Source organism: Sturnus vulgaris, chromosome 6 (assembly GCF_052056855.1).
Source record: "Sturnus vulgaris isolate bStuVul1 chromosome 6, bStuVul1.hap1, whole genome shotgun sequence".
Taxonomy (NCBI): Eukaryota; Metazoa; Chordata; class Aves; order Passeriformes; family Sturnidae; genus Sturnus; species Sturnus vulgaris.
In genome coordinates, this window is record NC_142248.1 from 44,709,261 (window position 1) to 44,853,439 (window position 144,179).

The 144,179-nt window shown below is 44.4% G+C and overlaps 1 protein-coding gene and 1 long non-coding RNA gene across 2 annotated transcripts; one reads left to right on the forward strand and one right to left on the reverse strand.

Moving 5' to 3' along the window:
* Positions 1-26,784: 26,784 nt before the first annotated feature.
* Positions 26,785-96,848, reverse strand: PELI2 (pellino E3 ubiquitin protein ligase family member 2). Its single transcript, XM_088166374.1, has 6 exons — positions 96,682-96,848; positions 72,030-72,159; positions 42,058-42,159; positions 37,059-37,256; positions 36,574-36,762; positions 26,785-33,226 (listed from the first exon to the last, which is right to left on the reverse strand). The coding sequence occupies exons 1-6, from the start codon at positions 96,756-96,758 to the stop codon at positions 32,660-32,662; spliced, it is 1,263 nt and encodes a 420-aa protein (XP_088022500.1). The 5' UTR covers positions 96,759-96,848; the 3' UTR covers positions 26,785-32,659.
* Positions 96,849-104,719: 7,871 nt separating this feature from the next.
* Positions 104,720-111,636, forward strand: LOC148223469 (uncharacterized). The gene is made up of 2 exons (XR_015804349.1): positions 104,720-104,818; positions 109,067-111,636. It is a non-coding gene; the product is annotated as an uncharacterized LOC148223469 (long non-coding RNA).
* The last annotated feature ends 32,543 nt before the right edge of the window (positions 111,637-144,179 follow it).

A 144,179-nucleotide genomic window follows, 5' to 3' on the forward strand; every position in this document is an offset into this window, starting at 1 on the left:
ACGTCTGCACTCCTCAAAATGAGCTTTTACCTGAATTAGCATCTCAAAGAGGCAGGGCTCCCTTCCCCGGTTTTAATTCCAGCACATCAGGATGGTTTTGGTGGCCAATCCAAGCCCCGCATCCCAAATACATTCAGGGGAAACCTGCTGGCTTGTTTAAAATGTTCTTTTTCCTTCCCATTCTTTACTAAATGCCTATTATATTAATGTTTAAAATCCATTTAAGTTCATCATGGGTGGCTTTGTGAAAGGACAGCGGCTCCATCACTGTAATTAGATGATTTATTGCCCTCTCGTGGTGACACACGCTAACTAGAGAAGCTGTGATTTAAATTGGATGATCCTTCCAAGAGTGTTTGAGTGAGAAATAAAGGGAGAATTATTAATACTATTAGAGAGCAGCAGCGTGTTCGTGCAAGGGATATACTGTGCTAGGAGAGGGATTAGCCAAAACTTGCTGGTTTTGCAGCTGAGCTCGGTTTTCCCTCGCTGTGGGACCAGCATCACCCTCAGCCAGAGCTGGGAGCAGGCTGAGGTGCTGGCACAGCCATGGGCACGGTGTTAAAAACCAAGTGTTAGCCAAAATCTATGGGTTTAGAATTGGAAACTGTGGGGAAACCGCCCTCCAAGAGGAACTGCTGCTCCATCCCAGCCAAGTGTCCCATCTGACCCATAAATCTGGATATCTCTGTCCTCCCTCCTGCTGACCACAGGAAAAAAAGTGAAGGAGGTTAAATTTAATTTTTTTTTATAATTGAAATTTTGGTTCCTTTCTTCTCCCTGCTGTTTAAAATACTTTAAGCACTGCCTGGGTTGACAGACCCCCTTCCCTCTGAGCACTCAGGCCTCCTCATTCCCACCTTTGGGAGAGCTGGGTGACTCCCAGAGCTCTCCCACTGTAAGGCAATTCACCACCAGTGTGACTCCACATGAACATTTCTCACTGATTCAATTAAAACACCAGGCAGGCCTGAGCTGCAATAATTTGGTACAGAAACCAAGTATAGACCTAGCCTGGAGCTGTTATTTAAAAGCCTGGGTTAATACAGTGTAAACCCATGAGCACATCCTCTTACGATGGGGCTTAAATCTTTTAAGAGTGGCTTATATCAATCTAGTTTAAGTCAATTCCTCACCCAGTTAAGCCAAATTGAAAGAAGCACTCAGACCCCAAACACAGAGCTGGTGTTACCTAATCCCTCTGCACACAGCCATGGCTTTGGCCAGCACCTGCTGGCAGGGGACAGGGCACCAGGGAGCCTTGGGCAGCACCAGGGCACAGGGTGGCACAGTTTGATCCCCACAGCTCCATCCAAACACGGCTGCCCCCCTCTCAAAGGGTTCCCCTTTCCTGCAGAACCATGGCATGGCCCTGTCCTCACACAGGACGAGGGTCTCCAGGTCACCATTCCTTCACAATGAGCTTCATCCCAAAAATATAATATAATATAATATAATATAATATAATATAATATAATATAATATAATATAATATAATATAATATAATATAATATAATATAATATAATATAATATAATATAATATAATATAATATATCAATTATAATCAATAATAACAATATAATCAATTAATATATATTGTATATTATATATGACATATATATCTTATATGTCATATACTTATATATTTTATATAGTATATATTCTATATTCTATATACTTTATACATTATATATATTATACATATTATATCTATCATAGATTATATATATTCTATATTCTATATTTTATATTCTATATTATATCTTCTATATTATATATTATATATTATATATTATATATTATATCTTCTATATTATATATTATATATTATATATTATATATTATATATTATATTTTATATTTTATATTTTATATTTTATATTTTATATATTTATGTATCATGTATATTTTATTAATATGTATTATATTAATATTATACAATAATAATATAATCGTCAAGTTTTGGAGAAAACCACCTTTTATTCTGGGCTCATCCAAAGCAATGGGCAAAAATTAAAAAAAAAAATAAATTTCCTGGCAGGAAGTGCAAGGGAAGTTTCAGAAACAGTGGATGGATGTCCTGTAACCACCAGAGGTGCAGATGAGGGCTTTAGAATGTTGAAGGAAAAAATAAAGGAAAAAATATTTTCTCCTCCTTGGGAGTAAGCCTGGAGGTCACAAAGTGTTTCAATGCCCAGTTTCATGATTTTTGTGTGATTTTGGGGTCAGCTGGATGACACAATGCCCAGGAGCTCCCACCAGGAGCATTATCACCTGCACACAGGTGAAATTCTTTAAGGGCAATAAAGGAAATCGAGCCTTGATTTTGGGCATGGTCATCAGGAAATTCCTTGGGTGGGTGTCCTGGTTTAGGGCAAATTTGGGAGACAATTTGGGACAGTGGGTCCCATGAGCCCATGGTCCATCACCCCAGATGTCCCAGCAGCCTTCATCCCTGCCCTCCTCATCCCCCAGGGGAGCAGCACCTTTCCAAAAGACAGAGGCCACTCCAAATTCTGTGTTTATTTGTGTCCAGCCACACAGACCCCATGCATCCTTCATGGAAATGTGAAATCACCAAAATCCCTGGGAATGTCCTCAGGAGAGTAGGCCCCACTCTGAGGGTCTCTTTGGGAAGGACAAGAGAAGGTTTTTAATCCATTTCATATCCACCCACACTCATTCTGGGGAGTGGTGGTTGTGGATATAAATTAAAAAAAAAAAAAAAAGGCAAAAAAATAAACCTTCTGCAAAAGTGACACAATAGAAGGAACCTGCCCTGAGCACTTAAATGAGTATTAAATGAATAAAAAAGTAAGTAAATAAATAAAAATAAATAAATAAATGATAAATAAATAAGTAAATGAGAAATAAAAAAGTAATCACAGCAACACTACTCAGAAACAAAGATTAATGAAGATCTGCCTTGAAAAAACTCCCTTCTCCACACACAGATCCACACCCAGCCCATCATGCCATGCCCACGGCAGGGGGTTGGAATGAGGATTCCTTAAGATCCCTTCCCACCCAAATCATTCTAGGATTTTGTGATACGATTTTATCCAAGAAATCATCTCTCCCTCCCTTGCAGACAAAGAGCAGGGAGGAGCAGCCCCAGCAGGGCTGAAATCCTGCCTGTGGGGAGCTGGAGGATGTTTCCCCTGCAATTTCCAGCTGCCCTCATCCAAAAGGACCAACAAAAGCGCTCCAGGTACCCCTGCATCCCTGCCGGGATGCTCCCCCCGCTCCCAGTTATCCGTAAGGGGAAAACTCCGGGGGAAGGAGTATCCCTTACCAGCACAAACTAAAAGCAGGAGGGTCATTCTTCGTGTCTCAGCTCCCAAAATTCTCCTGCGGGCATTAGATGGCAGCAGCGCTCAGGGATGCAGGAGCCCCTTCCCAGCACGGCTTGGGGATGCAGGGCAGAGGGAAGATGCTGGAACCCTGGAAATTCGGAGTTTTGGGCTCTCTGTGCTGACAGGCACTGACCCTGGAGAAAATACTGCTTTTGGCCTAGGGACGTGAAAAAAGCTTCCAAAATCGAATGGTGAAACTAAAATCACTGCTGTGTAGTTTGAATGGAAGGGTGTGATATCACGGGGTGAAAAATTTAGGATTTAAGGTTTTAGAATACAGTAATATGTATGGAACATGATGAAAGTTTTAGAGTGGAGGCTTACTTCTTCTTCGCCTTCTTCTTCATGAGTCTAGGTAGAATCTTGTTTAAGTAAATAGAAAATTCTGCATTGCAAGTCACAAGTGTTTAGTTATTAGGCTAAAAGTAAAAATAATTTAAGTCTTAATTCTTAATTGGACAGTTTAGGTTTGAAAGACCTCATTACAAGAAAAATTCATCGCCATTTTTAACTTGTTAAGTAGAAGTGTTGTGAAACTCACTGTAATATAGATAAGAATTAATAAACACCTGAGTCCAAACACAAAAATCTTTTGAGCTTTTAATCACGACTCTGGCAAAAGAAAAAAAAAAAGATAAAACGCAATAGAAAGTGTTTTGGGTTGGCAGCGTTATCCTGGATGCAGACGTGTTGGTGACTGTGGCCTCCAGAGAATCTTTTTCATCAGGAGCTGCGTGGGCAGAGGGAGCAGGGCTGGGATTGTCCCCTGTGCTGGGCACCTCCAGTCCTGGGGACACCTTTGGGTCACTCACAAGAAGGACACTGAGGGGCTGGAGAGTGTCCAGAGAAGAGAACAGAGCTGGGGAAGGGGCTGGAGAATTCCTGAGGGAGCTGGGAAGGGGCTCAGCCTGGAGAAAAGGAGGCTCAGGGGGGCCCTTGTGGCTCTGCACAACTCCCTGACAGGAGGGGACAGCCGGGGGGATTTGGGATCTGCTCCCAGGGAACAGGGACAGGAGGAAAGGAAAGAGCCTCAAACTGCACCAGGACAGGTTTAGGTTGGATATGAGGGGGAATTTCTTCACTGAAAGGGTGGTCAAGAGTGGCACAGGGTGTCCAGGACAGTGGTGGAGTAGAACAGGTCATTCCCATGAGCCAAGCAGCCAAAAAAAGGGAATGTGCTGGGAAGTCTCAGACCTGAGCTATGAAATCCCCTCAGCTTTTCAGCTTCAGGACATGCTGGGGGTCCTTCCCCCAGGTCCAGGTGTGGCACAGGTGACATGACCACAGCTCAGGATGTGCTGTCACTGCTCCATGAGGATCACAGTGCCCTCAGCCCCAAACCCCTGGGCAGGAGCCAGACAGCAGCTCTGGGATGGGCGTTTTCACAAAGAACCGTGTTTGACCCCCAGCTCTCTGTTTCTGTGCCCATCAGGAGCAGATCATTACTGGGTGAAAAAATTGGAGAATGGAAAAATGTGTCTGGGCTCCTGCTGCAGCAAACTCGTGGATGTGGGAGGGGACTTGCAGAGCACAGTGTTTATTTTTAATTTTATCTGACATAGCCACTCTCTGAGCCTCACATTATCTTATCTGCCATCCTGATAAGGGCCCCAGCAGAGAAATTAGCAATCAGGGGCCATTTTATCGGGTCTGTGTGACAAACACGGGCACAGGGAGCAGAGTGTCCTTTGGCCCCTCGGAGATTGGGGTGCCTGGAAACCTCAGGGCTGTTTCCAGCAGAGGTCAGAGAGGTGACGTGGCTTTCAGTTCTGTTTTTCCTGGTCCCACCTCTGCAAACATCCAGCACACCCAGACTCCTGCAGGGAGCAGCAGGTTCAAGCCCAGGATGCCAGAGAGTTCTTGAATGTTCTAGATTCACTTCATGTGAATCTAGAAAGTCTTTGCTTCAGCAAAAGAAAAATCACCTTTTTTTTTTTTTTTTTTTTTTTTAAGCTGGTTTTGCTCCAAGAGCCTAAGGAAAGATTCTGATGCTCAGTGTCTGATGAATTACCAGCAGAGAATCCCAGGATGGTTTGGGTTGGAAGGGGCCTTAGAAACCATTTGGTTCCAGCCCCCCTGCCATGGGCAGGGACACCTTCTAAATCTCTTCTCTGCAAATGCAAACCTCTCAGAGGGGAAAAAAAAACCAAAACAAAACCAAAAACCCTAAAAAAACCCCCCAAAACCCAAAACCAAACCAAACCAAAAAACAATAACAAAAAAAAACCAAACAACAAAACAAAACAAATCAAATCAAAACAAAACAAAACAAAACAAAACAACAAAAAAAAACCCACAGAGCAAAAAAAAAAAAAAACTTGCAGAGAAAACCAGAGATGAGCTGAAGCCCCAAAACCTGGAAGCAGCCCTGTCCCAGGCCAGGCTGGGGTCTGGCATCAGGTGCCCCCATCCAATGTTGCACCTTACAGAAGCTGCAGAGAGCTGAGCCAGATCAATGCTAACCGAATTTATATCTTAAAAAATAAATAAATAAAGAGAGAGGGAGAGAGAAGAGCTTGCTAATAACCTTGGGCTGTGCCCTTTCTCCGTCTGGCTGATGAGATTGTGCAGCTGACCTGCCAAGGAGGAGTGGCAGGACGTGCCAGGCTCCAGCCAGCCCCTGCCCTCCCTCCTGCCTTGGGGGAATTTCGTGTTTTATCACCAGTGCATGCAGACACTGCCACCAGCAGCGGGGGGAGCAGGAGGTCACATTCACAAATGTTGGGGAAAAGAAAAAAAATAAAAAATTCCTTAATTACTCCCCCAAGGGCCATTTCAGAGCTGCTGCCGGGCCAAAAGCGAGATTGAAAAGGTTCATTAAGGAAGTTGGCAGACAGATGTGCCCGAATCACAGAGTCACAATATGGTCCCTGACCTTAAAACAGGGAACCTGACCACCTTGGATAGAAAGGAGGGGGTGGGAGAGCTTCAAACCTGCCCTTCTCCAGCAGGGAGGGAGCTGCAGAGAGGAGGATGCTGTCAAGAAACGCGGATTGTATTTTTTCCAGCTGAGTATTTTGCTCTGTGCAACATTCAGCAGTGCCCAAGAGAGGGCAGCCCAAGCCACCACATCACTGCCTGGCTTTTCCCAAGGTGTGCACTGAGGGGTTAGGATGATGGGAGCAAGCAGAGTTTAAAAAAAAATTCAAAAATTAAAAAAAAAAAAAATATATATATATATATATATATATATATATATATTTGGGGGAAAGGGGGGGAAAAGATTTTTAAAAATCAGGAAAAAAAAAAAAAAGAGAGAGAATGGGGAAAAAACAAAGGAAAAAAAAGCCAGTCCAAATACTGGGAGAAAAAAGTACAGAAGGGAAACCAGAAGGAGACTCCAGCTTTGGAGGGATGGAGAGACTGATGCTGTAAAATTGCAAACTGGCTTTGGGCGAGAAAATTATAAAAGGTGTGAGGTTAATCCCTAGCCCAATCCTAAGGGGCCACGAGGGGGGATGTGGGGTGCAGCAAGGTGCTCCAGGGATGCTGAATCACCCCCTGGGAGGGAAGGTGAACCCGAGGTGCTTTGGGGTGATTTGTTTTCAGGATGTTCCAGGGAAAAGAGAAGCTGGGAAAGTTTCCTGCCCAGGCCATAAATGAGTTTTTGTGCTCACAGGAACAGGTCTTGGCTCCCTCAGAGCAGCCCAGGGGTTTTCCATGCAGGTCACTGGGGATTTATTCTCTCCCAGGTCCCTTCCTTGTGGAAAGAGGTTGATTTGCACATTTCTCAAATTCTTAATAACCATGGCACTGGATATTTTCCTTTCTGAAAGAGAACAAAACCTCAAGTTCATTTGTTTTCCTTTCTTGCATTTCCCAACCCTATCTGGACATGGAGGATATTGAAAGGGAATTTGAACTGGATTTTCCTTTAGGTTCCTTGAAGCCAAACCATTCCAAGATTCTATGACTCTGCATCCAAGGAATTGTTTGGAAATGGCACTGGTGAAAATCCAGGGTGCTGAGGTGAGGATCTTTCCCCCAACAAATCTGAATTTTACACAGACAGAGTGAATCAACCAGAAAGAAAAAGAATTACCCAGAAAATTTCTTCGCCTTGTAGTGTCAATTTAAACCAGCGTGAATGTTGATTTATTGATTAGGAAAGGTACTTACATTTATAAAACAGCAAGGGCTTGTCTGCAGTGCCAATAATGTAACACACACCTGATGGCTCCAGGCTGGCAAGTCCCTTATCAGCACCTAAAATTCATCATGAGGGAAGGATGCAAAGGGGAAAGAAACCAGGAAACTTGATTTTTTTTTTTCCCTGCAAAAAATAAGCAGGCTGAGATACCGTGTCGTGAGCCAAGGAGTTAACCAGGCTGGGAATCAGAGCGGGGATCAGGGGGAGCAGTGAAGTCTCTGGCACATCTGAGGCTCAGGGATCAACACCAATGCCATAAATCCCTCAAATATCCCCAGAAGCAAAGGCAGCTCCCCCAGGGATCCAGGTGAGCAGCTGGAAACAGGCAGGAAACAGCAGGAAAGGTGGGAGCAAGGAGCAAATCATAGAGATGCTGCTTTAGGGCTGGTGAGGAAAAGCACAGAGGATTTGTGAATAAATTCGAAATGCCCTCCCCTAGATCCAGTGGGTTTGTGGGTGTGTGTTTCGTGGCAGAATTTGGTTTCTGGAGAGCCCTGAAGGTATTAGGTCAGGGCTGCTCAGTGAAAAGATGTTTTTCAGTGAGAAGGAGCAGGGTTTGCTCTTTGGGTGGCTCAAAGTGGGATGCCAAGAGAAGAAAAAAAAAAAAAAAGGGTCAGGAGCCAAAAGGTTGAGAGATGCCAAAAGCCCATGGGACAGAGCCTGCCATAGCTTTTCCCCAGGTCCCTGCAGCTCCCTCTGCTTTGTGGCTTTTCCAGGAGATCCATCACTGGATCAGAGGAGGAGGAAAATCCCCTTGCAAGGCAAAGGCAAACCAATAACCTGCTCGAGGCTCACTCTTAAGACAGGTGTGGGAAGGAATTTTTTCAGAATTTCAGGGTATTTTTTCAGAATAGGATGCAGAAAATAAATCATTTCTGATGAATCCATCATGGCCCAGGTCAATAGGCAGTGTAGAAAGGACGTGCCTGACCAGGAAAATCCATATAATTTCCCCACAGCTTCATCCAACTCCTCACTAGATTTTCAAAGAAAGGAGTTGAGTTTCTTGCACAAAATCTGCCCCTGGGATTATTCCAGGCTGGACCAGGTCGGAGAGCAGAGAAAAGCAAGGAAAACCAGTCCATTTTCTCAGCCTGGACATCTGCCCTCTGCATCCTGTGCAGCTCCTGGATGGATTCTCATTCCCAAATGCATCCCTGGAGGATGGGGTACCCTGTCTGACATGGAAAAAAGGGATGTTCTCGTCTCAGGAAGCAAATCACCCACAAACTGTACAAACCACGGTTACTAAATGATTAAAGCATCTGATCTCTGGAACGGTGAGGGTGAAAATGGTTTGAAAAGCAGGATATTTGGGCAGGGGGAGAGGGCTCCTCCAGCATCTCTCTGGGGCTGGGCCCTCCAGAGGCGCCCCAGATAAGTAAGACATCATTAATAAATCAATGACAGGGAAATGAAAATGGAAGTAGATGAATCAGCGAGCTGATGGGGTCACAGATGAAAACAGCGCATCTGCCGCCGCTTTCAGTACATTAACAAATAAGGCCAGTGGCTCAGACACGCTAATGCTGGGAATAATGAAGCTTCAAGACCGATTAGAGCATAAATCACTTTTTGAAAGCGTGGCCAGGCGCTCCCTGGACATCGGGAGACAACATTTGCTGTATCCCAGGAGCTTCCCAGCAGTGCCACTGCTCCCGGTGGGGCTCATTCCAGAGCCATCCTAAATCCCCGTGTTCCATCCGCAGCCAGGGATGTGGAATCAGGGAATTCCTGACGGGACCTGCATGGGACCCACCCCTGCCCCTCTTCCTTCCCCACTCACATCCCTCCGGGTGTTTTTTTGGATCACAGAGGGCAGTGGGAGCGGGACGCAAAATAACAAAATAACTCCGTGTTATCCAGGTGGGTTTTGGGAAGGAAGGCAAAGCTGCTTTTCCCTGGGAGCAGCCCCAGCCTCACCCTGTCCCTGGGGACCTCGGGATGGGACACAGGGGTGGGACACAGGGGATGCACAGCGCTGAGCACACCTGGCAGGCACAGCTCGCAAATCCCGGCGTTTGTTTCTCCTTCTCCCCGTCCCTGTGTCCCCGTCTCGCTGCCATCGATCACGGCGATGCAGCCCGCTCATCCATCACCTCCAAAACCAGCCAAAAACCACCCTCCGAGGGCGTTTTGGGGACAAAAGCACGGAGTTACATCCATGGATGTGCCCGGGGGGGGTCTCCCCTCCTGGCTGCTCATTCCCACCTCCTCCATCCCTTCCCTGGACGCTGCGGTCATTCTCACGCAAACCAGGAGATCCATGAGCTAATCAAGCTCCTTCCCCTCCGGGCTTGGTAGAGAGACAAATCTTTATTGGTGCTGCTATTTTTAAATGCCCGAGAAGTGCCTGGATGTCGCAGCAATGGGCGACAAAGACTCCCAATCCCCCAGTATCCACAGCCGGGGGGAAAGGGAGGCACAGCCTGCTTTTTGGAAACACAGCACCCAAAATATCCACGGGAAGAGGCAGCTCTTCGTGCCCTTGGAGAACTCCTCTGGAAGGAAAAAAAAAAAAGAGGGACAGACAAAAAGGGAAGCTCCGGCTGCTGGGATGGGGATTCAGGCTTGCAGCATCCTCCATCCCGGCTGGAAATATTCTGGACTCATCCTGACACTGAGCTCCTCTGCTCAGCCCTAAAACAACACCTCCCCAAATTATTGTTATGGCCACACCGCCTGCCTGCAACACCCAGAGCAGTCAGAGCTTGCTCCTCCAGGCTGGTTAAATCACATTTAAATGAGGGCAGCCCCAGCTCGGGGGTCGGGGATTATTGCAGGACGAGATTAGGGAGACATCACGATCCCAGCCCGGGGTTGAAACAGAAATGCAGCCCCTGGTCCCACCAGCAAACACGATCCCATGGGCTGATCATTGCCAGCGGGAAGCACACAGGAATTCCCAGTGGGCAGGGAGGGCTGGCAGGGCCACTGTCACTGCCAGATGGTGACAGGAGGCTGCTGGGCTGGGGACTGGCAAGGAGATGGTGTCAGATGAGGCAGAGGCCAAGAGCTGCTGCGGGATTTCAGGGAGTCTCTGATCCCGAAGGAAGAGCTTTGCTTGGGCTGTCACATCCTCTGTTTATTCCAGCGGCAGCTCCCGGTGTTTGTGCTCCCATTAAAAGGCAAAGGACCCGGCAGCCACACGGGTTCATTGGGAAGAACATCGTGGAAGAGCCTGCTCGGGCTGTGATTGCCTGCTTGCAAGTGATATTAATCACTGAATCAAAAACTAATTATGTGGTTCACCAGTTTTCCCTTTTCCTTCGACAGCTCCTCTGTGAAACCCCTGGACTTGACAAACAGGGAGCCACAATCTGACACTGCTGTGACACAAAATGCCTCCTCCTTCCAAAAAGGGAAGGACCAAGGGATTTAGGACGAGCCTGGAGGAGTTGTGGGAGCATCCCAGGGTTTCTATGTCAAACACAAACCTCTCTGTGATGACTGGGACGTGATGGGAAGGGTTTAAAAATGCATTCTGACCTAAAAAGAGCTCCTGGGGTGTGCTTTCTAAAAAAGTATCCATCCTTGGAATCTAAAGGACCCTTCTGTTTTAGGACAGGTGATCCCAAAGGAGCTGGGGGCTGCTAGAGGGGAGCCCCAGAAAAGCAACAGAAAGGGAAAAATGGGAGAGAAAAATGAGAAAAGGAAAAGGGGAAAATGAGGAGGAGGGTAAAGGTAAGGAGAAGGAAAAGGAGAAGGAGAAGAAATTGAAGGAAGAAGAAAAGATGAAAAGGAGAAGGGGAGACAAGAAGGGGAAGGAGAAGGATGAGAATGAGAAAAGATGAAAAGGAGAAAGGGAGAAAAGGAGAAGGGGAAGGGAAAGAAGAATGGGAAGGAGAAAAAAGAAAAGGAAAAGGGGAAAAAAGGAAGGCTCAAACATTTTGCAATCCTGGAAGTAAGGCAAGGGTGGGAGCAGCCACAGGAGCCCAGCAGGGTCTGTGCACCTCGAGTCACCTCTGAGCGCTCACCGAGGAGCAAGCCCAGAGGGGCGCTGATTAAGTGGGTTAATTCCCATCCCTAAATGATTATTTTATCACAGCAGCAGCAGCAGCATTCCATGGCAAGGCACAGGCCCTGCCTCCACTGCCTGCTCCCCAGCCTTCCCCCAAAGAGCTCCAATCTAGGTCAGAGCCACGCTTTGTACAGCTTTCAATATTAAACAAAACTGAGGAGCTGCAAATAACTCATCTGCAGGGGGGTGGGGGTGGCTCCTGCTCCCATCCATCAGCTCTCAGGGAAAGGCAGCCTGGAAAAAATATGGACAAAAGGCTGGAGTGCTTGCAGGGTCTTGAACCTGGCAGAACCTGGAGGACTAAAGATCTGGCCTGTGAATATTTGATATATTAGAATCATTAAGGTGGGAGAATACCTCTAAGATTGTGTCCAACCATTCCCCCAGCCCACCCCCAACCCACGTCCCCAAGTGCCACATCCATATGGCTTTTAAATCCCTCCCAGGGATGGTGATTCAATTTTGCTCAACCTGGTGCCAGATGAGGGTGGTTTTGTGGCAGGAAAAACCCAAGAGTTCATTTTCTGCCTGAGCTCCATGGGCTGAACGAGGGGCAGAGCCTCCCCAGGCAAAGCTTTCCCCACTGGAGGTTCCAGCCCTGCCAAACCTCCAGGGATCACGGGCAGGATGGACCCTGGGAGCACACAGGGCTTTGGGAGCACAGGGAAGAGCATCAATTCCCCATTTCCACGAGCAGTGACACTGGAATTGCCAGGAAAGGGCTGCTGGTGAGCGTGGCTGGGGTCCCCAGGGCCCAGCTTTGCTGCTCCATTCCCTCCCATTCCAGCACCTGTCCAAAGGGGTTCCAGACCCAATAAATCCAGCCTCAATTTAGTGCCTGTTACATTCTGCAGGGAGAAGGAGGCTCCTGTCCAGGAAAAGGCACTGGCTGGTTTTCATCCTTTTGATTTATAGAGCTCGTGGTTCCAGAGATGTTCCTCTCCTCTCCAAACGGAGCAGGCGCTGACAGCTCCATCCATCACCCCTCCTGTCAGGAGCCCAGTGCTTTAAATAAGCTATTAAAGGGAGATCTAGCTGGTTAACAGTCATAACAGAGCAGGAATCAGAGTTTACTTACGTCAGTGCCTGGTGAAATTAATTTCCTTTTAATGACCGGGCACCGGAGGGAGAGATCACTGCAGGCTGGAGATGCTGAGATATCCCTGACACGGCTGCAGCACCAGCCAGGAAACACCTTCCTGTGCTTGCTCTGGAGGGAGAATCTGTTTTCATACTCTGGTAAAGGCTAATTAACAGTGTCAGACACCCACGGTGCTGGGCTGGGAGAGGGAAGTGGTGGCACTTTCACTGGCGTCCCCCGGGGACCCTCTGTGACCTAAGATGAGACACAGAGACATTGGAACTGGACACTTTAAATATCTCCTGTGGTGGCTCAGCATCACCTGTCTGGCTGTTTCAATCCCTAAAATAGATATTCACTGCTTATAAAATGAGTGTTGCCACCAATGTTGAATATTAAAGTTTTTTTTTTACATTATTAACCCTTGAACTTGAAGCCTTGAAGCCCTTGAAATTCCAATGTTAAAGCAATTAGTGCTGTTATCCAAATTTTATTGAGTATGTACAGCTAAAGAAAGAAACACGATCTAAGTGTGATTATCTAACTCCAACAGAAGAGATTGAAATTTAATGTAGGAACTGTAATTATCCAAAGGGAAGTCTATTACTCTAGGATAAAACTGTCAAAACAATGATGGGAGCTCCTACAAATCACGCAGAAAATCAATAAAGCGAATTTTGCATCATAGCCTGAGAATTTAGAAATTGTATTTTGACCTTAAATCATGATGCAGCCATTCAAAACATATTTTTAAAATGGGCTTTAGTGCTGCTTCTTAATTAAAAGTTAAACTGTTCCTGCTGGGCTGGGACCAGAGGGGGGCCAAGAGCTGCTGTGCTCTGCCCAGCAAAGCCCATCCCATCCCAAAAGGGCCCACCAAAACAACCTGCTTTGCCTTTATGGTGTTTTTTAACCCCAAAGTGGCCAGGCACCAGTGGTTCCCAGCCATTAAAATGCTGCTTTTCAGCAGCAGAGGCACTCACTCGCTGCTCAGTGAATATTTCATTCCTTCAGAGCAACCAAGTCCCTTCCAAGCTGGTCCTGTTGGCCACAGCTCCATCGGGATGTTGGGATAGGGATGCCATAACCCCACAGAAATGCACAAGGGGTGCTGAATCCCCAGCCCCAAACCCCCAAAGGTTTGGTTCCATGGGCACAGACCCATAAAGAGATTTTTGGGATCCACAGGTGAGTATCAGGATCTGCAGCCTCCATTCCCAGGGGCTCCAGGAAAGCTGGAGAGGGATTTTGGATAAAGGATGGAAGGACAGGACACAGGGAATGGCTTCCACCTCCAGAGGGCAGGGATGGATGGGATATTGGAAAGGAATTCCTGGCTGGGATGGTGGTGAGCCCTGGCACAGGGTGCCCAGAGAAGCTGTGGCTGCCCTGGATCCCTGGAAGTGTCCAAGGCCAGGCTGGACAGGGCTTGGAACAACCTGGGATAGTGGAAGGTGTCCCTGCCATGGCAGGGGTGGGATGAGATGGGATTTAAGGTCTCTTCCAACCCAAACAATATAATAACAATAATAATAATAACAATAACAATAATAATAATAATAATAATAATAATAATAATAATAATAATAATAAATTTTAACAAGGACACAACATGAGGGCAAACAGCTCCTTTTGGGCAGAGAGATGGGGCCAAGGGAGGGGTCAGGCACAGTGGGGAGCATTTGGGCACCGAGGGAAGCTCAGGCAGACAGTGATGAATGGGCAGGGGGATGAAAAGACACAGCTGTATTTATTACCACTGGTCACTTCTGACAGCAGAATGTTAATAAGAATACTAATAGTCAATATTTCTTCGGGAGAGGCTCCATCCATTTTTAGCAGCTTGCTGCTCCCAGCAGATGAGTTTCTCATGGGCTGTTCCTTGTGGCTGCTGACACGATGTGATGAAATCTGAGCTCCTCCAGCCACGGCACCGAGCAGTGGCACAACTTTATTGGGCTTTCAAAAATCCAATTTTACTGTGTCCAATATTGTGAGTTGATTAAACCTGATTTGAATCGACAAACGTCCGGGAGGGTGGGTGGTATCTCACTGTGGAAGAAGGGAGAGGGTTTAATAAACAGGCTTGGGAGATAAAAATCTGTTTTTATTCCAATAAAACCCCTGTGTCAGAAAGCTGATGGTAGCATGAAGGGTGAGAAAGAGAGAGAGAATTTTAAAAAAAAGACATTTCCAAGCCAGTGGAGACTCAAAGATACTGAGAGTACAAGAGATTAAAATGGAAAATGAGCCAGGATGGCAGGACGTGGGTGCAGAGTTTGGGGACAAGGTGCAGAGCTGGGTTTGCTGCAGGGGATCCCCAGCAGCACCAAAAGCAGCACAGCAGGATTTCAGTGTGCTCAGGGAAAACGTTGATCCTGGGAGAGAACAGCATCTCTACTGAGCTCAAAGTAAGCTCAGCCTCTGTCCCCACCTTCAAAAACCCAGCTGGGCTCAAAAATGGGCCAAAACTGGGCTGCTGCTTTGGTTTGAGGGGCTGGAGCACAGCACCCAGAGCTCTGCCAGTGCTGGGCCATGGCCAGAGGGAAATGCAGGTGCCCTCTGCTCCTGTCCTGCCCCTCCAGCCAGCCTTGTTCAGGGTTGGGATGCAGCTCCTGGGGTGCTGGGCATCCAATCCCACCCCAAAACCCTGCTCATCTCTCCCCTCCTCCCCAGTGCAGCTGTCTGCCATCAGAGAATTTTGCTTTTCCCCTGGTTGTGCCCTCCCTGGCCCCAGGAGGGGAGGGAGTGTCCAGTCATCCCTCCTGGCATTCCCTGTGTCCCTACAGCAGCCCTAAAAGCCTTCAGTCCTGCAGGTTAAACTGCTGGATCCGGGAATATCCCCAGCTGGCTCCTGCCCCGCATTTGTCCTCCCTCTCCCATAAATCCAGAAATCCTTCACCGCTCAGAGCCCTGCCTGAATGTTCACTGGCAGCAGTCAGAGCACGATAAATTCCCTCATCCCTCTCTGTAACAGCCACATATAAACCCTCCCTCCGTGATTTAGGTGGAGCTGGGAGGGATTAAACACAAACTGAGCTCCCCAAAACCTGCCGGCTCCCGGAGAGCCCCTCTCAGCATCACCTCGAGGAGGGGGTGTCAGGAATGTGCTGTGCCAAGCTGAATCCGTGGAAAACTGTACCTGGAGATGAGGAAGGAGAAAATCAGAGCCTCAGCTCCTGCCAGAGGAGCCTGGCACTGAGCAGGTTTTACTGCCCTGCAAAAATAAATTGTCCTGTCCTCTGCAGCCGGGTCCTTGTTATTCCATCGGCATCCGTGTGCCCGTGGCTCTCTCCCAGGCAGCTCAAGATCACAGCCAGGGCTGCTCCAGACACTTGCTGGGACTTTTTTCTCGAGGAGAGCGTTGTCAAAACCTACAGGCTTTTTGCAGGAGGTTTAAAAGGGATTTTTAAAGGAATCTGCTGTTCCCAGCCATCCCAGAGAGGATGGGCAGGTGAATCAGGCTCATGAGGATGCTCCTGGCTCTTGGGACAAACTGCAACCAGTGGGTCCCTTCAGGCCACCAGACACTTGGCTTTCCCCACATTCCTCTGCCTTTGGTTTGATCAAACAGGAGGCATTTGGCTCCTGGGCATCCCACTCACATTTCACAGTCACTGAGGCTGGAAAAGTCCTCTAAGACCATAGAGCTCAGCCTTGGACCAAACATATTTGGTGGGTGCAGAGGGTCCTGTCCCCTCAGTGCCAGGCAGAAGGGCACATCTGCCCCACCCAGTAATCCCAGTCCATCCCAGCCTGGCTGCTTGCAATCCCACCTCTGCCCAAATTTAAATTGAATGGGAACAGCGAGTACCTTGCATGGACCACACAAATTATTCCCTGTGAGGGTTTCAAGGCCTTGGCACAGAGAAGTTGTGGCTGCCCCTCTACCCGTGGAAGTGTCCCAGGCCAGGTTGGATGGGGCTGGGAGCACCCTGGGATAGTGGAAGGTGTCCCTGCCCATGGCAGGGGGTGGGATTTGATGAACTTTAAGGTCCCTTCCAAGCCAAACCCAACTCTGAGTTTGGAGAGATGCAATTGGTACAGGCATTTTTTTATTGCTCCCTCCCCACCTTTCCCCTTGGCTGGACAGGATCCAGGTCCCAGAGCCAGATGGATGCACCAACACCTGGGAAGGAGATTTCAGCCACGGGCTCCCTCCCAGCCTCACACTGGTTTTATTGCCCCCATGGTTATCATAACCTCAATGTCCCTCCTTTTCCATCCTCCCCCACCCTTTTCCCTCAACATCACATTTTCCCTCCATCACTTCCAGCTCCCTCCTCTTCTGCCACAAAGGCAGGAATGTTTCCAAAGCCCTCAGCCCAGGATTTTGCCCTCAGTGGGTTGGATGTGCACAAAATCCTCGTGTATCTCCCCGAATCCAACCCCTGCAGGTACAAACCCACCCGTGCCCAGGGCTCTGTGCACTCACCCTAATAGAAAACAGGAGAAATTATTGCCAGGAGCTTAAACCCACAGCCCTGGCAGGGTGAAATGTCCCTGTGCCAACCCTCCCTTGGTGCTGGGGGTCTCTGAGATCCAGGAGAACATGGATGGGCCACAGGAAGATCCCACTTTGGGTTTTGCTTCACTAAAGCCCCAGGACACTGGATAAAGGGAATGCATCCCCAAAACCCAGCACTGGTGTGAAACAGCTCCAGATCTTTGTGTGGTTTTGAAGCATTTAAAAAAAAATCCTAATTTGATGCCCATCTCCAGGTCAAACAATTAACAAAGGGCATTTTTAACCACACCTTTCCAACTACACAAGATTTCCTTGGTGGGGCACAGCTGAGGGGTGTAAATCTCAAAACTTCCCTCTGCTGTTTTCTATAAGATGAGGCTTGATGAAAACTTTTGATTTCTCAGGGATAAAGTTTCATGTTGGAATCATTTTCCTGCTCTAAGTGTTGCATTTTGGCGGGTCCATAATCAAATCCCTGGCAGGGAAGGGGAAAATTAAATTAATCCCCTCAGATTTTGACCACAAATGCTCCAGGGCTCAGATTTTTCACCTCATCTGAGAGCCAGCCCCTGTGCAAACACATCAGGTTTTCCTGGGAAAGCTGCATCTTCACACACACCACCGAGCCAACAGCCCCTGGTCCCTCACAGCAATCCCAAATCCCTGCAGAAAACACAGGGGTTTTAACGTTTTTTTTGTCTGGCAAGGAGGATAAAGAAGGAAATGTTTTTTTAGGGAACCAAACAGCATCCCTGGCTCCAGCATGGGCAAGGGGCACTCTTTGCCTGCAGCCAAAATCCCTGCCCTGATAAGGAGATCCCCTCCCTCCCCTATATCCCTCTCCCCCCCTCTTTGCCAAGTCCCATATGCACAAAAGGTCACTGAGTTCACTCTTTTTTTGTTGTTTATTCCCTTATTCGATTTTCCTGTCCCCAAATCCCTCAGTGTTTTTGAGCCAAACCAAAGCCCAGCTATAGGCTGGGTTATTGTTTTTAATTACTCATAATTAAGTGATTCTTGGCAGGGAGGACCATGGAAAGAGCATTATCCCACAGCCAGGAATTCAGCTAGGAATTTCCTCTTAGCCTCCTAACCCTAAATACATCTGGAAAAATGTATAATCACTTTATTACAGCAGTATTTCCTAGGGAATAGAGCACCCCAGGACTTTTATCACAAAACCAACAGCAAGGCCTCGAGCTGCACCTTTGGCTCATTATTTGCTCAGCTCCACTTTTTCTCCTGCCAAAGCCACCAGGAAAAACCCTCCAGATTCTTTCTGGGAGGGTTGTTTGAGCACCCTGGGATAGAGGAAGGTGTCCATGCCCATGGCAGGGGGGTGGGATGGGATGAGCTTTGAGGTCCCTTTGAACTCAAACCATTCTGGGATTCTGATTCCCCCACGCTCTGAAGTGGAAATGAACCCCAAATTGCTGTTTCCTCACATCTCACAGCATTTTTGGAAGGCCAGCTGGGTCTCCTAAGGATGCAGGAGGTTAAAGCAGCCCCCAGACCCCTTTCCAAGCTCAGGATCATAATCCAAAATGCTCAGAGGAGCAGATTTCCTAGGGGGGGCTGCTTCCCAAAACCTCAGTGCCTCAGGTTGCCCAGGGATGTTGTGGATGTCTCATCCTTGGAAATTCAAGGCCAGGCTGGATGGGGCTTGGAGCAGCCTGGGACAGTGGAATTGGATGATCTTTAGGGTCCCTTCCAACCCAAAGCATCAAACATCACCCTCCCCTTAAACCCCCCCAAAACTAAAGGAACTGAGTTCACACAACTCCAACACCCTGAGCTGCTCTGAGCTCATCACTCACTGGAGTTCAGCACCACTGCCCCAAATAAACTCAAGGAAAAGTGTCCTGTATCCAGGACTGTCAGCTCTAAATATTCATAAGTCATGAGACTGCCTTCAAAGTCGGCAGATTTTTTTCAAAAATCTCACTCATACATTGCTATTATTCAAAATAGTCTTAATTTTATTTTTTTTTAATGTTCTATATTTGGCTTTCTTTTGATGTGCGTCCTCTTTGGGGTTGTGTTTCCCCCTGCAACCACGTGGGCTTTAAAAAAAATGGAAAATAAAGGACAGCTGCAGTTCTGATACATTCACAGGGCTCTAGATGTTAATCCTTAAAACAAAGCAGACAGGAGAGGGGAAAAAAAATCAGGATGATGCCACAGTAGCTGGTGGGGAGCTCCAGGAATCTCCTCCCACATCCAAAATCCTGAAATCCAGAGTGCTTTGGGGGTCCATGTCCTGTGATAAGAGCAGGGACAGGGATGTGCCAAATTCCTTTTTCTTCTGACAGGTTTGGATTTGCTAGAAAATCAGAAGCTGGCTGTAAACCTACAGGTAAAATCCTAGAAAAAAAAAAAAAAAGCTCTTTGGAGTGACAGGGATGTGTGTGAAATGAACCAGGAATGAATGAGTATCCCAGGAACTGGATAACAGGGACAGGGAGAATCCTCATCTGCCCCAGCAGCATCCTCCACCCAGGATGAGAAAAAGAAAAAAAAAACCAAACCCGCTGTGATTCCTGCTCCTTTTGCTGAGGGAATTCAAGGAAAACCAAAACCTTCTGATTCCTGCTCCTTTTGCTGAGGGAATTCCAGGAAATCCCCGGGCATCCCTGACGAGCATCGCCGGGAGCAGAGCAGTGCCTGCATCCCGCTCTCCATCCCCAAATCTGAGCTCATCCGCACTTTGCATAATCCGATTAAAGGGAATGGAGGAATCGCCTGGCACGGCGCGGGGAGCACCCGGCTAATCACCAGCGAATAAAAACATAAAAATCTCCGGGATTTTGCTGGATGCTGGTGGATTCTCCAAGGAGAGGCTTTACCTTGTAATTCCTGGAGTAGAGAGTTTGGTGTTATCGCTGTGGAAAGGAAAGAAGAAAAAGAGAAAAAGAGAAGGAAGAAAAAAGAAAAAAAAAAAAAAAAAAGAAGAAGAAAAAAGGGGAAAAAAGAAAAAAGAAGGAAAAAAGGAAAAAAAAAGAAAAAAACCAGAGAAAAAAGAAAATAGAAAAAGAAAAAAGAAAAAGAAAAAAAAACAAAAAAGAAAAAAGAAAAAAAGGAAAAAGGAAAAAATAAAAAACAGGGGGGAAAGGGGGGGGGAAAAGGAAAGGAAAAAAGAGAGAGAGAGAAAGAGGGAAATGAAAATAAAGTGTTGGGTCCTAAGTCAGAAACCTCCCAGAGCCAACACGAAGCTGTTAATGACATCTAATTAATTGTGGATTCAGGGAAGTTCTGGAAAGGGAGAAGGATGGTTTAGTGTGGATCCAGGGTCAAATAAGGCAAAAGGAATGACCCAGGTTGTTTCCCACCAGATTTCTGTCCCAGGTGGAAAACCACAGGTGACAGTGCAGGACTGGGCTCAGGGGATAAAGAAATGCAGAAATAACTGGTTGTGCTGGGAGGGTGTGCAGGAATAAACACCCAACACGGCTGTTCTCCTTCCTCATGAGCTAACGCTCAGCTTTGCCAACAGCAGGGAACTCCAGGCAGGAATTCCAGGAGGATTTGGACTCAAAAAAGCCCTGACTTTGGAAAGAAGAGCTGCAAAATGGTTGCACTGAATGACCTTAAAGGTGTTTTCCAACCTCAGTGATTCCATGGGGGAACGGGGCCGATGGCTGGAGGGGGGATTTGGCGTGTGGGGAGATTCCAGCCCCATGGGGTGGGGATCTGAGGCCAGGGGAGCCTCAACCCCACTGAGCCCAGCAAAACCAGTGACTCCCAACGCCTGCCAGCTGCCTCGGGGGTGGAACAGGGGGTGCAAGGCTGGGATGTGACCCCACACCACAGGGTCCCACCGAGGGGCTCAGCAGGAGAGGGAGCCACATGCCCAGAGCCAGTGAGGGAACCTGGAAAGGCACAGGAAAAGCACAGGAATTTTCCTAAGGGCAGAGAAAAAGCCGTGTGGAAAGGACCAGAAGGATCTCATCCTGCTTAAGGGAAAGAAGATTGACAGAGGCTGGGCTGTGCTTGTGGGGTGACACAGGCACAGCCCTGAGCAGCTGTGGCTGCCCCAAATCCCTGGATGTGCCCAAGGCCAGGTTGGACAGGGCTTGGAGCATCCTGGGATAGTGGAAGGTGTCCCTGCCATGGCAGGGGGTTGGAATGAGATGGGCTTTAATGTCCATTCCAACCCAAACCATTCTATGAATTTCTGATCCTTCATTTTCCTTCTGATCCCTCATTTTCCTTCACCTCCCAGCACTAATTAACACACTCATTTACCCAGGGTACTTAATAAGATACAACAGCAACACATGAGCAGTGAGAAGCAGGAGACCACTCAAACCTGTTCATCATCCTACAGTGATTCTCTGTCAACAGAAGAAAAAAAAAGAACAGCAGGAACTGCTGATTCCAGTGGAAAAAAAAACATAATGTCACCTCAACCTTTGAGAGACACGAGCTGCCCCTGTCACAGCTTCACAAGCAGTGAAGATGTGAGAGCTCAACCCTCACCCCGTCCCTGCTGAAAGAAGAGTTTAGACAAGCCCCAGGGCTGGGAGCTGATATTTGGTGCTGCTGGATGCTCTGCAGGGTCCCAAAAGAAACCTGGGCTTAGGGCAGGGCTCCAAAGGGAACCCCGGGCTGCAGCATCCATCAGATGCTTTGCTCTCCCATTGTGGATTTATTTCCTTCAAACCCAAGATATTTGGGTTTTTTTTCCGAGAAATCCATCAGTGTGAGCGTGTCACCAGCTCAGAAGGGCAGGACCTGGCTGCTTTAATCCTTGCTCACGAAGACATCGATGGTGCTTTTCTCCCCAGGCTTCACAGAACTGCCAAAGCCCAAAAGTTTCCAAAAACTTCCCTTACAAAAGGGCAGACCCAGAGCAGTGAGGTGCAGCAGCTCCATCCACCCCTGCAGCAGGGCAGGGCTCAGGGAGCTGAGCTGGGCATGGGGCTCCTGTTCATTAATTTCAGACCTTGAATACAAAATATGCCAAATCCTCCATATCTGCAAACAGGGTTTGGATTCTGCTCCCAGCCAGTCTGGCACCCTGAGTCACTTGAAAGGACTTTGGGCTTTAGAGGGAATTTCTGGTGTGTTTGCTGGCACCTGTGATGTCTCCAGTAACCAGAACCACCCAGGAGTCATTGAACCCCTGAATTTTCTGTAAATGTCACCTTAAGGATGTTTTGGGTATTTGAATAGATTTTGTTCTTTGAGATAAAGGTAAAAATGCTGTGAGCTGCTGCAGAACAAACCCCTCCCAACGCTTGTGTTTGGAACCTGATGGAGAAGGGAAGATTCTCATTGTGGATTTCACCCACACCCAACTGCTGGTAGTTTTCTGAGTTGGGAAAACTTTACCCAGATCTGAAGTTTTTTTCTATTTAAAGCAATCTGCAGCAGTGGAGCTTTGCATTTTTGAGCAAAGACCAACAAAAATTACCTTCCCTGGGAGCTGGGTAGAATAACTTTTAGGATGTAGACAACAAGCTGCTCCTTTGAAAACAGCACCCTGACACTGAGGCTGCAGATCCTGCCTCTCGGCTGGAGGCTTTGAATATTTACATTTAAATAGGAACCTCCTGCCTGAAAATCCCATCCAAATGAAAAAAAAAGGGGATTGGATATTTGTGTGCTTCCATAGGCTGGAAATCTCAGGCTTGCAATGAGTCTTTAGGTGGGACTCAATGGACTGAGCTGGATCCTGCACGAACAGATCAAACCTGGAGTCTCTCAACTTCAGGTTCTTGCTGCTCCACACGTGTCCAAGTCCTTTCTGCACTCCCTGGACACAGGAATGTCCTGAGTGTTGCCTGGAAAGGCTGGGCTGGAACAGAGACTAGACAGAGCAAAAGGGATAAAATAGGAATTTATTGAAAGGATTCACCTTGGGCAGTGCAAGAGCCTGGCTGGGGCTACACCCAAACCAAATCCAAGCTGGATCCTGGTCACGAGTTTTTACACTTTTATAAGTTTTGGTTCATCTTGGGGTCAATTGTCCAAGCACAGCCCCAGGCTATGGAGTCTCAGCCCCTGCCTTGCCCCCTTTCCCTCACTGTTGTTTCTGATTTTTGGGTACTGAGTGTCCTTGATTCTCCAGCTGGGCAGGGATTGTTTTGTCACTGCCCTGTGAAGAGACCAACACCTAATACGAAGTTTCAGAGTTACACACTAAGCAGCAGAGATTCTGAGAAACATAAAAGCTAAAATGGAGTGGGGAATGTCACAGTGGGAAGGAATTCACTGTCACCACTCTCTGTCCACGAGCTCAGGATCCTGCAGATCACCACGGCGAGCACCAACATCTGTCCCACAATTGTGCTGGGGAGGAAAGATTTCCCAGCTGCTCCAGGGAAAACTTCCTGCACTGGAGGCTCCTGGCTGTCGAGACACGCTGGGTTAGAGGCACTCAAATCCCCCAACGCTCCTGATCTGGCTGGGAGGGACCCTCCTGGCTCTGCTCCTGAGGAGGGGGTGGCTCTGCTGCCAGCACAGCTCTCCCAGCCAAGGGAAAGGCAGGAGGATCTCCAAACCAAGAGCCCAGCCAGAGGATTCCAGGGCTGGGGTGGTGTATCCTGATGGGAAGGGAGGGAAGGAAGGGAGAAAACAAATCCTGCCAAAGGGACAACACTCCTGGGAGCGCCCAGAGGGTGAAGGAAGAACAAATACCTGAAGGAAGACACTGGATTCTGCAGAGAACTGGAAAAGGGACATGTTTACTATCTGCTTGCAGGGAGAGGATAAAACCATTTAGTGAAAAGCTAGATTTTAATTTTTTTTTTTAAATCTCAAATAGTTTCAGGCAGTGCCAGGTAACCCTTTAGTTCCTATTCCCTGGATAGAAAAGGGGAAATGAAAAAGATCCAACCCAAGGGTGGAGCAGGGAAAAGCCAGAAGTCAAACCTGCCCTCCTGTTAGCTTCTGCCTTCCTCTGGGAAAGATGAATTTTTTTGGCTTTAGGTGCCCATGCAGCTTCCATGACATGGGAGGCAGAACCCCTTGGTGCCTTTCTGCCACTGAGAGCTGGAAAAGGACTTTGGATAAAGGATGGAGGGACAGGACACAGGGAATGGTTTCCACTGCCAGAGGGCAGGGATGGATGGGATACTGGGAAGGAATTCCAGGCTATGAGGGTGGGCAGGCCCTGGCACAGGGTGCCCAGAGAAGCTGTGGCTGCCCCTGGATCCCTGGAAGTGTCCAAGGCCAGGTTGGACAGGGCTTGGAGCAGCCTGGAATAGTGGAAGGTGTCCCTGCCATGGCAGGGGTTGGAATGAGATGAACCTTGAGGTCACTTCCAATCCAAACCATTCCATGATTTCTCCAGGCCCACTCATGGGTAAAGTTTGCTAAACCACATCTAAAGCCAGAACAGACTCCCTGTGTGCAGACAGAGTTTGGACAAAGCTCAGCTTAATCCTCATCTGGACCCTCTCATCAGGGGAATTACTCTGGCCCATTCTCCCTTCCCTGGCTCCTCACTTCCATTTAATCAGGGAGAAATAAAGAGGGGAGGGGATGCTCCACAGACCCAAGATGTGCCAGATGTTGCTCCCTGCTCTCCCTGCCCAGCTGAGCTGGATTTGTGGCCTTTGCCCAAATCCTGTCCCCCTTGGGGCTGTGCCTCCTGTCCCTGCTAACACAGCTGGCTGTGCAGAGCCACAGCTGGATCCCAACAGCCTGGCAGGGACACACAGACCATCCCTGAGGAAACCCAGAATCCCACCTGCATGGGCAGCAGCACATCCCATTCCTGCTCCCTGGCTCCCTTTCTGTCCTTGCAGAGGACAATTCCTACCAGAATTAGCAGATTTTGGCTCAGTTTAAAGGCCAGGCTTTGCAGTCTCCTTTACCAAGACACCATTTAAGGCCAATACTCCCCAGAGAGTATTTCTTTGCATATATAATTATTTAATTATCTACAGGCACATCTAAGATTTTAAGCCCTGATATAACTGGGGTTCTACTGAACTCCTTTCTGCTGTGAAGTCTTTTCTCATCTCAAGCCTGTCTTCAGACAGGAGATTTCAGCAAGTGGAAAAGAAAAGAACTATCAGGCTCAGACTCCTCTGTCAAACTTCTGTCTGCCTTATTTTTACATGAAAGAGATTTCTTAAGAAGTTCCTCCTAAAAATATGCATCCATACATGCATGCCTTGAAAGGCAAAGAAAAGCAGGAGTCACAGATGCCCTGGAAACCTCTCACAAAGATGATTTCCCAGCAGCACAAGCTGCAGTGAGTAAGTAGTGAAATTTTACAGCCAGGTAACACAGATAGGAATCGATGCATCCTTCAGAGAGGAGTGAAAAAAAAAAGGACCACAATATCTTTAATCAGGGAGCTGGAGGAATGAGGAGAAAAGCAGCAAGGGAAGGGGATCATTAGGATGATGTGTGGTTCTGTTGTCTTGTTTAAAATGAATGGAGAATAGGCTGAAAGCTGAAGGTTTCAATTAAAAAACAAACCTGTCACAGAATTGATACAAAATCCACACAGTCTGCATAACAAGCTCACAGAGGGTCAGTCCTGAGGGGTACTGAGGATTGCTGTAGGATATGAGCTGGGACATTTCTGCTGCTCTGGAGCCAGGCTGGGACAGCTGGGGGTGCTCAGCTGGAGAGGAGAAGGCTCCAGGGAGAGCTCAGAGCCCCTTGCAGAGCCTAAAGGGGCTCCAGGAGAGCTGGAGAGGGACTGGGGACAAGGGATGGAGGGACAGGACACAGGGAATGGCTTCCACTGCCAGAGGGCAGGGATGGATGGGATATTGGGAACTGGGAATTCCTGGATGTGAGGATGGGGAGGCCCTGGCACAGGGTGCCCAGAGAAGCTGTGACTGTCCCTGGATCCCTGGAAGTGTCCAAGGCCAGGCTGGACAGGGCTTGGAGCACCCTGAGATAGTGGAAGGTGTCCCTGCCCATAGCAGGGGGTGGAATTAGATGAGTGATTCCCTAATTCCACATAAAGATCAAATCCACATCCTCACCCTCTCCCCAGGCTGGGGCTACAGCAGCAGCACCTCAGCTCTGACCTCTCCTGGTTCCTCCCTCCCAGCTTTTGTTCCTGCCTTGAGGCTCTTCCCTCTCCTCTGAGGAGCAGCAGAAACTTCTCCCTCCCCCAGGTTCCCTGCTTTGAGGCTGCCTTAGAATCCTGGGATGGTTTGGGTTGGAAAGGACCCCAAAGATCATCTCATTCCAACCCCACCCTACAGCCTTCAACCCTTTCAAACCAGCAGGGCCCTGCCTGCCTCTGCTCCCCTGTGCACTGCCTTTCTCCAAGCACAGAATTCCTGCCCAGGAATCCACCACGACCACATCCATGCCATTAGGAGTGAATTTATGGAGTCCTGGACACAGCAATCCCACAGGAAAATCCCATTCTTTTGTTGGGAGGTGGGAACAGTTACACCCGAACATCCCAAAGCTTCCCACTCAGCCAGGAGCATCTTCTCTGGAAAGGATTTAGCACTCTTGACTTCCATGGAAGCACAAGAGCCAGCTGGCAGGTGACCACATCTAGAAAACACAGCAGATATCTTTATTTCCCTTCCCTGTGCTCATGCCAACGCTTTTTTTTCCAAGTCCTGAAAAAAACCTGACAATTCATTTTAGCTCCTTTTAAAAAATGAAGCTCCTGTACTCACGGGGGCCACCTGCAAAAAAGGGATACAGAATACACAGATGGAAAACAAACCACTGAATTCCCATTATGGAAATTAATTTTAAGAGTCACAAAGCATATTATTCCTGGAAATTGCTTTTATTTAGCAATTACGTTAACACTGCAAGAAGGCAGCTGGCACTGAAAACAAACAGTTCAATTTAAAAATCAGGGAAGGGAATTAACTGAAATTCCAGAGCACTCACACCCAAATATTCTCCACTACCTCCAATATTTAAGAATCCTCAATCAAAGAGTTCGGATTTTGCTTGCTGAGTAGAAAGGGGATGAAAGAGTAAAAGAAACCATTTATTTCTGAAGTTGTTTATATGGTTTTTTGCAAATTAAAGTCAAGCTCTGACAACCAACCAGCAGGGAAAATAAACTGAAGGAGTCAGTGACAATACTGAGATAGTATTTTAATTTGTTTTATAGGTTTTTTTTTTTCCTGTAAAATGGCTTGTACTTCCACAGGTACAACAGCAAAAGAAATTATTCCAGTCCATTTCACACGGTGTATAAAAAGACCGATTTTACAAATATACCCAGAAGTTGAACAGCTGCTCACACTGTTTTTAAGGTAAACATCAGCCCTCCATCACCCAGGGCTCGCTGTGGGAGAGGCTTTTCCTACAGCTGTGCTGCTTTCCAAGGGCTCTCCACGCTGGATGCAATCCAAGAGCAGAGCCATCCCCAATCCCCAATCCCCAGGACAGCAGCACGAGGGACTTGACGTGACTCGAGACTGGCTTGGCCACCAGGGAAGTATAAATATGCCCTCAGTGAGGGAATCTGGACAGACGCTGGTTTTTGGTTTTTTTTTCTGGTGTTTGGGTGTCCAAGCTGCTCCTGGTTTTGTTCTGCTGCCAATAAACAAAAACTGAGCAGCTCGGGCAGTCAAATTCCATCTTTACTGCCTGTCCAGGGTCACTCCACTGCTCTTCCCAGATCCAGTGTCCCCTGCACTCAGTGGGACACAGTTTGCAGAGCCACTGTGACTCCATCCTAGAAACTACCCCCTCTCCACCCCCCACCCCCCAAAACCAGCCTTACCTTCTATGTTTGTCCTTTTCCCTCACAACACCATGTGCAGACTTGTGATGAGTGCTTAGAAAACCCAGAATAACGAGAAAAATCTGCAAAAAGACACTGCAAGCCCAGGCTGTGTTTTGTTTTCCTTCCAAGCTGTATTTATTTGTGTACCTGCAACTGTGTGGATAAACAGAAAATGAGGAGCCAAGAACTCACAGGAGGGTGAAAAACTGAGGAAATGAAAAGGAAGAGCCAGGTCAGTTTTCCTACAAGGCTAAAAAATGGATTTAAATGCCTGCCAGTCCTCACCACAGCCAGGTCCCTACCAATGGTTCTCCAACCTAAGGGAAGTGTTAAGACTGTGGGATGAAGAAACAGAAACATTATGGTCTTAAAGAAGTTTCCTTCCACTTCCAGAAGAATGAAAAAAATGGTGAGGAAGCCACCAGCTAGTGCAAGAACACTAACGGGAGAGTGACCACAGCCAAACCAGATTTCCTATGAGTGGTGTGAACACTAAAATATAATTCAGTTCTGTTCACAGTTCCGTTGCAGTTTCTCACTATGACACACTCAGCATCTCTGGCTCCTCACTCAGGCTCTGAAGCCAAATCCTCAAATTCCAGGAACTGCTCATTAAAACACCAAGGAGTGTCTCAGTGGGAAGACCACGGGCTTTCCATGGCATCCCAGAACTTCCTAACAAACTGAGGAGAATCCTTTTCAGAGCATGGATGAGGACTGAAAGCAGGAACAGCTCCAGCCACATTTCCAAGCAGTTCCCGGCACATCTTTGCTGCAAGGTGGATCTGTCCCTACTGGAACCAGCTCAACCATGGCTTTCATCTCTTCTGATCCCCACTCCCACCCTCAAAATGGAAAAAAAAAGATTCTCCTTTAACTGAAAAAAAAATTGAAAAAAATTAATGAGCAAAACACAGTCTTGTGTGAGCTCTCCTGTATAACTGGACAGTAACTCCCAGTAAGAACAGCATTCACCACTCATTTTATTTAGACTTCAGTGTACTCCCAAAAAGCTGCCAGGAAAAAAGGAAGTGCTCCAGCTCCAGCGTGCATGGATACGACAGATATAATCTTTAAAAAAAAAAAAAAAATCAAGACTAGAAAAAAACTTTTGGTTCTAAGTGATGCAGTCAAAGCTGCTTTTGAGGCATTCAAAGAGAATCAACAGTAACAGGTGATGAAAAATCCTTGTGGAATACATTGCCAGCAGTAGAAATGGGATGCAAAGAACATCATAACACTGAAATAATGAATGAACTTGAGGGTAGTTCTCAAGTTTACTGACTCCAGTTTTATTTATCCACAAACTCCTTTTTCCTGTCGAGGTACCAGAGCACAGGAGCTGTTTATGGAGCTGAGGGAAGGTGAGGGCTTAGAGCTGAATGCTCCATCATTTCACCAGAGCAGGGGTTGAGGAAAATCACGTTACAAACTCTTCTGCCTCCCCAGCAAATCCAGCTCTGCGGGACTGACCCTTGATTTGAACAGCAAAGTCCCTGAATTCCATACAAACTTTGGAAAACTGCTTCCCAGAAAAGAATCCTGCCCTGCTGAGGCACACCCAGAGTGCTGTGCCCAGTTCTGGGCTCCTCAGGACAGGAGGGACACCAAGATGCTGGAGCAGGAACAGCAGAAGGCAAATCCTCCCACAAGGATGAAGGGAGTGGAGGAAAGGCTGAAGGAGCTGGGAATGTTCAGCCCCGAGAAGAGACCTCATCAATGTGTATGAACATCTAAAGGGGGGTGCCGAGAGGATGGACCAGGCTCTGCTCTGTGGGACAAGAGGAACGAGTAGGAACTGATGCCACAAATTCCTGACCACGAGGAAGAACTTCCCTGTGCAGTGACTGAGCACTGAGACCAGAGAGGGTGGAGTGTCCCTCACTGGGGATATTCCAGAGCCACCTGGACACAATCCTGTGCCCTGTTCTGCACGCTGGCCCTTCTTGAGCAGGGAGGTGGGACCAGATGAGCCCCTGTGGTCGCTTCCAGCCTTGCCAGTTCTGGAATTCTGAGAGTTTTCCTTCCTGCAGCATTCCTTGTGTTATACAGAACTGCTGACAGCAAAAGAAGAAAAAAAAAAAAAATCTTGTTTAAACAGTTTCAAACAGACACTTCCCTTGGATACCAACCATTATCCAGTGTTCTGCTTCACACAAGCCAAACACAGCAAGCCTGATGATGTGCTGTTTCCAGTGAGGATTCCTCCAACAGCATACATTCTCTTTCCACAGGGAACAGGAGGGAGGTGAAGCCCTGAAGCAGCAATTAAACTGCACCAGTGAAGGGAAGGAGCCAAGCAGACGGGGGAGGGAGCTGGGTCAGAGGAGACAGCACCATGTGCACACCCTGCTCAGCTCAGCCCCAGGGCTGCCAACAGAGCTGGCAATGGCACACACACAGCTCCAGGGCCTGAATGCAGGCAGGAGCAGCTCCCACAGGTGAGTCCCAACATCTCTTCAAGCAGCAGGTGAAGCCTTGCAGAGTCCAGCAGGGAGGGGGAGTGAGGTCACCTCTCCAGGTGAGGTATCTGCTAACCAGGAATGATGCTGCACTTGGCATCTGAGGAACCTGCACAGGCACCTCCCATCCAGAAAGCCAAAGGTGTTCCTTGCCCACCTGGGCTGGGCTGCCACTCTCCGTGGAGATGAGCCACAAGGTTGCCTTGTGGGAGTGAGGACTTGGAATATGGAAATCACAAGAGGATCTCTTTGAAAAGGCACTAGGAAGAAGCATAGAGTTGTAGGTTAACAAGGTTTATCCTGTTTCCAGTCACTGAGTGGGACAAAAAAACTGTACAGTTTGGGGTTTCTAGATAAAAAATGCTGCAGAGTTATATATTTTTTTTTTAACAGCAAAAGCATAAAAAGAAAAGTAAAGCTATTTTCAAATTATTAAAATGCTGAACATGTATACAGCAAAATTATATTAAAAACAGCAGCAGACAAAGTCCATCCCATCACCATTGGCAAGGGACATGTAAAATGTTTATAAGGTTAACTATAAAACAATTTTACAACCAAAATATGAACAGGCCAATTCAAGTATATATATATACAGAATATATTAAAATCATATAAATTATATATTTATACAAAGGGCACAAATATAGCAAAAAGCTATAGCTGATTAAACAGAACTGAGCTTGAATGATCCATTTCATCTAGAGATGTTATAGATTTCCTCCCAAATTCTTTTTTTTGTAAAAAAACCTGGATAGATTGATACCTCAGATACCAAGAGTACAGAAAGCATAAAGAAAAAAACCCACAAATCAAAGTGTTATCATTCTGCATGAAATGAGCCTAACAGTGGGCAGGGTACACCTCATATGAAATTCTGATTTAATTATTTCCATAGTAAACATTTATCAGCTCTCTTAAAAAGTCACGAATTTCAAGTGATCCACTTCAGATGTACCACCCTGGTGCATATATTTGATTACATTTGAATGTTGTTTGATTTGCAAACATTTGGGGGGGAAAAAAAAAGAGATACAAACACAACTCAATCTGCAAAAGAAAAGGTGACAGATGGCAGCAAGTTGAAAAGTGAACAAAAATGCTCAGCTGAACTGGAAATGATGCTCTCCCTTCTAGTGAAAATGCTTTAAAGTGAGCTTAAAAAATAACTTATTTAAAATCGCTTTTTTTATTTTATTTAAAAACATAACAGCAAATAACCGCAACGCACTGAAGCTCTTGAGAATCCAAACTGTCCCAGCCGTGGGCTTGTATTTAAACACAGACTAAGTGCTTTCCTGAATTCAGGTTTATGTAAAATAAATTCTGTACCAGCTGTACCTAAACCACCCTTTCATCACTGCAGTAAAGCCTGGACACGTCTCTGGCTCCACCAGGGTGCCCAGAGAAGCTGTGGCTTCCCCCTGGGACAGTGGGAGGTGTCCCTGCCCATGGCAGGGGGTGGAATGAGATGAGCTTTAAGGTCCCTTCCAACCCAAACCATCTTGGGAATCTGTGGCCTCCACTCACCCAAAGGTGCCGGGTAAGCAAAGCAGAAATAAAAAGGCTGGACTACACAGACACAGAACATCAGCTTAAATCCCAGAGCTAAGGATGGAAAAGAGTAAAGTGGTTTCACCAGATGCAGGTTAAATGGAAAAAAAAAAAAAAAAAAAAGACAGAAAATAATCAGCCATTTCCCAGACCTAATAGCCAGTGGATATCTACTACACTGAAAGGAAATCAATGCAAACAGGATTTCCTCAGTTTCAAGTAATCTTTGATGCCTTTTTGGCCAGCTGTGTTATACCATAATAGATATTTTAATAGCTTTTATTCTCTACACTTTAGGCAGCTAATTTTTCTCTTACATATCCAATTATCTCTAGTGAACATTCACCTATGGTTGTCCACACATTCTGCATTTGCTCCTTGAGAAACTATTCAAGTTAAATTATATTGCAAATTAAAGACAGTTACATTCTGTATGTTCCTTCTAGATTTGAAAAATAGGTTTTAAAGGCTTGTCAAAGTTTAGAAGAAAAAACCTTTCCATTAAAAAATCTTAGCTTAAAAAAATCGTTTAAGACACCTTTTTCTGTTCCAGGGTACTAATAAAAAGATTACAAATATACTACAATTTGACCAAGAAGACTCCATGAATATGCTGCTTTTGAGCATGCAACACCACTGATATCTGTCAAGTTCCAGGTATCAATGCATCCCAACTCCACCACGGTCCCTCCATCTCCCCCATCCCCACCCTTACCACCCCCTCTCATTAATAACATCATAAAAAAAGTTAAAACCTAAAGAGTTAGTGGCAAAAATCTTCACAGTAAACCGTCACAAGAGAAAAAAAAAAAAAAAAAAAAAAAAAACCCAAAAAAAAAAAAAAAAAAACTTTTATTGTGGCCATTTCCAAACGATTTCCTTCAGTCGACGGGGCCCTGAAAGATGAGCTTGACGCAGTTGTGCTCGCCGCAGAGCTGCGCGGCGCAGAAGGGGCAGGCGGCGTGGAACGCGTGAGTGCCGTGCGGCAGCGGGATCTGCGACCAGTACTTGGCCGACTTCTCGGAGCACACGTGTCCGCACGGCGTGAAGGCGTGCGTGGGGGGCCCGGCGTCCACGTAAAACCCGGCCTCGCAGCCCAGCCACAGCGGCACGTAAGGGCCGACCGTTCTGCACATGGGGCACTCGCGCTCGTTGGCTTCCGTGTCGCTGCGGTGGCCCCAGTTGTGGTAGCCGTGCACGTGGCCGCAGCTGAGGTAGGCCCAGGGCTGCTTCTCCTCCACCACGTCCTTGCGGTTGATGCTGGGGAAGGCCAAGGTGTTGAGGCCCACGGGGCACTGGGGCCGGGCGGCGTTGATCTCCTGCCGCAGAGCCTCGATGTGTTTCTGCGTGGGCGTGTGCAGGAGCCCGTCCGCCGTCCTCCACAGCAGCGTGGCCCCGCACAGGTCGATCAGGGAGCCGTCCTGAAGGATGTTGGTCTCGTTTTCTACCTGGGGGCAAGGACACAAGGGGAGGCTGTTTAGCCTGAGAAGCCATTTTACACACATCGCTTTCAGCACTGTTATAAATGAGAGACCAAAGTCTCGATATTCAGTAAAATTTAGATTGTTTTATTTGATATAAGAAGAGCGAGCAGCGGGCTGGGGAACGTGAGGGGTCACTGCCCACTCCACGCTCCACCCAACCTTGGTTTGCAGCCTCTTCTTATACTGTGGGTTCTCGTTGTTCACAAATTCACAAAGCCTTTGGGTGATAATCAGTCACAGATTGCCATCATCCCTGTAGATGACCACCAGAGAAGTTCTGGGAGTCTGGTTTTTGGGATAGGCAGTATTGATCAGACAAAGGCAGGAAGGGCTTTTTGGAAAGTCTGATTATGCAAGCTGGTAGCCGATACAACTTATTTGAAAAACATAACATAACATATTATAATGTAACATAATACAACATAAGGTGATTTTAAACAGAATTATTTAATCATATAATTTCCTTTATCACGTGTCCATGCCTCACTTCAGAGCTTAGTATTCTGGTTTATACAAACCCCAATGCTTTTGTGATTAACACGAATCTTTTATCAATTATTACAGCACTAACCTCGGTAAATGCTGCTGAATTTTGTCTCGTTGCTGTCCTGAATCCACCTCACCTCCTAACCTACATCTAGGATTATAATGAGCCCCAGTCTCTTATTCTGTGCTTGTACAGGGGATTTGCATTTGCAGTTGCAACACAAATTATTATACACAGTCTTTGGGCCCTTAAGCATGCATTTTTTTTTCTCCAATATTGATTCTCTGTGTCTCTGTCATATTTCAGTAAGTCCTGATACACTGAAGGAAAGACATGCCATTCCCTGAGGGCTGCATTAGCAGATTCTCTCCTGGAATTCTTTGCCCACATAGACTGCCAGAAGCTGCTCACACGGTCAAAAAAAAAAAAAATAAAATAAAAAAGTCCTTTTTGGATAAAAACTGTCACCCAGGACAGGCAAGCTGTCCCACCTCTCAGATTTTTCTGGGGTTGTGGCAAGGGTCAAGCATTTTGCAGAAGCAGGAGCTCCCAGAGAGTGCCCCAGCAGCAGCACAGGTACCTGCATGGCTCAGCACTGCAGCAGACAGAATTACACCAGTTCCATTTCTCAGGTGACAAATCTGAAGCCACACAGGCTCAGCTTATGAACAATTACCCACCCCACTCATTAGGCCTTTTATTTAATGAGGTATTCGAAGCAAACACAGCCCCAGTGTGCACTGCCTAAAGGCTTCTCTCTGATTAAAAGCAGGTACTTAAAACATTTTCAAGGGATTATGCCAAACACACAATGCACTTGCCTGAAATATTCTTTATTTTAATGTCACAAACATAAGCAACCTGTGCTTTTGGTATCAGTTCATTAACGATGAATATATATATTAAAAAGGCTCTGTATAAAATTAAAGAGAAAAACAGACCTACTGCCTGGCTTTATGCACAGAAAGTATGCAGAAAATGCCACTAATGCAGAACAAATAGCCAAATACAAACAAATATATTAAGTAGGTCACATGAAATCATCACATCTGCCTAAGAACACTATGAATGACAACCAATTTAGCATTTACATTTTAATCCAGTTTAAATTCACAGATTAACTGTGGATCATCCTTGCACAAAACACCTCAGTGGTACAATACAGAATACAGCTAAGAGGTCACCAGTGAAATGTAATTCCAGCAGAAAAATGCAGTGGTTTAAGTAGAGATGAGAGAAGCCTCGATCTGATGCTCTTTTCAGATAATTCCTACACAAACAGCAAAGCAAAAAGCTCCCTCGTATGCAATGTGTTCAATTCATTATACAGCCTGCATTTGGTTTTATGAACCCAATCAACGAATACTGATCACATCAATACCCGTGTGCCATGCAATTCTATTTAAATGAGAATTCAACTCATTTTGGATGCAGGGAGGGGGATTCATTTGTTTTGCTGTGCCTCTCTTTAGCAGCACTAAAAAGGTGTTTTGCTAACCACGTACAAAGGCTGCAATTGCCACATCATCTGTCCAGGTCCCCAGGCAACGTTTGCCTGCCACCATCAGTGTGACAAAGCAATTTATGTCCTGCAGGGTGTCTGCTGAAAGCAGAACAGCCCAACTCCATTCCCCTAACTCTTTCAGCAGTCAGTTTCCTGCAAAGCCAATGGCAGAGTTGCAAAGTCAGTTCATTGAACTTCTCTCCTGGTTTTATGTGTCACAGGTCCCTGGCAGCTGAAATCCCTCACTTCTGGGAAAGGCAAAGCCCATCCTGACTCACAGGAGAAAACAGGAATATACTTCCAGGGCCCCTCTTATCTTCCCAGTGGCAGGTAAATCAAACAGAAGCTGCCTTACCCAAACTGCTTTTGCACAAAAGTGGACTCTTCTGGAAGTACTGCAAAAGACAGCTCTGCATGCAGCAACTTCCAGACATCCTCATGCCCAGGAGAACATTTCAGAGATGGAGACCCCAGAGCAGAATTTATTTAGCTATTACACTCTGTGCTATTTCAGTTGGAGAAGCGGCATTACCAGAAAGTTATGAGTGCTCTCCCATACAATCAGTAACAGAAAAGCAGTGCAAAATCTGCCCTAACACACAGATTTAGATGCTTGTAGTGCCCACTACTCAGAGACAGTCACCCTGTACCTGCCTCCATTCCAAGCCAGGAAAATAAGTACCCCTTGATTAATCTGAGTTACTGTAACAGTGCTGGGAGTTTTGCACCACTTTAGTGGTTTGTCTCAGTTTCTTGTGCCTTCACTCAGAGCCAGGATTATAAAATATACAAAGGAAACGAATTTTCTCGTGTTTGGCCTTGGTTGTTTATTAAATCTTATCAAAAGTACAGAAAGTTCAGCAGCACTTCCAGCTACCTGCTAGAAGTGGGAAAAATGGAGCCAGATCCAGTTGCTACAAGATCTCTTAAAGCTAAACAGTCCAATAGAGAAATAACACCTATATTATTTATACTTTTAATCCAATAACTAAATTCTCATAACCCTCAGTGTGGCACTGACTGACCAACCAGAAACTACTGCCTGAAATGAAGAAGGAAGATGAAGACTGAGACACCACCCAAAATCTTCCATCTTGTCCCATGTCTATTACTATATTATAAAAACCTCAAATACAAAGCCCTTCACCATGTGCAATCACACACTTCTATTTCACTACACCCCCGTGATTTTAACTCCATCACCCAAATTTGGAGCCTTCTGCACAGGCTCAGGTCCAAAGCAGCGTTCTGCAGGGGGCCAGTGCCAGAAAGCTCAAAAAAGCCCAGGGTTCTGGGATCCAACAATTACCTCCCACTCACCAGTTTGCCTCTCTGCTGAGCAGACCTGGTCTCCCGGAGCGTGTACACGTCCCCACACACCGAGATCTCCCGCCACACCCCGGGCTTGGACTCCTCGGTGAAGCCTCCTTTGGGATGCATGACCAGCACCCCGTTGGTTGTCAATCCATCCATGTGGCCATCAGGGTTTTTCCACTTGGCTGCTTTTTCCTACGTGTGACAGTCACAGTGACTATCAGAAAATACATCAAATCAACCTAAAGAAAACCCACTAACAGTTACTGAAGTGAAGTTCATTGTTAAAGACAATTATGACCACGAGTCTCTGCTGGTGATAACTCAGGCACATAAAACTGCAATTTCTACTTAACGCTGCAGCTGGTGCATTGGAGTAATAAAAGTCTAATGACAATGCAAGTTATCAACCAGTACAAGGAGATTTGGGGGCTTGAAAGCAACAGAATATAAACCAGCTTGCTCATAACATCATTATTAACAGTACTTACACCAAGAAATATATTTTTAGATGAGTCAAAGCCAGCTGCAAAGATCCTTGCTGTGTATGGTGGGCTCCTGTCACAAACAATCCTGCAGGCAAATCGGGAGATGGTGCTCTGGGTAATCTGGGTTTCATCATTATTTTGATTTCCTGAAATAGTATCTGTTACTACAAAGTCTATGGGGCTTTCTGTAGACCTCCCAACCTGCAAAAAAAAAAAAAAAAAAAAAAAGATAATGGTTTAACTAGAAATACCCACAGAAATATGAAGCATTGAGGACAAAGTTTTGCCAGGTTAATACTGATGACATCAGTAAACTTCTGTCTATTGAATTTTTGGATGGCAAGATCCAACCAGAGACTAACCTGCATTTTCACATTTGTCCTAGGCAGAAACACATCACGGACATGGAATGACATATTTTCACTTACCACAAGTGATATTCATGCTTGCTTGAAATAGATCAGCACAGCTGATCTGTTTGATAAGAGTATTGTCACCAAAAAAAAGTATTATCACCTTGCTATTTCCTCATCCAACCACAGCAAATTACCTGCCACTACATTCTGTCAGTTAAGGAAACGTTACCTTGGATTGACAAGTTTTATTCACATTTTCCAGTTCCACATATATTTGCCATGAAAATAAAGGACTTTTTTTTTAGACCCAGAACTAGGTTATTTTGATATGTCATAACAAAGAGCTACCCACCTTCATGTTTTCAGGATTTGTAGTCCCAGAAAGAAAGTTTTCAGGCAAAACCCATCATATGATGAAATGTATTCCTAATCATGGACATGTATGACTAAGAGAATTAAGAAACTTTCTTGAGTTGAGAAGACATGAAACACACTTAGCAGTAGACAGGAAGGTTTTTCTATCTTGTCAGCTAAAAATTTTAATTCTAAATCTGGAAACATCTGGGACAGAAAACTTCATGACTGCATTGATGGAAAGATCTGACTGGCAGCCAGACAGTGAAGCTTTATCAATATTTCTACAGGCAAATTAGTGTTACACCAACTTGGAGCTTAAGTGAGAAAGTGGAGCTGAGGAACAAGAAGTGGAACAGAATATTAATTTTACAGCCACCTTAGGATCAAATAGAATTAGGAATACTCTTCACATGAAACTACCTTCAGTATCAGGTATCTACACTGATATTAAATAACCTCCTTACTAAACAAGATCTCATTGTCTCCCAAGAAGTTCCATTCTGCTCACATCTTGCTCTTGAAAGCCAGCTATGGGGAGCCATGTATGGTTCCATCATAAACAAACCTGCCTGTAAACTAAACCTGCTTTAAAGAAACATTGTTCAAGACTCAAGGAAATTAATATTATCAACACCTAAGCCTTGTAACAACTGGATTGACAGAAACAGCACAGAGATCTCTCCTGTACTTCTCTCCTGCTTCAAGCTCTGCTTTGCAGGGTTTCACTCTAACACATGTCAAAATTCCTGTCTCCAATGACACATCCAGTTACTGTCTCCTGTATCACAGGACTCAGCACAAGCAGAAAATGGGATGAGCTCCCTGCACAGGAAATACTCAACAAGGCCTAATCAAAAGTCTACATTTCAATTTCTCACAGAAAGTGTCTACTAGAATACCCAGGAGACAGAGTTTAGAAACTATTTAATATGGGATATTTCTGATTTATGTAACTTGACAACTTGAAGCTAAATCTTACAAAGTAATATTCTTCTTCCTTTTACAGTATTATTTCTACCAGGCTTCTATTTCCCATCCAAAGCAATTCCTGCTAAGAGTCAGCACTGAGCAGCAGCAGCAGGAACCTCATGAATAACTTCTGACTATTCTCTATCTGTACATGGAGTCCCCTGAAGGATAATCAATAACAAATATGAAATTAATTTGTTCATAACAAGTTTCTGCCTCTTGCAGTCTCTGAAATAAATCATTCTCTCGAAGCTTTTAGATGCAATTAGAGAAAAATCTGCCTCATTTTTCCTTAAAGGATGACAAAGCACACAAATGTGTGCTCCCAGCCTTTCTTACATCACACTAAATCATCCACCATGAAATTCAAATTTGTTTGGATGGATGTAACCATTAAGATCTATAAACAATGCTTGTATGTGCTTTTTTAAATCTCTAGAATGATATGTAGTATTTTGTATAAGCATTTAAGTACTTATCTCATTTGTGTCACAAGTATGTCTATGCAAAATCAAGTATTTTAAGTATTTGGTTTTCTTCCCTTTTCCAGCTGAGAAAACCTTCTAGAGGATCAGTCTCGTGTATTGTGCTACTTTTCAGAATTTGAATTTATTTGAAGAAGTGGCCTTCAAAATCTGCCAGTTTTCTCAAGCTCTGTATTAAATCAAGAATTGGGGTTTGAGATTACCTGAAAAGCAAGTGCCTAAAGAATAAATGAAAACCTTGATGCTATCAACATCTACCCTCTAAAACTTATAACTCATCTGTCACTACAGACCGAGTCCATTATTCAGAGCTGCTCTTCACACACTTCATTACTCATTTTCTCCCCTTTTCCTCCACATCATAGAATACTTTCCTCTTTCCAGCAATTTCAGGCTGTATTTTGGGATTCTTGCTAATTGTGTCATATGATTTCCCCATAGCTACCTCCAACAAGAACCCATAAACGTGGCAGGTGCAGCAGAGGCAGCCAGTGCTGTGTCCTCTGCAGGTGATTGTTAAAAGCTGTGTGAGAGGCAGGCAGTCCCTGGCTTTGCTGTCAGTAAAACATTGCTCCTGACAAGGCAAAGCCTGCCAGCACAGAATTTAACAGCTGCAGCTTCTTGGGCTTCAATAGAATTTCACTCTGGTGAGAGCAAGAATTGGATTCTGTATCTTCTGAAGGGCCATTCTTTAGAAGAAAAAAAAAAAAAAAATCGATGCTTTGTATTGAATGTACCTGCTTCTTGTATAAACTTGCAGTTATTTAGGGTAGAAGCTGCACATTTGGGCTCTTTGTAGTGGCATGAACAGGTATAATCAACCCATTCTCATCCCCATCAAACCATGAAGGAACTGGTTCAACTTCACCTAATGCATCGTCAACAGAATGGTTAAACTCTGAAGAAAATTTTTATTTATAGCAGCACACTGATGCTGGAGCATACAGAGTCTGGAAGACGGCAGAGGAACACATTTGTACATTCTTTTTGCAATTAAATGAAGAAATCTGACCTGGATGTCACTAAGACAAATGCATAGCAGCATTTGCACACAGATTTCATAATACAGTTACATTTAAAAAAACCCAAAAAATCAAAACTACAAACATCACAGCAGAACAACAGCTCAAGAAGCACAGTGGGAATAAAGAACAAAAAGCCAAGTGATTTGCCCAGGATAATAAATGTCAACTGCAGTCAAAGTGGGGCCTCAAGGCTCAGGATAATCCTGTGGTCCAGGAATTATCCTTCCCTTTTCAACTTCCACATCCTACACAAGCCAAGAACACACATTTGGAAAGAAAACATCAAACTCCAGGGATTGTCTGACCAACAATGAAATTCTACTCTGTGGATCAACAGACATGAATTTTGTCATCATGTACTACAGGCTGCACTAAACACCCTCAAGTAACTTTTCTCCAACAGATTCGTGAGAACAGTTAAAAATCTAATGGCTCATCTAAATAATGGAAACCTCTTCAACTGCTCTGGCATTGCTTCAGTGCGGAATTATTGCCACAGTCCAGAGAGCAGAAACCTGAACCAGGGCACAGCACCCGAGGCCACACTGAGATCAAGTCACAACATCAAGACTGAAATGGTGTCTTTCCCCCCCAAAAAAGCTGTACCCACCACTAGGACATTGTGCAGTAGATATCTATACAGTATGCCCAGAAAAAGCAGCTGTTCTGCAACTCTTTATTCATTTTTTACTGTACTCAAGAAGGGGGAAAAAAATCCAGCTTTCAAACATGGCTTTTCAAAATTTATATACAGGAAAAAATTTTACTGGAGCTATTCAAGAGCTAAACAAGCATCACACAGTAGCCCCAATGGATGGGTTACATTTTTCTGTCACTAGTGAACACAGAAAAACCTATTTCAGCTCACTGTCTGTTCAATCCTTCATTCTGCAGCAAATGAATAAGACTGGGTTTTAATCAATTCCTATTTGGACCTAATAGTTTCACTCACACTGGGAAAATTTAATGTAGAGCAAAACACAGAAGTCAAGAGAAGAAACGACATCTCCAAAGAGTTATTTCCTCTCTGTCAACAGCACTCAACTGCTGACCCTTCTAAATATGAAAAACTGAATAAAGAGAGATAACTATTCCTGGTGAGATGCTCTAATTAGAGGTCAAAGATAACACAGATCTGACCAGTGTAGAATGAAAAAGGTTTTTTTGTCATGTTTGGGCTCCCCAAGTTTGAAGTCTCTGAATTCGCACAGAATTTTTACACTCTCTTACTGTACTGTACATAAAAATAACTATGGCACAAGGAAATCACTCAGGTTATTATTAGAATGTTAAATGATGCAGAAAAACAGAAATGCAGACAGAGGACACTGAGCACGTGTTGGACAGTAGAAGGGAGCTTGGAGAAACTCAGCCCAGTCCCCTGCAGCACCTGAGAGATCTGCACACCCCACAGGAACAGTTTATCATTTATCACTGGTTTGTCTTCCCTACTGCACAGCTCCTTTTATTTTCCTCCTTCCCCATCCCATGTCCTACTCCTCCCACTTCCTCTTTACTCCAGCTATGTGATTAACTGGAGGGTGGTGGGTGTAATTCTGTGCTCATTCATGAATCCAAACAGAGCACACATTTCTCTCCAGTGCTGTGTTTGGAGAAAAGGCAGAGTACAATTACAGGAGTCAGTAAGAATATTAACAGATGCTGGTGTGGGTTTGCAGAGAGCAGAATAATGCAAAATTTCCAAGTGTTCCCACATTAATGCAGCGGGGTCAGACTCTGGGAATCCCACAGGTCACAGAGAAAACCCAGAGGATAACGCAGAAACAATCCAAATATTTCAGAGCCTTACCTGAAACATGTCTGTATCTTTATCATGAATATATTCCACTATAACTGTCTGGCTTCTGGATAATGTGAAAGAGATACTGTGGTGACCTTTTGCGCTGATTGCCTGGTGGATTTAAAAAAAGATGTCTATTACACACAAAATATTGTAATCAAATTCATTTTGCTACATAAACACCTTTGCAATGATCAGGAAAAGCAGTGTATCGTAACATGTTATTACAAGGTTGGGTAAACACATACAATAGCATTTCTTTTGTTTGTTTTTAATGGAAAACTTCAAGCTGCATTTGTTTGTTTCTAGCTCAGAAGCACCCAATACTTACCATTTTTACAGTCTGAACTCCGAACACCTTTTTTCCCTGAAATTATATTCAATTCCTAACCCTTGTAACAACTTAAACCCTAGCAAAGACTTGGGAGTTAAGGGAGTTTTGGCTTGTTTTTGAAGTAAGTGAGCAATAGAACCGATTTCCAGTTAAAAGCCAGGACTTCAGGTTTAGTAAATTCCTGGTTATATCAGAAAGAGCCCAGCAATTTTATATAGCTGGTGACAAAATCCAAACACTTTCAGTGTGGTTTTCCTCGTTAAAGGTTACTTCTTGGTACCTGTCAAAGTAGACTGGTGTCTGTAGATATGGATTTAGCACCAAAGATTAAAGAGCATTTCAGTATTTAAAAGAAGACAAGAAGAAGAAAAGAAGAAGAGGAGAGCTCCTGTTTTCTGCTTTATCTCGCCAAGATTGAAGGAAACGAGCTGAGAAACTGAATCTACTGGCTAAGAGGGAAATAGATGTAAATATAAAGGCCCATATAACCACACACAATTCTGGAAGGTAATGACTGTTACTACTCAGAAAACACTTTGCAGACACTTAAGCAATGAATTAATAGGTTAATTAAGGCTTTCTCCAGTTTTCAGCTAGGAGGATAATTTTCTTCAAGAGGTTCTCTCACTTGCTCCATTCCTTTGTTCTGCTTTTCACCTAAAGAATTCAGATAGGGATTATTAAACTAAACAACTAAATATATTCTACTCATCTGCCTGCCATCTCTCACAAAAGCCTAAATTATGCCAAAGCTCCATCAATTATTGAACAAATCATTAAAAATCCTTCTGAATGCTGGAGGTATTAAAAACATCTATGTGCATACTAAAAGCCTACTAAGGGTTAGCAAGAGTATTTGACACAGAATTATTGAAAACACATAATGGAAGAATTGTTTTTTGCAAACCTCATGCATTTTCAACCGGACAGTGCTTTTACAACGAGCCTCCTGCTGGAAGCTCTAGCACCTGGTCTAGTGGAAAATGTCTTTGCCAATGGCAGAGGGGTGCAACTGGATCATCTTTAAGATCCCTTCCCATCAAACCATTCTATGATTAGGCAAGAGGACCCTTCCCAGTACTTATTTTCTGCAATAAAGCTTTTAACAAAATTTGAAGACAAAGTCTGGGAATTTTAACAGCTGAAAAGTGATGTAAACACACTTGGTAATCAGTTATAGCTATATTTTGAATTTCCCAGATTATTTATAGTGTTTTATAGCAACCACTACAATGGCACACAGTTGCAAGAACAAATGGCACCAAGATGCAGTTTGGATTAAGTCACTAACACTCTGTGACCTGGCAGGACACTGAGCTGTGGTCTCAAAAGATTTTCCTCTGTGTCTGTTTGACAACGAAGGAAGGGATCTCAAACCCTGGGGAGGTCTCTGGTGCTCCTAGGATATAAAAGAAATAAAGTGATAAACAGGAGACCCTTACACCTTAAGTTTTATGCTTAATATAGCACTAATCAGTTCATACTCACATTATCAGGTTATTATTACTGTTTCCACCATCAGAAAGCAATAGCTTTCATACACAAGCTTTCACTCATTTCCACAAATACAGCAGAGGACAGAGTGTAAATGTGGCAGTCCTGACTGTAACTGCTCTGTGCAGCTCTGGCCACCAGCATCCAGGCAAAATTCCCAGGCAGGGACGAGTGCCCCAAGCTCATTCTGGTGTCAGACAAAGCTTCTGGGTTACATGGAAGCTTTGGTGAGAACCCAAGCTGAAAATTTTAAGGTCTGATGGAAAAAACACAGAGGGCAACACAAGGATTTCCTCAATTACTGAGTAAGGTCGTGCCCTACGCCTACAGAGCTCAGGGTTTAGATATATTAATAATATTGACCAGGGTCAGTGTGTCCTCTGAAATTCCAGGGTAGGACATAATCTTCTTTTCTGTGTTTGCTCCTTTCCCCTCCCAACTTTTCCTCCCCATCTACTTCCCCTCCTCTTTGTTTTCCATTATTTATACCTAGTTATTTTCAGTGAAGAAATGCTACATTTAATTTCCTGGAATTGTGTAATCAGTTTTGGAAAAAGCCAAGAACATTATGAGAAATGTTTCAACTTGTGTCCTTTCACAGACTGCTCAGTACCAACAATCCTTCTAATTCAGACACTTGACTTGTATTTTATGTGCTGGTCTCAATGCAATTGACCACTTCCAAGTCAAAAAAGGAAAAAAAAAGTGACAAGCAACAGTATTTTAGGAACTACACAGAACACTGGAAGTTAAGACTCCTAATAAAACACTATTGCGAGTGGAATGCAGACACAGACAAAATCATGAGAAGGATTTTAACTGCTTGAGGAAATATAGAAGCACACAACTACAAGTCCCAAAAGAGTCTGGAGATTGATTGCACAAATCTGGTTTTTTTTTACAGCCAAAACAGTGAGTCTGCCCTTTTTACTGCTTTTAGCATTCAAATTTGCAGACTGTTTTTCCTGTCAGCAGGATTCCCTCCTCAAAACCCCTGATGCTATCACATAATTGCCCTGGTGCAGCAACTGAAGTCGTGAGAAAAGCCCTGAGTGCCACAAGAATTACAGCAGCTTCACAAGTTCTAGCAGATAAATTCAGAGTTTCAGGCTGGACAACACCATGTCCACCTTCCAGGCAGGAAACAGAACAAGGAAGAACAAGAACCTGGCACTAAACTTTGTCTCTTCACCTCCACTCCAAGGCTGCCAAGATCCACCAGAGCAATACTGGGTATTTTCAAAGCTTTTTCTTAGAATCCACTAAGCTTTTGAGAAAGTGGAATTGTAGAATCATTTTCATTTTAAAACACCTGTAAGATCATCAAATCCAACCATAAATCCCAGGGTTCTAGTTTCATCTGAGCAGTCATGGAAAGAAAATCTTCCTTCAGGCACTTTTAGCATTTTAGGCTCCTTTACTCTTTTTCTTCCCTGCGCTTTCTTGGAGCAGTTTGTTCCTATTTTTCAGATACTTAAAAGTTTAATGAAAATTATCAATTGAACAGGGAAAAAAAAAACCAAACCAACACTCTGAATTAGTTTCCAACAGACACAAATGATGGAAAAACCTGGTTAGCATCCATAGCCTGAGCCTACCAAGCCAATGCAAACCATGTGCTCCAGGCTGGCCATAGCACATCCCACCTCTTGTGCAGTAGGAATGTTGGTGTGGACACACAGGCAGGGTGAATTCAGCTGCCTACACAACAGCTGCTTTTATACATTTCACTGCCTCAAGGTGCTGAGTTTAAGTAACTCCCTTTGGAGGAAACAGAGAGCAAAGTGAAGATGAACTGACCAAAAACCCGTGGAGCAATGAGGGGCACAAACAGCAGCAAGAGATTTTTCCAGAATAATTCCACTGGGGCTGAGGGATTTTTAAAAGTGCAAATGCCAAACAAAAGCAGTAAGGGAACTCTGAGTGCCACATTCTATGAGGCATGAAGGGACAGATTTGCCCAGCACTTTTCCAAGACAGAGCTCATGTTTGCACAGCAATCCATTCACCTCCATGGGGTTTCCCAAATGGAGGCTCCAAGCCCCACTGTGTGCTGAGCCTCCTCTTAAGGTAATCAGGAAGATTTTTCCCTATTGCTCCAGGCAAACCCCACAGCTCCCCCCACTACCTCAAGATTCGTGTTCTGCTGGTTTTGGATCAAAACTGCCTGATTTTAGCAGAGACTGAAAGGAGAAGATCCACGACCTCACGATAACATGGCTTAAGCAAATGTTCCTTTTTTTTTTTTTATATTTCATTTTTCAACTTTGCTAGTAGCTCAGGTTTCCAGTTATATCCTTCCTGTTGGCTGGAATTTCACTTGGCCTTGGTTTTTCCCCTGCCTCCTTCCACACACTTTTTCATTCTTGCTCCTTTCTCTCCGTTTTGAGAACAAAACCTCGTTCCAGCACTTTGCCCTCACAATCAAAGCAGCAGCTAAAGGCTATGACTTACAAATCTGTCAGGTCTCAGAGGAGCCAAGATCAAATAGAGATCAAACAGAGTCTGCTTTCCCAGCAGCAACACTGCAACTCTGCCAGCCCCTGGAATATCTCAGTCCATCTGAATTCTTTGCTCTCCACTCACTCCCCTGGAAAGGTGGATGCTATCAGTTTTATTATCATTTCAAGAAGTGAGAAAATAGAATTCCCTCACCCCATGTAAAGTCACCTCGTAGATAAAGGGAATAAGAATATATAAGGGTTGCACATAAAACCAGTGTTTCTTAGTGCTCTGCTTTTTTAGCAAAGATACAGAAAAAGGAGGGAACAAAACTAGAACTTAACAAATCTTCAACAGATTATCCCCAAGAGCAGAAATGGCTCTTTAGTCAGAATTCCCACCTTTTTGTCCTACACTGAATTTACATCTGTGCTCACCAGATGTTCCCCATCTAGGATCATGTCATGTGTGTCACAGCAAGCCCTGCACACTGACAGTGCTGCCGGCTCCCCTCAGTCACCTCCAGCCCCGGAGTTCAAGAACAGGTCAGGAGCTCATGGCACGATTACATCAACTTAACACTATTAAGTCAAACCTTCCGTGTCAGGAGCGTGGCAATGAACTACAGAAGCAAATCCCAAAATTCTCAGAGCCTTTAGGCTGCTGCTTGCAAAGCTTGCAGGGAACGAGTCTAATCCACTTCTAGAAATAGAGATTTTATTGCTTCCTGCTGGCTTGCAAACCATGTTTCCAAGGAATGAAAAAAAATAAAAATATCTCTGCATTTGGAAATTTAAAATTAACCATTCCCTTGTGCCAGGTGAGCTCCCCAAAGATGGCAAAAGGGACTTAATGTTATTATGGTCACCAACTCTTGTGCACTATAGCAGAAATAAAAGCTAAAATCCATTAAGAAAGAGGCAGATGTCTCACAGGAAGGACTGCTTCATCAGAATAGGAGTTTTAGTTTAGTTAATTAGGTTGGATTAGGACAATAAAATGATTTATGGGAACACTTTAGTTTTCTTTGTTGGTAGTCGAGCTGACCGACACCAGAGTGACGTGTTTAAAATTAATGACAGCAGAGCCTTCATGAGTTAAATGCTTTCAGACTTGGCTGCCAGCCTTCCATTGCTTTTATAAAAAGAGAACACAAGAAACACTCAGGGATGTCAGACAAAAGATCTTGCAACTTAAAAGGAAGCTTTAGCCAGCAAGGAAGGAAGCCTTCAAAAGCAAAGAACACATCCCATTTCCACTGGATTTTTGGACAGACTGACTGCCAGAGCCAGCAGACTCTGACTTATCATAAGAAAACGTAACAAAAGCTCATAAGCATCAGCCACTGATATTTTACCCACATTAGCAAAGTATGTCCACCACTTGGGAAGTTTCCCAGCAAATTAAGACAAATGCCAATTCATACAACATTAGCTAAAGACTGTTTGCAATTTTACTCTGTCTCAAACCTAACAGTAATTGCCCAGAATTACTGCTTCTCCAACACAGCATTTCAATAAATTTACACTGACCTCTGCCTACTGACACAGCTATTATACATATACTGTAATTTTCCTATAGCCTTCTGCAAAGAAAGACATTATTATGGAAACCTTCAGGGTTTCATGTGCCTGCAAGAGAGGCTGAAATATCTGTATCAACCAGAACCACTGGCCCAGCTCTTTTAACTCTGCATCTGCTTCCTGCACAGCTCCACACAAGCCCATTCTTCAAGGGTTTTCCCTTTCCTTATAATAAACATTGAAACTCCAACAACATCTACACAGTCGTTTTTGAAATACCGATGTTAACACCTTGTCTGTCTCTAATACTTCAGCCATCAATATTCTCTTGACAACCAAATGAGTGTTAGGAAATGGCCAAGAAAAGACCAAGAGCCAGTAACTGCATGTAGCGAAAGAAATGTGCCACCACCAAGAAATTAAATTTTGTCACTTTGAAGTGACCTACGTGTGGCACTGTCTGCAATCCCTGTCACAAGGAACGAGTCGAAGCATGCAAATAGCAGGTCACCCACCCCACTTCAATTTACTGAATGCACATCACCCACCCCCCCCAAAACTCAAGGCTCAGTGACTAAACAGAAACAAAGTCAGCACAGCGTGGTTTATTTACACTTCACGTTTTTATGGCTTTTGAAGCACTCCCAGGTTGGTTGTGTGCACCCTCTCCTGCTGAGGCTGGAGGGGGCAGAAGGGACAGCACATTTGTCTCAAACACACGTCAAAGCCATCTGCTCCAAGTGCACATATGGGGTTGTGTGCTGCCACTAGAGCACTTCACCATTTATCAACTCAACAGGCAGATGTTAAACCATTTTCTCCATTTGCTGAGTCTGTGTTGTTTTAGACAACCAGCCAATACCACACACAGCACCCTCTCTAGAGAGGCAGCATAAAATCTGCCATTCCCTGATTCTCTGCTTGGGTACTGCAGCAAGGAAGGAGGCAGAAAAGTACAAGTTTTCCTAGATAAGCTACTGTAAAGCTATGTCAGGGCTGATAAGACACTTGGCTATACTCTGCTTTTCAGAAGAATGTAGAGTAGGCTACTCCTCAAACAAAAGGGAGTATTCAAAACACCTTCAAAATGCACAGGGGGTGTTGGTGAAATTGCACAGACTGAAGTTAGGGGCCCAAACCACCATTTTTGCAGCCACTGACCAGACCAGAGTCCCTCCTCATTCCCAGGATTCCTGACCAGCCCTACAAGCCCGGTTGTTCCCCTTAATAAGTAAAAGCAGCTCAAAGGAGTTTATACCAACAAACCAACCAGTTTACACCAACACACCAACTTCACGACACAGTAGCTCAAGAGTTGCTTTGTAAATCACCAACTTTTGGTGGTTGTGAACCAACACTTCACAGAATCATCCTATCAATCATTTTCCTCCCCTTATCTCACCTTTCCACTTTTCTAGCCCTTAAGATCTTTCTTCTCTCCATTTTCTTCTGTCCATGTTCAGTAACATTATTTTACAAGTGATCTGCCATCCATCTTCGAAATTATCTGTGTTTTTCCTCCTTTACTCAGTTTGCTGAATTTCCTCCTCCAAACAAACTAGAGTCAGAGACAGCTCAGAGGCATCACACAAAGCTGCAGCAATGTCAGATACATCAACTACCCAAAGCATAAATCATCCTTCCCAAAATCCAGAATGCTCCTCTGGACACATTACTGCCTGCACATTGCTGTGACATTTTCTATCACAGCTGCTCTAGAGTTGTCTGCTGGGAATCCTGTGTTGCAGACACATTTAACTGCTTTGGAGCCTCAAGAGACATTTCTGTTTATCACTGTCCTGTGCAGAGTTTCATCTGCTTGATAGGAGACCTTAAGTGTTGTTGTATCAGACTGTCACGTGCTTATTTTTTTGGAAGTTTTGAATTTTTTTTTATATTTGCAGTCAACAATAACTTATCCATACTTAAAAGTCTCACTACATCTTATTTACTCCAGCAAGGATTCTCTTTCTCATTGTCTTAACTGATCACTACAGACTATATGGGGATCCCCCACTGTATTACAGGCTAGATTTCCATATTCCAATATGGATTACAATCAAGTTATTAATATGATTTTTGGACACCAGTGAGACCCTCCCTCATACAGGCTTTCTGGAAAGCAAAACTTCTGACCCCAAAACTCCTGGCATTAATTTCCTAAGAGTAGGATTTCTCTAGGAAGACTACAAGCCTATAGATTTAAACATGAAGACATAAACATGATTTTGTCACTGCAGCTGGATCACATCCCCAAAACTCTTGACACACCCACAAAAATATCAGTAATTAGAGAAGGATGCAACAGTGTTTGTAACTGAACATTCTGGTGCCAACAGTCTACAATTCATTTATACACATCAGGAACAAAAGCAGCAGATGCCTGGCTACACTCATGTATTTGGGTATGCCAAGCACACAAAATAGCCACAAATTAGAATCCTTAACTAAAAACCAGACAAAAAAAAAAATATAGTGATAAAGTCCCCTCAAGGGCTTCTATCAATACACAGCCTGAAAGATTTGTACACTCAGCTCATCAGCAGTGAATGCTTCTGTGAATCAAAGCACCCCTGAGCACCAAGCTGTGCCTGCCTGCCAAGGGAGAGCACATCACAACACCAGGAGAGGCTGCAGATCATTCCACAGCTCCCAGAAACCATGAACTGCATCTGACACAGCCAAAGACTCTCCAGACAGTTACCTTAACAGACCTGTTAAGCAGCTGCACAAAACTCTCTCAAGAGGGGAAAAATAAAGCAAATTCTTCTTGCCAAAAAGCCATTCAGTGCTTCTAGAAAGCAGTTACATTTTATAGAGTCCATCAAGGGACAAAAGCTGCTTTCTAGAAATCACACTGTGGAATACTGTGATAGAAGGCACTCTGACAGAACAAACCCAAAATCAATCAGGTTCCTTTTTTACTTGTCTGGGATTGCTGCACGAACTGCAACAAGTCACTGCAAACTGGACTTTGTGGCAATTTCCTCCGTGGAGACTTCCAATAATAAAAAAATATCCTATAGACTAGTTCAACTGGTACTTGAACCAAGCTGAGCAAACTAGACAGTAGCTCTTGGCAAAAGTCTGTTAAGCCCACCTTTCAAACAGAATCCTTATTGCAAGAGATTTCTGGGGGCAAAAGGCACAAGACAGGTAAAACTGTAGGATCTGTCTCCTACAGGGATCAAAGGGATGATCTGACTTCTCAGTTCACTAACACAAGTTAATAGCCCACATCTTGCATGTGTTAAAAAAATCACTTTGGGTTTCTTTAGCCCTAAAAGTGCACAGTGAACAGAGTATTTGCAACCTTTCCAGTTCTTATTTATATACATTACCAAGCATCTTCCTGAGCAAAGTTCAGAGCTTACTCACATTCCTCACACACAACTTAGCGTATTTAAAAACACACACACACGCTGAACTGTGTTTAACTGAGCTACTTAAGTGATTTAAGTCAACAAGATAATACATTAAACAGCAGTCAGAATTAAATCCTCATTTACGTGCTGCACGGGAGTTGAAAAATCAACTTGCTAACAAGTGGGAAGCAAGGAGCTTTCCTCTCCACATGTGCAGTTGCCAAGCTCATTTCAAAACATAAGTGACTGTAAACCCCTCTGGTGCTGTCTCTGAATCTGTGCAAAACTGAAAACAAGGCTGGCCCTGATTCCCAAACCTTTCTAAATTATCCAAGGGAGGAAAAAAAAAAAAAAAAAAAGAGCATCTCATCAGCCAGGAGGTGTCACAGGCTCCGGGAGGATGTGGGACCAGTGCTGCCTCTCCACATTGCAAATTGAGAAGGACAGTGAGAAAGCAAATCCCATCCTCATCACTCACCAGAACTACAATGAATTTAGCATACTTTTATCCCAGGTTGTTTTGTCCCTGAGTGTTACTCTGGAACTTTTAGTGTCCAAGATACCGGCCAGGCTCACAAAACACAATCCACAGCAGTACAGGGAACTTCAGCTGAAAGCCACACATGAAACTTGAGTGTGGAATAAGGGAATGGGGAAAATTTCAATATCAACAGCACACTACTGAGCAAAGCAAGCACAAAAGAACTGGCTGAGAGCACTTGAGCCAAAATCCAGGTCATGTCTGCCACTGAACAGCTTTGATAGCAGTGTGGAGCCAAAGAGAACTTTCATAGCAGAGTCCAACACAAACAGCCACTGCTGTCAATGTGCCACATCCTCAGCCCCCATGCCCAGAGCAGAGAGCACTGCCTCATGGTTTATAAAATCACGGAATTGTTTAGTTACATTTCAAACCCCAGGGTGTGAAAGGGCGAGCGCAGGGCAATTAAGAGCCAGCAAAATTCAAATCTGTAGACAGGCGTTTGACAGAGCAGCCACATCTGCTTGGCTCCCATCAGATAAAGACCACCACAGCCCATTACTATTCTGAGTTGGTAGCAAAATCCCTCCCTTTACAGCTTTGGAATGGAATAAATTTAGCTTACTCTAGATTGTACTGAAGGATATTCTGCAGCCCAATTCCCAGTGTTCAGAGAAAGTAATTAGAGGATTAGTCGCCTCTATTGCTCTCATTCCTGTTATTTTCATTGTGTTCTCAAATTCGAATCTTCTGTCGTTTTTTCGGTGAGATTGATACAGACAGAGGAGAGGAAGGGAAATTTATTTCCCTAAAATTTAAATCTATCATGCCAGCTTAAAAATTCAAGCCACAAAGATTCGTTTTAAAATTTATGATCGTGGAATTTGGGTTTAAGCAGGCTGTACTAGATGCATCCACATCAGGAAATTACCACTTATCTTTTCTGCAGTTTATTAAAATTTAAAGCAAGCTTTACAGGCAACTTGCTTTCTATTCATATGTAATGTCAGATAAGAGAACAGCTCATCAGAAGCTCTGCACTTCACACAACATGATTTTACCACTGATATGACCTGCTCTGCCCCTCTCCAAAACAGGCTGTCTCAGACAGAAGCAAGGCACGACTCCATCCCATATTAACACTTTTTTCCCAGATGTACCTTCAGTAATAAGGCCCAAATTCTCTGAACACACACACAAAAAGATAACAATATTGAAAATTATATTTTATTTTTATATTTTTACTTTAAAAATAAAGAGAGCACAAGACTATAGAGTTGCAGGAGAAAAATTATGGTATATGCCACTATTTCTATGAAAAATACAATTTCACCAGTGGTAGGTGGGATTTGGGGCTTTATATTGAATGAAACAAGCACTGAGTAATCATCTTAAATAAAGACACAATGCACTTAGCAGGCTCACAGTGTAAATAAGGCACAGTTTTAATTAGGGTTATAGAATATCCAGTGCTTCCTAGGATAAAGCAGCACACATTTATGTGGAGAACAGGTTTATGAAATCACATACAGCAAAAAGCACTTTACAAAGACCTTTTTTCCCCCCACAGCATGCCTGGGTAGAAGTTCTTTACATAAAAATTTATTGTGTTTCCCAGAATTAACTGATTTAAAGCATGGTTTTAATTTGGTGTCTAAAACTACTTGATTTTTTAAATCAGTTGTTTAAGCTAGGCTTTAACAAGGAGAAAAATCAGCTGTGCTTATTCTTCTCCTGGCAGAGCTTTGAATCCCAATCTCATGACAGTTAAGGGTATTTAGCACACAGCACTATCAGGCTGCCCATAATAAAGATGATAAATGTGTTCAGTATTACTGCTTAATTTAAGAAAAATTCACGAATTTACACACGTGTTTCTGAGAGCTTTAAGAGCAGTATTTGACATGTTTCAAACCACTTCACTATCCACAATTTTATAGGTTTACTGAGAGCAGGACTTGGAACAGCCATTACACATTTCACACACAGCTCAGAGATCACTGCTTACTCACCCATCATTTTTATGCTGGAGATAAGAAGAGAAAAAAGTTTCCCTTCTGCAACCCTCTGCCAAAAACCCCATTTTGACTTCCCAGAGAGCTGCCCCATAAATCCCAGAATCATCTAAATCATTTCCACTGTCCCTTCCCTCTGCACCAACCTTCACCTCCACACTTACGTGCCCTTTACATTCTCTTGACTAAACATCTAAGGACAGTTGTTACATGATTTGGAGAACATCTACTGTGTCCATATAAATATATATATAAAATTAAAACCACTGAAATCACATGCTTGGGGTGCAATGTTAGGCACATTCTGGAATACTTGGATGGTATCCAGAGGAAGCCCCAAGACTCTGCAACTGGCAGTGAAGTCAGCTATGGGTGAGTGAATTAAGAAGCAGCTCCAGTGACTCCCTGGAGCAAACACTGCCTGCAAATGAATTATCATATCATCTAATGCAGGCTGTAAAAAATCATGAGTAGTCTTTTTTTTTTTTAAATAAACGGCAGTGGCTGTGAAGATCAAATTGCAGGAACTCTGCCATCACTCTGCTGAGCTAAGAAAGCAATTTAAGAATAGTAACCGTGGGAATCTGCACTGAAATCAATTGATTCTTTCACTAGGTATGAACTGTAAAGCTACAAAACCCAGCAGGAAGCCTAATTAAAGACAACAGATGAAAATGGCAATCCAGATCAAATGCCAGATAAAAAAAATAATTAAGAGCTTACATATTTTTAGAGCAAATATAATAAATGGAAATCCAAAAAGATAATCTCTTCAAAGTCAATATAAATGAAGAGTATATTCTAATTCACATTTAATATAATTATAACAGAAAAAAAAACTTACCCATTTTTCTAACAACCACCCAGCAAGCTGGTACAGATTCACTGATCCTTAAAAACAAGAACTTAACAGCACAGCATTGCTGAAGAAATGCAGACCATAGAGTGCAATGCCAACACAAAAATTCTTTTTAGGTACGAACTGTACACAAATAGTTGGCTTTACCTAAAGAATTCCCTTCAGAAAACTGCAGCAGAACCTCTCTTGGGTTCCATAAACATTGAAGGAAAGGTTGGAATGCCTCAATAACTGAATGCACTCCCCACTGCAGCATGACTTCCACCTCTGTCTCACTGTATCAAAACATTCATTTTTGCATTGACCCTCCAATGTTTTATTAAATCTCTGGGATAATGACATGTATTCTTTAACAAGCAAGGTAATATGTAGAAAATATTTCACACCTAAAAGGTGTTTTATTCAGCTACATTAACCCATCCTGCTCTCTCAGCCTCTACTGTTATTATTAATACAGCTATTATATGTAATAGGTAATTCAGAACACCTTTTATCACAGTATCTCATTTTGACCTTTTTGTTTCTGTACGTGGCAACTGATGTAAAATTATTTCCACTCAGGAGATTTGCCCTCTGACTGTTAAGTCAGGTCAGGGGGTGTGGATAACAGGGATTGAAAATGATGACATGGAAATAATAAACCAAAATTTGTGGTTGATTATATATTTTCCACTTTATACAGTATCATTCCAAATTTACAATTCCCCAGACAAAATATGAACTCGAATTTGAGGCCTTTTGGTATTGGATTTTGTTGCTGAGCTTCTGTAAGAGGAGCAAATAATCCCTTAAATCTCACATCTGCTTTGCCTAATGAAGCACCAGGAACAAAAAAACCCCAAGAGCTGCGAGGGTTTCCCTGCATCCATCAAGGCTCAGGGCTCTCAGCCCCTTCCCTGATGGCTCTGCAGACAGAGCTGGAGCTACAAATCACATATGGGCTGTAAAGATGTAAAGATCTTCCTTTAATCTTCCCACACTAATGCTTCCCAGGTTTGTTTTTTTTCCCCCCCACAGAGACTTTCCTCTCACTACAAGCATCATCATTTTCTACACCTTTAAAAAAAAAAATAAATAAAAAGCTCCATTTTGGCATTTACTTACAAACAGCTGTAATTTGTTTTTACAACAACCATTACTCTCCCATTCCACACACTGCACACAGTGACTACTACAACACACAGGAACATTTTCCATCATTTTTCAAAACCCTGCAGTTACTGGGATACAACTCACCTCACCCTCCACCCAGACCCTAAAGATAACAGTGAACACCTGCTTCAGAATAACCAAATACTTTTGCACACTTAATATTTTATCCAAAAGAACACAAAGAAATTATAATTATAAACAGAATAATTTAATCAGGTTAAATTTTTCCCCATACCAGCTATTTTCCAAAGTCATCCTGTTGTCCCCCACATTGGTTTAAGTGCATCACATTTGGCTAAAATATGTCAGTCTGCTTCATGCTAATCTGATTTCATCACTGAAGTGCAAAATATACTGAATTAAAAGCAAGCCAGATTTTTTCAGAGAAATCAGTTTTCATACAGCAGCAAGTGAAAACCTCTAGGCAGTTGCTGGAGTTCAGAATCAAATTGGAGAGGCACTTTCAGCCAGGGTTTCTTGGGTAGTTATGGTGAGTAACTTGTGGAATAGCTCATTTAAGCTGCCAGTTTTCATTTGCTGCTATACCAGGCAAAGTCTCTCCATTCCCTCCTTCAAATCAGTTTTGCTACTCCCTTTTGAATCCTCTCCAGTATTTCAGAATCCTTTGGAACACTTGACAGCAGATCTGTATTGGATAACACAGCCTCCTCAACACAGACTGTTCAATTCCACAATTCCCTGCTCATCCCAGTCCAGAAATCCATCACATTTTTACCAACTGGAGGCAACTCTCATTTCCAAGGCACAGTCCCTATTGCAATAGCTATAGGCCCTACTGAAATCCTCCAAATATTTCACTTTGCTAGTATTTTGGTTATAGTCAATTATAACTAATATGTTTAAAAAAAAAAAAAAATCACCAAACCATCCAGACAACTCCATGCAGCTGTTTTGTTTTATTTACCCTTCTGACACTTGAACTGCTACCAATTTTGTCAAATGAAATTTATGAGATTTGTTATTTGGGGTTTTCTTGGTTGTTTTTCAAAGGTTTTCTTTCACGTGATGCATTTAATACTGGAAAATTGCTTACTACTATGGAATCCCATTAGCAACCAGCTCAGGAATTTCAATTTCACAAACAATTTACCGGGATTTAAATTAATTAACAGCCAGCTGATAACACTGAAGATAATATCACCTAAAGCTCCTTTCCATTTCTCTCTTTTTGACTTTTCATACCAGTGTTCAGTGGTGCCATATTCCCCATCCTGCACAGGGATCTGGTCCCTCCTTATCCCTTTCCAGTTCTTAGCAGACCATTAAAGCTCTTCAGGAATTCCCCACTGTTCTCACTCCAGCAATCAATTACCAAACCAGCAGGTGCTCTCTTCCTCTCTCTTTAGCCACTTAGGATCCTTGGGAACACACTCATTTAGAAAATGGCATTTCTAGGAAGTCCTCAATAAACCAGGACTCACCTTATAACCCTGCAGTGAACAGACACCTGCTGTTCTGCTGTTTTCCCCAAATGCAAGGGGAAAAAAAAAAAAAAAAAAAAAGTGTGCAGAGGGATGAAAAGGCAGCAGGGAGGTGCTGTGCAAGCTTTGCCATGCCCACCTTCCTTTGGGAAAGGCACAGCCAGGCTCTCCCCTGGCCCAGCAAACTCAGAGAATTCTCCTCACAGAAAAGGGATCCAACCCAACCCAAATGGAGAAGGTACTGATCCCTCCCTCATCAACATAAATAGTTTAATGATTCCTCATTCCTCTTTACTGTATTCTCATAAACTTTCTCAAGGTGTCTTTTCTTATACCAACATCTCATTTACACTCAGCAAGTCCCAGAAATGTCAGATTCCTCACATTATTATGTAGGCAAGCAAGGAATTCTTGGGACTAGAACCAGCTAAATCAGTTTCTCCCATTTGCTGCTCACCACAGACTGTTCACCTGGTTTACTCTACCTTGTCTTCAACCCCAATGATAAATCCCACCTGCAGAACGTTGGGGTGACTCTTCATATAATCCATCTTCCATTGAAATGCAACAAAATAATGCACAGCACCAGAGCATTTAATTCTCATTGCTCTTGGTACATTTTTTCCCCCCCACTCCTTGCTGAGAGCATCTGAGAAAGCCAGAATTTGCATCCTGCCAAATCTACATATTGACATACTCTCTTTCAAGTAAAATATTTTGAATAGACCTCTCCACATTACCACAATTCCTAAAAATAAATATTGAACAATAGCTAAAGCTCACTTTCCAGGCAGGAATTGCAGGTAGCTACTTAAGTACATTCTTTGAAAGTATTATAGACATTCCCTTAACAAGGAGTTATAAATGCATGAATAAACTATTCAGTTCCCCTGACTTGTACTCAATAAAAGCTGGCAAAGATATAACTATGAAAAAAGAACTACATCCTACTGAAATACATAAGCAAAAAAAAAAAAGAGCATTTAGTTGTTAAACATTATTTAAGAGGTCTTGAAACAACAGGTGTGCAAAAATTTTCTGCAGTGGAATGTATAAATGTAAGAGAGTTTTTGTGTCTGTAACCAAATGTATTCTCATTACAGTTTTGTGCTGCCACTCAAGCCTCAGCTTTGGTAGCTAAAATTGTCATATTAAAGGAGATTTTAAGCGTTATGAAAAGACAAAGCACTACCTGAAGAAGGAAATATTACAATCAAGTGTAACTAACTCTGGAGGGTCTGAAGCATTAAGTACTTGCCCTCAGGGTTGGATCAGCAAATCTAAAACTTGAGGAAAGCCTGCTTAAAGCCCCACTAGTCCATCATGAAATTGTTGTTAGAGCACGAGGCTTTAAGAGTTAGAGCATTACGTGCCTGTCAAACTGCATTAAGCAATATTAGAAATGGAGCAGTTTAAAGCTGTTTTGGGGCTGGAAGTGCCCTGTCTTTGGCTGATAGCAGTGGAGGAGCTGATGCAGCAGAACTGTCGATACTTCTGCCACATCACGATCAAACAAGTCGGTTTCAATAATACAAGGTCTGTGTGAACTCTCTCCTGTTACTACAACAACAGCAAGAAAAAAAAAAAAACAAAAAACCCCAACCTCCAGTTAAATGTTCCATCAGCAGGGATGAAATACTACACACACACAGAAAATCATAATTTGTTGTGTCTGTTGAATCCTGAACTTCACCTTGCCGGGACACGGCAGCGGGGAGAGAGGAGCTGCTGTAATGAAGCCCCTCGGGAGTACAAAGATAGAGATAATTGCAGCTTTGTCTCACTGCTCATCAACCTGACTAAACTTCTGTTAGGAAGTTCAAACATCATTTCACAAATTAATTCAAGATTTTTATTTTTTAGTGGAAAAACAAACAAAAAACCCACGCGGCACTTATGGGGAAGGCATTCAGAAAAGAGCAACGCGCTGGAGTTGTAAGAACAAAAGGCAGACATTCCTCCTGGAGGAAAAAAAAAAAGCTGAATTGTTACTATGAGGCTTCTCCAGGCTTTTCTCTCTATGAGAAAGGAGCTGAAATTCTGTCCTGACCTGCAAAGATTATTTTATTTGTGACACTAGGAGATGACACATCGATGTTGTGCCACCAGACACACAGATCCATGACTGACACTTTCTGCTCAGACTGGCTTCCAAGGAAAATAATAATAGTTTTGAGGAAGCAGAGCTATGAAAGAACAGCATGTATCCTACATTTTTCCCTTCAGCAGCAAAAGGCCTCAGTACCAAGGAAAATATCAAGACAGAGGAAGAATTTCAAGTGTAACGTGTAATTTTTAGTGCTTGTCTCTGTGCACCTCACTTAGCAAAGTGGGAAAAGTAGTGATTTTCAGTAAAGCTGAAAGAGGTGATCTAGTGTAACTAATATTGTAATTACAGAATCATGTCTCTTAGGCCAGGATTCCCCATCACAGAAACGTGAACAAACAGCAATGCAACAAAATCCTATCATTTCCTGCTTTAAAGTTAGGATCTGTTTATTCATGAAAATTCAAACCTAGGAGTCAGTGAAGATTTTAGGATTTAAGCCAGAACCATCAGGGCTATGAACTATTTTCATGAACACAGGCATTCAAAACAAATTGTGAAGAGATAAATTTGTAGTTCTACGTTTTTAGATTAATAAAAGTCTTTTCTGGATCTAATATTATATCCTGTCAATACATCCCTTCCATTCCATTGGTGCAGTGCTGTAATTTGTGTTCAGAGACCAGCAAAGAAACTTGCTGTGGCAAAGACAAGGTTCTCAGTTTGCCAGCTCAAGAGAAAAGAAATAAAAATCAAAATATTACCAACATGGAGTGACAGACCAACACAGTGCAAGTGTGATTGTTACGAATGAAAACTGGGACACATCAAATCTCACAATTCCTGAGCACACCAGACTATTTTTACTTTATGTGTATTCCAGCAGGAGCAAGGCTCTACACCAGTAGTGAGTGCTAAGCACAGTGGATACATGTTTTATATATTAAATGCAAACTGAGAAGGAAAATTCTCTTTTAAAGCCCCATGAGTACAGTTTTAACATTTTTCTTTCCAAAAAGAAAATGTTCAGCAATGTTTTCCTAAAAAGCTCAAAGGCATCTCACTGATAAGCCAACCAGAAAAAGCAAAAACCAACATCCAGACTCCTGGTGTCCCTCACTTCCCAGGGACAAAAGAGCAAAGGAGAGGAACAGGGCAGGTCAGTGGCAAGAGACAGGAGAGTGGAGGTTTGATAAGAAAGAAAACAACAGCAGGACTTTAACCCAGGCTTACAAAACAATAAAAATTAATTTCTTCTTTACACTGTGTATTATGTCTGGATTTATAAGATGCACAGGAGGTGATGCATAAGGGGAAGAAGACAAAGTACAAGATTCTGTATCAGTTTATTTCCACATTAAATGTCATCATCTGATAAAAAGTTCATACTGTACATCATTCCACAACTACATCACAGCCAGATTCTGTATGTCAGTTATCAAAGAGTTCAATTCAACCCCTTCACAGATTCACTTTTTGATGCTTTAACGTCCTAGTAAAGTTGGAATTAAATCCCAGCCCAGGAATTTTGCAGCTAGAACACCACATCAGAGAGCAAGTCTCACTGTTTACACACACAACCAACCCATCTGCCCCTTGACAAGGAGACACAACCTGCCTCAGACAGGTGTTAGTTAATGTCAGTTTCTGCCAAAAGTGCTTTAATATAACCACAACCCCTATTTTCAAGGCAAGGTGTTTTCCCCCAGTGTAGAGCAAAACATACTCTTGGTATAAGAGACTATTAATAGAGAACTAGTCCAGCAAGGCACAATCAGAAATTAGATTAATACAGTACTGATAATGCCAAAATATTCAGCACATTCTTGGCCTTTTCACTTTGCATGCAATTTCTTGCTGTTGACAAAGTCATCTCAGTGAATTCCAAAGGTGAATCTTATTCCACTTCAAGTCTCCACGAGTCTGCATGAAAAAGCATTCAATCATCATCATACTGGCTATAGTTAGCAGGCACTACATAAATAGATTTAAAAGTAGTGAATACTTCATGAGAAAGAATTATAATTGTAAATTACATTCCCCCTCCCAAGTTTGTATGTCTTCTTTAACACTGCTCATCTATTTCAGTAATAAGAGGAACATGGTATCTAGATCAATGCATAAACAAAGAAAGCACATAGACAGTAAACCATCATGGCAAATAAATGTGCAAGCTTTTACCAGTCTGGAGACTGAGTACATAATATTTGTATGACAAGGATTTTTGTTTTTAAAAAAATCTACTTTTTATCTTCACTGTTCTCCAAATACACATTGATACACAACAGGGAAAAAAAAAAGTTATGTAAGTGATAAAGAAGAGACATCGTGTACCTGTAACAAGTGTCCTAAGTGCTCTCTCCTTCCTGTTAATCAAGCCTGAGAAATACAGGACTGAGATAATCCTGGAACACTGGACAGGCTGATTAAATACACAGATTAAATCTGTGATTTATGATCTTCTACTGGTGCTAACAACACATTTCACAAGTAGGCAAGTGAAAGCTGGGAAAAGACAGCCTATGCACCATTTTTGCACAATTAATAAATGATTCTGGATATGACATTTCCTTGAAGACAACTTCCTTGACTTCAAAACAAAGAGTACCCAAATCTTGGCAGGAGTTCAGAAAATGACTCTGCAGACACTCAAGGTTTTGGCAGAAAAATGACTGAAGGACAATAACATTACATGAGGCTCCCAAGTTGTCAAATATCCCATGTACACAAACTGCTACAGTTCCTTCTGGAGTGACCTTCAGCCAGGGTTGTATCAACAACTAAGATATCGAGATTGGTATGACGTCCTGGACACATCTGAGTCACTGCAGCCTTGAACACATCCATGTGCTCTAAACCAGCACGTGCTGCTCAGCTGAGCCTCCACTGACCCTGCACGGCCCAAACCTGCACAGCCAAGCCTTCAGCATCTCCCTACTCAGAGCAAATATTCCAACACAGGCTCCAGTCTCAGCCCCCAGGACCCTGACACTGCTTTCTCCACAGCAGCAAACAGAATCATGCAATTCACATTATTGCTCCACCACCAATGCTGCAGCCAAGCATTACCTGGTGAACGCTGGAACAGAATGGATTACAGCTCCAGGGAAACTCCAACATCCATTTGTAGAGGCAGCTATCACCTCCCAGCCTTTGCACAGCCCCAATGCAACCTGAGGCAGAAGTATCAGTTGTGAAACTTCTAAATCTCCTTCTCACAGATGTGTTTGAAGCCATCAAAGCCTCTCACAGAGGAAGGCGCCTCCATACTCCTGTTTCAAAATGGTTCGGTGTTTTAAAGGCTAAATGAGGTAACTCACTGCCACCAAGTAAAAATCAGTTACTACTTGAGCCTGGAAAAACCTCAATGCATTCATAGTGCCACACTGTGTTCTCCCTTGTCATGCTGTATTTGGTATGCACATACAGATTTTCATTTACCATTATGGCTCAATTTTAATCAGAGGATTTCTACACAAAATTTCTCAGCAGTTAGAGAAAAATCAGAGCCCTATCTCTACATTTAGCAAGTACATCTTCATCTGGAGATGAATAAAGGTTCCTCACAAACAGCCTTGTTTTTATACGTATCACATAATGGCACAGTGATACTTTCAACTCCAGCAGTATTTGCTACTACACTGCAAAGATACCAAGAGACAACATTAAATAACCAAGGTATTTTTAACCAAGGAAACGAGAGTTAGAGAGTTAGTTTCCAGTAACAGGCAAGATCATAACACAGGGATATTTTAAGACATTCAGTATGGGCTGTCTCTCCAACAAAACTGCAAACATTTTGTTTTGACTTCTGCAGTTTATTTATTACACTCAAGTAGCAACAGAGTCAATTTTTGTGACAAAACACCAAACAAAGATTTGAGAAAGCTCTGAGGAGGAGGAGGAGGGATGAGTTAGGGAGAACACTTGATGTGCTTTTAGAAGTTTCGCAATCCAGCTTTCCAAGGCCAGCTTTTCTTTGGGAACAAAGTGGGAGCAGCTGCCCATGCTGAGAAGCAAGGTCAGCTTTGTCCCTCCCTGCCTCCCACCTGGACCACCAAGGCACTGCCTCATTTCTGACCTTCAGCACTGGAAGATTCTTTGGTGGGCTGAAGCAGAGACAGAGGTGTGGGAAACCAAATGCTAATGTAGAGACAACAGGGAGGAGGAAAAGCTTCTGCATGTTTTACTTTGTAGCATATTGTCCAAAGTTTATAAGGATAAATGCCTTTACAGGAAGGCTACAAGTCAAAATAATCCACAAAGCCTCCCCAAAATTTTTCAGGCCCCCTTCCAGCTTTTGTGCACTTGCTCTCGCTGTCCTATTCAACACTCCCTCCAAACCTCTGTAGAAAATTCAAAAGTGTATATATAAAGTCCAGTGCCTCAAAGCTGCAAACTGCAGAAAGCAGCCCATAACTGCTGAAGGGTTTTTTGATAATTCACACGATTTTATTTGCATTTATGCACTACAGAGGCAGTTGTGCTTTAGTAACACTCACAAACTCTCTAAAAACCTCCAGCACAAAAAAAGCACCTCTCCCTCACCTTCCCTGAGCCATATGATCTCTTGAATTACCTCTTCTGGAGTTCTGGACTCATTCAGCTGAAATAAAGCTTCAGTAACAGCACTGTTAGGAAAACACTGTCTGGGGAAGGGAACAGAAGCTCTGATCCTCAGAGGCTGTAACTCACTACCCAAAGAACAGCTTCCACAGGATTTCCCAAAGAGCTGAAGAACAAGCAAGCTGCTAGAGGTTCAGAAATTCCCTGGTCACCCAGGGTGTACATGTGCATGCTCTGGTCCCACAAAGCCCTGATTTTCAGAGGTTGTCTGATACTACAAAACAAAGCATCTCTTCAGTTAAACTTCTATAGGATTTGAGGTTAGCAATAAAATCCAGAAATTTGCATTGCTGTAGTGCAAGTATAAAATGTGCTTTATCTCACCAGGGAAGTTCCATATTCTTTTCAGATTCCCCTGCTCAAGAACACCCCTAACCAATGCTGAACAGAATTGGTTTAGACACAACAGTTATATCCAAGCTGCAAACTGGGAGTGCTTTGTCATCCAAGCCTCTGATCAGTTGTGAAGTCTGGGAGGAGAAACACACTTGTTCAGCTACAGGCCCTGGAACCAGAGCTTCTTTGACCATATGAGCTTCATGAAAAAAACTAAACACAGAGAAATCAACCATGTACTTGATTCCCCTTTTCTTATCCTGGGTTAGGGCAAAAGAAAGAAAAGCATCTCTCAGTATCTTGGACTTACAAAACAGGAGAGGTTCCCAGGAAAATCTAGGGGACCACAAAAGTGGTAGTTGTTGTCAACATCCAAAGCTGAGAGTGCAGCAATTCAGGGTGACCCCTGATGAGACAGATCACTGTTCAGACACTGGCCTTGTTCTCAGGCCACCGTCCCCACAGTGAGAGTTCCCAGGAAATGTGCAATCCTGAGCTCAGTGCACCAAGCCCAGAGTTTTTCAGGTGGCCAGGGAATGACACCCCTCCCTGCCTGCTGGTATCAAAAAGCAGAGAAGAAAGCATCCATCATTCCCTGGCTGTGGTGAACTCAGTGGAAGAGAAATCCCTCAGAGCTGGGGGAAAACACAAGACTGAAGAGGAGAGCAAGCTGGGCCCTTGATGAGCTTCCTCAAGTCAAAGTGATAGGCATCTGCTGCTACTGAAATTAGAAGGCCAAAGTATAGATTACCACAAGCATTATCTCACAGCAGGCATCTGCAGAGCCCAGAACTTCCTGAAGAACTGGCAGAATCACTGTGGACAAGAGATATGCAGAATTTCAAGGCAAGTCTCTGCAGAACACACTCGGTCTGACACAGAAGTCACCTAAGTACAAGCCCTGATGCAGGTCCAGTGGCTGGACTCGTCTGTTTTCATGGAAGGACACCTCAGGGATGATTTTAAAAAAAAGTTAATGATTTTGTAGAAGCAAAGCCACAGTGCTAAAGAATTCTGAATTGCTTTATGACCGCCAGAGAATTTCTGCACACAGAGCTTGGAGCATCCAGCCAATGAAGCATCACCACAAGCACATTGCTGGGGATACATCCCTTCAAAAGAGATTATCAGGATAAAGTACTCCCTGTTCTCTCCTAAAATATTTGTGAGGTCTTTAGTGTTGAATAGGAGCAAACCAGCAGGATCTCAACACAAAGTAAATCTACATCCAGAAGAAAGCATAAACATGTCTCAGACAAGAGACCTACAGAGTGGAAAGAAGAATCTTTGAATGTCACAAGAGAGTCACCCCTCTTAGTTCTTCTCTTGGCAAACAGATAACATTACTCATTTTACAGATGGGAGTCATAAGCAACTCCCAAAAAGAGAAATATTTAGATTTTGTTCTTTCCATCAACAAAATCTCTAAGCACTCTGGAAAACAACTATTTTCTAATTTGTAAAACAGGAATAGCAGCTGTTTGTTTCTTTGAAAAGTTACTGTTGGCCCATGATGCTTCAATTGCTTTCTGTGTTTTCAAAATAATTGCCCCTCTCAACAAAGCCTTGGAGCAGAGAACTCTCATCTCCTCTTTGATGCAGTTCCAACTCCCCTGTTCCAGGAGAGCAATTCCATACTCTGAGTATGCACTACCTGACTTTTGGAAAACACAATGTTCCATCCATTTAAGACAATTTCATTCGAGATAACAGGAAAAGCACATCCATCATCAGCTGCCATGTTCCCCTTGTCGTAGCATTTTCTTTTGAGCATGAAACAACCTATACAGAAGAGGCATTCCTGCATTACAGATGCTGACAGTCCCAGGCTCTAATAGTTGTACACAAGCCCCAGCAGTCACCAGGGGCTGTTCCCAACTGTGCTCCAGCACAACCCACCCAAACAGCTGGAACACCACAGCAGATCCCCACCACTGTAAAGAGATTCTCCCTCAGTACTGCCAGCTTGCAGGGTGAGTTATCCCTGACAAGTTCCAAAGGCAGCACCACCACACAGCCAGAAATAATATCTATGCTCAGGCCATGCAGCTTCACTTGATCCAAAAGCAGACTAGGGAGTTTTTCAGGAAGCTCAGAGCAGCCCAGCTCTCAGGAGACATGCACTTCTAAGACCACATCTATTCCAGCCGATTGAGAGTCCAAACAGAATAAATAAGAAACAGGACAGAGCTTCACCACTACAGGTGGTCCAAAATTTCCACTCTAAATTCTGGGGAACAGTGGGAAAGCACGCAGGAACCAGTCAAACTGGAACAAGACAGTTTTAAACAAGTCATGCTACATTAAGCTCAAGCTGTGAAATTTTAATTTTCCAGTGAAACAAGTGGCTCTGCCATCTCCAGTACAAATCCTACTCGTGGCTTTTCCCATGGCACAAAAAAAACGAGGATATTCCGTGATGGACAGCAGGATTTGCAGTGTCTGACCTTACACTACAGCATTTAAACCTCAGCTGAGGTGCAGCCTCTTCTTTCCCTGGTCCTGCATTGTCACAAGCCCAAACTCCCCAGGTTATTTCTGACATGGTCAAGGAAGCTGCAAAGTGACAGATCCTGCACAGCACTGCTTCCACAGCCTGGCTCCCTGTGGGAAGCCAAGGGGAAGCGTATGGGGAAATGAAATATTCCCGAGTTTCTTGACACCAGCCCTGGTGATCACTGCATCTTCCTCTGCTTTCAAAGGGCACCACATTCAAGTAGAATCAGCTCTAAAATATTGATTTAGTGCAGATGTAGTTTAAAGAGAGTTTACAAGGAAAGCATTTTTTGATCTTTTTTTTTTTTAATCCTCTGAAGGGAGAGCATGAAAACAAAAAGCAACTTTAAGTCATAAAAAAATAATTGTTGTAGACCTCAGCAATTTTTAATTCCCCTTCCTTCACTAAACATCTGGGTTTTGTTACAAAACACTATAAAATGACTTTCCAAAACCTTTGACATGTATTCTGCTCAACGGGACCCAAAAGTTCAGGAGGGAGGGTTCCAAACCAAGTAAGGGTTATTATTTATTCAGCCTTACCAGCAAAATTGGCGTAACCATTTTCTCCTGCCTAACCATTCCATGCTATTTCCAAGGGCACAGGGGTAGGGAGTTAGCATGTTAAGATGATGCTCATTTAATAGAAGAAAAGGACATTACACCAAGGAAACTATTATTCAAGCAGACTCAGTCTGATGAGCCAAGAAAAAGCTGCCTGTGCACAAGGCAGGGCTCTCGAGACACCTCTGCGATTAAGTTACTTCAGAACAAATTAGTGCTCCATGAACTGATTAGACCATAAATAAGCCCAACAGGAAAGAGAGAAGCCACTGACAGACACAGCATCCTCCCAACAGCAGCTGAGCTCTACAGCTCTCATTCAGAATGAACACCAAAAAGCTGTCAGTGCCAAAAGGATTTGTGGCCTTTTTACTCCCAATTCAAAGTATGTCAAAGCAGATGCAATATCTCCAGTAGATAACTAATCACAAGAATCCTATACTTTCATTTTCTCTCGTCACTCAAAACACAAATTGCAGCTCTCTCCCCGACCTAATAATTATTCGTATGGCTGTGTTTTGTTCTTCTCCAGCAGCAGCAGGAAACTTGATTAGAGCTGCAGGAACCCAGCCAGTGACTATCCAAGCTGCTGTTGTGATAGCACAAAGCAGAAGCCAACCCGGCAGGTAATTGGACTTGGAAGTCAGAGAGATCTTCCTCAGTCAGCTTGAAATAGTAATTTCATAGGGGAGAAAATAGGTTGCCTTTATCTACCACAGGTTACCAAAGGAAAACTTTGATCCTAAGGAAGACAGACATAATAAATACCAAGACACACCACCATAAAAAGGTATTAAAGGTGGGGTTTTTCAAGTCTTCAGCAATTCAAAAGGCATTTGGAATCTTTTCTGGAGTCACTATTACACATGCAATCACTTAGGAAAGCACAACATTCCCTTGTTAAAAAGGAGTACTTCCAATGCTCAGCAGTGACATTCTCTTGCCCACTGACTGAATACTTTGGAAAGTCTCAATTACCATCCACACTGTAACAAGGGAATCAGTCATGTTTTCACAGTAATCCTAGGGAATCCTGGAGGGCTATTGTCAACAATTCCTGCTTCCTAATGCCATACCTCAAGTAATTCAAATGCACAGTAAGTTCCTTCTTCATTTCTCCAAACGTCACACCCATGGAAATAATTCTGAAGCATCAGAAGCCAATAGAGAAATCTAAATGCTTGCAGAGCCCAAGTCTTGGGAGATTCCAAGATCAGAGTTTCCAGTGACACTAGTGAGCTCAGTGTTAATGCCAGCACCTCTCATATGGGACTGGGGGAGTTCTCTCCCACTGCTCCACAAAAAGAATCCCAACTAACAACATCCAACAAGAAGCCAGGGATGGTCACGAAGAGGAGCAAAGAGGAGAGAAGATTCACCTGTGCTTGTACAGAGACAGGTGTTAACCTGGTGATCTATGGACTCAAACTGGAGGTGGACTGGAACAGGAACATCCACACTTTGCAGAAATTGGGATCATATGGTTTTATGTTGATAGCATATTATTGACCTGCTTAAGAACTGTAAGAAAAACATACTGTCCTCAAGTATTACTCCAGTGATATTAAGCTGGTTCCGTTTTCACTCAGACACCTCTTTCCCTCTTAGACTCAAATATCCCCAATCAAAAAAAAAAAAAGTCACAAACTCCCAAAATACAAAGAACCCTTATGAAAGCCTCCCCTACTCCTCCCAAAACCCAGTGAAGTCTAGTTCAGCATCCCATCATTCCCAGATGGTTATTCTAAAGACAACCTTTTATCCCACTCTCATCACAAGTTCAGCACCTACAGGAAAATTTCTGCCCAAGTAAGCCCTGTCATCATTTCAGACACCAACAGACAATGACTGGAATTTCACAGAATTAAATACTGTGTTAACTGTTGTTTTCATGCATAACTCAATCAAATGAAATAAGCATTACAACTGACCTCTAACTTCGTTAAACAGCTCCAATAGCTTGAAAATAAAACTCACCAACCCTAACTAAGTTATAATGAGCCAACAGCAAACTAACAACTGTGAGTTTGGTAGTCAGAGGAAGGTTTTCACAAATTCTGTTATCATGACTGGTAAACCTTCCTCTTCATCATGAGACTCAGGTCAAGAGGCAAGGAATGGCCTCTCCTGTGATGTGATGATTTTGAAAGAAACTCTCTAATTCAGCAAAGGGGATTATTAATATCTTAATATCTTAAGAAATATCCATATGCAGTTATGAAGGCTCACAGACCCCCATTCCCCAAAACTCCTACTCCAGACATGTCCACACAGACAAGCTTAGGACAGCAGAAGAGACTTCAGCTCTTTTTTACAGTCAATCCAATTTCGACAATGCTGGAAAAATTCCATCTCAAATGGTCTGATTTTTGTCAAATTGGAGACTCCACAAAATTTACTGAATAGTGCCTAAGCACAGAGTTAATAAAATAGGTTTTAAAGTCCAGTGCATAACATTGAAGAGATGCCTCTGTATTTCAACAACTCTGAAAAAACTCCAGACTTACTGCCCTATGCACTGCTTTTCTCCTAAATACACCCATATACCCTCAGAAGGCCAAACATTTCTGAATTTTCTTCAGCACCTCAGAAGGCAGAGCAGCAAAACAAGTGCTCAGTGGAAAAAACAAAAGGCAGTGATTCATATGCAATTAGCTCAGCTAAATTTACTACTGAAGCCATTGCTACTCCAGCTGTCCTTGACACCTGCACAGCAGGGACAATGGAACATGACAAGCATCCTCTTACCATCTATTGCAGTGCTCAGGCTGACACATGAACTTGAAATTGGTGACAGCTACAGTTCTTGAGCTGCTGCATTAATGCAATCAGCACAAAACCAGTCATGCACCTCATTCAAGCCTCCATTTGTCACAGACAAAACCAATGGAGGCAGCCAGGGCTTCTCCCACTCTGCAAAATCCACCACCCAAAAAGCATCAGTACTCTACACTTGTCTTTTTATTCACAGATTCAGTTTACAGTGACAGACAAGCAGAACAAATCAGAAAATTGGTACCTGAAAAGTTAAAATGAAGGATGCAAAGGGAAGAAACTTGTTAGCACCCTAAGCAGCACAAGTTTCTGTTGGTTTATCTTTCTTAAATACAAGTTAAGACTGAAAGACTTGAGAGCACAAGTAAACTTTTGAGGTCAAGTTGCCCATTATTTTCTAAGAACTAAGCAGCTCACTCTTTACTAGCCTGTGTTTCTTCAGCCATTTACACAAGTTACATGCAGAAACAATTCTCAGTAAAACAATTCAGGCTCTGGTGCCTAAGATGTGAGAAAAGCTCATGACAGCATCTTTAAAATATAAGTGTTCTTTCTGTGCATGGAAAGAGCATCACTGAGAGCCACTGCACCACTGTTCTGGCACACATCCACCAGCCCTGCCCCAGACAGCAGCACAAATACACAAAAGCTCTTTTCTAAGGGTTCAGAGAAAGTGCAAAATACATTCAGCTTGACACATCTACCCGAATCCAAAAGCTCAGAAGAAAGGCTTTAATGTCCCAGATCCTCTGCTATCTTTATAAGGACACTAATTGGTACAGCACACATATTTTATCTGCACTACAGTAACACCACAGATGAACATTAACCAGATTCCTTGTGGTGCCTGCCAGGTGTTTAAATATTTTGCAACTCAAATGCTGAAATACTATCTGCAGTCTAAATGCTTAAGATCATCCAGTGAGAACATGTGTATATTTTCATCCACTATGCAAAAAACATTTCTTCCCCATTTGTTACATTTTAAGCAACAAACTAGAATTACCAACATATACTACAGGTCTATTCTGAAGGTTGATTTCACCAGCAAGATTTAACTCACAAAAGCTTTCATTTTGATACCAGAAAGACTGAAAAATATTTACTGTAACTTTTAATCCAAAAGACTCCACATTTATCAGTAGCAGGAAAGCCCTACACAATGTTCAAAGAGAACAAGTTCTGATATTGGGTATTTTGATAAGTTTAGGCACATACTGTGTATGGTGTGTATTAGAAAAGAAAACAATCCCATATTATGTATTAAACAACATTCTTCTCCTGGTCCAAGTCAGACAACACATTTCTGAGCACGGTGTAGATTCTCTCTGTCCCAAGAGATATTTCAGTGAGGTACATTTCATACAAACCATCCTCTTGTGTGAGTGTGCCAGCACATCACTCCCCCTCCAGTTTAGCATAAACTCTACTCACTTCTTGCTTTTAAGAAAAAGGCTTTGAGAAGAGAGGTAGGAAGATCTTTTGCAGCCTGAAATATGTTCTACCACCAGAATTCTGACCTGGACAGTCCTAGACATTAACATGTTACTATATTAATATATTAACTTTGCTGCTCTTCCTCCTTCACTCACACTAAACTTCAGTTAAAAATTTGTACAGTATCATTATTAGCAAGAAAAATGAACGGCCCAAAGGGATCAGGACATTTTTTATAGCATGTCAGTTATCTTGCTGAAGAGGAAAGAAATATCACTCCAGTGAGAAAGAAACTAAAATACTTTTTGTGTTTTTACCCCCTGTGTACTCTATGGCTTGGATGAAACAGTCAGCACTGACAGCCAGCTTTCTGAACTGGGGCACGAAGGTCACATTATCTCATACCTGATCTTATAGATTATTTTAAACAGGTAACTGGATTATAGCTATATACCCTAGAAAGCAAATCCACTGCAGCCTCTTCATTAAACAAAACTATTCTACAAGCACAGAATAAACTGGCAGCAAGGTAAATCAGCAGCAATACTCCACTCAGGAGCATCAAAAAACAGGATTTGTCCAATGTCACATACCTTTGATGCTTGAGGAGTAGAGATGACATGAACAGTGCTGGCTTTAACTCCATTTGCTTTAGGTCGCTTATAAAGGGCAAATCTGCTTTTTCTGCGCCCCCTGTCACCATTAGGAAGGGATCCATTATACCTGGAAATAAAGGAAAAAAGTTGAGCAAAGAACACCACCAGTATGGAATACAGCAAAGGAAAGAGAGGTAATTAGGCCACAACACTCTGGTATCATTAAATGCATGGGGCCAAACAAAAAAAGTAACAATCAGGCTAAGTCTGGCTCCCTGCATTGAGCATTCAAACATTCTTTACCTACTAATGGTTGAAATTCTGTTCCCTTTAAAAAGGTAATTAATTACAAATTAAATACTCAGTTTTTCAGCCACAGAAACACTTCTTCACCTCCAGAATCAAAGGAATTTGGAAGAACAAACTCATCTTCACTTTCATTTCAGAACATGAGGAGTTCTAAAACGTTTTTACACTACCAGCCATCTGCCCATACTTCATGCAGGAATGGAGGAAGAACAGGGGCAACATGGAAAACCAAAATAATTTAGGGGCAAGTAAAACTATGTGAAAAGGAATTTTACTCACATAAAATGCTTTGCTAGTTGTGTCCCCCTCATTTTTAAAAAAACTTTAAACCTAAAGGTTTCATTTATTATTAAGGAAACCAGATGCAAGTGTTTTTAACTTATGTGACTTTATCAGGTGTAACACAGGAGCCCTCACAGTTCTTTCATCTCTCCCTGAGGACACAGACCCAATGGATTAATTATTCAGAGAAATCTGAAGCCTCAAGGGGACAGAGCTCCTTCCCCAGGGATGGGGAAATTTCTTTGCAGTGCACAAGCACAGAATTCACCATCACCTCACCCCCAAATTTGGGTCACCACCCAAATTTTTTTACCACCATTCCTGCCAGCTCTCAGCTGGAAAAGTTTTCAGGGCTTTACTGACTCCCATTCCTGATCCTCAGAGATTTCAGACTTTCACCCAAGAAACTGCAGATGTTATTTCACTGCTGAATCTCTTCTGTCTTACTGGTGAGGTCTGTTCTATACTGATCTCATATAACCTCTCCTACAGTCTTTATGATTACAGGTTAACATTGCAGGCAGAAAGAGAATATTAAAAGGAAAAAGGCAGCAATGCAGTAACCCAGAATATTTATTTTTTAATCATTACATCCTGTATATTAAACTATTTGTATAACAGGAGAATGCAGTTGGAGAGCCTCCTTTCCTTCTAGGAATCCCAAAGGCAGGACTGCTGAATGACTGAGTACAAGCAAGAACAGATTTAAGATAAAAATTATCTCAAATCTCACTGCTCTAGACCTTAAAACCTAGACATTTTTTAAAAATGCACATTTAATACATGATGCTAAAGCCACACAAAGTTGAGAGACTTCCAGCTGAACTTGTCCTCTCATTTTCATAGGTTAGACTACTGTGTCCTTCTGGAATATTAAAGGAGATTCCCTAACACAGCACAAAACCAACAAAGTTAATCACTAGTATTTCATGCCAGACCTACTTGCACCTTGGAAATTTGTTATTAACTCTACTCCAGAGAAGTGCAGCCTGTGGATCCTTATCACAAGAAACCAATCTCTAGAAAGATACATCAAAATGTTCCACAGGCAGCTTAAATACCAGCACTTAAAATAGGATTTATTTGATTCTCCATTTGAATCTCCCTGGGTAAATGCACATGCTTTCTTTCAAAGACACTATTATCAGGAATATGCCAGCAAGTTTCAACTTATTGAAGACAAGATTCTTTCTACAAGTATTTTTATCTGGAAACCTAAAAAAGTAACAATTCCCTCAGAAATAATACATAATTATTATATATTACCATTGCTAGCTTTATATCCTGTAATTATTGATTTTTTTAATGCTTGTGTAACTGCTAAACAGTACTGAATTAAAGTAGTTCCACTGGAAGTTAAAACCAGGCAAGCAGGGTTTTATTGTTTGGGGGATTTTCTTCCTCATTTTTAGAACACAATTTTAACTGGGGAAGGCCAATCTATTTCATTTCAGGTCTCTGTGGCGTTTAATTACTTTTAAAATAGATAACTAAAGAAGCTCAAAGACCTCTTGGAGTCTTCAAATAGGAAGGAAATCCAAGCAAAGTGAATGTTGAACTCATTCATCCTCATTAGCACTGACAAATTCTCATGAAGGTTTTCCTTGTGCCCATTTCTACATTTCCTTTCCACAAAGGGCAAGAGCAATTGAGTGGTAGCTTTATTATTTTTTATGCTTCAATTATAGACCTGTAAGTTTGATTTTGATCCAACAGTGGTATAAAGAGCTGGGAGAGTTCCTAGGGATACACATATGTATTAGAAGGTGGGGGGGAAATGAGGATGTGAGAAGTTGCCTCTTTCCACAACAGCAGCTCCACATATTAGTAGCTAACTTCTTTTTTGTTCTGCCTTCACTCAGAGTCAGGATTGAAGCACAAGAGATGGATTTTTCATGTTCAGACTGAGTTGTTTATTAATTCTTATCTATAGTACAGAGAGTTCTGCAGCACTTCTAGCTAACAAGCTAAAAGTGAGAAAATGGAGGTAGATCTAGCTAGTTACAAGGTCTTTTAAAGCCTAATTATCCAATTAAAGGTTAACATCTATATTATTTATACTTTTGACCCAATAACCAAACACCTGTGACCCACACTGTGGTACTTACTATACAATTAAAAAACCACTACCTGAAATCATGAAGAAGGAACAAGAAGGAAGAAGAGACACCACCCAAGAACCTCCATCTTGTCCCATATTCTAAAACCCCAAACTCCAAACCCTTCACCATGTGATATTACACACTTCTATTCGAACTACACACCAGTGATTCCAACTCCATCACTCAAATTTGGAAGCCTTCTCCAAGATCAAGTCAAAAGCAGTGCTCTTTTGAGGTTCAGAAAGCACAGAAAATTCAAAACTCCCAGGCTTTAAGGTTCCAACATTTCCACAGCCAGCAGACACCTTCATTTCTCCTAGGCCAGGCCTCTCAAGTTGCTGCCCATGGCACTGCAGCCACACCTGAACAAGCTCCCTGCCCAGCAGTGATGCCCTGGGATGCTGCCAGCCATGGCAGGATTGCTCCTTCCCAGCCTCTGTGCCCTGCTCAGCCCCCACAGCCTGGGCTGTGCCACAGGACACAGCTGGATTTCAGCACCCAGGACGAGGAGCAGCTGCCCACATCTTGCTGGGTCAGCTTTCCTAAGCACAGCCACGAGGAACTACAACAAAACCTGCCCTGCCCTCTCCTCTCCATCACTCTCAGCTCTTCCACTCAGCAGTGTCCAGGCCAGCAACAAGTGCCTCCCTTGGAGCAGCAAGAGGATGGAATCACATATGGAGAAGGGACAAGGACCGAGGACACAAATTCCTCGCCACCAAACACTTCCTCTCACAAAGCTGCTCCACAAGCAGGAGCCATTTCCCTTCTCCTCTGCACTCTTCCAGCAGCTCCAGGATCAGCTTAGGCACCAGCACATCAACACACAACTTTTTGCTTCAAAAGAACTTGCAGCTGGAACTTTCTTTCACCCCACCAAAAATCCTGGAACAAATGTTGTTTCCAACTAATAAACAAGGAAAAAAATCAATTTCACAACGACAGAACAATAATTTCTGAGAGCACCTTGCCCACACACAGATCTATGGGGCACTTGGGAAGTTCTCCAGATGTTCATCAGGCCAATACACATGGAAGGAGCAGTGCTGTGCTTTTTCCAAATGCTTCTCAGTGACAGCAGTACCGGGACAAGCTGCATCATGAAACCTCCTGGGATAATTATCTCAGTTGATAGCACTATTCCTTGCAAATAAGGGAGTGGTGCTGGCATGGGCTATGGACACCGTAATTATCAAAGCCAGTTTCCTACAGATTTACATCAAACACTTGAAGAGTTTGGTATACAATGAGCTGCAAACTCCAATTAAGCTTTTCCCATGGCTGGGATATGTAATGAAAGCCTCTCCTCCGCCTGGATTCAGGGCTGTCTGGAGAGCAAGACCACACATGCTCTCTCCCACAGTCCACTGTGGCAAGTTCCTACCGTCTGCAAGTCTTGTACTACTTGTACTACTACAAGGACTTGTCTGCTTCAGAGATCAGCAACAAGCTTTGAACTGTTTGTCAGAAGGCTTGTTACACAAGCTTGTTTGGTTTATGTATATTTTGGTTTTGTTTGTTAAAAAAAAAAAAAAATCCAGCCTAGACAGTGGCAAAGAGTAAATGACAGCTCTGTTACATAGTACAAGAGCTCTAAATCTTGAAGTGCACCTTGGAAAGTTTGACTTCAACTAAAGGAAGTCATCCTTAGATTTGAGGTATCTGCTAGCTGACATTGAAGGTGCTGCATGTAGCTGAGTATTTTTACAATGCTATCAAAATACAAACCATCATAAACTTAAATACTTCTGCATACCTATGCAAACTACCTCCCAAAAGACTAAAACTGAACAACTCCTGATTTTCACCAGTAATATTTCCCCCAGAGAAAAAGGAGCAATTTTGCTTTGTTCTCCTTGTCTAATACTAACAGATGTACAGCACACCTCGTCGTTTTTGGAGGAAAACCATCCCAAATGACAGACTTGGATACAAACAGATGAGATGCTGCAGTTCAGTTGTTTCCATAGCTTTAGTGAGTCAAACAGCACATCTTTACTCATTTAAACAACAAAGCTGCAAAAGTGAAGTCAGACTTGAGTCAATCTTCCCTTGTAAGTATATTCTGATCCTGTATTTGGTAGAATCCTGTCGTACATACTCCACAGATAGCAAAATTCAGTTTGTGCTGACATCCCTGAACCAGTGTGGTCCCACACTGCTGCCAAAAGCAGCAGTCTCACCTTTCTTTTGTTAATTCATTCCCACTACTTCTCTCTCCTACAAAACTAGATTTATGCTTTAAGTTCAGTTTTAAAACCACATTCCTCACTCTCCAGCCCACTGCAAAGCCACAGAAACACTTGTATCAGCAACACAGAAAACAGCAGAGAGCAAGAGAGATTCCCTTGGAAGTAATGTGAGTCTACAGCTATCATGACATCCACCACAGATGAAGGCTAAAATACATTATTCACCTTTGCAACACCCTTTGTCCCAGAGCTTCTCACAGCTCCACACTCAAGTCCTAACTGGAAAACTCTGTTGCTGAAGCATCCAGCACTCCCTCCCTTGAATACATGTTAAAAGGGAAAAAGTTACATATATAGTTTATAGCAAAACACAAACAGAAAGCTTCAACATAAGCAAAGTTGACAACAAAATAAGCATATTTGTGTCTCCCTTTACATAATATCACTGCCAGCCAGTACTTCAGTCTTTACACCCTCTTCCCTTGTATTAACCTCAACAATTCATTTTGTATCTAGCAATATTTCAGCGAAAGAAAGGCTAAGGATTTTCTTTCTACAAAAAGGCAAGAATTGTTTCAAACACATTTTTCTGCATCACAGCTTCAGAAAACAAGCAGTTGCTGTCTGCCAGCTATCTGAGAATTTTAGTGAAACAGAACAGTGAAGTTATTCTCAAACTTAATCTCATGGGGAAGAGTTGCCAAATAACAAAAGCAAAGCTAAGGAGTATTCTGTACCAACGGGATACTCCTGGTTCATTTCCTCCTTTGAACTGTGTTCTCTGCTGCTGTATCAGTGTCACAGATATTAACTCAATATGAATTTTGCTCTCAGCTTGTCTCCAGCTGATTTGTATGCATCAATGTCTGTCCTAGAAGCAGCCTCCATCACCAGAGGTATTGCTAATCCCGTTGCTGTCGGGGAGTTTTGGCAGTGAACACATAACTGCAGATCACTGCAACAGATTGCAACAAACACCTTTAATGCTGAAGTCTCTTGGAGGCTGGAAGGAGAGCACTGTTTTCTCCTTGTTGCCCTCATCACCAGGCTCAACAAGCCTTGACTGACCAGAAAGTTGGTTCCCTTTCCCCACTGCATCACATGCACCTCTGGAAAAATGTACAGCTGCTTTCTGACCACAGAATACAGAAAACAGAGCTGGCAGAGTGAGCTCCATCCCCAACTCAAAGGCTTGATCCAGCAAATCCATGACACCTCTGTTTGAGTTAGTGTGGAAGATCCAGCCCTCCCCACTGTGTCTCAATATCTTCAGAGTTAAAACCTTCCCCATGCACATAGCAAGAGAGATCCAGGTCAAGCAGGTCTCCTGCACTTCCTGCCAAAACCACCAAAGAGCTTAATCTGTTCTCTCTTCCTTCTCATAGCAGCCTCACGTGCTAGAAGATTAATTCCCATCAGATTTTGCTTTTTTTTCTGAAGGGAAATGTTTTAAGTAGTTACAACTAAAGAAGTATTAAGTAAAAAGACTACAGCAACAAGCAACTCATGGATAACCAAAGGGCTTCAATCCTTTGATTAACAAAAAGCCACTGATCCAAAACCTTTGGTTTATGCAACCTGGGAGGAAGTCCTGAATGAAAGACACAGTCCCACCTCAGACTCTGCTGGCTAAGACACCTCCATAGGCATAAATGCTTCCTAATCACTACCAGTTGTACAGCTTAACAAAGCCAGTCTTCCTGCAGAGCAAGAAAATCCAAACCAGCAAGTTCCAAAGTCCCAAATAATCTCATCTCTTTACCCAATTAAAAGCAGTGTTTTTGCATCTGTGAACTTGATTATCCATAAGAAAGGTATGTTGGAGTTATTAATTGTGGCTATAATCAGTTTGGGGTTGGTTGTTTGGTTTTGTTTTTTTTTTTTGCTTCTGAGACAAGTGTTTGTTCTTAAAACTCGCATTTGTGAAGTCATTTTACTATGGTAAAACACTTCAGGAAGCATTCCCTTCTCCAGCACTTTTGGAACACTGATTAGCACAGTGATTAGCCCTGTGTGTTCACCACAAGCCTTCTCCTCCCCAGCACCCAATTTTAGTACTCCTTGCTTTATTTACTGCTCCCAGAACAGTCCTGGAGCCTTCAAAGAGTGAAATGCAGCCTGACCTGATCTGTGCCATGACCCCAGATTTTTCAGAGAAAAGGCTGATTTGCATCACTGGCTCATGATTAGGAGTAACTTTTAATTACTTTTTTTAGCAGCCTTTCAAAAGTTGCTTCTGCCATCAGGAACCCAGCAGTGAGCTGGCCCCAAAGCCTCATGCTACACCCACAGAGCTTTTATGTTCACATCCACTCAGCCAGCCCCATGGATTAGCTGAGCACACAGTAAAAGGTTATGTACACCACGAAAAAAACAACAACAACAAAAAAAAAAGCTTTCACAGGCACCTACTGCAGATCAGATAAGCTAGAACCTACTTTCCTCCTTCACAGGGTATACAAATTAAGTAGAACCTTATCTACTGGAAACACCACAAAAAGTCACATGTGCAGTAGCTGAGGTTCTCCAGGATGACCTTAATTATTCCCTGCTGTTCTGGAACAGAACTGGTCACTCCTCTGGGCTGGGGGGAAAGGCTATTCCTGGCTGCTGTGGCCTCCTTCTTTTCCCCCTACCTCCACCCACCAAGAGATGAAAGAATCTGGTGCCCCACAGATCAGGTTAACTCATTATTTTTTAATTATTCCACTCCATACGCCCCCCTCCAGCACCAGCAGGGCTGCTATTATACCAGCAGTAATATAAGAGTAATAAAAAAAAAATCAAGTTTGTTTCAGGGAGAATATTTATAGAAACTACAGCTGACTAATCCTCATGCATGTTTAGCTTACATAACACAGGCACTTCAAGGAAAATGCACCTGATCTGAATTAACCTCATTCTATATAAAAAGTTAAAGGATGCTCTTGGCTTGCAAATACCAAATGGATTGTGCAAGAACTGCTTTTAATCAGCTTTATTTACACCACACATCCAGCTTCCTCCAAGATTCCCAGAACTCGCTGCTATTTTGATACTCTTCTCTTCAATGAGAGGCAGAGGAAGAAATTCTGGAGTAGGAAAATACAGAAGTAGCAGAAGCAACCAGTCCCCAAGTGAGGGGCACAGGAGTCAGGGCTTTATTACTGCAGCTACTCGGCACGAAAGACCAGGGAGATCCAGTCAGGAATACAAAAGAGTTGATATTTCTGCTGGGCTGGGAGAAACCTTCTGCAGAAACTTCTTACTACCCTCCTTGATTTTTCTTAGCAAGTGGCTTGTTACTTGTCCCAGATTATTTTTCTGGAAAAGAATTGATTCCTTTTGTTTTTGTGAAATCAAAGACAGCCGTGTAAGTAGCACAAGAGTTTGATTAAAAGCTGACACTCTGGAAGAACTCAAGGAACATGGTTATGCAGCCTGCTAGAGCATCGGGATAAGCTTCAATTAAAGCAGTCAAATCACCTGACAGTTCCAAACAACTTTATAGCTAAAAACTCTTTAGCAGGGATGACCTGAGTCTCACAGCATAAAACACAGAAGTCACCCATAACCACGCTATGATGAGGGAAAAAGAAAGGTAGCAATCTTAACAGAAAAAAACCCCACATTTAAGGTATTATTATACCAATTCCAATAGAAGTAATATGCCAACAGAGGATTAGAATGCAAGGGTTTCCCTTTTAGAAAGCAAAGGGTAAAGGGTAAGGAAACCTTTCACGTAACAATTTCCTTAACAATCCTTATTTCCAACGTTTTACTGCTCCCCCCATCATTTATTTAACAAGGAGGCAATTTTATTCAGTGCTTTAAGCCCATCTCCAAAGCTGTCAGCCAAAACCATTCACTGCTGCATAAAACCAGCAATGTTAGTGCACAGCAAAATACAGGGTATAAACTAATCAGGTTCATTTCAAAACATGCTTTTTATTCCAGCTAAAAGAGCACAAGAGGTGGGCAAAGAACCATGTCTAGAGAATCCTCTTTCCAACCCTAAACCTCTCATAGCACAGAGGAAATGCTACTCATCTGAGAAGGATCTATAATCTACCAAATGCCACTGGAATTGTTTGATATGGCATTTGGTTAAATACACACAGACACGGCAGAAAGCGAGATCTGACTTGCACTGCATTCAAAACAAGTCAGAAAAACACAAAATCCCTTTCAAAGCAAAGTACTGTGCACAGCTGGGTTTCAGTGCACAGGAGGAAAGAAGGGAAGGAGGAAGATTGTTGATCCACACCACCAGAGGCTTAGGAACCACGCAGCTTTGTTTGGAAACTATTTACAATCTGCTCTTAAACATCAGGTTAAGAAAAGGCTGCATGTTCCAAAATTGAGACAAATTAGACTTTATAGCATGCAAGGAGATGAGAGACCTCAAAACCCACCTGCCCTGACATTCTGAACATTCTCCCAATCTATTTTGTACTTCCCACATGCTCAAAGGTGCAAAACTAAACTGCTCAAATTTTAGCCTGAGGAATGAACAGTAATAACACCATGTTACAGCTGAAACTGTGCTACATTAAACATTATGGAGAAACTACATTTCACTCAAAGGACCATTTGAGCCACTGAAAATAAAAGCACAGTCCCAACAGTCATTTCCTAAGAAATCAAGTGCTTTCCCTAAAACCCTATCAAGGACTATTTGATAGTTCACATTTTCATAAGAAAAGGTGGTAGCTTTCTTATAACTTCAGTTCACCTCCAAATACAAGCAGTGGCAATATCATTTTTGTGATTTCACAGACAGTGGAAGGAGTTCCAGGATGTCTGTTACAGCTTTTTCAAACACTCAAGCATGGCAAGAATCTTCTTAGGTTGGTTTCAGTACCATTTAGCACAGAGGAAGAGATCAAATTTGCATCCATTTTGTGAATATAGGTGATCTCACCAGCAGTGTACTGAATAGAAAGTGAGGCACTCAACTACTGCATCCTGAGCTGCAACATCCGAGTCTAATTTTATCAATTTTAACATTCCTTTTGGTTTCCTAGGGAAAAGGACACCCTTATAAATGCACAGCTCCCAGTTCAACCTCAACTGCTGAATAGAATCCCAAATATTTGCCTCAGAAACAGAAAATAAAGAATTTGGTTTCCTTCTTTGTAGCACTTGCAAGCACTGCTGCCTCTGAACACAGCAGCTTCCTTAATAACACTGATTCTGCTTTATATCAACTGTTCCATGGCACAAGCTGTCAAAGGGGAGATAATCTACTGCACTGCCTGCTCCTAGCACATTTAGAGTGGGTAAGTAAAGAGAAAAAGCAAAGAATTACCTATCTGCCTGTTCTTGGTTAGCAAGTGTATTATGTGCCCTAAAATCCAGAGAAGATAAATTACTCTTCATACCCAGTCTGAAAGAACTACCTGAAACCTACTGGATCTGGGTGGGGACCCTAAGTAAAGGCATCACAGCACTGCTGTAACTGTGGAGGATTTTTAAGAAGTCTTAATAAAGCAGAAATTAACAGTGCAGCAGTGCAGAAAGCTAGACTTCAATATATCTTCTTCAGACTTAAAGCACGCTGACAGCTTCCTAATTCACAGCAACCTTGGGTGTTTGCTTTTATCATAATCTATAACAAAGTTAATCAGACATCTCTAGCCAGAAAAAAAATCTCTGCAAAGCCATTAAGTGTTTACTACTGATCAGCAAAATTAATTCTGATCTATGTACCTTCATGACAGTAAAGTCTTTCAGTTTCGTACTTTCACTGACAAAAATGCCACAAAATTTCATTCCCAAAATGCTATATAAAATAAACATTGACCTTTCACAGGCCCCAGAAAACACCACTTAATAAGAATGAACCAAAGCAACAGAAGTGATGAATTCCTAATGTTTTTTCAGGTCCAAATGCTCAGAGATTCTGATCTCTGAAGAATCTCACTACAGAGCTTCACTTGGCACTGCCTGAACAAGAGATCTTGTGTGCTCTGCACATGGGAAGGCATCTCCTTCCCACTGAAGCAGCAAAAGAGTTTTATGCAAGACAACCACACAAGACTGTGTTTATACACAGATGCAAGCTCTGAAACTCTGAAGCCACACTGAAAGCTTTACAGCAGTGAAGTTTCCTAGAGCAAAATTCTCACTCAGCTCATCTGCAGGGCTATTCCAGCCTGCCTACTTCTGGTTACACTCTGCAAGCTGAAGTTTCATTCCAATAGACATTAAGTAATGTGCACAAGTGGCACAATGGTTTGTAGAACAGAAAATAAGTTTTAAACCACAGATAGTTCTCCCTCGATTTTTTTTCCTTTGGAAACCCAGCTCTTTTACTCTGCCAACACCCACAAAGACAGCATACTATTACTATTTTTGTTCACCAACTTGCAAGAAAACAAGCCACCCCATATGTTTCCCTCTATTTCTCTAAATTCCTTTGATTTTAAAGGCAAGGACACCCTATGGGGCAAATCAGACCAAGAACACAGAGGATCTGTTTAAAGCAATGTTTCCCCAAGTACAGGTCATAATATGAAACAGCATTACAGGACTCAGAAGTAGCTTTTGCAAGCCAAATGGAAATTCAGCTGTGGAAATAAAGCTCCTGAGCCCAAGACTGAAATTGGAAGTGCACTGCCCAGCAAAGCATGACTGCAGGAGCTAGTTCAGAGACACAGAAATCAAGTAATTGATTACAGCTGCCTGGCTCAGAGATTCCCCGTTGCCCTCAAGTTTTTATACCTGACATCACTCTCCATAAGGGCACCTTGGCCATGCTGCACTGTTTCCAGCTGAGGAGGGGAGTGGTGCAGTGCTAAGGAGCTCTGCACCCTCTGCAGGGCATGAGGATGGGCAAGACTCCGATTATGTCTATACTATCTCATTTTTGTGTAGGTTTTGCAGATAAATTCTTTTCTGCCCTCCCTTGCCCAGCTAAAGGTGCTGCACATGCATTTCAGGACGTAAACTACAATCCCTTGCTACTCTGTCAATTCTTTGGCATTATACCCATGGGAATATCTCTAAGGGTCTCCCACAACTGTCTTCCTTTCCTCCTACAGCCCTATCAAAAAAGAGCATTTGTAGAAATCTCTCAGGCTGCACCACCTTGAGGGGGAGCAGAAGATAAGAGTGACATCCAGAAATACTCACACCCCATCAATTTGTTACAGTATCTTTGTAAAACTCAGAAGCAAATGTCCTGGAACTGCTCATTGTAAAGGAACAAGCCTGAAATCTACTGGAGAGGCATTCATGTCTGGACAAATCCCAAGTTATTTCCTTCAGAGTTTTAGCCAAGGACAAAAATCCTCCACTAGGCTATTTTACAACCACTAGGAAAAGGAGACTTTCCACATCCAGAAAATTAAAATGTTCGAGTAACACAGAATACTATTCTTAGCTCTGAACTGAGCTCATACACGAGGCTGCTAAACTACATGAGACATTGTTGACAATTCTCAAAGCAGTTTCAGGTTGTGTTCAGAATGACTCCAAACAGCTGGTTTTCCAAGAAAAGACAACATTCTCAAACCTCTTCTACATCCACCCCTCAGTTACTTGGAGTAGCAAAACATTTGTGCCCATTTCCACTCAAACTCAACATCCCAACGCTGTTATTACCAGCGCAGGCAGCAGAGGTGAAGCAACAGCAGTGACAAGGAGAACAATGAAAAACACGAAGTTTCATAAGCCAGGGAACCAGCAAAGCGTGATTTCCTCTGGGTACATGTCTTGCAGCTGGATTCCTTCTTTGTCTACTGAGGTGACAGCTCCAATTGAAGCTTTTCCTCAGAGGTGAGAATCAGTCACACGGATTCCCTGATGTCTAACAAGCAGGGGGGGTGGGAATTTCATTCATCTTTACAGCCTCTCCTCACCAGAGCTCAAATAGCATCGGGAGGCTGTGGAATAAAATCAGTTCAGTGACATCCTTCATTTCCAGTTACAGACTACAACCTCAGCTGTCACTACACCTCTCAGTAAATCACAGTGTATCCACCAGAGGCAGATGGAAAATGACTGGGATAGGGAGCCCGTGGTGCCAGCAGAGACGAGGATTCAGTGTCCTCCTGCAAGAAAACTGCCTGGACACCGAGGAGCAGTGACTGCTTCTCTCCATCCCAAAACTGACACCTTGTTCTGTCCCAACACCAGCTCCTCAAACACCTTATCCTACACCACAAACACCAGCAGTTCTAGAGGCTACAAGCAGTTATGACCATCAGTGTGAAACAAGCACCTGTTTAGAACTTCTCCAGATTTCAACCAGGATTCATTTATGCCAATGCAAACTGAACAGTCAGTATCTGGACTTTTGTTCTTCCAAAAGAAACAACAGGAAATGAAAATGTCCTGTCAAATTCTGCTTGTTATACCACATTTTTTAAATCTTGACAATAGTTGTCACACTGCATAGGTCTGTACATCAAATAAACTCAATCTTTCTCCAAATACAGAGTAAAGTTTAGGAAGAGAAGCAGGAAGAAAATGAAATGTGTTATCCCTAACCAGACCAGCCTTGGATTTAATAATGACTAAGTAAACCAAAGGCTGCTCACAATCACTTACACAAGCTCCACTTAGTTCATGTACAAGTAAAAACGGTGCAGGAGGTGGGAGAACATTCCTTTGTACTCATGGTTACAATAGATGAGTTGTTTTACAAATGAATACAATTATTTTCTGGATATTGAAGAGCATCATACATTCTTATCTCTTTTAGTTTAACTCGGTGTTTTGGTCTCTTGACTTAGGCATGACAAACTGATCTTTAATGCATTTCTTCATCTCTGCACAGCACAAAGCATCCCATTTTTACCACCTGACACATTCATAACTAATTTCATCAGTTCACAAAGGAGAGACAGCTGGTTTTTCTCAACTGTCATCTCTGCCCAAAACTTACAAACAAGCCCATACTCCTTCTGGCTTGGGTCTGAATAGAGTCTGCAACTGGAGCCCAGCCAACCCCAAATCCAGTTCCTTCCTTCCCGCCTGCAATGGATACACAATATCCAGAGGTAAAGGAGCAAATCACTTTTGCCTCAATCTGCTCATCCTTTAACAAAAGCATCATTTTACTATTGTACTCTCTACACCAAGAGATTTCCAGCAGGTAAAACCATAACATAAACCAGTCTCCCCCGAAGAGCTGAAGGTGCAAACCAGCAATACATGATCAGAGGCCAGTTCCTGAGCTGAATTTGAAGTCACATTGCACATAATAAACTAGGAGGGTACACGGAGCTTGACTTAGACCCTGCTAATCACTTAAACCCTGGCTTTGCTCACAGAGGGAACTGTACTTTCTGTAGTCTTCCTGCATCCTTACATGGACAGCTATTTGCTGGATAACACATGCTGCAAAGTCCAAACTCGCAATAAAACTGGATATATGGCACTCCAGTTTTGCAGCTGGAAATGGGATTGCACAACCAGAGATAAGGCACAGCTAAGTGAGCAATGGAACTCCAGCATTTTGTGCTCAAACATGGAAAAAGGCACCAAACCCAAGTCAAAAGTTAAAGATCTTTTGCTCTGACAGCAAGCAGACTGAAAATACTGGAAAAAACCCAGCTTAGTTATCTTTCATAGGCAAAAGGAACTTATCTAGAGCTTTTGGGAAAGCTCCATCAAAGTCTTTTAAATGGGCACAAAGACTCATTACCAAAAAGGGCAGAAAAAAACATTTGGGTATTAAGAAAATATTTGTGGAAATTACGGGACAAAATCTGCAGTGCACATCCCTAAAAGCAAACAAGCAGCTTGGCAGTCTCCTCCCTGGCACCCTGAGCAAGGCATCTCACCCAGGGAACAAATCTGAGCAGTCAGTAAGACCAAAGCACTGCAGCTTCCATGGCCACTGCCCACGGAGCCAGATCCTGCAACCTCCAGGAATGCCAGCACCATCCCAAGGCCAGCTGCATCACCAGTGCTGTTTTGAGGCATCTCTCATCCTTCATTCTTTTCTTTCTTCCAGTGAAGCCCAGCCTAAAATAAAAGCGGGGTAAAAAAACATGCGAGGCTTGTCCATTTGGCTGTTGTCAAACTTGCTTCTCCAGTTTTTGCTTAGAAGTTACTCAGTTGCTCATATGGACAAACACCTGTCTCCTCACGGATCTGCCCCAACACTAAATCATTCCATTTGCTTAATTTGCCAGTAGTTTTTTGGCAAAAGCCACCAAGGTACTGACAGCCCATTTAATTAAATCTTCTGGCAGAGTCAGATGAGGGAACACTTAGGAAGACTTCCTCTGTACTGCAGAACTGCCACAGGAGGTGCAGAGCTGCAGCAGGGCACTGCCACCTCTCCCATCACACACGTGGTTCTGGAATCAAAACTCACTCCCTGATGCACTGAGAAACTACTCCAGCAAACTTTAAGATTCAGAGTGCAATTCAAAGTAAGTATTGCACGTATGTTAGCAGAAAGGTTAGGGCAAGCACAAGGTAATAAATCCTATCAAGTCTGAAATATTCTTCAGCATCAATATGATTTTGAATCCAAGCATTGAGCTGCACAGCTATTTGCTCTCAGAGGTCAAACAGGCACTAGGAGGAAGGCAAGTTGAAAGTACAGCAACATTTTGGTGTATTAGTCAGTGTTCCATAAAAAACACAGTCAATCTGTGAGGTGCTGAACCCTGCCACAGGATGTTCTGGGAAGCAGGAACCACGCAGCCCTCGCTATGTTTCACCAGCCTGGTGTCTCCTGTGAAAGGAGGACACACAAACCCTGCTCCTGTTTCAAAGGCTGGGCCTCCACCAGTACTAAATCAGACACCAACAATCACAATGAATTCATGCTGTTGCACATGAAGAAATACAGCTGTGCTTATATCAAAGTTTCAGCCCATTAACTTCTGTGTCCAGACTAAACAGTTCTTTCATTCTTCCTAGGGGCACGTGCTCCAGGGCTTGCACATTTGGGCTCCACTTTATTTGTAACAGGCAAGCAGAGATTTAAGCTTTTATTCACTTCAATTTGTTTACTTTCATACAGTGACTAATTGTCTTCACAGTCAGTCCTACTCTGTCCCATGACACCTCCATGCCTTAAGAGGCTACACCTTAGAAGCCTACCTGTTTGCTGAGGCATTGCTAAAGCCAGCCAGTTTGAAGAATAAAATTGTTTCATGACAGCTAACAAACAGTTTCATTCAGGATTCTAAATTAAAGACAGCACACATTTCTAGGTGGACAGTAATTTGAAAGCCCACTAAACACATAATTACAGTTCAGTAAGTGCTTCAAAAAGTTAAAAAGCGTTCCTCAGAAAGAAAGACTGATAACTTTTTGTCCTCATTTCCTTGAATGTAAAAAGAAATATATATATATATAAATACTGCAACAACAGGGGTCAGTAAACATTGCAGTACTCAAGGAGATGACCACAATGCTTCTTGGCCCTTCTCCTTTTAACCTGCTATGTGCCAGCTGTCTCATAACTTTTCTTGCCTGTCCCCACTCCTTTGGGGAGGCAGCACAGTAGACATTTTACACAGTACTTGATGCACTGTGCAGCTGTCTGCTGGCACCTCTGGTAAATACAATTAGTTGCTACACAGCAATGTAGCTATATCATAGTTAATGTAAGCAATAAATATGACAGAAGAACATCAGGTCTTTATTGACAGACACTCAGTAAGGGCACGTGTGGCTTTTGTACCAACTCCCTAGAACAGGAAGTTTTGTGTTACCCAGAGTAGGTACAGCCCACATCTACTCCATCCTCCTTGAAGCACATGAGCTGTATTTACAGTCAGGTCAGTGTGCAACATTAAAAATTATACTGTTAAATGACCTGAAGTAAATAATTTCCAGAAACTCAAAACAGAGCTCCCTTGGTTTCCCTCCCTCCAGCAGAAACAAACTGCTATCGAAAGCAGGATGCCTAAACACATCCTTCAGCTATCAGCACCTTCCTATCATTCCTCATCAAATAGAGCTCATCTCCAAACTACTCTGCTTTTAACACAATAAACTCTTTGGCTTTGTAGACGTTGTCTGTATCCATTTTCACAACTGCTGTTCATAATGTGATCCCTCCAGATGACATTTCTGTTGTGAAACAGAGGAAAGCTTTTAGCTGAATTAGTCTCTCTTCTCCATGAGCCAATAACTGCTGTACTACCCAGCTGTGTGCCTGCTTCCCAGTGACCTCACACGAGGACTTCCAAGGCTGGAATATGAAGAATATAAAGTGAAACTTCATTGCAAAACAGCTGATAGTTGCTATTTTTAGGAACAGAGGTTATACTAATCAGAACAAGTAATTGTAGAAGCATTGTATAGATGAAGACAATGCAAGTCCAGTGTCACCTTGTTCACATATCACTCAAAACCCCATGACAATGAAATGCTGCATCCTGCTGCCACAGGGCCCCTCAGTGACAAGTCTTCCAAGACCAAATATTTAAAACTGCTGAAGTTTCGCTGTACAGGGATTTCCTACAAGGACTGTCTTCCTGAATCCTAAAATCTTTTAACTCGAGCCAAAAAGTGCAGTTATGGGAAGGGCAGGAGAGGTATTCATTCCCAAAAAATAAAACACAAAGACAGGTTACTCTTAGTGCTGAATCCCCAGCACCACGACCCCTACTCAGACTTTAAGAAAACCCTACAAACAGTTTGCTGCCTGCTGTCCTCCCCTGTTCTTTATTTGGTGTTAAATCGTTATTCAGTCATCAACACTGCAGAGACCCAGGGAGAGTATTTGCACAGGAGGTCACTTTACAAGGTCACACAGAGGAGTCAGCACAGAGGGGGCACAGCTGGTGCTGCAGAGGAGCTGGGACAGCGCTGCTCCTGCTCTGCCCTCAGAGCTCACTCATCTCTGCTTGGGAACCCCCACTGCTTTCCACTGTACTCTGCTTAACATGAGCACCAAGACTATTCCAGGCTAGCAAGTAATAGGATTAAAGCAGTCTAATCCCAGATGTTACTTACAGTTTGTCAGACAAGGCACGAATTGGTCCCCAAAAGTACAGGAATGTCACTTGGACTCAAGACCCAGGACTAACCTGCATAAAGCTACACCAGAAGATGCCTAAAATCAAATATGATGCAAAGATGAGAGGCATAAAATTCCGAACTGCACCTCATCAAGAGGGAAACAAGCCCTCTAAAGGAAAGGCAGGAGCCCCTCAACATATTGGTCTATATAGGTGAAGTGAAAAATGCAAGGGCACCATTTAGGGCTGTTTTTATACAACAAACAAATGAGCAGCTTTGCTTCAGAAGTGTCTGGAAGCGGGCACACTCCCTATGCCAGCATCCTCATTCCTGTCCCTCAAGGTTTAAACTCGTGACAAGTCACATGCAAGCTTTCAGTGGTGACCTTGGGACAGAGCAAGAATAAACATAAGGATTTCTGTTGATAAAAGAAAAAACATCCTCAACACAAATGAGATTTAGGGTATCAAACAGTAGAGACAAAAAAGGATTTGACAGCACAAAGTACTCTGGAAACCAGCTCGAGATCCTGCTTCAAGCTGGGAGCTTAGACCAAATCCTCCTCTACTTCACTTGCCTGGCTCACCACAGGACAAACAAGCCACAAGTACGACAGTGCAGAATAACCAGACACAACTGAGGTGACACCACAAGAAGCACTAAACAAACTCTGCAACTACCAGGCCAGAGCAGTCATTTTTGGAAGGTTTCACAGCCACTCCAGTCTCAAGTGCTCAGGACAAACTGAGAACCAAAGGCTGTGCAGACAATACCAACAGGAAACACAACACTTCTGTAGGATTTTACAAACAGTTGTAAAACTTCTCTGCTGGCACCCTGAGCTAACAAACCCCACCTAGAGCAAGGTACTACACTCACACACCTTCCCATTAGGGTACAGAAGCATGAGGTTGTTATCTTAAACTATCAAGTTTATACCTTCTATCACTACTGAGCAAGTTAGAGAGCAGCATTAGTTCTCTAAGTATAAACCAGCCATAATTTCAGTTGGAACTGGATAATAAAAAGTTCCTGACTTCCTGGGAAAAATCTGCTCTCAAGCAACCTTATAATCAGACTCGATGAACAGTCTGCTGTTAAGAAGGAACATGAAATAGCTAAAGTGAGATACTGCTTTCAGTAACAAAAAAAACAAACCTTAACATCCTAGAAAGTAATTTCCTGGTTTATATGTATATTTTAAAGTAGAACCAAGTGGACTGTTACAGTATTTACCCATTTACAAATTTCAGCTGAAAATGGAAAACTATTCATCCCTGATTCTGCCAGGACTGAAGAGGAACAGTTTGGTTCTACACAAGAAGTGCATCAAAGGCTAAGTCCTACATTTCCCAGACTTGTTTATTCAGAGTAAACCATTTTCCATATTTTAAGAAAAAAAACCCTGAGTCTTTACTTCCACATGTGTGACCTCCTGCCTGTACACACCAAGGGGATTAGTTTAACTTCCAGAATGCACTCAGTCTCCTTTTTATAACAAACATTAAGCATGCAGACGTTTGATGCTGTGATTTGCTTCAATAAACATAGATTTTTGAGTCTGACGTTTCTGCTCTCTGATTTTACATCGGTACTGAGATGTTGTGAATAAAGCCTACAGCTGGATACAAATCTGCACTGTGAGAAAGTCAAAAGTACTCCAAGGAATAAGATAGCAGCAGAAAACCAACTCAAGTATGTTTTCTTTCTTAGCTTTAATGAAGCAAAACGTTTATTTTATCCAGCCATACACAAGCTCTCAAAAAAATTCCAGAGACCTTTCCTCAGATATAATCCTTTCCACGGTTTTTCTACACTGCAGTTAGTGTTCTATTCAGACACAATTCTTCTGGTGTTTGATTAATCTCCTTCCAAGTTCTGAACTGACCCTGATCACACATTCACAATATGCACATCATAAGATCCACCCTAAATGCAGCACAAGACATAAAAGTCTCCAAGAAGCCACTGTCAATATCAAAGAAAAAAAAAAAAACAAACAAAATCTGTTTCTCCAGAACAGCAGCCTTCCAGCCATGACTGCTAGAGCCAATACTTGTTAGAGAATCATGACCTTGGCTCCCATTATGTGCTACAGTCACTCCTTTAAATGAAACCTAGAGTACATTTTCAAATAAGGCTTAAAAGCAGAACTCGAGTCACCTAAGCAGTTTCACCAATATAGCTACACCAGCTAGTGCAGAAAATCACCAAGTCATTAAACCAAGCCTCAGTCTGGTATCAGACAGCAAATCCATCTATGTGAAAACTAAGCTTTAATTCCACAGCCAGGATGACTCTCCCTCCTCCTCCAGTCCATGCACAGAAGCAAACAACACTCAAGGACAAGCAGAAATCCCACTCTGCATCTCCATTTGTCAACACCACTGGAAACCAGCACTGGCTTCTTCCTGAACTGCACAGCAAGAGATGAACCAGAGTTACGTGAAAAGCCAGACAGGTAAGTTAAAAAAAATGGAAATGTGTTTATAAGCAGAAGACACTTCAGAAATTTTATTTATCCTGCAAGGAGGTAGTGGGAATTTTGATCAGTCAGAAAAAGTATGAAAAACAAGAATTTAAAAATGCATGTCCCTCCAGAATAACACTTTCAGAGCTAAAGTTGCTTCAAGTATGAAGGGGTCCATCAATGAGAAGAGCTTCCCAAAAATTACCACAAAATGTATGACTGTAACCAGAAGTGAGAATTTCTGTAGAATCCCAGAATGGTTTGGGTTGGAAGAAACCTTGCAGACCATTCAGTCCCAACCCCCTGCTATGGGTAGGGACATCTTCCACTAGACCAAGTTGATCCAAGACCTATCCTTTTATTCCACTTTTGAAAAAGGCTGAATTTAAGCAGACCTACAGCCTGTTTATTCAAGGATGTCCAACAGTCCACATTAAACAATGCTCACATAACTCACAGCAGCTTCTTTCAGCACTGAAGCCTCCAAATTAACCAATTCATTTAATTTAATGGTAGGCAGTGGAAAATTTACACGTAAAATGTTGACAGCAAATTCAAAGTGACTACTGTAACAACACTGAGGGACAGCCCTTACTGGTCAAATTTTAAAAAATGCATTAGATATTGCAAAATCCAGTAAGTCTGTACAACAAAGTTTTCCTCAGCTGAGAATGCACCAGGCTGCACCTCCTCACTAAGGAGTAGCAAATACCAAGAAAGCCTTTGGTTAATAAGGAATATTCCATTTACACGCACACAACCACCAGAAATCCCATCCAAAATTGCAATACAACAAAGCATTCAATGTCAGGTACCAATCTTTCACTGCTACAGAACTCGGCCACTGACTACAGTGACTACTCATGTCTCTGCTGTTCAATTTACATCATTTTAATCAAGTGGCTTTCCTGAGAAGTCACAGCTACCCCTCCCTATCGTGCAGTCCCAAAGGATTTAAGGGCACCAGGCCATTGACACCTGGCTCCAGTGACAGTCACCCCCTGCAGCCAGGGACCGGCTCCTTCACACATTTAGCAGAGCCAGGCTGGCTAGAATGACACTGCTGGAATAAAGCCTGCAGGGCACAATTCAAAGTTACAGGACAAAGGGGCCAGGACACGCATCTCAGAACATTAACAAGACACCAGAGAAGTCAAACAAAAGCTACTGACAAACGCAATAACAAACACCCTGACATTATTCAGGTACTCGGTACTGCATTCGGCATCTCCTCAACTCCCTCCAACCCCACGTTTCAAGAAATATATAATGAGCCATTACTTTGACAGGACTTCAAACAAAGCTGCTTTCTTTTTTTTCTTCAAAAAGAATTAGAATATGAATGTTTCTGCTTCACCAAGAAATCCAGAGTCTTTTGTGAGCAGATGATGCTACGAGCAGATGTACACAAGCAGATTCACAATAAAGCAGATGATCTCTTCTTTACCAGCCATCTTGACCTGTCTGGCTCGATTTACATAAACTGTTTCTATTCACTACAACATTGATTATGTAAACCTCGGCAAAATCTTAACCAAACACACGCTGCCACATCACTGCCAGCACAGACGTAGCACGGTGCTGGGAGAAGGTTATTAGAAATGTAGAAATGTGTTTGCTGCACCGACCGACACCAAACGCCTCGGGCTTTACTGGGGCTCACATTAAGGCGCAGACTGAGCAATCACAACTATTGCGAGACAATAAGGAACGTGCCCTGCTGGCAGAGCCACCTCCGGCCAAAAAAAAGCCTTCCCCTCCATTTACAGGTCAAGGTACAGCAAACACGCTTTAATACTCTGCTAAGACAGAGTGAGAGCAAAAGATAAAGGGAAAGTTTTGTCATCTTAAAAACAGGAGCTCAGCAGTTTGCCAGGTATGCCAATTCCTTTGTTCATCATCCTTTTCACCACCTAATTTAAAAGTCTCACAGTTCAAGACACAAGTTATTCATCAACATCACAATCAAGGCTTTAAAAAAAAAAAAAAAGAAACAACCCACACAGTGTCTCAAAACAGCTTTTTCCTTTTTTTTTTAAACTAGCTGAGAGGCTGTGCTATCAATTTTAATCAGGCAGTTGTAACAAGAGCTGCAACACTACGCTTCTGCTGGTCCCCAGGTCTCAGTTTCACTACAGGGAGGAGAGCAGATTTACATTGTTTTATTTAAATGAAACGCCAGATTACAAGATTTTAATACAAAACAGGTATTAAGTGTTTTTTTTAGCATACTGAACAGCTTAAGCTGCTCCAAGAGTTCCTAGTCACAAATGTTGAGTCACCAAAGAAAAGAGAAGGATGTTTGCATTATTTATGGAACTACAAACAACATTTAAGACCCCTCTGATAGGACACGCAGTAATCAACTCCTGAAGTGGCAAAGGGCTCTTTAAACAACAACCCTCGGTCTAAAAATTAAAAACTGCAGTTACTCAAGTCATGAGATTTCCTGGACTGCTTCCATCGCGTCTACCTAGCCCTAGAGCACATTGTGCGAGCAGTGCCAGCCCCATTGTTTGAGCGCAGCCACGGAGACACCGTGACCAGAGGGACCCAGCTCCCGTGTACAGACTTCTTGTCCCCGGCTGCACCGCAAGGACACGATCTGTTTGTATTTTCAGTACATCTCACACCTGCAAGGTGCAACATCAGTAGTTTTAGAGAGCGGCGCTGAAACTCAAACAGGACCTAAACGCAGCCATACACGTTTTATTTAGATTTTATTGGCGTGTTTCAACACACACAGTGAAGATCAAGAGCCCCAGCAGAACCGATAAGCCGAGATCAATGCGTCCCCGTATTAAAGGCAAAGCGCACCAGACTTTGCCAGGTTAAGATCAGAGCCAAAACATTTCATACTTCTGTACTTTCAACTGCTGCTAAAAATAGTGAAGCAACAGAAAGGAAAATGCTTCCAGCTGTGCACAAAGAGCCTCTGCAGCACAACATCAATTTATGCACTCTAATTTAATTAAAGATCCTGCATTATACTATGACTTTATTGTCAGAGACAGTGTTGCACAGCTGAGCTCACCCTCCATCGCCAAACTGAAACAGTAAGAACGTTTCTTTATTAAATTTAGTGTGATATGGGTATTTCTCACGAATCAAGGGACTTAAATTCAAGGATTTCAAGTACCAGCTACGCCACGCTCATGACAGCAGTTGTGTTTTATTCCACGGTAACTGCATCTTGACCCAGTCTCGTGACAGGAAACATTCAGCATCCCTTAAGGAAAAAAGGTGCACTACTGGATAGAGCACCCAGCCTGGACTGCTCTTTTTCAAACAGTTCTTCTGTAAAGGTAAACACGGCTCTTTAGGAAAGGATCAAAATAAAACAAAAGCCCCTGAGAAACCAGAGTAGGGTTTTCTACGACCTTGCAGCAAATATGTACCAGATTCTGGGGGAGGCTGAGTAACGCAGCGAGGCTGTGACTGTGCTGCTTGGCGGCTGCCTCCAAACCTCTCCGTTGTGTTTAGCACTGAAAAATTACTCCATTAACCATACGTTAGCACGTATTAAACTACCAAAATTAAGCATCTCTCCCGAGGTTCGCGAGGGCTCTCAGCAAGGCACGGCTTAGACGCTTCTCCCTCATCTTCCGCGGCGCTCAGCAGAGCGGCTGCGAGCTTTAACAGCAGGGCAACAGCGTAATGCCAAGCGGATTACTTTAAGATCCGTATCAAGCCGAGAAAATAAACATTTCCACGACGGATCTGAATATAAGTGCTTCACTCTCCTCCTCCTCCTCCTCCCGCTCCTCGTTCCAAAGTCATCTCCCTGCCATCTGCAAGAAGGACGCTGTCTCCCGGGGCCAGCGGCCGAGGGACGGGGCCCGCAGCGGGGTTTGTGAGCCATAACCCCGCACCAAGTTTCGTCCCCAGCCCCGCCGCGACCCCGATGCCCGAGAGCGGCCGGACCCCGCTCCGTCCGTCCGGCACCACCTCCATGCCTCCCTCCCTCGCTGCTCCTCTCGGGTCCCCGCTCCATCCCCGCCCGCTCCCCTCCGCCGCCGGGACCCCGCAACGGCCGCACCGCTCGCCCCGTCACGCACCGGGACTTCCCACCCTCCACTCCTCCGTCCCTCCCCGCTCCTCTCAGCCACCAGGACCCCCTATCCATCCTTCCTTGCTCCCCTCGGGCACCGGGATCCCCCCCCCGCCGTCTCCAGCGGCCGCGCCGCGCACTCGGCCGGCGGGAAGGCGCCAAGCTCCACGCGCCCCCTCGCGCCCCCCTCCAGCTCCGAGCGCTCCCCCGTAGCGCGGAGCCGCGACCGGCGCTGAGCCGGAGGCTGGGAGAGGGCAGCCCCCGCCGCTCCGGGACCGCCGCGCTTCTTCCCCCCTCCCCGGAGCCCCTGCCCAGCGCTCACCCCAGCACCACCAGCTCCCCGTACTTGACGGGCTCCTTGTTCAGCGCGCACAGCTCCTCCTGGCTGGGGGAAAACATGGGGCCGCCGCTGTGATAGCACCGGCCGCCCCCGTCCCAGCCGCCGCCGTGGAGGGAGCGTCCCGAGCGGGCTCCGCTCCGCTCTGCGCCGCTGGCCACCGGCAACGGCCACTACACCGCGGGGGGCGCAGGGGGCGGAGCCACCGGGGGGACGGACCAACCCACCGCGCCGGGGGGGGCGGGAGGAGCGAAACGGCACCATCCCCCCCCGCCGGGCTGCGAGTGGCCCCGCCCTCCCCGCGCCCATTAACTGTCGGCAACGGGGCGGGGCTGAGCGCGGGTGCGCTCCGCCCCCTCCCGCGCGCCGCGCCCCCCCCCGGCACGGGCAGCAGTGGTACGGCCCGGCCGTGTTATGTAAACATAGAGTAAAGGGGACCCGGCCGCTCTTAAAGGGACCACGCACAAGCGGCTCGGGGGCCGGGGTCACCGAGGGTTCCCGAGCGGGGGGCTCTGGGTCACCTCACCTGGGTTCCTTATCACCTGTGGGGCTCCAGATCCCCTCCTGCCCCGGGGCGTGCCCAGATGCACGGGGTGTCTCTAGGTTTGGGTCACTGCGGGGCTGCGTCTCCTCCTCTGCGGGATGGGGGTTCCGAACCAGCTCGCCGTGGCTATGGAGGTCTGTGGGGAGCTCCCGGGTCAGCTCCTGCCCCAGAGGGAAGGGCTCGGCCACCAGCCAGCCCTACACCTTCCCCGGGGTGTCAGCAATGGGGCCACCATCACACCGTGCCCTTGTGGTGCTCTCCTGTCCCATCTCCTGTCTCCCATGCCTGGAGCCGGCAGGAGCCCACAGTGCAGCCTCTTCTGTCCTGTCTTCTTCTGAGGGGACAGAAATGCCCTCACCCCTTTGTTCTTCTGTGGTCCTTCAGGTCCTTCCCAACCCAACTCATTCTGTGACTTCTAAGGATTTTTTTTCTGCCTCAGCATCTCCTCCACCACCATCCCCTTCTCTCCTCCTTTGCCCTCTGCACTCGACTAAAGCCAAAAGCAACAAAGATCGGCTTGATGTTAATCCATGTTGAGGACAGAAATTCTCGCTAGCTCATTAATATTTGAGGTTTCCAACCCATTATCAAAGACAAAAGCAATGGGAGCATCCACCTTTGCTGAAGAGCATCCCTGGGGCCGGCACAGTCACGCTCGGGATGCAGCTCCTCCCTCCGAAAGCTTTCCCTCTGCCAGAAATTGTATTTAGCTATTAATTTTACTGGTAATATTATTTTTCTGTCGTTCTGGTGAAGAGGTGAAATGGAAAAACACAACCAATCTCGAAGGGCTGCAAAATGGAGATCTTCCCAGGGGCCGTGTGAAGAAGACAAGATTTTATTGAAGACAGGGAGCTGAATTATTACAGATTTATCTTCTTTATTGCTCTAACAAAATAGAAAAGAAAGCCGGGCCGTAAGTCACTGTCAAAGGAAACAAATACATTCCCAAAAACAGTGTGGAAAACAAAGCTCCCAGAGGCATCCTCTTCAACTTCTGCATTTCTCTCCTGAAATCAAGACCTTCGCAGCAGCCTGGCTTTCACATGACATTAACAAACTCCAATACTCTTCCAAAAAATGCTCCTGAGTAGCTCAGCTCAGATGGGCTTCCACAAACCAGTGATGTGTCTAGACTTAGAGTAAAAAAAATCAGCATCCTTCATTCATAAGTGCAACCAGCAAAGGGAAATAGAAATTTGCGAGAGCTAAAGTTGGGTGTTCATGCAAATTTCTGTTCAAAGTTTAAACTTTTCCCCCTGAATTTCGTTTTAAACCCCGAAAATTTTAATTAGACAGAAATATCCCTGTCTTGAGCACTTGCTATGAATGTGCCCTTGAACAAATCCTTCTTTCTGCTTTCAAGAAGGTAATATGCTGATTATATTATAAAGCATTGACAGTTCTCTCCTATATTTGTATTCTTCTTCTCCATTCTCACTCTCTCTCTCTTTCTTTCTCCACATAGATATATAATATATATATCTATACATACAAACACAGCAATGTGTATATTTGTGTATCCACCTATCTGTATATAGCGTGGATATACCTTAGGAACTGCCTATCCTTCTACCTGACTGTAGTGGTAGATGTTTGTTTGAACTCAGATGATAATATCCCACTGCTTTTACACAACAGAAAACTGAAACTGTTATTTGCACTGAAAGCAATACACTCCAAAAGAGCTGGTGGTCATGGCTAAATATGAATCTTACTTTTGCTGTAGATTTGATGGTTGTCTTATATTTAAGATATTTTTACTGTTCCCACCTGGGGATGGAGGGATGAGGAAGGACCTTGGAGGTCTGATTTTGCCCCCTTTTTCCACTTCCTCATTTTCTAGCACTGCTCTTTTTGGAAAACAGGTGGAACTTGGGCAGCTCTACACCCTTTTCCCAAACCTGCACGTTTTTTTCCTGGCACACAAACCAGTGCATTTGCTGTCCTTAAACACAGAAGTGACTCCCACTCCATAACTACAGAAAATGCACTGGTTTGCACTGCTGAAAGAAGTTATTAAATACAGAAAATGCTCTTCTTGGCATTGCTGAAAAATGAATGTGCAGGGAAAAAAGATCCCATTGGGATTCACAGGGGAATATTTACATCAGTGGTGTTCACAGGAGGTGGATGAGCTGTGCTGGGGTGAGGGGAACTCACCTGCCATGGAGCTGTGGTGGGAGAATGTGACATAAACCCTGAGCTTGGGCTGATCCATTACTTTTTTCCTTGGAAATGTGCTTCATCTGTCCAGTCTCTTCATTCTGCCCACAGGGTGTTTTAGGCTGAGGGAAGATCAGCCCCACAAGGTGTTCTGAGGGCTGCTGAGTCTTTTCTTGCCTAATTTTAGGTTTTCTCATTTCAATTCCCAAGGACCACTAGCTGCCAGCACTGGAAACCTGCTTAGAATTGTTTAATATTTAAAATTTCTATGTTTTGGCTAATGAAGCAGAGCCAGGAGGAGGCAGCAGCTCTGTCACACATTACACAGCTCCCTGTCCCACACAGATCCCAGCCTCTCTATTTCTCCCAGCTCCAAAAAAACTTTGCAACTGGTACGAGCAACACTTGGCTGGCATTTCTCCCCAAGCCCATTGAAATAATTGAAAAATAAACTCACAGCTGCACTCTGCTACTTCTCAATTCAAAACATCTTTCCTTTTCTGATTTGGGATGTCTCAGGGTGGCTTTTCAGGGTGGCAAAGGGAGGTTTTTTTGTTTTCCAACCATAAAAACCTAAAACTGGGAGTCACAGGTAACTTGGAGCTCCTTCTAGGCTGTATCAACACTGAAAGAGGGATTTTGCTCCCAGGTTTAGCACGAGCAGCTGCTTGGCTGGATGGAGGAATATCCAGCCAAGCCAGGCAAGCATTAAAAATCAATGTTTGAAAAAAAATCCCAAACATGAAGAAATAGTACATGCCCATTTATTTTTAAAATGCAATAAAAAGTTATTTTAAATGCAGGAAGATTAATAATGCTCTAATTCAGCAAAGTACTTCCAGATGTGCTGGACTCTGAGTGTACTTCAGTGCTTTTATGAATCAGGGCTTAGGGAATGGGCTTCCAAAGTACTGAAAGAGGTTTTTAAAGTAAAAGAGGGGAGATTTAGATGGGATATTGGGAAGGAATTCTTCCCTGTGAGGGTGGTGAGGCCCTGGCACAGGGTGCCCAGAGAAGCTGTGGCTGTCCCTGGATCCCTGGAAGTGTTCAGGCCAGGTTGGACAGGGCTTGGAGCAGCCTGGGACAGTGGAAGGTGTCCCTGTCATGGCAGGGGCTGGAATGAGATGGGATTTAAGGTTCTTTCCAACCCAAACCATCCTGGGATCCTCTGAGTCTAAAGAGCCCCTGAACCACACCTGCACCTCACACTGCTCATGGAACTCCTGGCACTTGTGGTCAGAGCACAAACAGGGATCAAGGTTTCCATTCCTATTCCATTGTCACTGTTCATGGAGAGGTTTCCAGGACTGGGATCAGGTTTATGTTCAGCCATCAGTGGGGATGGTTGGAGCTGGGAAAATTAAACTCTGGAGTCACAACAGCCTGGATTTAGTGCTCCAGGGAGGAGAATAAACCCCAAGAAAGAAGAAAAACTCTCTCAGCTCTAAGGTTAGGATCAAACAGATATCACCTGGGTGGGTGATACCTTTCAGGCTGGAAAGTCTCCAGCTGGCAGGTGAGTGAGGCTCTCAAGCAGCCACCAAGTAGAAATAGCAGGAGAAAGAGCAGCAGATGTTTTAAAAATAGATTTCATAAATAAATTACAGGAAAAATAAGATGCAATACCAAGATGAGCATGTTTGGGGAAACCTCTGAGTCCATGTTTCAGGGGTTCAGTGCCTCACTTAGGTCAGGCTAAAATAGATTTCCTTTTCCTTACTCCATTTGAGAATCTCTCCTATTGTCCTAATTTTCCACCACAGCATGTAATGGTCTTGATTCATAATGCCACCTAAAATTTAGAGGGGAGAATTGCATTAAAACATAAGTGGAAGAGCTAAAAGGATAAAATACATTCAAATACCCTGGCAGCAGCTTAAAGATATGGTACAGGCTCCAGCTTAATATGTAACACTCCTTAATAAAGACCCTAAAGGAATTTTTAAAAGCAAAGAAGTTAAGTAGCAGAGTGGGGAAGGCTATTAGGAACAAAAAAGATAGCTGTCAAAAATGAGGGAAATGGAATATAGCACAAATATAAAACCACAGCAAGGCAAGTGCAGAAGATATTTCAAAGCAGTTTACCAGAGGCATAAAAATGCTCATAAAAACATAGCAGAGACTGAAAGTCAACCAGGGACTCACTGGGACCAGCAAGCAGTGAAAGTGAGAAGTTTGGGGTGAAATAAAACACTGGTGGGTCGAGTAAATGAGCTCCCCATATGTGTGGGCTTGAGACTCCCACAGAAAAACCCTCCTTTTCTGCAGTGGCTCTGATGAGCTTCTTAAATATAAGTATCACCAAGAAAATTTTGGAATAAAGAGATAAATTGACAGAGAAGCAAATTTCCAGAGTGAGATGTCACTGGCCCAAGACTTGGAAAGAGATTCAAATACAATTATATTAACAATTTTATTTATAATTATATTCTGTAAAATATTGTATCCATATATTATTATATATTTGCTTTTGTACAGTTCTGTGAAGGATTGCACTTGGCTGCAGGATGAGAAGTAACAAACTTGCCACTGAAGAAGCAAGTTTAAGAACTTAAGGAGTTGAAGTCTGACCTGAACTACAAAAATGAAAATACAATGGAGTTCAGGTAAATATGGATACCTGGGATGCACTGGGAAGATCTGATACACCAGGGAAAGGGCAATAGGAAGTTTTTGCAGAAAGAAGTCAAAGTTTATAACACATTCACACCCCTTAAAGCAGTCAATGAATGTGTTGGAGGAGGTGATTGCATGTGTATCACATATCTGGGGTTCAGCAAAGCTTTGGCACCACAAGAGCTGTCAAAGAGATAAAAGTTGCTTGAGATAAAGAAAAGGCTGCATGGATTAGCAGCTGAGACAAGAGAAACCAAAGGCTGGAAATCAGTTTTCATTTTCACAGTGGGGAGAGGTTATTGCTGGGATTTTGTGGTATCGTGGGGCCCTGGCCAGGCTGCTGACTTCTAATGGGAAAGTTTGCTGACAAGCCAAAAAAATTTTAAGCTGACTGCAAGGAGTTCTAGAAGAACCCAGCAAAAAAATGCCCAAGTAAAGCAGATACAAGATGACCTTAGCCATATCTGTCTAATGGCTGGCTCTAATTGAGCTATTGTCATTCCAGAAAGGCATCCCCAGATGTTACAGGTCCTTCTCTTGAAAGAGAATGATCTAAGTCTAAAACACAAAATGTGCCCATGTGGTTCTGTAGGTCTTTTACAGCAACGTGGGTTATTCCAGAGGGATGTTCTGAGTCCCTTTTCCTGTGCCCCACAGCCCACCCCCTTTCCTGGAACACCAGCTCTGTGCACTCACTTTGCAGCTCGATTCCTGAAGGATTTGTGTTAGCTAAGGGGGAATAAAAATAAACAGCTTTTGTGTGTGTCTGCCAAAATCAGAACACTGGCATCCCAAATCTCAGTGTTGCCTTTATTGCATTTTTCCCAGGAGGATTCAGGTCCAGCCACAGCTCCAACTCCTGCTGAGGACCTTACAGCCCAGAGCCAAGTCCCCTCTCAAATCACCACATCCCTCTATCCTATCCCAGTTGCTGTTTTGGGAATGGACTTTTGCTCTTCAAGATGTCACCCTTTTTCCTTTTAAATTTTGGCTCCATTGCAAAGTTAACATGAATACAGTGGTGGGATGCAAAAGATGGGCAGTTTCCCTGTAATTTACTTGTACCTAATTTAGGGGAAATTCTCCTACTCTGACCTTTATTCCAGCAAACAAAGCTGGTGAATATGGATCCCAGGGCTTGGACCACATCATCCTCCTGCAGGAGCCACCCCTGGCAATGATGGTCCCCATTCCCCAGGGGAGCAGCTTCCAGAGCAGATGGCTGGGTCCCCATCCACAAAGAGAAATTCAGCCATCCCATAAATCAAACAGACTTCCCCCAGTCAGACATAATGAGAACACCCAAATCATTGTAGGATACCAGTTAGGAGAGGAGCTCTGCTTTCCAAGCACTGGAGCTCTGGCAAAGCACAGATCTGTGGTGTCAGCCTGGCTCTGGTGTGAAAGGCTCCTTTGGTGAGGGTTTGTCATCCAATTGCACTGATCCTTGAAAACCCTCTCTAGCTGCTGGTCTCAAACAACCAACTTTTATCAGCCAATAAATTCACTTTTCAGGGGATGCTCGAGGAGTTTCAGAATGGTGGGAGCCATCAGTACCAGCACCGTGAACCTCAGACACAAAACTTCCCCAGTCTGCAGGTGCCAAAATATTTCACCCACCAGCAACACATGAACATCCACAAAAACACTTTAAAATCAAACATCACCTTCACGTATGTCTGCTGTGGAGAATGAAATGCATTTTAGAAATGATTGCATATTAGCAATGAGAGGTGTTCCCTAGGCTCCCGTTCAGCCAGCAGATAATCAGCAGGTTACAGAAACTTCCCCCACACCTCCAGTGTGATCCAGGCAGGATTCAGCTCCACAGCCAAAAGCACTCAGCCCGTGGGAGCCCATCCCCTTGTCTCCCCCAAATTCCTCATCACTGCCTTTGGCAATCTTTGCAGCACTGATTTTGGAAGAGAAGGAAAACGCTCAGGGGCTTGGTGGGATGGAAAGGACTGTGGGATCTTGGTGGGACCTCGTGTTCTTTGAGGAAGGTTTGGTGGTGGAGCACTGAACAGGTTGGCCAAAGAGGTGGTGGGTGACCATCACTGAAAATATTCAAGGCAAAGGCTGGACAGGGCTCTGAGCAACCTGCTCTGGTTGAAGATGTCACTCCTCATTGCAGGTGGCTTAAGACAAGATGATGTTTAAGCATCCCTTCCAGCCCAAACCACTCTGAGAGTCCATTCTGTGGTTAACAACAACTTGGGAGTTCTGTCTTCGTGGGCAGCAAGATCTGGCAATTCATCATTTTCTCCTCGACGTCTTGTTAGGGTAAAGAGATGCCAGGTCATACCTGAATATGTTATAAAAGCAGCATTTGGCCTCCAAAGTGTATACACCAGTAAAGCCTTATAGCTCCCTCCCAGCATCTGACATTCTTTTCACTGCTATAATTTACTGAGTGCATTGCCAGGTGCCCCTGGCAGGCTTCCAGGCTGCCTTCAGCCAGCCAGTGCATAAACTCAGGGGGAAGAAATAATAATTAAAAAAAAAAAGGCTGCTGCAGCCCCCAAAATCCTTGAAATCTGAGCAAGAGGGGAAAAAAAAAAAAAAAAAAAAAAAAAAAAAGAAAAAAACCACAACAAACACACCACCAAAAAGCAGCGACCACCATCGGCGCGCAGATGTCAGGAGGATGTGGCAGAAGGAGCGACATCCTGCAGCATCCTGCAAAATCAACGTGCGGCGGCAGCTCCCAAAATCCGGAGCGCTGCCTTCCTGCCGGCTGTGGGAGCTTGGGCTGCAAGATTATAGATGGTCACTTCTCCTCCGTCTGGGTAATTAGTAAGTCATTATCTTTACAAGCTGAAAAGCTCGCTATTGTCGGGAGCGGCCGGGATTCCGGTCGAGTTGTCTTTATGATGGGCTCTTTAGGAGATGGACGGCGGGAACGGTGCTCCACAGCAATCAGGTAATGGCTGAGAAACACAGCCCTGGTGGGCCCCTGATTGCTGCTGGAATCGTTAGGAGATGGAGATGCCTTGTACCTCATCAGATAATGCCTTTCCTTAACAAAGGAGCCGAGTTATCACGGGAGAGGCTGAGAGCTCCTCGCCTTTTGGGCAGGGAAAAGGCACTCGCGTGGCTGAGATTTACCAGATCTGTTAAAGAGGGGAAGATTTTGTATGGAAACACCAGGAGAATCCGTGAAAAGCGTGTGTGACATTTTTTGGTACAGAAAGAGCGAGCACACGTACCTGCTGTTGCCATTAAGAGACAGAAGATGAATGAGGAAAGCCTTTGAGCTGAAAGAAAATCAACATGAATTCATTGCTAAGGGTTAGCAATCATATACAGAGAGTACATCCAACCCCAGCAACAGAAAATACATTACTGTAGGAATCAAAAGAACAGGAAACCACTTGCTAATAAAAATCGCCATCTGCCTTCTGGAATGAAGGAGTCCTCGGATGTTTTAGTCAAATCCAGGCATCCAGGAAAGCAAAAGCAACCTTATAAATCCAAATCTGGTGGTGGCAAAATCACAGGGTTGTGGGATGGCTTGAGTTGGAGGGGACCTTAAATCCCATCCAGTTCCAACCCTCTGCCATGGACAGGGACATTTTCCACTAGCCCAGGTTGCTTCAATCCCCATCCAGCCTGGCCTTGCCCCAAAAGTTTTCACAAGATTCATTTTATGCATTATTTTATTTGTTTTGCGTTTCGTTTGTCTGGTTTTGGGGAAGAGATGGGAACAGAGTCATAGGAAGCCTCCTCATCCAAGAACTGACCCAACCTGCAACTCATTAGGGAGGCCCTGCACAGCCAAACCCTCTGCTCTGGTCCCATCTGCAGCAGCCAAAGCCTCGGTGACCTCAACCTCCCCACCTGGGATCCCCAACCCTTATAAATCTTATAAATCTTTACGTTTGAGACGCAGGGAGATCGATAATTCCAGGATGCAAATGGAGCATATGGAGACTATAGCAGGCAGCACAAAGGCAGAAGCCACGGGCCATTTCCATGATCAGAAAGAGAAAGAGCTGCTAATTATGCAAAGGTCATTGACTGAGCATGGTGCTACATTTAAATATTTCAGCGTGTCTGTGCCTGGATGCTCTCACGAATGTGTTCATGTGGGTAAATGCTCCTCTGTTTTGGGGAAGATAAGGAAACACAGAAAAAGTGCAGATGTCTCTGTTTCGTGCCACATGAGAGCATTAAAGCAGACTGAAGCGTCCTGAGGGCTTTGGGTTTCTTGTTTTTTTTTTTCTTCTCTCCCTGTAGTTAGCTATTCATGCTTTGACTCCTGGTTACTCCACACAGTTTCCAGCGCGAAGTCAAGATAAACATTTCTACCTCCCAAAATTCGCGTCGTCCCTGTGCCTCTCTGACGGATGCAGCGATGGCAGCTGCTTTTTTTTTTTTTTTTTTTATTTTCTGTATTTTTTGCTGCGGGGTGTCGCCTCCACCCCAGCCACCCTGTCACCTCCTCTATGCCCACAGGGCATGGCTGGCACGGGCAAGGAGAAGGAGACAAAGTTTGACTTTTATTCTTTCCCCTCCTCCTCTTTGCAAATGTGTAACAGTGAGAAGGGACATTGTCCGCAGGTCCGTGGGAAGCACAAAGCCATGGCTGTGCTGACCTCCTTATAAAAATTCAAGCCTGTCCTCATTTTTCCTGGAGGTTTTGGTGGTTTGCACACACGTACCTTTGTCCTCCCCCCAGCCCCTGCACTGACCAGTCCAGCAGCCTCCAGTGCAGCCCAGCCCTGCTGCCCACACCAGCAAATCCTCACAGAACCAGCCAAAACTCCAACAATCAGGGAGAAATTTTGAAAAAAAACAAACCTGCTTTTATTTCCAGTGATGCTGCCAGTTCAGTTCAGGGAAGCTCAGCTGCCAGTGCTGACAGCTCAGCTCTTCCCAAAATCAAGCCCTTGAAGGGCTGGTCTCTCATCACTGCAAGCACAGGGAAGGGTGGAATGCTGGGTGTGTAATTTGGAGATTTTCACTTAAATAGATTTTCTGTGATCACTGAGGTCCCTGGCTGGAGTCTGTGAATTTTAAAAAGGATTAATGCTATAGGAGCCTTCATCCAGATGCCCCCTAAAGAGGTTTTGACCTGGCTGTGTGCTGAGTATTTTGCCCTCCTAAACTTACCACTTCAAATCCCTTTTGCTCTCCCATTTCCAACCCTATTGTTTGGGGGTTTTGCCCCCTTTCAGGCATTTAAATATTGAGCTCACTACTGGTATTAAAAGTTGTTTAGAAGTTGTTGATTTAACAACCTCACACATATATTTTTATATATTTTTATATCTATATAAAGTATTATATATTCTTATTTTTATTGTGATGTTTGTACATTATATTTATGCCTAGAGGATGGATGCACACAGTTACACAGGGGAATTCCTGTTCATGGGGTAGACTGAGCTTCACCCTGGGATGTGCACAAAGGGTCCTCACCTCTCCTTGCCTCCTGGCAGCATTTTTGGATTGATGCAGGGTCCTTCTGCTCTGCTCCTCTCTGAAAACTTGGGATTGAAGCAGTATTTGGGAGTTACACCATTGGTAAACACGTGGGATAAGCTGGGTTTCTTCCCTTGGCCACAAGCAGGATTAAGGCCAAAGAGCTGCTTCCTGCCAAAAACAGGGAGAATAATCCTGTCATAAGCCATTAATATGGAGCTGTATTGGCACTTGGCAGCAAACCACCAGACCCACAAAGTTGTGTTTAATTTGCTGTTAGAGGACAGGCCGAGTCTTCTTCACTCAATTATACCAAGACAACATTTCAGCAGCAAGCCCTGGAAACAGGCCACCCCTCAGCTCCCCATGGCTCCACATCTCCATCCCAGCATCACTGGCATTGCCCATCCATTGCTGCCCTCATGGAAACTCCAAGAGCTCCTGTTTGCTGGGATGGTCTTTGAGCAATAATAAATCCCAGGTTTTTCTGTTCACCCTGATGCTGCTGTGGGAAGCAGAAGGTGTTTTGTCCCCCCAAGAGCCAACTCAGCCCTGGCACTCATCTCACTTAGGCCCCACACATATGGCAGAGTAGCAAGAACAAGCAGAAACCACCCCATTCCCCCCAGTAATAAAAGCCAGGTTGGATTTTTTTACTTTCCACATGGTTTGTTCTCACTCCTCCCATCCCAGCCCACGGATCCCCATGCAAGCCAGGCTCCCTGATAGTGCTGAGCTGTGCCTGGTGACTTCCTGCCTTCCCTGGCTTCCCATCGGACACAAAGCCTTCCCCCAGCATCCAGGATGTTGTTTTCTATTTTTACTCGAATCCTTTTAACTTTTTTGACATTTTTAAGGCAGCAGCCTGGAGGAAATAGATTATCCTGCTGGTGGTACTGCGTAGTTCCAGTCCTTGGTTAAGAAGATAAAATTTCTTCTCAGGGTTCATCACATTCCTGAACTGTTCATGACTCCTAAGTCACAAAACAGCAAATAAAATGCCCGTGAGCTTTTGTTCCATAAAATTTTATGATTAGTCATCATATCCTTCATGTGGATGGGGGACAACAAGCAAGGAATGTCCCTTGTTTTAATACAGACAGCCTGGGAGACAACTGCAGCCTTTTATCTCAGCTCCTGGGATGTCTCTTGCCTTCCTCAAGTCCCATCTGAGTCTGGAAGCTGTTCAGGTGTCCTGACATTGTGTGGGGATATGAAAAGTGGGGCAAAATGATTTGCTGAGGGTCTTTCACAAACTGCAGTCTCCACTACAGGGACCACTGCTGATAATTTATCACAGAGTCACAGAATGGTTTGGGCTGTAAAGGACATTAAAGATCAAATCATTCCACCCCCTGCCATGGGCAGGGACACCTTCCACTATCCCGGGTTCCTCCATGCCCCATCCAACCTGGCCTGGAACACTTCCAGGGTTGGAGCATTCCCTGTTTCTCCGGGGAATTTGTTCCATCACTGTCCTCACTCACGCGGAATCAGAGTTTGATATTTCCTTCTTTTGGTTCCGTAACTGCAGGGGCAAATCCTGCTTTTAATTTTGGCCTGTATTTTTTTGCCAAACAAACTTGCTGCAAGGTCTCACATCTCCTTTGTTTCCAGCACCTGGAGATGTGCAGAACAACCACCGCCTTAGGAATATTTTGAAGCAACAAGAGGAGAAACTCCAGAGCGGCTCCAGGGAGAACGCTCCCACGTTCCTGAGATTCCTCTTCCAACGCTCTCAGACAGACTCTCAGTTTTATTTGCAAAAACTGGGAATGCTTCCAAATCCCAGCCTGTAAAGCCTTTCACAAAAAAATAAAAAATTAAATAAATAACAAACCAGCAGAGGAAAACCACGCTTGCCCCCACTGTGGAGCAGGAGACCCTTGCAAGCAGCAAAGCCCCTGCAGACGTGCCCCTGTGAAGGACAGCGTGCTGTGAGTGTTCACCACTGATCTGTTCTTCCCAGGAAGCATGCAGGGCCCAGGATTTCAATTTGCAAGCACAGATCTGGGTTCTGTCTCCAAGGATAACTTGCTCTTCATCTGCAGGAAAAATTCAAGGCGGGAATAAACAAGGTTTGCTGAGAGCCCTGACAGAGCAGGGTCCCTTGGCAGAGCTCTTGGACAATTTCTTCTTGTGTTGGTGCCCCCGACGTGGAACAGCTGCTGAATCCTCTGCACTTGCATGACAGACCCTTGGATTTGCCTCTATCTTTCCAGCAAGTGGAAGAAACAATATAGAAAAGGAGGATGTTTCTGCTTGTCGAGGGTAGGACACAGGTAACTCCTCACACTTGCAGCCAAGCCAGCTGGGCAAGCACAGGTGTGATGCCAACACTTGGACTGATGTGAGCAGCAGTGGAGAAACCCCTTTCAGAGGTGTAAATTTGCCACGTGGGCTCAGGGTTTTGTGGCAGAGGTTTGACTTTTTGCTCTTTATTTTCCCACTGGAGCTCAGAAAAAACATCGACCTTGTGCATGCAGTTTCCCTTCTCTCTGTCTTGGTCAGTTACTGCCAGTGACACCAACAGAAGAGGGGAAAAAAAGCTGGAACAATATATATTACATTGTTTTAACCTCATTTTGCACATCCTGAGCGCTCATTCTGCTGGTCAGGGAGACAAATGAGCTCTGCCTTTTCAGATCTGATCTCCAGCTTGCTGCAGCCTTTCCTGGAGCTGCAAGGGGTGACAACTCCCCATCCAAAGGAAGGCAGATGGGTGGCACCACCATCTGTTTTTAAGGACAGGCTGATCTCAGAGGAGCTGAGACAGAACCAGAGGCACCCGGGTCTGTCTGCTGAGCTGAGCAGCCTCACCACTAAAAGCAATTAGTGTTTGTGCAGAGAGGTCTGACAGACCCTGTTCTGCAAATGCTGAAGTGTTGACACTTCCCAGCAAGGTGCACCTTGTGTTACTGGCAAAGAGGAAACCACTCTGTTAGATTTGCAGGGTTTTCCTGCTACATTTTCCCGTTGCTCTAACTCAGGAGCAGCCCAGTGCTGATGTCCATGCTCAGATCTGCAATCACAGAATTATGGAATGGTTTGGGCTGGGAGAGACCTTAAAGATCATCCAGTTCCATCCCCCATTCCTGGAGAATGCACTTGTGCCTCGCAGCTATCAGGCTGCACAAACATGTGGAGTCTGGAAAACGGAATCTGCAAAGAAATAATTCTGCTTGTAGACTCCTATTTTATGTATTTCTGCTTCCTTCCTTCTTCTCTCCCCCGCTTCCTCCTCTCCCTCCCCAATTCCATTTACATCTAAATGGGGTCTTTGTTTTTTCTGAGTTCATATTTAGTCACTGGTTCCCGTTCAAGGCTCCCAGCTCAGTTTCTCAGAGCAGAGGCATTCCCAGGGGAGAGCAAGGTCTGAGCAGGACGTGGATCCGGTGCCACACAGCTCCTCCAGGTATTCACAGCCCACACTGGAAATGGCTTTTACATATGGATTTGTAACTGAGTGATACAAACCTGTTTATTACCAGCACACTGACATAAATAGCACATCCCATATCACAGAATCATTTAGGTTGGAAAAGACCTCTGAAGTCATCGAGTCCAACCTGTGACTGTCACTACCTTGTCACCCAGATCAGAGCACTGAATGTCACATCCAGTAGCTCCTTGGACATCTCCAGGGATGGGGACTCCACCACCTCCCCAGGCACTCCATTCCAATGCTTAACAACCCTTTCCACGAGGAAATTCCTCCAGATTTGGTGCAACAGCAATCCAGGATTGAGCCCACTTTAGAGGTGATTTTATCTGATGTCACCATCAGACTGAAAGTTCGCACAACTTGAGTTAAAGAAACACCTCCCAAAGACCCTGCTCAAACAAGGGTGTATTTCCAGATAATCATTTCAAATCCTCCCAGAGACTTGCATCAACTCCAGGAACAGACAAGGGAAACTGTCCATTAAGGGATTGATTTCCACTGAGGTATCAGCTCCTCTTTGTTCAACTCCTGTCAGTTCAGCTGATGGTGCTCTGTTGATTTACAAGGCTCCAGCGTTCCTCATCATCACTTTTTCTTGCCTTTTGCACTGAAGCTACAAGAATATATGTTTGCTTCTAGGCTTGTCTATATGCAGTAGTATTATGGTCTTATCTGCCAGCTGAGCTACACCAGCTGGAACCCAAAGCTTGTTGTTATTTCAATATAAGACCCTGTTACATCATATCCTCTAAACTGGATTTAATTTCTGTTTGTAAATAAGCAGATACTTTAAGCAGGCAAAAAAGAGATATTTATAGGCTTAAGTAAAGCATCTGCTTAGACTGACACTGAAATAAATACAGGTGGGGTTACAACCTATAAACACAGCAGTTTTTCTAACCAGGGACTGTAAGGTGAGACCTCAGACTGATTCCATCCCATCTAATTCACACAGCTGCACTTTGGGGTTTGTTTTGTTTGCTCCAAGCGTTTCCTGCTTTTGCTCAAGTCAGCTGGGAATGGGACTTGGCTGTACAGGAGGATCTGACTTCCCATGGAGCAGCAATGGTTGAAAATCCCAGGATGCAGAGTTGGGTGCAGCTCTCAGGTGAAGATAAGAAGGTATCAGTCACCACCTGACTGCCTTGCCTGCATGGCTTGGCAGAATTGTCTGTATCTTATGCCAAGAACTTCCAAGAAAACAGAAATTCTGGAGAGTTTATGCAGAAAAACAGATTCATCTTTGGTATGGGAGCACCAAGAGAAAAGCAGGAATGAGCTTGAGGGGAGAAAGGGAGGGGAAAACACACAAGGAGCTGTTGGGTGCACAGTGGAGGGCAAAGAGCTCAGGGGGGGTTTGTGAGGATTTACAATCATGGAGTGGGCTGGGCTGGGAGAGACCTTTAAAGATCACCCAGCTCCAACCAGTCCCAATACCATCCCTTGAGGGTCACCACTGGATGGTCCCCACTGGGGCACTGAGGCATTGACTACAACACTTTGACATGATGATCTGGGTGATTCCTTCTCTTAGGGAAAGGCAGAATTTGTGCTTGTCTCAGAGACAAGGTGTGAGCAAAGAGGAGGGACCCATGGTCAGAGCTCTTGCTGAAATAGCTGGTGGAAAGAGAGTTTTCCAGGCATGTTTTCACTGTCATTCCCCAGCCACTCCAGAGGCACAGACCCCCACCAGGTCCTGCTTCCCTCTGTGGGCCCCCTCTCTGGTGGCCAATGCCAGCAGAGCAATGCTCTCTTCTCCCTATTTTCAGCATGTCTACATTGCCTTGGCACACCAGCATTTTTCAAAGTGAAATACCAGAAAAACCCACTCCTACACCCCCTTTCTGTGGGGAGTTTTAGGACAGATAACAATGAGATGCACCCATGTCCCTCAGCTGAGCCCTGCTGGGCACACACACACAGCCTTGGAGACCCACATATTTAATTCTGGCCAGAAGAAAGCTGAATTCAAGATGCAAGAACATGGGGTTGGCACTTGGCTCCAAACTCCTCCTGCCTCCTCAGCTGTTGACCACAGCAGGATGATTCCACAGCCGGGCTCTGTGCAATTATTCTGCTTTCTGTCTTGGAGCCACGCAGAGATGGAGTTACATAACAATACTGCTTAAGCACTTGCAAAATGCACAATTTGATTAATCTCAGCAATGTGCTGGGCTCCAGGATCTAAAAAGACAGCCATGTGCATTTTAACCAAGTTAAAGCCCAAAGCTTTTCATTTCATCCTAATGGATAGCAAAGGTCATTCTCCATTTGATAGATGATGATAGCACTGCTGCATTTGTCTTGTGGCTGGCAGGGCTGGATCCCTCTGAAGTTCGTGTTAATGAGATTCCTCCTACCACCACAGGCACAAAATTCTCCAGTGAGGCATTGGCACTGGATTTATGGCGGAGGTGCCCATTCTGCATCCACACAACAGGATAAATGCAACTTCCCATCATGCTGATGAGGTGCCCACGGCAGCTATGTCCTGATGGAATGGTGTTTTCCATGGCATAAATCCCAGGTGGTGGCAACTGACTCTGCACCTGGATGCATTCCTTCTCCTCGTGACTCAGTTCAGCAATATTTTTCAGGAGGAACAGGTACCAGCAAAGAATTAAAGTGTAGATTCCACGTTTTCCCCTTGGGAAAAACGCCTAAAATAAAGTTATCAGCTGGAATCCTGAAGGGATGATATTTAGTTCACTTGCAGAACCACTTGGCAGTGTCCAGAAACCATGGAGTTCCCAAGCTGGACCATAAATTATCAGAGATATGTTCATGTGCTTAACGGTGCTCCTGGGTCTCACAAGGTGAGAGGTGGATGAATTAAAGCCACAGGAGATGCAGAGTGAGGTAGGAGCTATGGTGGGGAAATGGGACCAGACAGAAGCACAGAACATGAGACCCTTCTACAGAGGAGAAGGATGTGGTGAGAAGCTCAGGAGCAGACACTGGTGCTGTAAAATCCTCAGAAGAGCAAGTGCTGTGTGACAGCCTTCCTCCATCTCCTCCTCCTCCTCCTCCTGGTGCTGAAGGAGCCCAGCAGACCATCAGGGAGGCAGTGGAAGGAAAAGCCCAGGAGATGAAACCTTGGAGAAGAATTCCTAGCTGGAACATCTGCTGCTGAGCTGGGCACGACTACCTGAATCCCTTGTCCCAACAATTTATCCTAGGACTGTGGGGTTTGGGGGTTGTTCCAACAAGGAGACAAACCTTCCCAAAGACATCCCATGTCTTCATAGAATCACAGACAGGTTTGGATTGGAATGGAATTTAAATCTCATCTCATTCCAACCCCCTGCCATGGGCAGGGACACTTTCCACCATCCCAGGTTGCCCCAAGCCCTGTCCAGCCTGGCTTTGGACACATCCAGGGATGGGGCAAGAACAGATCCCTCATATCCTGGGCACTCACAGGTACATAACCCTTTATTGGAGGTGGAGATAGCCACCTGTAGTTTGCCTCTGGAGGCCTCTATGTTTTCCATCTGCCTCCTGCAAAGGCAGGAAGGTCCTGAGTGCTGATGAGGGACTTGAAGTGATTGGGAATGCTTCAAACGCAGGGGTGTGTCCTTAAATTACACGGCCCATTAACAAGCCTAAATTAAAAATACACTATTAGCAGGAGATCTGAGGGAGAAGGTAGCGCCAATTTTCATACAAATGACACATACCTAAATACCAGAAATTTAATATACTAATAATAGCCCTTTAAATTCAGTCTTACCAACTGCAATTATTAAAGTCTACACCAAAGCCCCCAAAATCTACAGACCGAAATTGAAAAGATCATCAAATCACAAAAAGCATTCACAAGGGTTTTTTTCATTTTAAATTTGACATTGGTGTTTTGAGATTTCATCTTTTGAAACTGCTCAGTACCAATGAGAAATTAATAATACAATTAAATACCCCATGCAGGAGTACTTTGCAGGTAGTTGAGAATTGCATTAACCAGGTGCCAAAAGCCTTCTCTAAAAAAGAGAATCATAGAATCATGGAATATCCTAAATAGGAAAGGAGCCACAAGGATCATGAATCCTGACTACTGACCCTGAACAGGAAAATTCCAAAAGTCACACCAGGTGTCTAAGAGAACTATCTAAATAATTCTAGAATTTTGGCAGCCTTCCTACTACAACCCCTCCCCAGGTGAAATATTTCCTTTCAGGAAAGGAAATGAAATCTAGGAAACAGAGATCCAAGCTGAACAAGCACTCAGAAAACGAGATATGATCAAATAAATTGCAATTAGTAAAAATCCCAAGAAATCTGATCTTGGAGTTACTTCAACCAAAGAGGCTGAACTGACCTGAGGAGCAGTGAAAAGGCCTGAAACTTGCAGAAATTTTTGCCTCTGACATCCTGAAATCAGGCAAGAAAGGTAAAGAAAAAGACAAGAGTAGCAAGTGAAGAAATGACCTGGTGCTCCTTGAAGATTGAAAAATCTGAATAATAGTGAAAACAAGAAAAGTGAAGGAGATGACGTGAAATGCACAGAAATGGGCCAAACCTTGTCCAAATGATCTTCATTGAAATTGCAAGATTTCATTTCCTTTCCTGAATGGAGTAATGATCACACCCTTCTGCCAAACCCCACTGCTTCCAGCCCTGAAATATCCTCGGTCTGTTCCATAGGCTGAGCATCACCTTTGGGACCAAAGAAACCCCTTGGCCCCAAAATCAAAGTCAGCAATTGTGCTCAGAGCTGACACATGATAAGCCCTGCTGAACACCAGGCTCTTCACATGCTGGGCAGCAGACAAGTCCCCACAATGGTCCCTTTCATCCTGACCTCCCATCCTGGCCTCATCTTGGGACATCACAGTCCCCTCTCCATCCATGTGACTCTGCTGCCTGCCTTTGCCTCAGGACAGGCAAAGAAATCACTACAGTGAAGTTTAAAGAGCTGCCAGCACCCAAAATTCCTGCTTATTTGACATAATCATAATCCTATAATGACAATATAGTACATTATAATTTGCAAGAGAGGTGAAATCTTAATAGAAATTGCTCGCCTCTGATTCACCGACCTGAGTGCAATTCTGGCACACTGCTTATGGGGCAGAGATTCTTTATCACAGAATTCCAGAATATCCTCAGTTGGAAGGGACCCACAAGGATCATCAAGTCCAGCTCCAGGCACAGGACAGCCCTAAAAAACACACCATGCAATTTATTTGTAAGCCTGAAAATGAGAGGTCTTGGTATGAATACCACTCCCCTCTTCTACAGGGAAGGACTTACTTATGGAAATTTCAGCACCCACCAGACTCAGCCCATTGTGCTTCAGGTCATTATTTGCACCCCAGAAGGTAAAAATGTCCCACTCATCTGCTAGGATTCACCTCTCCAAGCCATTGTACCAATAAATGGAGCCAGAAATGTGGCCCCTGGGGTCATGGGTGAGTGGTGGGGCTGGCAGTGCTGGGTGAAAAATCGGCTGGATGACCTTAAGGGTCTTTTCCAGCCTAAATGATTCCATGGTTCTATGCAATCAACACTGAGAAAAGCGAGGGGCCAGATTTGAGCCAGAAAGGTGAATTTTGGTCCTCATTCTGACTGAATTCCTGCTGCCTTTGGGTTGCTCCAGGGCCAGGCTGCAGCCAGACACCCCATCCCAGGAATACACAAGGATCAGCTGGGCAGAGGCTCCCTCCAGGTGCTGCAACGCTGCAGCAAAGGCTCCCAGAGCTGCTGGAGATTTTAAGCCTTAAAACACAAATAAGATTTACTGGGGGTTGCTGCAGTTTGAGGAGTGCTGAGTTATGGGGTTCCCTCCCCACAGAATGTGGGGGGGGCTCTCCTTGGAACCCCCAGCAGACACCTCCCCATTTCACACCCCCACACTTTTACTCCAACCTGATAAATAAAACACTTAAAATAAGGAGCTGGGAGAGTCCCCAGGATATGTCAAAGGTTATCCCTGCTCCATTACTCATCCTGGAGGGGAAGGCAGAGGGAAGGACCTGACTCACATCAGGCACCACAGAGAAAGGGGCTGGAGACACCAGAGCCTTGGGGCTGCTCCATGAGCAAACCGTGATTTTCCTCCACAGCTGCTCCTTTTCCTAACTGCTCTCCCCAAAAGAATCACCAGAAAACTTTAATTTCCCCTCTGCATGTGTGGGCATGTACCTGCAAGGGGATACTCCTGCTTTTCCACCTGAATATCAACATCCCCACATAGCCCTGGGCTCTGAGCCTCTTTCCAAAACTTCCCCCACACGCTGCACATCCCATCCTTTTACCCCAGCTCATTTCCTGCTCTTTACTAAGGGGAAAAAAAAAAAAAAAACAACTGTCAAGAATGTAGAAGAATTGCCCCAAAGCCATGAAGGCTCTTATCGGAGCTAGAAAACCCCAGACACCCCAAAGGACGTGCCAGAGCTCTGTCCCTGCCACGGGCAGGCTCAGCCCTGCTCCCAGCACAGTGCTTGGCTCTGCAGCACAGTGGGGAAGGAAGGCTGCAGGCAGCAGTGTTGGGAAAAGGTCATTTCTTGGTTTGGCACTGAGTCAGAGTTGTATTTTCTGCCTTTTGACAGCGTTAACCAGAACATCCAGATGTCAAAAGTGTCTCTGGAGGAAGGAGCCCATAAAGTTGACCAATTCTTTCTTGGATCAGGGCATGGCCAGGGTGTAAAAACAGGCTCCTGGGGGGTGTTTATACCCAAGCCTGACCTTTCAACCTTTACTACTTTATAGCAGCCATTTAAAATCATCCCCTATGTCCATGCAAATACCATGGGTAACACTTCCTAGGAATGGCATGGCTGATAGGGAGCTGGGAGAGGGCTGCAAAATAAATAAATGTTTTTTGTTTTCCTCATGAAACAGAGAAAACTCCTCTCCCAGCAAAGCAGCCATTCCTTCCTTTTTTTTTTTTTTTCCCAGACGTCTGTGTTATTTTTGTGTCATGTTGCTGGTTAAAAATACCCCTTGCCAGCAAGAACAGAGTTATTTGGAGAACCCTTCTTTATCTTTGTTTGGGAAGAGCACACGCCACCATCAGCTGCTTCCTTCCTCCTAAAAATCATCTTCTGCAAAAAAAAAAACCAGTGATCCTGTGCCTACTCTGTGGCCTTGGAGAGATGAGTGTGGCCATGAGGGGCTTTCCAACAAAGGGAACAAGGACACAGGTGCCTGTCACATGTAGGGCATGGGGGAGACCTTCCAGTGTCCCCCCTGGATGTCAAAGCTCGTGGCTTCTGAAGGGGATCCTGCAAGCACATTCCTGGCTGCAGGGAAAAAAAATAAATATATTATATATATATATGAGTCTGGACATCAAGATGAGCTCACTGGGAGGTTTTTGCTTGTGGAGCATCTCCATGACACCAAGAATGAGAAGCCAGTGATGACCATAAATAATTTATGAGTGAAGATGGAGTCAATGATGGAGTCAGCACAGCCCCAGAGCCTCCCCTGGCCCCCCACAGCTGCCACTTCAAACATGGGGAGAGTCCTCACAGCCCCTCTTCATGGGCTGTCCAGGAAACCCAAAGTCCCTTCAGGACCCTGAACCAAAACATTTTGATGGTGCCAAAAGCCCAGGATATTCATTAATAACCATAACTGTTAATAGTGTCTGTGGAGCATCTCCCCAAATTCACCCTCCCAGAGAGCATCCTATAACTTGTTAGGATGGTCAAAACTATCTCCCTCAATCTTTAGCAACCTTTGGTTCTTTTTATTTACTGCAGAGCATTCTGAGACCCAAAAGAATTCCTGGGGAAACTGTAGCACCCTGTGCTCAGCAGTGCTGTTCCCACATCACTGAATCAGACCTTTCTTTTTTCCTTTTTTTTTTTCCAGGCTAAAGTAATCAGGGAGTGAACGTCTGGAATCCAACCACAAGGAGCATGAAAATATTTGAACAAGCTGATTTAAATCAAGGCTTTGACTTGCCTTTGTAATGGCCTCTTTGGTCAAGGCTTGAGCATGCTGCTGTGTTTTGGAGTGGAAAGCAGAGGATGGGTTTGCTCCATCTGTTCTCAAGGTCTCATGGCCTGTGGTCTCCAATATTCCATCGAGAGAAAAGGAATTCTTTAATCCTGTTTGGTTTTTTGGTTTGTTTTTCTTTTGTAGTGAATCTGAGCAGGGTGGTTTGGATCCAATCTATGGTCAGCCAGGCTCACATTGCTCATCCCTCTCCATCCTGCAGCTCCCACTGAACATGGGGCAGTGTGGAAGAAACCCAGAGCACCAGAGGTGACACTGACCCTCTCAGTCACTCCAATTCCTTCATTTCATGGGGTTTTTCTGTTTCCATGCACCCAAAGGAACCATGTGCCTCCGTTTCCCCCTGTCCTCCCTAGAAAACACATCAAAGCCCAGCCCTGCACTCAGCAAAGGCTGGAGCAGCCCAGTCTCCTGCTTTCCAAGGTAAATAATGACTTTGATTAGGAACTATGCCTAATTAACCACGTGGAGCTGATGACTCAGCTGACTGTCAAAAGCCTTTTTGCTCTAGTTTCCAGTTTTCACAGCTTGACCCAGTGTCTGCCCCTGTGTGTATCAGTACAGACCCCAAAGCTCGGGGAAATCCCAGTTACACCAACCAGGCCCTTCAGGCTGGCCTCAAATTGTGACATCTCTTTGAGTGAATTTGGCAAAACCCCTCCTGCAGGGGCCTGCTGGCCTCCTGAAAAGGAGATTATTTTTGTCCTCATTTGAATTTTGAAAAGCAAACAGGCTCTGTTGATTCAGACATCACACTTAGGCTCAGGGCGGTAAATACTGCAAGGTTTGCTCTTTTTATTAGCTTGCTCGGCAGATCAATAGAAGGACTCAAAAATGTATTGTCATCATAAACGAAGGAATTCATTAATGCCCGTTGTTTGCCTCCATGTTTTAATGGAATGCAGAGCAAATACATCCAGAGGGTGTTCACTGAGCATCTCTGGCCACCTGGAACTTGCCTGGGAGAAAGAGGTGATGGAGGTGAAGAGGTGGCAGACCTGGAGGTCTGGGATTTGCATCCCTCTCCCTGTGCATTTCCTGAGGGAAAGAAATTCATCTTTTGGACGTGCTCTCCAACACCTCCACTCCCTGGGAGGCATTTTGGGAGTGTCTGGCTGAACTCTCACCTCTCACAGAGCCCATTATCTCACCTGTGGGAGAGATTTCATCTCGTTTAACACCTCTGGACAAAACATGTGAAAACTGCATTGCTTTAAATATTCTGTCCACCTTCCAACAGCTGTGTTCCCTTTCCATGAATCACCAGGACCCAGCCAGAGCAGCTGTCCTGGAGGTTATATGTGCTCAGCAAGTGCATTTTTTTGGCATTGAGATGAGCATTTTCCCTGCAGTGCTTTTGAAGTGTAAAAGGGGAAAGATGCAAAGCGTCAGTTCCCCTGCCATCACATGGCTCCAGGAGCTATAACCCACGATCCCATCCAGTCCCATGAGCCTCTGTCAGCACCAGGCAGGAGTCTGGGCATGCCAAGAGGTTCGTGTGTCCCATTTTTAAAACAAACCCTCCTTTCAGGCATATTGGGGAGCAGGATCAGATCCAGACACAAGGTGGGATGCAGCTCTGGTACTTTGCCCACATCCCATGGATCCTCCTGGGACTTAGCAGCAGGAAAGAGGGAAATCCATGGCATTTGCCCAACATCCAGGTACCTGCAGCTATGTTTGGCTGGAAGGCATTGCAGATGTCTTAATAGATTTTTAAATCCTTTAAAGTTTTCTCCCCACTTGCTCAGCAGCAGAAGTGACCAAGCACAAGGTCCTGCACCTGGACTGGGACAACCCTTAGTGTTACAAGCTGGGGGTTGAAGGGATTGAAGGCAGTTCTGCCAAGGAAGATTTTGGGTGCTGGTGGATGAAAGGCTGGACATCACCTGGCAATGTGCACTGGCAGCCCAGAAAGCCAAACATGTCCTGGGCTGCATTCAAAGCAGCTCAGGCAGCAGGTGAGGGAGGGGATTCTTCCCCTCTATTTCATTGTCATGAGACCCCACCTGCAGTGCTGCATCCAGCTCTGGGACCCCCAACAGAAGGACATGGACTTGTTGGAGCCAGTCCAGAGGAGACCATGAAGCTGCTCCAAGGGCTGGATTTCCTCTGCTCTGCAGCCAGGCTGGGAGAGTCTGGGTAGTTCAGCTGGAGAAGAAAAGGTCCAGGGAGAGCTCAGAGCCCCTTCCAGAGCCACTTCCAGGAGAGCTGGAGAGGGACTGGGGACAAGGGATGGAGGGACAGGACACAGGGAATGGCTCCCACTGCCAGAGGGCAGGGATGGATGGGATATTGGGAAGGAATTCTTGGCTATGAGGGTGGAGAGGCCCTGGCACAGGATGCCCAGAGAAGCTGTGGCTGCCCCTGGATCCCTGGAAGTTCCAGGCTGGGTTGGACAGGGCTTGGAGCAACCTGGTCTAGGGGAAGGTACCTCTGCTCATTGCAGGAATTCTGGAAGGAGATGGCCTTTAACCTAAACTCTTCCATGATTCTGTGACCCTTCTGCTGTCCCCATGGTAAATCAATCTGGCACAGCCCCTGCACACTCACATAGGGATTAATCTGGCCCCATATAGTGCCTGCCTCACATGGAGCTGCCGCCAAAAACAAGCTCATTTACACATATTTGTCATCAGGAAAAAAATAGCCGCTCACTGATCCAGAACATTCATCTCTAAATATTTACAAAGCATTATTTATCTGAATAAAAGAGACATTTTTCACTCAACAGACCAGGCATATGGAAGCAGCGTGTGGTAGGAGACGAATTGCATTGAGTAATTCTGAACAGATTTAATGCCAGCAATAATTATTTTTAATCAGACAGAAAGTTCCCTGGGTGATAACCAAACATGCAGCATTTGAAAGCAATTCTGACCTATGTTGTTGGATATTATTTGTTCAAATGCGCTTGTTGTGCCTTTTGGTACTTCAGAGCAACTTCTACCCGCCTTCCTATCTCCCTTTGGGAAGGAAAAAAAAAAAAAGAGGGAAAAAAAATCACAAACTCAAGCCCTCTGTCATTTATTTCAAGCATGTCTTTTAATTACAGCGCTGCATTTAGATAGTGTACAAAATATTCCAGGCTGGATGCCTGTTTAACAGACTCCCCAGTTGCTGCTTGAAGCTGCTCAGCAGAACACAGTGTGAATCATTATGAAATCTCTCACTTCAGTACCAGGGAAAATGGAGAACCAAATGTACTGATGGCAAACATTTAAGAAAGAATGGCACAGGAGGAGGGATTTTGCCAGGCTTTGTTTTTTTGGGGGAGTTTTGATAGATGCTACAGGTGAATGCAGCAGGTTCCCAGCCCCAAATTGCTCCCTGCTGTGCTGCAGGATGAGGTGTTTTGTGTCACCCACCTGTCCCCATGTCAACATGCTCACAAACACCCTCCCCTGGGGTTTTTGTAACATTGGGAGAGCACAGCTGGAGAAGATACAAAAACCTTTGGTATCTCTTGCAGTCAAATCATAACTTCATAGAATGGTTTGGGTTGGAAGGGACCTTAAATCTCACCTCATTCCAACCCCCTGCCATGGGCAGGGACACCTTCCACTATCCCAAGTTGCTCCAAGCCCCATCCATCCTGGACACTTCCAAGGATGGGGCATCATTTCTCCACAGCCTTGGGACTGTGACCCAGTGCCATATTTGGGACATCTCTCATGCCCCAGGAATGGGTATGGCCATATCTAGGTCCCTCACCAGCTATTTCATCTGGGAAGGTGAGGAACAATGGAAACAGGATGCCAGGGACAGGCTGGGCTGGAAACACATTCCCTGCACACCAGACAAGGATACAGCCAGAGGTGAGCAGGGCACACAAATGAGGCCAATGGCATATTAATGAGCAATAAGATCTACCTGGCAACAGCTCGTCCATCTGCTGAATAAGCCCCTGTAACAAGCTTACCTGGGCTCCTTATTCTGCACTGGGAGGGAGCAGCAGCACCCAGACCCTCCCTGCCAGCTCTGGGATCAGGACTGATCCCCTGCCACCACGAGAAGAGCAAATCCCCACGCTCAGCCCTCAAATGCAACAGCTCAGGAAAGATTAAGTTAAGTTTCTGGCAGGGCTCAGGTTTTCCAAGTCCCCTGCAATTACAGTGACAATTACAGGGCTGCCAATGGCTGCAGTCAGAGTCAGAGGAGCAGCGTGGGAGCTGCTGCAATTTGAGGGTTGGTTCGTGTCGTTTCCAGCACTAGGGAATGTCAGTTCCTGCTGAGGGGTGTAACCAACACAAAGATCTCATTGCCTAAACCTGCACTGACTGTGGGGGGTAATCCTGACCTGACAAACCCACAGTTAGAGGGTAAAGATGCAGGAGGGATGGAGAAAAATCAGCCTGGAGGGAGCATGAGATAGATTTCATTTCTGGCCCAGAAGAATATGGGCCCAAAAGAATAATACTTTGGATCTGATGGTCTCACAAATGCTCAGGGCATCAATCTCCTTGTCTCAAAGGAAAGTTATCCACGAGAACCACGAACATCTACATCAGCTGGAAATGTGTCTCAGAGCTTAAAACCTCCTCCAGGAGTACTGAGGAGCTCAGAAAATACTTTCCAGCCTCACTTGGGGGATCTAGCAGAGATTCCATAAGGACAGCTCCACTCCATTAATCCCTGAGGCTCTCCCCACGTGTCAGCCTGTTTCAGATAAACCAAAGGAGGTGATCACCAAATTCAGGAAGGCAGCTGATGAGAAGCAAGATTTTCATCTTCAGTTGCAGGAGTAGTAACAAAAAACTACTTTATTCAGCAAAATGCATCCCCTGCACCTGAAAATTGCCCTTACCTGCTTCTAAATGGGATGGACATCTCTGATCCTCCAGCTGTTTGCATTCAGGAAAGACAAATGGGATTTTGCTTTCATTCCTGGAGCCTTTGCACTCGTTTGGGCTGGAGCACACACAGCCAGTACACACAGTTTGTTTCAGCAAGGAGAGAGCTCAAGGGGAATCATCTTGAAGTGCTGTTGTCAGGCTGAGGTCTAGGGCTCGAGGCTTAATAGTCAAGATTGTTTCAGGCAGGAACAAACCAACACTGCTTCATCCCAAGTGCAGGAGGTAACTTTGGACTTGTTCTCCACCATGTCTTATAGCAGGCCTGGGTGCTGTGATGCTCCTGGGGAGAATTTTGGGAGGTTGAACTTCCCATGCAACCCTGGGCTTGAGCATAAGCACAACCAGGAGAGACTCACCTGCCCATGCCAGCCCCAGCAGGGCCCTAGACACGAGCCCTGCCAAAAACCTCCAACATTGACCAGAACTTTCAGCCAAACCTCAGCCCCCGGGCCTGATGGTGGTTTTGCCATATTCCCAAGCAGGTTAATTTTGGGATGATGCTCAGATTTAGCAGTGCTGTGCTCAGAGTGAAATGCCTGCTCCTTATAGCCAGCATCAAAGCCGTGCTCTCCCAGCGTTCCCAGCAGTTCATTATCCCTCCCACCCTCCCAGCCTCCTTGTCCTGCCATAATTAGGCAGAAGGCAGAAGTCAAAGGCGTCATTCCAGGGAAAGCTCTCAGGAACTGTTCATCAAACTTGCCCTTTTCTAATGAGAGTCATCTCATTTACATGCTCATTTAATGCTACACTCCACATCTAACAGCACATTCCAGCCACCTCCTTCCTTTACCTAAAAACCCATTTGCAAAAAACACCATTTCCCTATAATCCTAATTAGGCCACTGTGACCCCACATAAGCTTCAGCAAACCCCTTTTGTGCCCAAACAGCACAGCCTTCCAAAGGCTTTATCCAAACACCCTCATCACGAGGTTAATTCCAGCCCAAGGAATTAACAGTTCTTCGAGCTTCGTCTGATTAACAAAACTGAAATGCCTAGGGAAAAAAATAGGGAAATCATTCCTGGGTCTCTTCCTGCTTCAGAACAAACACCCTTCTGCCCCAGGGGAGCCTCTCCCACCTCCCTCACACGACCCTTTCCAAAATCTCAAGTGTGGCTGGCAGCCCACAAACCCTTCTGTGAGGGCCTATCCCAAAAAACACAGAGAACTTTATGATCCATCTGTCTGGAGGCTCTCAGGTTGCAGGAAATGCTAAGATTAACTGAAAAAGAAAGCAAATTTTTTCCCATTTCTGGTCTGCTAACATAAGGTGCTAACACAGTATTGTGATTCCCATGATAGGAGCAATATGCAGCAGCTCAGAGTGGGTTTGTGCCCACACATCCTTGTCTCAGGCAGGGCTGAGCATCCCCCACCATGAGCATCTTCTGCTCATCAGCACAAGACCCTCACAAGCTCCTTTGTACCTACAGCAGGGACCTTGCTGGAAGGCCCCATGCTAATCCTGATATCCATCCAGCCTGGTGCAAGGAGGAATTTTCAGATATTCCTGTATTAATTTCAATTTTTTTTTTCCCCTTACAAATAGCATGGGATAGGCGTGGAAAATACTAATAAAGAATCCTGTAGTGCCATGAATAGTCTCTGCTCCTATTACCACAGGCTCAGGGGCACTGGGATGTTGTGGATGCAAGTCAGGGAGCTCACAGTAATTCACTCCCAAAGGGATTTCCCAGCTCAGCCCCCACTCTGCTGCAGGCAGAGAACGGCCCCGTCAGATCTTTCATCAGTTTAACAAACTCTGCCTCAAGATTAGTTTTGAGGTCTTTCACCCCCAACAATCCTATTAGACACAGCCACCCCAGGATCCCACAGCCCATGTGCTGATCCCCTCTCAGATTTATTCCTGCCCGGTTCAGAGTGATTTGGTTTTCTGCTGACATGGCCCTTCCAGTTAAATCAGTTTGCTGCCCTGACTGGTGTTTACACTCCCACTGTATTTATAGACAGGCATCACGTCCTCTCCCAACACCCTTGGCCAAACACAGATGATATTTTTCAGCTCCTTCCCTAAAATAGGCCCTTCTCCCCTGCCCTTCCCAACGCCCCTGTGCTGCATCTGCTGTTATTTAAACTCTCCCTTTTTGGGGGTAAACACCAGAACTCTGTGGCACATTCCCAAAGAGGCTTCCCCAGCATTTAGCAGAGTCCTTAAATATTTCCTCATCTTTATTTTGCTCATTACGCTTTAGGGTCCCACTTTGATTTTTCCCAGCAGCATCCCATACCAATGGCACGTAGGGAATGCACCAAGGTCTTTGTTCTCCTTTGAATTTCCACCTATGAGCCCTCAGTTTGGCAGAAAATCTGCTTCATCTCCCAGATCCTTGAGCTCACCCTTTGCAATCTGCCCTGTTTCACATCACCCCTGACCCACCCCCTTGCTTTCACAGCCCTTCCCCAGGCCTCAATAACAACACTGACTGTCAGACACCCTCTGCAATCTCCTGCCAGCACACAGTCACTGCTTTAGGGAGGGCAGGCAGACTCCAGACACTGCATTTGCCTTGCCTAGAAGCTCTGCTCCCTTTCAAAGAAAGAAATCTGGTGACAGCAGGTTGGCCTGGCATCATCTATGGCAAAATCTCAATTTCTAGTACCTGCTGGCAGCCAGCAGGAGAAAAAAACCAAGGGGGAGCATCCTCATAGCGAGTTCTCGTGCCGGGGATTTAATTTTCATAGAGCTCATTAACTTCCCCAGCAGCAAGCTCGCTGCCCACACTTCATAACTCCAATTATTCCCTCCATCCCCTTTCATCCCACGGCCTCCCAAGCCTTGCAAGCTCAAGAAAATGAAATCATCTCGATGACTAGCTCTTTTTATCCCCCTATTTCAAGTCTTTTCTGTTCTCCAGTCAGATGATACCACCTCTGACTTCTCTGTCCACAAAAGGCTACCTTAAGTATTTGATGTAAATGCTGCAGGGAGAAAAAGCTCACTCCATTTGGGGTTATTATCTCACCAGAATGCCATATATTATCCAGCAATCTCCAGCCAAGCAGGGGGTCTGCTGTATCTCTGCATTATCTTGTTTGGAGCACACACATTGCTCACTACATGGTTCTCACCACAAAGAATACACACACAACAAAAAATAAATAGAAAGCATCCACTTAGGCTGCTGATATTATCCTGGTGGGGGAAAAAAAATTAAAAAAAAAAGAATTGAGTGATTGCTAATGGTCCAGGAGTCATCCTAAATACATAGAATGTCCCAAAGTCTGGCTTTGTAATACTTGGTGCCTGTAATTCTCCATGTGGCTCTGCACAGGCGTGTGTGTCAGAAAGGGATGCTGAGGTTCTGAGCAAAGGGCAGAGTTGAAACATCAGAGCTGTCTGAATACACCAGGGGATGGTTCCTCTCACTGTATTTCTTCCTGGAGCTCAGAAACCAGGAGAGGCCATGAAGGTGATTACAGGGCTGGAGCCCCTCTGCTCTGGAGACAGGCTGGGAGAGCTGGGGGTGTTCAGCCTGGAAAAGGCTCCAGAGGGGCTTCAGAGCCCCTTCCAGTGCCTAAAGGGGCTCCAAGAGAGCTGGAGAGGGACTGGGGACAAGGGATGGAGGGACAGGACAATGAGGAGTGGCTTTAAGCTCAAGGACGGCAGGTCTAGGCGGGATATTAGGAAAAAATTCTTCCCTGTGAAGGTGGTGAGGCCCAGGCACAACCAGAGAAGCTGTGGCTGCCCCTGGATCCCTGAAAGTGTCCAAGGCCAGGTTGGATGGGGCTTGGAGCAACCTGGGATAGTGGAAGCTGTCCCTGCCCATGGCAGGGGGTGAGACTGCATGAGCTTTAAGAGATCCTTTCCAACCCAAACCTTTCTGTGATTCTGTGAATCTCAGTGTCTCACTGCTTCCAGCATGTTTAGGATTGGCAAGTCCCATGTTTTCAGGCCAAGGGGTAGAGGTGAAAGAAGGTAACCAGCACTGTGGGCTGAGACCTCCTGCATCAGCCTCATCCCAGCAATTTAAAAGTTGCCTCTGTGTTCTCCACCACTATGGACAAGGACAAGTCCGACTGATTAGAGCAACCTGGAGCCACTTGAGACAGAAATCACAGCTCCCTGCTGGAGAGGCATCAGGCAATGGGCATAGCTCCCTGGATTTTCTGTTTCTCAAGGGAAGGGACCCCACCAGCAGCTCTGGTGTCGGGCAGAACACACCTCAGGAACTTCACAGGTATTCCATAACTACATCAGCTTGAGTCCTTAATAGACTTAAAGAGATAAGACATTTTTCATGGCCATGGTAATCAATTCCTCTGCTCAATTAGCCTTGTAGATGTAAGAAAATATGAGTCTTTCTTCTAGGGAAAAAGACCCCAGCATTTCTACAGCAAAGCTGCAGTCGAGGAAGCTCAAAAGCAGTAGCAGCAGTGTGATGGGCACCAGCCCTTTGCCCTCCAGAGAGTGGCAGGGTCCAGGTGCCAAGGAGGGCAATAAAGGTGGGAGCAGGGGCAGATGGAGCCAAGATCCCAGGGGCTGGGAAGGTGTTTAGGTTATCCATGGAGACAGGAGCACACAGTGCAGAGCCCGTGCCTGTCCCCAGCCCGAACTTCACCCATCGTTTGCCTTTGCTGGAGGGAATGACTCAGAAAAATCCATGTCCATGCCCTCTGAGACCATGGTTGGGAACAGAGCTGGGACTGCAGCTCTGCCTCCAGTGGGCTTAGTGCCAAGAGAAAGAGGAAAGGGGATTTAACCTGCCAAGTATGAGCTGCCAGGGAGAATTTCAAATATTAAATAAATGCAGAAAAGTGCTTCTATTCCCTGCCTTGATCCCCTCCTTGAGCTGGCTGGACTTTGTAAGTCTATGTCCATGCTCCTGGATGAGAGGTTGGGGCAGAGTGGTGTCCCCAAGAGCGAGCAGCACAGCCAATGTCTCGGAGCCCACTGTCCCTACCACATCCCCAGTGTTGTGGGTCATGTTGCAACCTCAGCCACCAGCCCCAAATGCAGCATCTGCTGGCAGCTGCAACTCAGAACCAAAAAGAAATAACAAAAGCCTCCAGCACACAGAGCTCACCCCGCAGCCCAGAGCACAGCACCCATCACAGTCTCCTTTGCATGGCAGAGAAATAGGGGCAGAGGAGGGAAAACATTGAGGGTGAGGGGGTGTCTGCCTGCTCCCAGACTTCTTACACCTTCCCCAGAAACACCTGGCTATGGCCAGGATCAGTGCAGGGTGCTGGAGGAGACAGACAGGGGCCTAATCCTGCCGGGCAGCACTGAACATCCCCATCCCATCATCCAGGGCTGATCTGATCCCTGAAGACGTGTGTGCTCCGATTCCATTCATCACAGATGATTCCTCACTGCTTTCCCTCTCTCCCATGTCCAAGAGCAGCTCTCCAGGAGGACAAAACCCGACGTGTTGGGTGTTCCTGCAGGAGCAGAGCATCTGTCCTCTTCCCCTGGATTCCCTGCAGGAGCTGGAGCACAGGGGTCAGGGATTAGCAAAGGGCTGGCTCTGCAGGTGCCAGGGGTTTCTATCCCTACCCCAAAGCCCAGCTTTGTACTCTCCTAATGCCTTACAGCAGCTCAGATCAGTGTTTCCCATGGATCAAGGATATTTTACAGCCTCTGCTCTGCAGCTTCTACTCCTCTGTGCCAACCTGGAGAGGTACTGGCAAACCAAATCCTTCCTTTGTAGGATATTTTGGTGCTTCTCTGTGAATTAGTGACTTTACCATTTGCACCCAGTGATGCTAGTTTGGGAGGGGGGACAGAGGGGCTGAGTGCTGCTGGGCTGACTGGGCAGGCTGGAAAAAAATCCCCATTGCTTTTGGGGCTGGAAAGCAGCCCTGGTGGGGTGCCCAGAGAAGCTGTGGCTGCCCCTAGATCCATGGAAGTGTCCAAGGCCAGGTTGGACAGGGCTTGGAGCAACCAGGGATGGTGGAAGGTGTCCCTGCCCATGGAGGGGGGTGGAACTGGATGGGCTTTAAGAGATCCTTCCAACCCAAACCATTCCATGATTCTATGATTCTATGAAAGCAGGAAGATTAATATCCCCACCAGCTCTTCTATTACCTATAACCACTGCAGTTCCAGGTTCTCTAATTTTCCACTACAGACTCACATAGGTTTGAACAGGTCATACCTCAGCCTCAGGAAATCCTGACATTGGCTGGATTCTGAAACAAGTCACCTTTCATCAAATCTGACACCTCTTCAACCCCCAAAATCCTACCTGAAAAGCATTCAATGCCCTGCCTATGTCCCTCTCTCAGATAATTATCACTGTTCCTGTGACTCCATAGCCAGGCCAGTAGGGCATGTGCCACCGGCTTCAAAATCCAGCCTTGGATTAAATAATCCTGCATTTGGTTGGGAAATAATTGGTGCCACTCTGTGAGCTATTGCTTTTGGTAATGAAAGCCTCTGTTCCAATCCAATTAGCATGATACTCTAAAAAGGCAAAGGACAAGGCTATGATATCTCAGGGATAAAAATAGTTAGGGGGAGAGGAGTAGGGGAAAAGAAGGAGGAAAAAAGTGCACAAATATCGTAACCTTACAGCAGACCTTGTCCCAACTGTGTCATTCTGAGCAGAGAGAGGATTCACCAAGGACCTGAGGATGCTGTAAAAAGGTCTTTGCACCCCATGGCAGGGATGTATCCCACATCATTCCTGCTGGGATGTGCACCAGGAGTTGATACAACAATTGAGGGGAGACCTCAATGCAGCCTTCAACATCTTCTCAAGGGGAAGCAGAGGGGCAGCACCAACTTCACCCTCATGACAGGACCTGAGGGAACAGCTGGAGCTGAGTCAGGGAAGGATTGTGTTGGATGTTAGGAAAATATTCTTCATCCAGAGGGTGCTGGGCACTGCCCAGGCTCCCCAGGGAATGGTGACATTCCCAAGGCTGCCAGAGCTCCAGGAGAGTTTGACAATTCTCTCAGGGATGCCCAGGCTGGGATTGTTGGGGTGTCTGTGCAGGAGTTAAACTCTGATCCTTGTGGGTCCCTTCCAGCTCAGGATATTCAGTGATTCCATGGAATGCCTTCTCCAGGCACCCTGCACTGAGGGCTATCCCTAGGGAGGGAATTCTGGAGGTTCATCTCCCTTCTTTATTTGCAGAGGGAGTTAAACCTCAATGTGAGCGGCCTCAGGGCGCAGCTCTCACCCAGGGCCTCTAAACCTGCATTTCCAGGGGGGTTTGGGCTCTAATCCTGGCTGCAGCCTTGCATAATGGGTTGCATTACATGTAATCCATGCACTAATACTCTCTGAGTGGCAGCCAGAGCTGATATTGGGATGTTTTCGTGGGAAAAACCACTGGGCCTGCTGCTGCAGGAGGCTGGGCTGGGCCTGGGGACAGGCCTGGGGGTCCCTCTGTTAAATAAACCAAACCTGGGCGGTTCTAAGCAAAAATTGGCATCTCTAGGAGTATTCAAGGCCAGCTGGGATGAGTTTTGGAGCAGCCTGGTCTGCTGGGAAGTGTCCCTGCCCATGGCAAGGATGTTGGAACGAGACGGGCTTTAAATTCCCTTCCAACCAGATGGGCTTTAAATTCCCTTCCAACCTGTTATAAATACATATTATGTTGTGATAAATGGGCCAAATTAAAATAATTCCAGGCATGAAACTTGAATAAGGTTTTATTGTAGGAACATATGCTTAGTTACATAACTCCAAGCTTAGTGCACTTGCCCTGCCTGCAAGAATACACAACAAACAACTGATAAAAACAAAAAGCCTTCATTGGAAATAAAAAAGAATGAGAGACTCCTAATTACTAGTAGAGCATGCACAACACAACATAATAACATAAATTTTAGAAATAGAAACTAAGAAAAGCTTTCAAAAAATTCTATATTAATATATATTATAGTATATAAGTAAAATTTTTACCCTCATTATTTAGTACGTAAGGAATAACAAGCCCCTACTCGACCTCGGGTCAGTAACCCCGGTCAGTTTTATTTGTGCTTTATACAAACTTCAATTATACTAAATTACTCACTGCCAAATTTTATATATACTCAAATATATGTATCTAGTATACTTTAATTGTATTCATTTATATACAATTGTTACTATGAAAAAATTACTGCTAAATTTAATCTTGTAGTCTAATAAATTAGACAAACAGAACGTCATTCATAACAATGGTATTAGCTTTTCACAAATATTAAATACTATATGTGTAGTGTTAAAAGAGTTTTTAAAATTTAGTTTTCTTTAAGAGTAACATAAACTAATAAAGTGTCTTTATAATAAGCAAACTACTTACTTAGTTAAATAAGACCCAATAAAGACATCTGCTACCAACACCGATTGTTTAAAAAAATTAAAAACCACAGCCCAAATTAAAACTAATAAAAAAAATAATTTTAAACCACAGCCAAAAAACACTCATACTTTAAACAGACAAACTCAAAAAGTAACCATATAAAATAGTTCTTAAAATATAAAAAATAGTTTGTAAAAAAGTTTGAAAAATGTATGATGAGTCTATAAATATGCAACAAGCTAATAAATTTAAAAGGTGTTTCCAAAACAACAAGTGTGCTCTTGGCTAAATGCCAAACACCCGGCCATTATAGCCTTTTACTTTATTGTTTGTGTCTTATTATCTTTTATTAAACTTTTTAAAATTTTACCCAAAAAATAAACCTCGTTTTTCACACAACCCAAACCATTGTAGGAGTCTATAGAACAATTATGGAATGTAAATGTATTTGGGATGCTAATATATGGCTACACAACACACAGGTCATGTACAGCAGACAGAACAGAAGCAATATATAGCACAAAAACAATATATAGCACAAAAACAATATATAGCACAAAAACAATATATAGCTCATAATATATAGCACATTTCTGTGGCTGCATGGAAGGATTTACACAGGGAAGGAGTTTGAAGGCTGGAGGGTGAGGGCAGACATTCCTTAGAGAAAACCCCAACCACAGGTCCAAGGGGATTCAGAGCAGAAATCCTAGGGTAAAAAAAAAAAGAAAAGCAAAATAGCAAATATAGCTAAAACCCCATCCGTGGCAAAATAAAACTGACCGGATTTATGGATAGCATTTTAAATTAAAGGCTTTGCATAATGCACAGGGTTTGTGTTTTATTAGACTTGCAGCCAGAAGCAGGAGAAAGTCGTGGCAAGAGGGAAGAAGCAGAAGACACAGCTCAAATTCCCAAATCTGCCCATCTCCCATCCAGGCTGGGAATGTGAGGGACACCATCCCAGTATGAAACAAACGAGCTATGGATTGTAAATGGGTTAAATGTACTACCTAATTAGGGGCTTGTCTTCATTTTCTTCTGTCTTCACTCAGGGTTAGGATTAAAAACATGAAGGAGATTGATTTCTTGTGTTCAGACTTGGTTGTTTATTAAATCTTATCTAGAGAGTTCTGCAATACTTTTAGTTACCAGCTAAAAGCGAGCAAAATGGAGCTGAATCTAGCTAGTTACAAGTCCTTTAAAGCTAAACAGTACAATAGAGAATTAATACCTCTATTATTTATACTTTTGACCCAATAACCAAACCTCTGTGACCTGCAGTGCAGCACTAACTATCCAACCAAAAACTACTCCCTGAAATCATGAAGAAGAAGGAAGCAGACAGAAAGAGACAACACCCAAAAACCTCCATCTTGTCCCATTTACCATCTTGTCCCTATTACTATATTATAAAAATCTCAAATTCAAAACCCTTCACCATGTGCAATCACACACTTCTATTCCAGTTGCACACCCGTGATTTTAACTCCATCACTCAAATTTGGAGCCTTCTCCAAGGGCTCAGGTCCAAAGCAGTGTTCTCCTGGGGGTCAGTGGCAGAAAGCACAGAAAACTCAAAACTCCCACGTTTCTGTTTTCCAGCAATGGATGATATGGGAATGAAGAGCAGGAGATTTAACTTGCTTTGATAAACTTGCTCCAGCTGTGAAAGCTTCATATCCATGCCTGGGGTGGGGGGCAAGTGCTGCTGCCACCAAGCTCCTCCACAGGCACAGCCTCTGCATCCAGCCTGGCTTTTCCCCACAGAAAGCTGCTCTGTGCCTTCATGGCAAAGGCATCTGTAGCCAAAGGAGCCCAAACAAACGCTCTGATGATCCCAGTAGGTCATTAGCACTTCACAACCTCAATTTTCCCTGCCACCACTCACCCCCAGTTTTCCAATACTCCCGTGTCATCTTGATAAGATCAGCCGTGTTGGCTTTTTTCTGCTGATCCAGGACCAAGTGAAAACTTTGAGGCTAAAGAAAAAATTCTTAATTAAAGAGCTCATTTGAAAATAACATCCCCCACCATTTTTACTGAGGGAATGTGTTTCACGTAGCATTTTGCACACCATTAAAACTGAAGAATTTTTGGCCAGCCAACAGTTTTGGTTGGGAGTATCTGATGTTTTGCTTATATCTGTGTTTACTCCTGTCTGCCAGCTATTGCCATCTGGAAACAACCTTTTACTACAGTGGATTTATCACACAGAGAAATAAGCTCAGTTGTCAACTTCTCTAATAAAGATGAGAGGCTCGGTACAGATCTAAAAGCAAAATGCTGTCCCATATTCCCTATTAGGCTGAATACTGTCAGATTTCTCCTGTGTCTCTATTTGTGCTCCCTTCTCCCAGACATAATGAAGAAGAAACTGCAGGGCTGGAGAAAAAAAAAGGAACAATGTTGCTTGATCTGGAATGAATAGTCATTTTCTTTGCAAGGAGGCCCATTTAGCAAGTAGTTCAAAGATATTAAAGATTGGGAAGAAATTCTTGGCTGTGAGGGTGGTGAGGTCCTGGCACAAGTTGCACAGAGAAGATGTGGCTGCCTCATCCTTGGAAGTGTTCCAGACCAGGTTGGACAGGGCTTGGAGCAGCCTAGGATAGTGGAAGGTGTCCCTGCTGATGGAAAGGGTTTAAGACAAAATTATATTTTATATGCCAAGTTAATGGGTTATTATTAAATTATTTTTTATGTCCAGGTTAGAAAATGCCTAACCTTAAACATATCTTTAAGGAAAACCTGTTCAGTAAAGCTAAAATCACTAGGACTTCAGCATGTACTCCAATCCATGCTCTAGAGCCAAAGCTTGCACTGCCACAGAGCTGGAGAGTCCCTGGAAAAGGGGCTGTCTTCCTTCTCTTCACAATGCCTGAATATTTCATAGCCCCAGGATGAAGCAGTGAGGGCATCTGTGTTTAAAGAAAACATGTTTAACATAGAGAGATTTGTAGCAGCAGGAATTTTGCCTGTGTCATTTCCCATACTCCCCTGAACTTCCTGCCCAATTTCAGGCTGCTCAGAAAATGTCAATATAACAGAAAATAATTATAATAATAAACTAAAACCTCCTTGTTCCACTGCACTTTGCAAGACTGTGATTGTGTGTTTAATGGCCATCATATTTTTGAAAGTCTTCCAGTGGGCAGCTGTGTGTCTTCTGGTTTGCTGCACAAAAGTGTTATTCTTTCAGCAGTGCTTGTCCTTTGTATTCCCAAAGGCATGGAATCCTCTCTCCCATTTCCCACAGCTCTGTGCTGCAGCCAGCCCAGGTGAGAGCCCAGGGAGTTCCACAAGCCCAGAGAAGCTGTGGCTGCCCCATCCCTGGAAGTGTTCCAGGCCAGGCTGGACAGGGCTTGGAGCAACTTGGGATAGTGGAAGGTGTCCCTGCCCATGGCAGGGGGTTGGAATGGGATGGGCTTTAAGAGCACATAGCCAGAGGTGCATTTATTTTATTTATTTATTTATTTATGGCTTTTAAAGCCCTATCTTAGTGGTCCCTTAGTCACAGACTTTTCAAACAGTCACATTTCTTGTGACTGGTTAGCAGCACGGACAGCAAATTGTCTGTCCTTGGCTAGAAAGCTCTTTCCACACAAATTTATGCCAGATTGGCAAATCTTCCTGTGATTATTTCATTTGTTGAGCTTCTGTGGCTGAAAACACAAGGAATTTTGTGAAATGTAAGCTTTTGGGGCAAGGCCACATTGGATGGGGCTTGGAGCAACCTGGGATACTGGAAAGTGTCCTTGTCCATGGCTGGGGTTTGGAATGAGAGGGTCTGTAAGGTACCTTCCAGTTCTGGGATTAGATGATGCAACTCTGCTGGAAGGAGTAAAAGGATGGGCTAATGTTGGATTTCAGCTTGGCTTCACTCCAGGTTTTCCTTGGAGACCTCTCCAGAGGCTCCAGGAGAAACCCCAATCCCAGGGACACTCCTCTCTGACCTCAGTAAGTCTGGGACACCATCCCACATCCCATCCACATGTTTCAGCCCCTTCCCAAATTCTATATCAGCTTGATTTGAGATTCACTTGGTGGCCCCAGACCTGACCTCCCTGGCCCTGGGAATGACTGGAAAACATCCCACCACCAATAAAGCTTGGAAAAGCCACCTGAGACAGAAATCAGGCTGCTGGGGCTGAGTTTGGAGCTGATTCCCCAGGAATGGGAGGGGAAAAGCTGAGTGTTTGCTGGTGTGTGTGCCCAGCTTTGCCAACCCAGCTCGTCTGTGGGAGCAAACAGACAGAGATTTGCAGTAATTGAAAGGAATAACACACTGGAAATTTTAAATGTATTTCATTCAGTGATAAATTAGGCTGTAATTAAACAGTGTCAATTAATGTACTGCCCAGTGGATGCAGTAATTGCTTCTTTTTAAGAGGCAACGTGGTAATATCTACTCATTCCTAAAGGGATAACGATGATGATTTAACCTAGTGGAGGTAAAAACAGCCACCCCATGTGTCACAGCTCAGTGCAACAAACCCAAAAGTTCACTTTGATCACAAAACTACACTTCATGCATCCCCTAATCCCTCTCCTGCTCCCATCCAAAGCAGCCAGGAATTAGGACTGGTTTCACAGGAGAAATGTGGATCTTGCTCCTTTCCTGCCCCAAAAGCTGAGGACATTTTCTTACAGGGGGTTTTCTTCAAGGCTGCAAAAGGGAAAGGGAACACTTTATCCTTAGCTGTGTGTGCTGTATCCATACAAGACCACCAGTTTAACCAGTAAAACTACTGGAAGCTTAATGCCAGAGTTTCTGAAGAGCCTCAAAGGAACGCATTCGGATTTGTGGGTTTGTGGCATGAAGCTTATCCCAAGTTACTCTCAGGTATCCCTCCACTATCGAAAATCCTGCAGCCAGAGCAGAAAAAGCATTTCCCAAAATTTCAAGGGCTCCCTGTGAATGTGCCCTCCCCACCAGCTCCTGGAGTCCCACATGTTGGATTTTCCACCCCCTTCATCTCTACCCCTTGCCTTGCTCCCTGCTGAGTTAATTGCCCTCCCTCTGACCTGCCCTCTCCTTTCATCCCTCTTTTAATGAGCGAAGTTGTAGTTAATGATTCTCCTCTTTAATGCAACACGGGTAGGAACCAGGTTAAAATTCGGGGCTGTTCCCTCGGGCTCCCTGCAAATTCAGTGTAAGCCAAAGAGTGAATTGGCCACAGGAGCTGGAGCTAACTCCTGACGTGACACCAGAAAAGATAGCCCTAAAAACATACTGATTTTCCAGGCAGCATCACTTCCCTCTGAGCAACTTCACATTTACTCACTGTTGATTTTTCTGTTCCTTTTTTTTTTTTTTTTAGTTAGACTGGAAGTTCATTTTGCAAACAGTGCAGTGGAGGACTTGTAAATATGTATATACATGTATTTATTTTTACATGTGTATGTGTATATATATATATATGTGTGTGTGTGTATATATATTTATATGTGCATGCACACACATATAAATGTGGGATGGATATTTGAGGAAATTTTTAGAGTTTTGCAGCTTACAGCACACAGCACCCAGTGCCTCCAACCCAAGGAGGTGAACCCAAAACTGAGCCCCTGTTTGGAGAATAGCCATGGTGTTCCCACAGCGGCTGAGGAGAAAGGACGGGGAGCAGCCCTCACCAGTTAATTTTAACAAAGCACACATTTTCCTGGCTCCCTCATGGACTTGCATATTTTAACTCCTATCTTGTGTTCAGCAGCTAAAAAGAGACTTTCATCCCCGTTCTGGCTGCTGTGCCTGCTCTCCCGTTCCCGGGCTGTTACACAGGCTCTATTCTTGCAGCCACCCAGTGCTGATAACGGGGGAAGGACGAGACACCCCGGAGCTGCTCCCTCAAACAGGTGGGGTTTTCTGCAAGCACCGACTTCCACAAACCCATCACTGTTATGTCTGAGGCGAGCAAGGAATATGAATCAGCGCAGAGGCTGAATTAGATTTCTGCCCACAGCTCTTCCCAAGGAATTCTTACAGAGATATATTTGTATTTAAGGAAAGAGATTAGAGAGAGCCATATAAATGCAATCCATCATCCACAATTAGGACTAAATGAGGGCAGGGGCAAGAGAAAGTTTCTGTCTTTGAGTCCTTTTTCAGAACTAGATATATATTTTTCTAAATTTATATATATTTGGGGTTTTATATATATATATATCTGTGTATATGTATATTTAAATATGCATGCTATTATATGCATATATAAATAGATATGTTTATATATGCTATTGTATATATATATAAATATATACGGTTTCATATGCTATTATTTATATAAATATATATATAGACACAGGCACACATTATATATACACATACATATTCATGTATTCAAGAATTTTTTGCTAACATTTAGACTATACACTATACATATATATTTACATATATATCATGCATAAATCTTTTTTTAGATATAGCTATTGATATATAGATTATATAGACACCTGCCCACTGTACATACACACAAGCAGCCAAAAGAAGAAGAGAACCTGCTTGCTTTGCCCAAGGCCTGACACGTCATCACCCAAAGGAAGTTTTATCCCAGAATTTCACTTTTTTTTTCCCCTTAAAGACTCAACTCCAGGAATTGAGTGAAGCTTTTCTAACCACAGTTTTCTTCCAAAAGGCAACTGGAAAAAGCTGTTTAATCAAAAATTATATTCTCATTACCATTCTTTCATTGTCAACATCTCACCATCAACATTCTGGTGCCACTCTGGGCTCCCAACAGGAGCAGGAGGATTCTCAAGGGACCCCCCCTCTATTGAAGGAGGGAACTGATGCATCAGCAAAAACCACACCTCAACTCAACCAAGCCATAAATCACTGCAAAACTCAGATTTCCACACCAACCCACAGCCCCAGCGCTCCTCTCACTGCCTCTCCCAGGAGGAACTTTCAGGAGCACTAAACTTACCCAAAACCATTTTTTAAAGGCTTTATTTATTTGGGAAGTGTGGGAGGTGAAAGATTCCTTTAAGGAGATTTAACATGAACACCATTAGCAGTATATTGTTCATTCAGCCCCTCTATCCATGACATGAGAACAAACTGATCTGATCTAAGCAAAACTTCTGGTTTCATAGCAACAACAAATATATATATTTTTTGGTGGGGAAATATAATGCAAATCATTGCTTAGGTGCATAACTTGTGACTACTTTATTTCCTGTACTAGAGTCTGTTGAAACACTATTAAAATATAATTTAACTAAATGGCTTCCTGGAAAATAATAATAATAAAAAAAACCCTTTCTAGTTTAAAAGTCAAAAAATGTCAAAGTGATTCATGCATGAAAAATAAAAATGCTCTTTAGCTCTTACATAAGTCTTTCCATGAGGCGTGGATTGCTCTTCCCTAGTGCTGGGAATCAAGAGCCATGTCTTGAAGAGCAGACATCACTAAATCTACTAGAGACAGGTAATTTTGTATTTTGGATCACAGCAGGTCTTTCTGCCTTACAAACTTGGGGTGAAAATGGCCATGGCTCCCACACTGTGCCTGTGCTGGGTGTTCCAGACACAGAGCAGACCTGAGGGATAAATACCGGTTTTACAGGTAAAAAATAATTCCTTATGCAGATGTGTTCAGCCTTGATCTGGAGGCAAGTTGGATTTGTGGTCTTCAGTCCTGACAAGGAGTGATGGCTAAATTTTATCTGACTCTGGCAGCAGGAGAAATTGGACCATGATTTTCTGAGCAGTTCATTCTTAAGCTACTTCAAGGACCCCAATGTCCCAATCAAAGCAAAATTTGGCCAGTCCAGACCTTGCCTTTAATCTTCTTTGTTTCCTGCAAAAGAAGGAACTAGTTCCATCAGGACAATCAAATCTGTAAGTTTTCAGAGCTATTTTATCATAAGTCCCTCCCACATGCTGACACTTGCAGAGTTTCCCTTCCCCATTGGGAAAATGGGGCTAAAAGGGTTTTGGAGTGATGGTCAGATGGGGACAACCAACTGATGTGACAACTGAGGTCACACGAAGTTCTCCCCACCCCCAAAGATATGCCCAAGTGCTTCACTGCCCTTCCCCTAAGAAAAAATGCTCCAGATGTTTAATCCAAACTCCCTGACTGCCATTTAGAGCCTTTATTTCTTTTCATGTCCCTGATGAGCAATAACAGAGAAACATTATCACATAATATAAAATATTAAACACCTGTTGTAAATATTAAATTATATACAAATACAACCTGGCAAAGATAATACTTGATACAGTGTTTACATTGCTGCTGATTAATATTGGAGATTAAAATTAATACTCGTACAACATAAACATCAACATGCTTTTAGCATGCAATTAAACTGAACAATTTCATCAGCACAGAATGTTCTCGTCCTTTCAAAATGAGACACACGAAAAACAAAGCTGCCCTGAAAACATCATTGAAATCAAACTCCAAGTGCAAAACATTTGGATCATCGGAGATTTTTAAATATTTTTCCCCACTTTGGAAATGCTCTTCTCCATACTGGAAGGCCACAGTTGGAAAACAGCCAGAAATGAAGAAAGAGGGTGAGTTTAGATGGGATATTGGGAAAAAATTCTTCCCTGTGAGGATGGGGAGGCCCTGGCACAGAGAAGCTGTGGCTGCCTCATCCCTGGAAGTGTTCCAGGCCAGGTTGGATGGGCTTGGAGCAACCTGGGATAGTGGCAGGTGTCCCTGCCCATGGCAGGGGCTTGGACTGGATGGGTATTAAGGTTCCTTCCAACCCAAACCACTCTGGGATTCTGTTCTGGGTTCTGTGAAATCCCACCTTGATGGGCAGATCCTCATCTTCTGCATCACAATGTCCATCCCTCTCTTCACTGCTGCCACAGGGCCATGAGAGCCACTGGTATTTTCTTTCCTGAAAAAGCCATTAAAAATAAAAAGGGATGACTTGAGACAATTGTTGGATTTAAGTTACATGAGGCCTTCCTTCAGCAAAGTTCACCACTGGAAAGCAACCACAGGAGAAGGATGCAAACAAAGTGATCAGAGCCTGAAGGGGTGAGACAAAGGTGATCCGAGGTTGGGAAAACCTGAAGTCTGAAGGAACTGGGGGAAAAAAGACTGAGGGAAGGGCTTCCACCAGTCCTCAGAGTACAAGAGTCCTTCAGAGACAGTTCTCCACAGCCAGTGCAGGCAGGACAAGGAGGGTGAATTAAAGTGCAGCACATTCGAGGGAGGCTTAAGGAAATCTTTCCGATTACAAGGTTAATTAAGCAGGGGTATAGATTAGCTGGGGAAGCACAGGAGTCCACGTCACTGGAAATCTTTAAGAACAAGTTGGACGAGCATGTAGGAATGATGTGGAGCAGAGTGTCACCTTGGAGCTGCTGATGTGTTAAACACATCCCTTTGCTCTGATTGCTCTTATCCCCTGCATTTCATCTCCACAGGAGTCTGTCCAGCTGGATTTTAGCCACATGGGAGCTAAGAGGTGCATTAGCTCCTCAGCAAGCTCTCAAACATCAACCAGCACAAGAGGAGACAGAGCCCAGGAGATGCCCACAGGGTCACCACTGTCCTTGTCAGGGATGTCCCACTGCCCCGATGGAGCAACACCCAGCACTCTGCCTGAAAATCCCACGGCTGATGCCTGTGCAGGGAATCAGGCAAAATGTAAAGCAGAGGAGACAAAATGTGGGTGTGTAATTAGGTGACAGCACATGTCCTGGCAGATGATTGCAGTGCTAAAGCATGCCATATGCTCCTGCTCCTATGGAAATCTTCCTCAGCTGACATCATTATGGAGCATTTGGGAACATACGCTGGTCCCTTATGTTTTCTCTGTCCTTCCTAAATGTTGCCAAGCATCAAATACCTAAACACAATTAACCTCTGACATCGTATTGAAAGGCTCTGCAACAGTCTCAAAGAACAGGGAATTTCTCCCAAATATCCCTGAAGTGTTCTACCTGGAGAATTGCCCTCCAGGGCTGGGACAAATCCATAGGTGCTGCAGCACTGGGAGCAGCCAGCTCTTGTGCCAGCCAGCCCTCACCCACCAAAGAACTGGTGAATCAGATGTGCCAAACTGGTCCCAGTTTGGGGTCAGCAATGACAGGACAGGACAGAAATGAGGCAGAGTGTCCAGGCAGTGCCCAGGGCATCCCAGCCACAGCCTGGATCTCAGCAGCCCAAAAGCCACGGGTGCAAATTGCTAAGGAATCTAGAAATATTAGACCACAGGGAAAGCAAGGGAAGGGAAATCGCCAACAGGGATTTTGCCAGAGCAAATTCCTGTCAATCCTTCCTGCTCTTTGACAGGAAAACTGGCTGGGAGGATGGAGGGAAGGGAGGATGGAGGAAGGGGAGGATGCAGGGAAGCTGTAGCTGTGAGAGGGGAGGCTCCTGGCACCGTCTTGGTTAACGACTTTGCAAACAAACAAAGGAAACCTGATCCAGGTGAGGTTATAAAGGGGGGCACAACAGAGGGGAGGAAACCTGCACCCCTCAAGCTGTTACCAGGCATTCCTTGCCAGGCTGCAAGGGGCACCTGGTCCCCATAGATTCAAAATTTGCATTAGCAACTCAATGATAGACTCGAGAGTGTGTTAGAAAGTGTGTGGATAACCCTGGGCTGTGAGGAGTGCCAGCTTTTTGGAAGGCAGATAATTAGAAACAATAAATTCATGTCACTCGTTTTGAGTGAGCTACACAAAATTCAGTCAGAGCAAAGAGGTAAAGGGGCTGTGTTTTGGATGGATAAATAACACCCACATCTAGACTGGGGAATTAGCATATGGATAGGTCTAAAACACCATAAAAATAGCTGAGGAGGTTGTGGTGGGCACCAGCTTGGGATGATGCTCAGGAGGGAAAGGGCAGGGCAAGGGCCACCTTTGGGTGCACCCATGGGAGGTGACAGAGGTGACAGCTCTCTCTGAGCACAAGGCAGTGCTCCACAAGGCTTAGGGATAATACACATGAGCTGGAGCTGGTCCAGGAAAGAGCAACCTGACATGGTCTGGAAACAACAGCCAACGCAGAAGGGATTAAAGAATTGGGGGCTGCAGACTTTTTCACCATCTGCTATTTAAAAAAAAAAAAAAAAAAAGAGAGAGAAAACAAGCTCAGGTTTTGTCTGCTTTACCCGGAGACAGGGTGATAATTGGATACATTCAGCTGCCTATTTCGCAATAAGCAGCTTCACAGCAGTGGTTGGCTCCCCAAAGTGGGTCTCTGGCTCCTGGGCTGAGGTTTCCCAGGCAGCACCTTCCCTTTGCAGCAATGCAACACAGCACACAAAGCCTGGTCACGATTTTCCTCCATCATGATGGTCACCCTTGGCTGCTTCTTAACTCCTGAAGCTCACAGTAATGAGATTCTTTTATTTCTAGTGATTTTACAAAAGTTGCACTGTGGACACCTGTGTGTGTTTCTCTGGACTGTCCTGGAATAACCACAAACGTTTTTCTTGAAATTTTTGCTTTCCACCATTTTTTGCAAAGCTGTTTCCCAAACCGCTTCTTTGCAGTAGTGCTTTTTGGGGTTTTTTTTGTCCCTTGGGTGGGTTCTCTGAATTTTTTTCATTCCCAGTGGAGGTCTGGGCATCCTAAGGAAGTGGGATAAGATTCCCCATCACATGGGGTGGGCAGAGCAGGCATGGTACCCATTGTTCTCTGCATCCGCCACGGCCACGAGAGGAGGAAATCAGCTTTATCTGAAGCAAAGAAAGACATCCATTAGGAAAATTATTGGGAAACATTTCCTGGCAGTAGCAGAGCAATGCATGGGAACAGACACTGCAGGCAAGGGCGGAAACAGCCGCGGTTTTAAGGAGCAGCCTTGCAGGAGATGCTGTCACCTCGTGGGACACACCTGATCCTCTCCAAAGGGTTCCTCTCTCTCCTTACCCCATTATATCACTTTCCTGGGGTCCCTGCATCCCCTCTCTGCTGAAAGCACCAAGGGTCTCACCCTGTCACACTGAGCATCCCTTATGATGCTGACAGGATTCCACACTTGCTGAAGGGCTGGGAGAAGGGCAGGGTTTTTCACAAGGCACTGAGGTGGATGGGGGTGAGGATGGGGGGTTTCATCTCCCCTCAAGAGCAGCATTTGGCACGGGGAGGTGCCTGGTGGTATCCACTGAAGCCCCTGGCACTGTGCAGGAATGTGCTGCAGGGTCTGCTCTGGAGCCCACCCAAGCACCCCCTGCATGCAGGAGGTCCCTGCTAATGGGAAAGCCACCGGTTAT

Coding starts and splice junctions, on each gene's coding strand:
- PELI2 (XM_088166374.1), bottom strand. CDS start 96,758: ATGTTTTCCCCCAGCCAGGAGGAGCTGTGCGCGCTGAACAAGGAGCCC. Junction 42,160..72,029: donor CTACTCCTCAAGCATCAAAG/GTATGTGACATT, acceptor TAAATCCACCAG/GCAATCAGCGCAAAAGGTCA. Junction 37,257..42,057: donor AAGATACAGACATGTTTCAG/GTAAGGCTCTGA, acceptor TTTTTTTTGCAG/GTTGGGAGGTCTACAGAAAG.